Source organism: Marmota monax, unplaced genomic scaffold, assembly GCF_021218885.2.
Source record: "Marmota monax isolate L192 unplaced genomic scaffold, Marmota_monax_Labrador192_F-V1.1 WCK01_AAM20220418_F8-fsc00018, whole genome shotgun sequence".
NCBI classification, from domain to species: Eukaryota; Metazoa; Chordata; class Mammalia; order Rodentia; family Sciuridae; genus Marmota; species Marmota monax.
Genome location: NW_026692201.1, coordinates 6,434,394 through 6,556,289, shown reverse-complemented (window position 1 = coordinate 6,556,289; position 121,896 = coordinate 6,434,394). Strand labels below are relative to the sequence as shown.

The 121,896-nt window shown below is 36.6% G+C and overlaps 1 protein-coding gene and 2 pseudogenes across 3 annotated transcripts; 2 read left to right on the top strand and 1 right to left on the bottom strand.

Annotated features, from left to right (window-relative positions):
* Nucleotides 1-1,434: 1,434 nt before the first annotated feature.
* Scamp1 (secretory carrier membrane protein 1) lies at nt 1,435-105,266 on the bottom strand. Of its 3 annotated transcripts, none has more exons than XM_046427573.2 (9): nt 105,073-105,262; nt 78,155-78,232; nt 42,433-42,531; nt 40,965-41,073; nt 38,611-38,739; nt 33,666-33,825; nt 18,059-18,160; nt 16,510-16,627; nt 1,435-4,237 (listed from the first exon to the last, which is right to left on the bottom strand). In XM_046427573.2, exons 1-9 carry the CDS (start codon nt 105,127-105,129, stop codon nt 4,073-4,075), a joined length of 1,017 nt encoding a protein of 338 aa, XP_046283529.1. In that variant the 5' UTR covers nt 105,130-105,262; the 3' UTR covers nt 1,435-4,072. The 3 variants fall into 3 exon arrangements, with proteins under 3 accessions (XP_046283529.1, XP_058430269.1, XP_046283531.1); XM_058574286.1 differs by lacking the exon at nt 105,073-105,262 and adding an exon at nt 73,236-73,318 and having other exon boundaries at nt 78,155-78,182; XM_046427575.2 differs by lacking the exon at nt 78,155-78,232 and having other exon boundaries at nt 105,073-105,266.
* On the top strand, nt 47,298-50,012 carry LOC124080533 (large ribosomal subunit protein uL30-like; annotated as a pseudogene).
* LOC124080526 (large ribosomal subunit protein eL6-like) lies at nt 55,748-56,583 on the top strand (annotated as a pseudogene).
* Nucleotides 105,267-121,896: the final 16,630 nt, after the last annotated feature.

Sequence of the window (121,896 nt, the reverse complement as noted above, 5' to 3'; positions counted from 1 at the left end):
ACGTCTATCAAAGTGAGGTCTTTGCTATTTTGACCATCCTCAATTAATCATTCTTATTTTCACCTCTAAAGAGCTTAATCACATTGACTCAAATTCCTCTGAACTGTTTTTGTTGTTGTTGTTGTTGTTGTTACTGTTGTTTGTTTTGGGGGGTTTTGGGGGGGGGCGGGTTTTGGTTTTTTTTTTTTTTTTTTTTGGTACTGGGGACTGAACCCAGAGGTGCTTAACCACTGAGCCACATCCTCACCAGCCTTTTTTTTTTTTTTTTTTTTTAATTTGAGTCAGAGTCTCACCAAGTTTCTTACAGCCCTGCTAAGTTGCTGAAGCTGGCCTTGAGCTTGTGGTCCTCCTGCCTCAGCCTCCTGAGTCTTTGGGATTACAGCCATGCACCACCATGCCCATTTTTCATAAGGAAAAAATGGAAGGGGATATAGTGAAATGGCTTATGATACCCATGGTAATACTAAGGGTAAAATGTCCAAAATATAATCAATTCTTTAGATAAACTCACATTATACATAGCTTTGAACAAAAAAGATAAAAGAATTAGATGTTGATGTCAATGTTTTCAGAAAAAGATACAGCAATGAATATAAAAGCATTATTATGTTATTACAGATAAAAACAACTAGCCTAACAATATAAATCCCCTTAAAATGCAAACACTATATTATCTCAACATGAATTACAGAATAAGATGTTTTTCTAGTAAATTGTGAAAATTGAAATTCATTTTTAGATAACACTCAGAAAATAAAAAATACTGTTCCTATTTTAATTCAGCATGTATTTCTCAAAATCAGATACACCATGAACATGATGAGTTTAGATTATACTTTTACATCTTCTTTAGCTAACCAAGTGAAAAACCCAATACACACATAGGTACTTTGATCAGTACATAAAATAACAATAGGTAAGCAGTTTAGAAAACAGAACACAATTCAAGCAATATAATAATGGTACAGAGGCACCCATTTAACCCAAAAAGAAATATGTGGGCCACAAAATAGTGTTCCATCTAACCTCTAGATAGTCTGTATATTTTGACCTTATAGTAGTCAAAATATTTAGTATTAAAGTAAAGCTCAGGTTCTACTACCTGTAAAGGTCTAATATAGGGCTTGGTTTGTGGCTTGATGGTAGAGCACTTGCCTAGCATTTGTGAGGCACTGGGTTTGATTCTCAGCACCACATGAAAATAAATAAAGGTCCACTGACAACTTAAAAAAAAAAAGGCCTAATGCAGCAGGAAAAAAAAATGCCATTTTATGCTACTAATGATTTTTAACTAAATCTTTTATATTATGTGTTTAGCACATGAAAAATTATATACAGATTTTTAAAAATCAAAAGGGAAATTTCTACATACATTAAACCTATCATTTCTGTCTTTGCACTGCTAATATAGTGTTTAAATTATGCAAACAAACATCCAGTAAACAGTATTTTATTTTATGACACTCTGCGTTAATACAATAAATATACAAAACTTCCAAACCACTGAAAACATGCAACATCAGAGGGACAGATGAAAGGCATTTATACAGAACCAGGACAGTCACCATGATGGCAGCGCAGTATTACTACCCGACAAAATATACACACACCCTAGACAAAGAGTCCAAGTTCCAAATTACAAGTCGTTGAGCAATGATTTTCCAGTGTTCAAACTGTAGTTTTAAATAAAACAGCCATGATTTAATATTGCAAACTGAAAAATGGCCTGGTGCCTACTATGTGAAGACCATTTTAGGACTGGGATACGGGGCCATTTTTAGCTTTAAATATAAAACACTAATAAGTGTCAATTTTTTTGCTGAGTGAAAATGTAATTATTTACTGGTTATTAAGAGAATAGTGAATATAAGAATTTAAAGCTGTTTCATATCTGATCAAACTGTAGGCACTGTCATCATCTCAATGCAGTATTTTTCAAACCATGATTTCTCTCTCAAACTTGTATTAACCCCCAAAATGGTTTTAAAATGGGATTTCCTCCATTTATTCATGAAAAGATATTGTGGGTTGGAATTATTCTTTGGGGATTTCTACATAAGAGAAACAATCCAATTCTGAAGGGAAACATAATAGTATTTTCCAAAATCATCTGACATCTTTTATTTGTAGTTCAGAGAAAAACAAAATGGACTTGGGATATAAGTCAATGGTGGCTCTAAGTGCTCTTGTACTCTGTGGTTAGTATTTTGAACGTCTGTAGAATCCACCCTCAATAAAGCACACTGATGAAACAGATTTTCATTAAGATTATAGGCTCTAAAAAAATAGAAGTGCTGAGTTGGTTGAAAATGTAGATGAAGATTATCATTGATCAGAAATACTTATAAAAACAGCTTTAAATTCATATTCTGAATCACATTTTCTTCAGAATAGAAGAAATATCTTCCAACTATTTTATTACTCAATAAAGTATCAAATAAATCAAATGTAAACACCATCTGGATGTATCTGCATTACCTAGTATCACACAGAGCTTCTTCATAAATAGTAAGAACTTGGCATCCCACCCCCGGCAGGAAATTATTTTAATTCCAGATTTAGGAAGAGAATAAAAGTGACTTAACCATTTATGTTTTAAAAAAGGGGAATTTGCTGTCTCAAATAATAGAGTCCCATGGACCATCCTTACTGAAAATCAAGTTGAATAAATCACTACCTGTCATTCTAGAATCTAAAATTAGCTGAAGACTTTCATAATACAGTAGCATCACTTACAAAATCTTTTGATTCATTTAATCTGTACTAAAAACAACTTAAAGTTTGAACCCATGTATACCATAAGAATGAAGTTCTATGCTGCATAGTAACAATTTAAACATGATTATGTTCACAATTAATGCATTTAACTGTATTTGTATTTATTTGCTTGGTACAATGTTTTGTTTTTCCTATTGCTGAATTTTAAATGTATTCAGTCTGTCTCAAAAAGTGAAGACTTAGGTGACTTAGGGATTCAAGTATATTAGAAATGCTAGGGTCTTTTTATTTTTAATGCCACTAGAAATGAGAGAATAAAAGAAAAGTCCCTTAAATACTGAATGTTCTTTATAGACAAGAGTTAGGCTAGCTTTTAATACCTCTGTCAAAAATCACACACACACACAAACACACACCCCAAAATAAGCTGCCAAACACAATCTCAGTCCAATTAAAAAGAGTAGCCACAAGAATGTATGGAAGTTTCCATACAGTAAAATTTTACTGTATGAATACCAAAAATTAAAAGATAAAATAAAAGGAATTATCGTCACTACATTCCATTGCATTAACTACCTTCTTTTTGGATAATGCACTGCATATTATATTAAAGTCTCATATTGTACCCCAATAAATTTTTATTTAAAAGAAACTATTACATAAAATCATTTCTATGATTCCATAAACAACCTTTGCTTCTACAACTATAAGCAGTACAGAACCCAAAATACTAAGTCTTTTAATTTAAGAAACATAGTACCCATGCAAGATAAGAGACTGTTATCAAAATATCAACTACTCTCAAAAAATAAAATAAAAGGAAGATAAAATATACGTTATCTACCAAAGCACACAGGCTCTTCACTGGTGACTGAAACTAGTAACAAGCGAGCCAATTTAAAAATCCATAAGTCTCTGCTGGCCTACTTCTTTCAATATAAATAGGGGAAAAAGAACAAAACACTGCTTTACTATTCCGATGTGTAATCCTTATCTCTAAAGATTCTTGAAAGAACTACAATTAGTGCTAAGTGCTTTTTTCATCGTAAATAACATATTAATTTCAGTGTGTCACCACTGAAATAATTTGCTGAACATCATCCCCCAAAAAATATGGAGAATATTTATTTACCGTGTAATATTTTTTTTTTCTGCAAGGGGCATTGAAATATTAAGAAACTATTAGGTCAAGTAATAAGACAAGGACATTTTTCTGATTTTAGCCCATGCACGTGTGAATGGGAAATATCCATGCTGTGTGTATTGTGTGTTTCCAACATAAAAATATTTGTAAATACAGTAACTGGAGAGAAAAGTACAGTCAAAAGGTAACAGTGTACTGTGGGAAGGTTCTCTAGATTTGGTTACCCTTGAAGGCATTCTGAGCTGCACTCGTTGCTGCAGTGGAAGCTGCATTTGCAGCTGCGGTCTGGACAGTTTTGTTGGACATCACGCCTGTTGCAAACTCTTGCTGGGCCTTCTCAAAACTAGCACCTGTTGTGCGATACAGTCCATGTACCTACGGAGGCACAAGAAAGTGGAGAAGATGAGCAGCAATCTACACATTCACTTCCAGCAGCTTGAAATTAATCTCAATGTTATTCAGAGATACAAGGACTAGATTCCAGTCAGGATTCCTATGGTCAGGAACAATAGCCACCATGCTGGCACGAATATTGAAATGTTTTCCAAATACAGGTTTCTTATTTTCTTCCCCAAGCAGAAGACATAATTATGGTAACTAGAACCAAAAATAATTTAAAGAACAATTTCTGGACCAACTACAAAAGCTATGTTTTCTTTTGTACTTAGTTCATTAAGATATGAACGACATTAGAACAGAATGGTTTAAACATAACAAAAGAGACAATCTGACTTTAATTTATGGCCCCAGACAATTTGAAGAGAACAATACCATATCTATTTCTAATTTGGTCACATACACAGCATGATTATAATCTAGTGATACCATTTGATCATTTAGCAAAGAAAGCACTATAAACATATTGTTGCTGTCCACTATATCATTTAACATTTTGGGTATAATAAGTCCTAAAGGATTTATGAAGAAATGATGTGGGGAATTGTCTCTCCATACTGATCTGCTACTAAAATCTTGAAGTTTATTTTCATGAGCAGGGTTCAAAACTTTTCTATCATTTTAAGCTGCATACTCAAACTATGAAGCCCATCAGTACATATCATGAGCCACTTAACACAAATTTTAAAAAGAAACTAATAATGTAAATTAAAACAAGCATTCATTACATGACTAAAAACTTTGGGGGTGGGCAATAAGTGAACCAGCAATTAAACTGCACTGTGATTAGAACTAAATTAGAAGGCTCCCCCAAATGCAGTCAATGCATGTTTTAGGAAGGGCTAAGTACACCCAAGTGGATGTGGAATAAGAAAAAGTAGAATAGGTCACAGCTCACGTCAAGCACAGATACCAGGAAGTAGTTTCAAGAAGACAGAGCTCAGAGAGGATAGGCTGATCTGGGGGGAAGGGAAATGATAAGTTCTAAATATTCATTTACTCCACAAGTGTCTACTGAATGTCTACTTTTGGCCTACTACAGCAGGCAGGTGAAGATTTGGTTTGGAGTTCAGGAGAGGAATGGGCTGAAGACATGAACTTGGAAACCACTGATATACATTATCAACTAAAGATCTGTGTTCTCTCTCTCGGAATTCTTATGCTGAAATCCCAGTCCCCTATATGATGGTAGTGGAAGGTAGGCACTTGGGTGAAGCCCTCATGAATGGGATTAGTGCTCTATAAGAGAGAGCTCTCCTGTCTCTCTTACCACATCAGGACACAGAAGATGGCAATTTTTTAATCAGGAAGCAGGCCTCAACCTGATACTGAATCTTCTCTAATGTGCCTTGATGTTACATTTCCCAGCCTCCAGAATTGTGAGAAAAAAAATTTTTTTAATGTTCTTTAAGTCACCCAATCTATGATATTTTTGTTGGAGTAGCCCAAAGGAACTAAGGTACCATATAAATGGTAGCTGAAATCTTGGCCTGGATGAAACTGTGTTTAAAGAACATAAAGTAGAAACAAAAGAAAGTCAGATACAGAAACCTATTAAGGTACTAGTATTTGAAAGGCATCTAAAGCAAGGAGGAATGATTAGAAGAGAAATGGCAATAACAGCCAGGTTCTTCTTACTAATGCCAAGGGAAGAAACTGTGTTCAAGAATGAAATCCTGGGTAAAAGATAAAAATACAAAGACAGCCAGGTGGGGTGGCGCATGCCTATAATCCTAGAGACTCAAGAGGCTCAGGCAGGAGGATCACAAGTTCAAAGCCAGACTCAGCAACTTAGTGAGGCCCTAAGCAACTTAGCAAGACCATGGCTCAAAAAATATTAAGGGCTAGGGATGTGACTCAATGATAAAATGGCTCTGGAGTCAATCCCCAGTACAAAAACACAAAAGCAAAAACAAAGACACAGCCAGCTCCAAGTACTTCTGATGTAGTGGTGAAAGTGAATGCCATATTACTATGATTGAAGTATAAAATGGTCAGGGAGAGAAAGAGCACCAACAAATACACACACTGGTAAACCCTCCAATTCTTTCTCCCTAGTACTTTAGCACTACCGTAAGTTTAGAAGTCATTATTTTTATTCCCTTTTCAAACCAAGTTTTCCATAGAAAATTAAAGATACAAACAAATTACTACTCCTATGTGGGAGAAATATAGGTCACAGTGAGTACAAATGATTGGATCCTGGAAAATAAGTGTATTAAAGAAATTTAATAAACCTTCTTTACACACTAAACCCAGTCACAGTGTAATGCAAGTACAAGTCCACTCGCCAGTCCCATCCCCTCTTCCCACAAGTCTGTGGGCATGTAACAAATAAATGTGACTTCGAACTTGTTTCACTATTATTTTCTTTCTCAAACTTGTATTAAATTGATCAGCTGGTGTATGTGTTCATGGCATCAGGGTTTAATTACTTAAAATGTAACCCAGAGTCTGGCAGAGCAGAGAGGTAAGGAGCAGCATATGCTTCCAACAGTCTATATCCATATAGACCCAGAGAGCCACCTAGAGGGAAAAGGCCACATACATATTCTGTGTATAATGCTCAAATGGATATAAATCCATTAAAGGGTGACTTCTTTATTCCAGGGCCCCATGAAAGATAATAAGCCAATCATGATGATCAACATTTCAAAAGACTTATTGTCCTGCTGTTTCAGCTGTGTATATAGCAATGATTCACATTTCTTAGGAAATCAGGGACAAAACCTTAACACATAGGACTATAATATTTATTTTATTTCATTTCATTTTATTTTTTGGTACTGGGGATTGAATTCAGGGATTCTCTATCTCTAAGCTATGCCCCAGCCCTTTTTAGTTTTTATTTTGAGGCAGGGTCTTTCTAAGTTGCCCAGGCAGGTCTTGAACTTGTATCCCTCTTCTCAGCCTCCTAAATCGCTGGGATTACAGGTGTGCATCACCATGCCTAGCTAAAGAACTATGATTTTTTAAAAAAAAATAGCTGGGCACAGTGGTACACACCTATAATCCCAGCAATTTAGGAGGCTGAGCAGAAAGATCACAAGTTTGAATCCAGTCTTGGCAACATAGACTCTGTCTCAAAAAATAAAAAGAATGAGGATGTAGCTCAGTGGTAAAGTGCCCCTGGGTTCAAGCCCAATACCAAAAAATAAAATAAACAACTTAAATACTTGCAATCTTTCCTATTTATGAGAAATGTATTGACCTTAATATTTAGTTCTGTAAGTATCACAGGAAGGGCAACAGATTTGGTATCTACTAATTCTAATTTCTAGCTGACTGATCAACATTTGAAACTTCACCTTTACATCCCATAGAACAAGAATATGTGTTGTCCTATCTGCTCCTCAGAGTTTACCTATGGATCAAATCGGAATATATACCAATAAGTTAAATAATATAAATTAATTTTAAAGTGTCTGCATAAGCGTCACAGCCAGGTGGAGATGCACCTGTTTCTGTTCATGTGCCTGCGCGCTCACTGTGGCTATGTATGGCAACAAAAAGCTGTAAACCGCAGAAAGTGAAGAACCATGGCACTTTATATGAAATAATCCAAACACATGTCTCCAATATGGCAGGTAGAATACCTTTTCAAGAAATGACATTTTGCCAAGTGCCATGGTACACACCTGTAATCCCAGCAGCTCAGGAGGATCGCAAGTTCAAAGCCAGCCTCAGCAACTTAGCAAGGCCCTAAGCAACTCAACTCAACCCTAAGACCCCGTGTCCTAATAAAATACAAAAAAAGGGCTGGGGGATATGGCTCATGATTGAGTACCCCAAGTTCAATCCTTAGTACCAAAAAAAAAAAAAAGAGAGAGAGAGAAAGAAAATCATATTTCTATTAATATAAGACCCCTGTCATATCAAAGTTATTTTAACTTTTATAAAAGCTAGTAAAATAAAAATGAGTTTTAAAATTATTTTTTCACATTCTTGTTCTGAGTTTTTAAAAAACATATGAATCTCTAAGTATACATTTTTCCAATTAAACATTTCCTAGAAACCCAGTATGAACTCTCCTGCCCATAGATAGGGTCAGATATTCTTTTCATAACCCAGTTTCATGCAGTTGAAACCCACTCCTCCTTTGACATCTCAGGACTGCTGCTCTGTCCTCTCCTGTGCCTGCACTAGCTGTTCTCTCCCTTCTGCAAGCACCTCCAGCACTTTGTACAGCTTAGGGCATGTACACTGTTCTTCTGCAGGGTTCATCTACTTGTCTCATACCCACATGCTTTTAGTTATCTGAGGGCAAAGGGCTATTTTTTACTTGTTGTTACACCCCCTTATAAGACATAGCATAGTAACTTGCAGTAGAAGTCACTGAATAATAATTTGCCTATCTGGAATTAAATGGTCCAATATTGACCTCATTATTAAAAATAAAAGTTACCAAATAAGTAAGTGCAATACGACTCTAACAGACTTCCTGTGTTACAAGGTAAAATGGTTAGTTTGCAGTTACCTCAGAGGCTAAGTGTTCTAGAAGCAAACATACTATTTCATTCCTACCAGGAAAAGTAGAAAATAACAAGTGCTGGCAGGGATGTAGAACACTGCTGATTGGAATGTAAAATGATATAGGTACTGCAGAAAAGAGTCTGGAGGTTCTTCAAACAGCCAAACAGAAAATTACCATTATGACCATGTAACAATTCCACGTCTAGGTATATACACAAAAGAAGTGAAAGCAAGGACTCAAACAGTTCCTTCTAGACCAACCTTCACAAGCAGTATTATTCACAGAAGCCAAAAAGTGGGAAAAACCAAGTGTCTGGGCTGGGATGTGGCTCAGTGATAGAGCACTTGACTAGCATTGGCCCTGGGTTTGATCCCCAGCACCACACACACATACACACACACACACACACACACAAAAGTGTCCCACACATGATTAAATAATATAGTGTATATACATATACATAGTGGAATAATGTTCAGTATACAATTATTCAATGCTACAACATGGATTAACCTTGAAAAAAATATACTAAATTAAATAAGCCAAGTACAAAAAGAAAATATTGTATGATTCCATTTATATGAAATATCTAGAACAGGTAATTCAGAGAGGCAGGACATATGTTAGAGACTGTGATGGGCTGAAGTAGGGAGGATAAAGTAATTGCTTAATAATTTCAGTTTCTGTTTAGAGTAATGAAAAATATTTACAAATAGACAGTGGTAATGGTTGTAAAACTGCAATTGCCATTGATTTGTACCCTTAAAATAATTCAAATGGCAATTTTTAAATTTTGTTTTAGATATACATTAGAGTATACTTTGACATATTATACATTCATGGAGTATTAACTTATTCTAATTAGGATCCCATTCTTGTGGTTGTACATGATGTGGAGTTACACTGGCCATGTACTCATATGAGTAGGAAAGTTTTGTCCAACTCATTGTACTTACTGTCTTTCCTGTTTCCATCTCCCATCCCTTCCCTCATTCCCCTTTGTCTAATCCAATGAATTTCTGTTCTTCCCCTCTATACCTCTCTTGTTGTGGGTTAGCATCCACATATCAGGGAGAACATTTGGCCTTTGGTTTTTTCACTTAGTATGTTAGCCTCCAGTTTCATCCATTTATTGGAAATACCATAATTTCATTCTTCTTTACGGCTGATTAATATTTCATTGTGTATATGAGTGTACAGGATTTTTAAAATCCTGTCTGTTGAAGGTACCTACATTGGTTCCATAGCTTGGCTACTGTGAATTGAGATGCTATAAAACATTGATGCGACTGCATCACTGTAGTTTGCCGATTTTAACTCCTTTCATTATAAACCAAGGAGTGGGATAACTGGGTCAAATGGTGGCTCCATTCCAAGTTTTTAAGGAAATCTCCATACTGCTTTCCAAAGTGGTTGTACCAAAATGCAGTTCCCACCAGCAATGTATGATTGAACATTTTTCCCCACATCCTTGCCAACATTTGCTTGTTACTTATATTCTTGATAATTGTCCTTCTTACTGGAGTGAGATGGAACATCAGTGTAGTTTTAATTTGCATTTCTCTAATTGCTAAAGATGTTGAACATCAAATGGAAATTTTATGTTATATATATTTTGCCATGATTTTTAAAACGTAATATATCAAAACCACTGAATTGCACACTTTAAATGTGTGACTGCATAATATGTGAATTATATTTTAATAGTTGTTCAAATGTGTATATAGGATGATTTAGGTAGAAGTATCATGTAACAGCATTATAAATACTCAGCAATATGTCAAATATGAAGATGTCTAAGTAAAGATAATTCACAATAACATATTAACTTAGAGTCAGTATCAACTAAGTAACTAGTACTTACTGAAAAAGAAAATAAAAATTATGTGCTGCGGGGAGCTCAGTGGTAGAGCACTTGCCTAGCATATGTGAGGTTCTGGGTTCTATCACCAGCATGGCAAAATTAAAAGGTGGGGAGTTTAAAGTAAACATACTAAGGACACCAACTGAGGCTAGTATCGAAACAAACTGCTCAGGAGGGCCATTTTTTTTTCCTATGAATTCAAAAAGTATTATTCCACATACTCGGTGTCCTCTGCATGAAAGTGATAAGTATCTGGATCAGCATTTTAATGGGCAATGTGAGTCATCTGGAATTGATTCCTAATCAGGAAAGACTATAATGCTACATCATTCTGAGAAAGGTACAGACAGAGAAAAGAGTAGCATGCCTATATGTGACTCTAGAAAAACAGTAACAATTATTAGCTTTCTATCCTAGGTCCAGAAGTTGGGGGAGAATGAGCACCGAGCACAATACTTTCAAAGAAAGTAAGTCACATTTTTGGGGGGCGGGGGACGGGCCTGTATGGGGATTGAACTCAAGGCTACTCGACCACTGAGCCACATCCCAGCCCTATTTTGCATTTTATTTAGAGACAGAGTCTCACTAAGTTGCTTAGCACCTTGCTTTTGCTGAGGTGGCTTTGAACTTGCAATCCTCCTGCCTCAGCCTCCCAAGCTACTGGGATTAGAAGCACTCGAATAGTCACTTTTAATCTAAGAAGATTATCATTTTATATATAATAGAATATGTTCACAAAGCATTTTCTTATGTAAAACACCAATTTTAATGAATTCTGGATCATATGCCCAATTCCATACTCCTACACATATTAAAAGAATATCTGCTGAATAGACATTTAAGTAAATGAAAAAAAAATTAAAACACACAAATTTCATTATTAGCAAATAGAAATAATATTTACCTAAAATTCTTTGGAGATGCAAAAATCATTAATAACTTTTATTAATGTGGACATGGAAATTCATAAATAAGTTTTCAAATTTCATGGAAAAGAAAATCAAAGTCATGTTCCGAAAGAATACAAATTATTTAGTAACTAGTACTTACTGAAAAAGAAAGTATCTATTAGTCACTCCTATATTAAGTCATTCTAACTCTTTTACCAGTTAAAAGAAGAGAAAAATTTTTGGCTTTCTCTAATAATTCCTGTGAAGCATTTATTTATTGTTGGTGGACCCATTTATGGTATTTTCTCCTTTGGCCCCAAAATATTATCCTATTCTTTCTAATAGTTTACTACAGAAATCAGTCCTTTAAAAAAAAGATAATTAAGAAATAATCTGAGAGAAAACAGAGGAAATCTATTTGTGTAAAATAAGGGTTGAATTGTTTCCTTATCTATGAAGATATTCAAGAGGCATATATTGTTTCGGTACTTAAAACTTGGATTATAAAATGACACTATGGAAGAAATACAGACATTTGGGGTACTCTATATAATAATGATAACCTATTCCAATTATGCAAAACTTAGTAACAACAAAATTCTCAGTATTGCTTTCCTTTCCATTAAAACAAACATATACCACAGAGCCACAATTGGCTGGAGCTGGAAAGAGAAACAGCCTTATAAAACCCAAGAATTCTAGAACCAAAATAGTGTGCACAGGTAACTTTTCAAGGGCATTAACTGTTTATGAAGAGTATGACCCCTAGTGGTTATAAACTATGCTACATACCCCCAAAAGATTTTGTGTGTGTGTTATTAAATAGCCAATTTTGAGCAATTATGGAAGAAAAAAGAAGAAATCAGTGTTTTTCTTGGATCTCAATTTCTATCATTGTAAGAGAAATGTCTGACATTAAAATACTAAAGCCACCTCAGATTATACTTTAACATGTATTATTCCCATTTCTTCTTCTTCATAAATGATACAGAAAATCACTTCATCTAAACTCCTTGTTTCACAGGTAATATGTGAAATATCTCATGGGTTGAGATCCTAGCTGGACGTGGTGATGCACACCTGAAATCCCAGTGACTGGGCAGGAGGATCATGACTTCAAAGCCAGCTTCAGCAATGGTGAGGCACTAAGCAACTCAGTGAGACCCTGTCTCTAATGAAAATACAAAATAGGGCTGGGGATATGGCTCAGTGGTCAAGTGCCCCTGAGTTCAATCCCTGGTGTCCCCTGGTCCCCCCTACTCCCCCAGGTTAGCTTAAAGATTTGGACAGCACCAACAGACAGTACACATATAAAATGAGGTAGCTGATAACTTCTTTAACTATGAGGTTAAAAAAAAAATCAACCAAGATATCAGAGTGTGTAACATAATTCCAAGATCAATTCTTTTATTTGAGAAACAGTCATATTTTTTGAATGCCTGGCCTATGAATATGAGCACATCTCTACAACTATTTCATTCATGGGTTGGGTCCTGAAAAATGGAGTACCTGGAAAATGGGGGAGAAGGGAATTCCAGGATGGAGTTTGGAGCACTGCACTTAGTAGTCCATTACACAGCAGCGGAGGATAAACGCTTCCACCATGCTGACTCTCCAGATCAGCTGTTCTACCTATCCCCCCTCCCCCCGCCACACACACTACTGCTAGTTAAAATTCTCTCCACGCTTCCCAGAGCAGACTCATGGTGGGCATCTTCCGCCCTTGGCCCTCTTCTCACTCCATGTGCTTTCCAGGCTTCACTTACTTTAGGAAGATGATACTTCCCAGTCTAGAAATCCAGGCCATGTGCTCCTTACTTGTATATCCAAAAGCCTACCAAATACTTAGACTTTAATGTCCCACTAGTATTTTACACTCCCTGTATAAAAGGTTGAAACCACCTTGATCTCCAAACCCGCTCTTCTTATACTCTCCCTTCCTGAAAGGCCCATCATCTAAAAACTTGGAGGGCATCATTTATCTACTATTTACAAGCCCAAGCTGAATTAATAATCATTACCTGCTCACTTTCTACTGACTACATTTAGTTCAAGTCAACATCATTACTAACTAGCTGCCTAGCCCATCTCCCAGCCTTGGTTTTTCCAAGTACTAGAACCCTGCTCCCCAAATCCCAAATCTATTTCAGAATAATCCTTCTAAAACTCAAATCAGATCGACTCAGTTACTCTCCTCCTTAAGACTCTTCTATGGCTCACCACCTCTTTATGGAGACAATTCAAACTTCTTAACAAGGTTTCCTAGTCAATAAGATTCTGCAGGACAGAACTGCACTTACATGTTCACTCTCAACTCCCAACACCCCACATTTCTCTTTGCCCCAATATATACACCAACTTCCTTTTCCATCCATTCTGACCTATTTGTAAGTCGCTAAATTTGCCATGTTACATTCTGTGACTAGATATGAACTAATATGCCCACTGTCTGGGACCTACTTACTCTCTTATCCTTATTCCTTTATTTAGATAATTACAATAATGGAGAGACGTCATTGTACCTCAGCTGAGACAAAATTTCAATAGACTGCATAGCTGGGTACAGTGGCACATGCCCTGTAATCAGAAGGCTGAGGCAGGAGGATGGCTTGGGCCCAGGAGTTCAAGGCCAACCTGGGCAGTACTGTGAGATTTCATTTTAAAAAACAGCAAAAAAAAAAAAAAAATGGACTTAATTCCTTAGGAAGACCTCCAAAACTTGGCTAGGTGCTCCTCTGCTCCCTTTCTTCACCTATGTGATGGCCATTAAATCACAGGATGGTGGTGCCCATTCATTCGTTTCTCTTCCCAGACTCACCTAACCAGCCCTCACAATTAAGGAAGCTGATTACTTGTAAAACACAAGAAAATCCTAAACCAGAACCTGAATATCAAAGGGTAAAATGTGAGTCAAGAAGATCAAAAAGGAAAACTAATTGTAATTGTGCCACATAATTTGCATTTATTATTTGATTTCATCCTCATGCCAACCCCATAAAAGTAGCTATTCCCATTTCTTCTTTCATTCAATAAATATCTGAATGCCTATCACATGCTAATCACTGCCTATCACTGCTTCAGATGTGAGGAATCTAAGCTAAAAGCATAGAGGTGACCGAGGCCCTGCTCTCGGGCAGCTTGGAGTGCAAGTGAGGACACTGAACCTGAGCGGCTGTAGGCTCCCGTCTCAGGTCACACAGCTGTTAAGTGAAGCATCAGAATTTCAACCTGAGCTGCATGGTTTTAAAGCAAAGCTCTTGCTCTCCTCGTTTAATTCCAATGCTAAAAGACAGGTCTTCCCTAGAGGGGTTTATCAGGCTGGGTACCCAGAATACATGCTCTACAAGGCATATAAACTGGCTTATGTTCAGGTCCCAGAGTGACCAAAACAGACAGAAAGTTCCCCAAGAAAAGAGAGACTTGCATAATCCCAAAGACGGGGAGTCATGAGACAGATTCTGTAGAGCAGGCAGCAGGATCTGAGGTGGTCTTGAAGTAGCAGAGAAGATGAAGTATTGGGTTAAGACACACAGCCAATGACAAGGGGGATGAAGGAATGGATGGCTGGGGACGTATCTGAGGAAAGTCAATAGTTCTATTTGACTAAAGAAGAAAATATGGTTCCAGGAGTTGTGAAACATCACCACTAGTCCTTTTTCTCACCACCACCACAATCCCATTCCCAGCCCCAGATTCACATCAAAAATCTACACAATGTTAGTTAATATAGAAACTATATATGAAATGGACTGAAAGAAGAGAGCATGGTATGAGAGTGACCTATAAAAAATGTTCTGAAGGTATCCCAGGAAGTGACCAAAATAAAAGGGGGAAAAAATAAAAATGTGCTGGGGCTGTAGCTCAGTGGTAGAGTGCTTTCCTGGCACATGCGAGGACCTGGGTTTGATCCTCAGCACCACATAAAGATAAATAAGTAAAATAAAGGCATTGTGTCCATCTACAAATAAAAAAATATATATATTTTTTAAAAAAGGTAATAGAAGCATTGACCGAAGCAGTACAGCACTAAAACAAATCACAAAAAGTGCTTTGGTAGGTATTCAATATTTCTGTTTTGAAGAAGCAAATGCATAATGGTGGGATATTGTTATATTGTATGCATGTGTGAATATGTAACAACAAATCCCATCATTATACATAACTATAATGCAACAATAAAATGTGGATAAAGAAAAAAAAGAAGCTATATAAGCTTCATTCAAAACAGAAATTGCAGAACATAAAAGATCAAAAATTTTAAAATTTGGTTGGCTCTCCAATTCATAAAATCAGCCTTCAGCTAAAAGGTCTTAAAAATGGAGGTCGAATATATTCTAAATGGTTGGGACCAAGAGTGCTTCAGATTTCAGAATACATGCAAATACATAATGAAATATCCTGGGGATGAAGCCAAATTTATACATGAAATTTATTTTTCATACATATCTTATACACATAGCCTGAGTGTTATTTTATATAATTTTATAATGTGTCTGTCATGTGAGGTAAGATGTGGAATTTTCCACTTGGGGCATAATGTCAATGGTCAAAAGTTTCAAATTTTGGATTCTGGATTAGGGATGTTCAATCTGTATTCCTTTTTTTTTTTTTTCCTGGAAGTTGCAAACATGATTTTTCTAAAATATGTTCTGTGCATAACTATTTTTTTTTTTATTTTTGGTACCAGGAATTGAATTCAGGGACACTCGGCCACTAAGCCACATCCCCAGCCCTATTTTGTATTTTATTTAGAGACAGGGACTCACTGAGTTGCTTAGCATCTCACTGTTGCTGAGGCTGGCTTTGAACTCAAGATCCTCCTACCTCAGCCTCCTAACCCGCTGGGATTACAGGCATGTGCCACCGAGTCCAGCTCTGTGCCTAATTATTCATTGTAAAAAATAATACTCGAAGAGCAAACTTGCACAAGAACAACAAAACAACTTGAGGTTACACAAAATGGGAGAACAAGATCTTCGCATCAGGCTCACGAGAAAAATCACAGACATGAAGCTGCACTTACTTTTTTAAACATGACTAGTGAAATGACTGCTGATGCTGTGAAAAGAGCCGCTATGATTATCATCATGATTCCAACAGGAATGTTTTGGTTGAGACCAGTAAGGGATGAAATCCAACCACTACAAAATAATCAAAAGCAAAGTGTAGTTAAGCAGATAAGTTAATGCAGACTTCTTAAAAATAATACCTAACCGACATTCAGCACTTAAGAGGCAGGCAGTGTTCAATTTCTTTATATGTATTAGCTCATTTAATTCTAACTCGATCATAATCTCATAAGAGGGGTGCTATTTTTACTATTTTACAGATGAGAAACTGGGTCACAGAGGTACTCAGTGCCCAAGTTCTCACAGCTAATAAAGCATAATCTTAATTCAAAAGCAGATGAAACCACTGAGCCCCAAGTGTTTACCACCACATTATTGCACTGTTTAAGCTTGTGAGTTCATGGCCATATTTTTAAATGCTCATTTTAAATTCTGTGGAATTATGGGAGGAAATATTTGCAAACCTCACATTTAACACAGGATTAGTTTCTAGAATATAAAAAGAACTTTTATGGTTCAACAATACAAAAAAATCATCTAGAAAATAGGCAAAACACATGGTGAGACAATTCACTCACTAGGAGGACAGAAAGATGGCAAAGAAACACATGAAAAGTTGTTCAATTTCTTTAGTCATTAGAGTAATGCAAATTCAAACCACAATGAGATATCACTACACATCCATCAGAATGGCTGATGTAACAGATAGTGGCAACACTAAATGAGGTGGAGGCTGAATCACACATAATTGTTGGTGAGATTATAAAATGGTACAGCCATTCTGGAAGACAGTTTATCATTTTCTTTAAAAACAAAAACAAATGAAAAAAACACATGCAACTTCTCTATGGCCCAACTAATTATTGTGTCATCCCAGAGAAATGAAAACTTATATTCACACAAAAACCTGCTCATGAATGCTCACAGTGACTTTATTCATAATAGCTTCAAACTGGAAACAATCCAGATGTTCTTCAATTGGGGAATAGTTAAACAAATTGTGGTACATCTATACCATGGAATACTACTCAAGAATAAAAAAAAAAAGAACCTACTGATACACAGAACAACTTGGATGACTCTCCACAGGATTATGCAGAGTAAAAAAGCCAGCAGTTGCATGCTGTATAATTCCAATTAAGTAATCCTCATAAAATGATACAATGATCAGAATGACAAACAGATTAGTGGTTGTTTGGGGTTAAGGAAGCAGTGGGAGCAGGAGAGCTATGCGTGTGGCTATCAAAAAGTATTCATACACAATTTATTTAAAGAAGATAGAATGTGCTGTTTTATAAAATGGGAACATAACCTTCAAAGGGAATGGTTTGTACAAATGCTACATCTCTTGGGACATGTTAAAACTGTGTTCCTTGTTTTTTTCTTTATCTTATTTGTTTGCTTTGGCTGATCTGACTTTTCTGTGTAAACTATATTAGGATACAAAAATTATATACAAATATTAGATTAACAACTTAAAACTAATAAAGTAAATAAACTTACCAATTGCCCCAATTATGAAATCCTGCAGCCTGGAGCACATGTACAGCAAACTGACAAATATAGACGAAGAAGAATACAAAGAATCTGAAAGAACTGTCACTCCTTTGAAAAACAAAAGAGGGGGAAGGAGAGAAGAAAGAAGAAATGTCATTTTTCTCATTAATTTTATATTCACATGCAGATTGTCATTCAAACCTTTAAAAAAGTGGCAATAATCTTAGGCTTAAAATTAAAATAGTAATATTATAATAATTTATTTGAACCTTTCATGTAAATATTCAATATCATTCCAATCTTACTTTGTTCTTTCAGTTTCTAACTGCACCAAAATCCATCTTGACAACTCAGCTTTCATTTTTAAGGCAAACTTCACAAGAATTATAATACACAATGAAGTATAAATATTTAAAATCTTCAATTTAATAATATTTAAACTTATTTAATATATGCATATTAAAACATGTACATGCCTGGACTTTCCCCTATCAATACTGTGAGCATATCCCAAGTTTTCTGGATAATCCCTCCCTTTTTCTCCCCCTTACTTTACCAGCAGCTTTCTGTCATCATATTTTGCCTATTTCAGAACTCTCTGCACATGAGATCATATAGTATAACACTCCAGATTCATCCATGCTGTGGCATGTATCAGAAAGTCATTCCTTTTCATTGCTTAATAATGTATAAATATGCCACAGTTTATTCATTCACTATCGATGGACATTTAGGTTGTTTGCAGATTTTTACTATTGCAAATAAAGTTATTATGAACATTACTATATAAGAATTCATATGAACATACATTTCTTTTTCTCCTGGGTAATTACTTACAGGTGGAAAGGTAGAGACACAGAAGTATTCATTAAATTTCTAAGAAGAAATTGCAATCTGTTTTATCAAGGGGTTGTTCCATTTTACATTTCCGCTGGCAGGGTATGAGTGTTCCAGCTCCACATCTTACTAATACTGGGTAATGTCAGTCTTTTTAATGCTAGCCATTCCAATGTATGTATAGTAGTATCTTATTTGGTTTTGATTTTTCTAGTGAGTAATTCTGTTAAGCATCTTTGCCTGTCATCTGTGGATCTTCTTTGGTGAACTATTTATTAAAATCTTTTTCTGATGTTTTAACTAAATTATTTTCCCCCTTATTCTTGCATTTTGAGAGTTTTTATAATACAAATTCTATATACACAAGTTCTTTATTATATATATGCTTGGCAAATATTTTCTCCCAGCCATGGCTTTTCAATTTGATGTATGTATGTATGACAATTATCTGTGTTTTTAAAGGGAAGAGCATCTTAAAGAGCAGCTTTTGATAAGTTTTGCCTTTTCTGAATTCCACTTTACTTATTCATTACTTTATGGATCTTGATTTTCTTATTGTATCTAAAAAAATCTGTGCAAAAGCCAAGGAAATAATTCTGTTCTCTTCTAGAAGTTTAACTTTTTCAGCTTTAGATTGTAGTCTATACTTTTTTGAATTACTTTTTTTTGCACAAGGTGTTAATTGAAACTCTTTGTTTAATTTAACTTGGTACCAGAAATTGAACCCAGGGTTGCTTAACCACTAAGCCACATCCTCAGCCCTTTTTATAAAATTTATTATGAGACAGAGTCTCACTAAGTTGGTTAGGGCCTTGCTAAGTAGCTGCAGCTGGTTTTGAACTTCGCTCCTCCTGCCTCAGCCTCCAGAGCCTCTGGGATACAGGCAGATACCACTGCGCCCAGCCAGCATCATTTCTTAATGATGATTTTTCTGTAACTGCATTGTTTTTTTATCTTTCTCATTGGTCTATGGTGGATTTATATTCATTTCTGGATGCTCTATTCTGTGCCATTTTTCTCTATCTTTATGTCAATATTACACTATTTTGATTACTGAAACAATCTAAGTTTCAAAGTCTTCAAATTAGGTAGTGTTAGTTTATTGGCTTCATGATTCCTTTTCAGAGTTGTTCTATCTATTTTAAGGCTTTTACATGTTTTACATTTACCTTCTAGAATCACCATGTCTTATTTCCTGAAAAGAGCCTGCTGGAATCTGTTTATATTTTCTACATAGAGATAATCATGGGTATATGAAAAATATAGTTCTTTCTTTCTAATTTGCATACCTTTTGTTTTCTTGCCTGATTATACTGGCCAGAGCTTGCAACACAATATTGAATAGAAGTGGTAATAATAAATGTCTGTTATGGTTTGGATATGTGATGTCCCCCAAAAGCTCATGGGTGAGACAATGCAAGAACAGTCGCATAAAAACATGAGTGGATTAGGAGAGTCTTAACCTGATCAAAGCACTAATCTCCTGATGGATTAACTGGGTGGTAACAGTAGGCAGGTAAGGTGTGGCTGGAGGAGGGAGATCACTGGGGGTGTTCCATTGGTGCTCATGTTTGATCCCTGGTGAGCAGAATTCTCTCTGCTTCCTATTGCCATACCTTACCACCATGATTTTCTGCCTCACCTCAGGCCCAGAGCTATGGACTGAGGCCCCTTAAACTGTGAGCCAAATCAACTTTTCCTCCTCTATGTTGTCCTTGTCAGGTCTTTTGGTCACAATTCTGACTAAAATTGTCATTTCTGATCCAAGGCAGTTTTTAATAGATGCCTTTTATCAGGTTGAGAAAATCCCCTTCTATTCCAAGTTGGCTCAAGAAAGGATGTTGGATTTTGCCATATGCTTTTTGGGCATCAATTAAGATAAACATATGGTTTTAAAACCATGCAATATGGTGAATTGTGGCTAATTAATTTTCTAATATTAAACCAACCTAAAATTCTTGAAAGAAGCTCCATCCACTTGATCATGACATAGTATATTTTTAATATACTGTGGAGTTAGGTATTAAAATTCAGTTCAGCAACACTTTAAATTCTCCTAAATTTACCCCATTTTCTGTTCATCACAGTGATTATTCGCGGCCCTCAACGCTTCACTTAATTTCAGCATTAACTGTTAATCAAAGAGGAAAACAGAAGTCACTGGAATAAATCCCTGCCCTTTCTTACTTCATAGATAAGGTCCTGCCTGCTTCTCTGTGGAGGGGCAGCGTCTGTCCTCTCAAAGCTAACACTAGCAGAAGAAACCTTTAGCCTGTCCTTCAGGTCATCTGGAGTGCTTCAGGTCATCTGGAGTGCTCCACTTCACCAGTTTCTTATTGTCTGCCCTGATGAGTCTTCACCTCTTTGGTTAGATTCTTCCCTTCAGTGCATACAAAGTTTTTTCATCTTCAAATAGCCCTCCTTTAACCCTGTCTTCCCCCAAAACTGCCACCTCTATCTTCCTCCTTCCCTTCAGTGACAAAAATCTTGAAGGAGCAGTCTACCAATGATTTCCTCAACCTCCCTCTTCTTACTGGTTTTCTTAATTCCCTGTAGCCTGGCTTCTCCACACAGATACCACCAGAAGCACTTCAGAGTCATGAGAAACCCATGAATTTCCAAATCAAATTTCTCAGTCTCTACTTGGTTATGGCTTTCAACACTGAAAGTCCTCACTCTTAGCCTCTGGCTTCAGTAATGTTACTCACTTCTATTTCTGTCATTTCTCTGATCTAGACTGTCTCAGTTTTCTTATTTCTGTACCCATTTCCTCTATGTCCAACTGTTTTTACAGAAAAGCACCAGAAGTAATTCTTGCATCTTCTAATGTTTGGGAATCATCTACCACAGGATAAAGTCCAAGTAATAAGACACTATATACTATATACCTCTTCATAAAACATACCTACAATCCCTGTTCTAGCTCCTCTTACCAGAAGAACACATGTCTTGCTATCTCAGTATCTTTATTCTCTCTTCCACCTGGCAAACATAATTCACTTAGGTCCCGCCCACACCCAAAGACAGGACAGTCAAGTTTCGCTCCCTAAAGGGAATAAAGCCCAAATTTAGCATTTGAAATTCTCTGTTCCTTCTCCCCAACCTATTTATTAATCATTTATTTCCATAACATGAATTCATAGATATATATTTTATTCTTTAGATTAAAATCAAAAACTATCATTTATTTTGTTGTTCAAATTGTTCCAGCTTAAGCCTTTTAAAATCTGTTTAGTATTTGATGATCGGTACTCATCTTGCATTTTCCCTGTTCCTGCTCCACAATGAGCCATTATTTGAAAGAACAAAAGAGCAATTTTAATGGTTTGATAATAACGTTTCCTACATTAGTCATTTAAATCAAATGGTAATTGATAATTCTATCAGTAATATGTTAAGCAAAGTTAATATTAATTAATGACATGTTCTTCAAGAAAATTGCCAATGAAAACAATAAACAGCAAAACCCACAATATAAAACGCTATTTTTATTAGTACCAAATAGAAACTCCATAGGTGCCTCATCTCTCTGGGAAACAAAATATTACTAACTTAATAATTGATTTTTTTATTTATTTAGTTTACTGTTTTGAGGAAGTCACTTCTGAAACATTCCTATTTCCCTAATCTTTATCAGTGTATAAAAATATAACTTAATATTTTCTTATTTCTTGTTAAATATTTTACTTTTATTATTTGTGTATCAAGAAACCAGAATAGCAAAATTACATAATACATATACTGAAAAGGCTCTTGATTAATTTCTAAAGGCTTCACAATTATTTCAGTTACCCAAGAGCCATATTTTACTTCCACATCTACAGATATATTCCAGAAGTTGAAACTGCTTCACTATAACTTTTAGTTAAGAAATCTTTTTTTAAAAAAATTTTTTAGTTCCCAATGGTTCTTTATTTTGTTTATTTATATGAGGTGTTGAGAATTGAATCCAGTGCCTCATACATGGTAGACAAGTGCTATACCACTGAGCTACAACAGCAGCCCAAAAAATCTTTTGAAGGATATCAAGTATGTTTTAAAAAATTAAGAAGTCCTACTAAAAGAATATTTCTAAAATATCGCTTCCAAATACAGATGGCTTCCCTTCCTCTTTGGTATGTACAGTGAGTATACAAAATTATATAGTTAGTATGTGAAACTGATAAATTGGAACCCTCAAAATCTTTGAACCCCATTTTGTCTACTTCTTTTGTTCAAGAAGGCTACATAAGCAGCTTACTTCACAACAGTTAAACTTGTGGAACCAACCTAGATGTCCTTCAATAGGTGAATGGATAAAGAAACTGTGGTATAAATACACAGTGGACTATTATTCAGCAATAAAAGAGAACAAAATCATGGCATTTGCAGTAAATGGATGGAGTTGGAGAATATCATGATAAGCGAAGTAAACCAATCCCCAAAAAACAAAAGGCAAATGTTCTCTCTGATAAGTGGATGCTGATCCATAATGGTGGGGGACGGGGGGACGGGAGCGGGGGCACAGGAAGAATGGAGGAACTTTGGGCAAAGGGAACGTAGGGGAAGGGAGGGGAAAGAAAAAGGGGCAGGAAAGATGGACATCATTACCTTAGGTACATGTATTACTGAACATGTGATGTGACTCTACATTGTGTACAACCAGAGGAATGAAAAAATTGTGCTCCATTAGTGTACAATGAATCAAAATGTATTCTGCTGTCATGTATAGCTAATTACAACAAATTTAAAAAAAAAAAAAGAAAAAAGAATAAATAAAATTGTAGAACACTCAAAAAAGAAATAGAAGAAGACAATAGAGGTGAAAAGACCTCCCACATGCATGAGTTGGCAGAATTAATATAGTTAAAATGGCCATATTACCAAAAGCAATCCAAAGATTCAATGCAATCCCTGTCAAATTACCAAGAACATTCTTCACAGAATTAGAAAAAAAAAAAAACTGTCCTTAAGTTAATATAGAAGATTAAAAGACTCAGAATAGCCAAAAAATGAAAAGAAGAAGAAGCCTATATGAGTTTCTTCTTTTTAGTTCTGTGATACTGGAGATCAAACCCAGGGCCTCCACTAAACTATACCCCCACCCATAAATAACTTTTTTAACAGACCGTGTTTATGTTATTTGTCTAACAAACATCTTTCCTGAACAAGGAAACAGTAAAATTCATTCCATTGTACAGTGACCATGCTAATATGAATACTATCCCCAGCACTGCAAAAAAAAAAAAAAACAAACTTCAAAGTTCTCTAAAATACAAAACTGTGTTCCAGCACTTACTTAACTACATGGACTCATTTTCAAGAAGAACAAAATCTTCCTCTGATATGTCCAAATTATTGCAAATGCAAAATCAGAAAAACTTTGAAAAGGTTGCCTCATTTTCTAACTAGACAAGCAATCATTGAAAATATAACTCTTTATAAATCAAAATGATACCTAAAAGTGAATCTGACTCTTGTGAAAAAAAATTCTGCAATGTGGGATTGCAATTCCCCAACAAATCTAAAACTTATTAAGGAGTGACATTCAAAAACCTGAGTTAGTCACACTGCTAAAAAGCATATTAACTATAATTCCCAATATACTGAACTCTGTATAATGTAGGAAACTCTGTAAAGTGTAGATTAACAAGCTAAAGCAATGCAATCATCATAGGAGCATAATGTTCATTCAAGATACATAAGGGAAAGGTAAGTCTAGGTGAGAAACTCTGAAGCAGAGTCTGTAGACACCCAGGAGGTCTGTATCTGAACCAGGATCAGAAAGGGACCAGAAGAAAAATCATAATTAGGGATAGAAGGACTTCTACTGGCCTTCATCACCAAAAGCAATGGGTCTTACATACAGGAAGAGATTAGGAAGCCAACTGTTTAAATAGTATAGCTTGTACTTAGTATTTTGTTGTTGTTGTTGTTGCTGCTGCTGCTGCACCCTAGGGATCCAACCCAGGGCCTTGCACATGCTAGGGAAGTGCTCTACCACTGAGCTATACCCTCAGACTCCTTTAACCATTTCAAATCACAGAGGGAAGAAAGTAAAGACACAGAACAACAATATAAATTGATTAAAGCTAAGTGCTTTAAATTGTAATCTGCCTCAGTATACAATGAAGTATTTGTGGTACCATGAATACTCATTCTTAATAAATGCACCTAAGTAATATATTTCCTGGTCTGAATGAATTAATGAACGAATAAAACTTCCTATTACTTACATCCTGGCTTTTTCAGGTCAAAGCCTATTAGAAAATTGAATTTTAAATAAACCAGTGTTTTTTGGTTTAATGTGTTCTGCCACGTTGTAGCATAGGCTTACAGAAAATTTCTTCCTTAAATTATCATAATAAATTTCAGAAAATAGATTTATATGTTCTTGTAAAGTTTATTTCACAAACCAAAACAATATCAGAGACAGTAATTATAACTACAGTTTGGGGGAGCCAGGAGAGACAAAGTATTTCATGATTTTAAAAGAACATACTTCATACATTAACTTACAGTTAACTAAAATACTATGGCCTGTGCTTTGGGCAACTCAACATAGTGGTTAAGAGAATCCAGTTTCAGCGAGTGATAGTGGGTTTGAATCCAATGCACTTAAAACTCTAACTTCAGGCAAAATGCCCAAAGTGTTTCCATTTACAAAATGGGATGACAGTAGAACCTAATTTTGTTCCAATAAAATAATACATGTAAATATGCATACATATCACATAGGAAACAACTAATAATTGTTCCTTGTTAGTACCACTAAATACACTACTATGATCCTGCACCAAAATAAACTGTTTTGCTCCCAGATGTGAGATTAAGCTGCTGAAAAGAAAGATCTTGAAACTTTCTGGAACATGGACAACTTAATGACTACTACTAGTACCAAACAAAATACGAAGTCTTTAATGAGACAAAGGCATTAGAATAAAAAGAAATCTAGGAGGTACAGCTGCTTTACTTGTCTTAGTCACTTGGAATCTTGGAATCCACGATTGTTTAAATCAGCCCTACTTTCCCTCTAATAACTGCTGAAATCAGTTCATTCTATAGAATAGTACTTGAAAAGGTAGTACCATGAACCCCAAAAATCATGTAAAACAATCTGCAAAATGTGTGTGTTTTTAAGGAAGAGGGTTCAAAGATTTAAGATTTTATAATAGAGTCTATGGCTTTTAAACTATTAAGAACCACTCACTACCTGAGCCCAGATAAAAACAGGAGGATAGAAAGGATCCTGAACTCTATCTTCTTCCCATCTGTGTTCTGCCAAAAGCAGGGAGGCATGATAAAACTTTCAACCCACACCTGGGCTCAAGCTCCAGATCCTCTATACTTGATATTTTACAAAAATAGCTAACCTGTTTTGAGCCTTATGTGCCAGGGACCTCAATAAACACAAGCATTGTCCCTTCAGTCCTTACAATACCCCCATGAGGTAGGAACTCGTACCAATTCCATTTGACTCCTTTTAGAGAGATGAAATAATCAAAAAACACAGCTGCTAACAAAAACAGTATAGATGACTTATCTGCCTGTCTATAGCTAATGTCCTTAACCATCTGATAAAATTACCTCTAAGACACTATTTTAATTCATTTCATCTTCTACAAGATTAGAATTATCAATCAATAGAACATCACTGTCAAAAAAAATTAACCCCATTTGCTTAATGTAGTATTTCATATATAAAGGGATATGACAAAATTTCTTTTCATATGCAATGATTTATATTGTTGAAAATTCTCTTTTAGAGTCATGGAAGACAAAATAGACAAAACAATATTTGCAGTTAATGGGGGGAAAAAAAAGACTAACTGGCCATGATGGCACATACCTGTAGTTTTAGAAATTCAGAAGACTGAGGCAGGAGAATCACATGTTGGTGACCAGCCTCAGTAACTCAGTGAAACCCTGTTTTAAAAAATAAAAAGGGCTGGGGCTGGGATTGTGGCTCAGTGGTAGAGCACTTGCCTGGCATATGTAAGGAACTGGGTTCGATCCTCAGCACTGCATATAAATAAATAAATTAAATTAAAGGTCCATTGATAACTGAGCAAAATATTTTTTAAAAATTTTTTTTTAAAAAAACATAAAGGGCTGAGAATGTAGCTTGGTGTCAGAGCACACTCCTCCCATCCCCAGCCCCTGCACACTGGGTTTCAATTCCCAGTATCATTAAATAAATACATAAAAACTAAAATAAAGACTGAAATATCACTAAACTACTACTTGATATAGGCAAAGATTTTCTTGATACAACTAAAATCTCATGATTTCATTACCAGTCAATGTAGAAAGCATAAATAGCTACAATAAGCCAGTACCCAACCATTTTAATTAACCTTGAACAACAAAACTAATAATTTAAAGGAAAACAGAAGTCAACATTGGTGAGCTCCTGTATCAAAATGAAACTATTTTCAGGATATTACATAGGCTATGCTCTTATAAAACAGAAAACTCAAAACATTTTTCCACAAATATGCCATTTATTTCAACAAAGAACACTAAACAGAGTTTGGGTTTTGAACCATCTAGAATATTAAATCTGGAAGCTATTCAACGCGTCTTTTTTTTTCTTATGTCACAAAAGACAGTTTACTATCAATCCTCTTACTTTATCATCCTATCATACTTTCACTACAAGTTCCCTATTTAATCATCTATGTTGCAATATCCCTAAACTCTTCCTGTAAGTGTGAACATATCCTCAAATTCTAAATAAACTATTTTAAACTTACTGTGGGTCAAGTTAGTAAATATGTATTACCTCTTAAAGTAAAATGTCCTAGAGAAAAACAATATATATGCCTCATGAAATATTGCCCCAAACAAGTAACTTTCATTGAATAAACTAAAACTTGAACTTAAAATCTAGAATTGACTCATCAAAAAAAGTTTTTAAACTAATCTTATGTGCCCAACATTATTTTTTTAAATACTTACTGAACATCTCAAATATTGTAACAGTACTACTAACATCTCCTTCTGCCTCTTAGCTAGTCTTTAAGAGGAAAATATCTGACAGTACTGATTTACTCTGAAGTATAAATGATGCCAGACAGGGCAGTAAAGTGTCTTCACAAACAGGTTTGCATTTAAAAAGAATAGTGCACAGAAGAAGATTATTTTTTTTTAATTATAGATAAAGGTGGGAGACAGGGAGGGAGGAGGGAAGTGTTGGGGAGTGATACTGGCCAAATTATATTGTTCTACTGTGTGTATGTGTGAATATATAACAACTCACATGATTGTGTACTACTCTAATGCACCAATAAAAAATGTGGGGAAAAAAGAGATAAGAAAATTAAAGATGGAAAAAAGAAAAACCAAAATGCTTTTAAAACTTCTTTAAGTTAAAAAAAAAAAAAAAAAACAGGGGCAGGGTCACTGATAAGAGTGAAACACCACATTCCAGAGACATGTCTCTAAAGCTGAGGCAGAACCAGAATGAGAACTTCCTTCTCTCCTCAACCCTCTCCACCTCCACCAGGGTGAAAAGTTAGAAAGTAACAAGCAGCAGCAGGTACTCCTAGAGGGAGAAAGAAAATGTAAAATAAGACCCATAGGCACAAAGGGGAGACCAAGTTAGTGGAGCAGATATTTAAAGAAAAAAAAAGGCTCTGGAAAACCAAGCCTCACCTTAAACATGAATAACACCAAAGGACTCTGAAGTCTGTGGTGTACTGGGGGCAACCATGGCAACCAAGCACCCAAACTCAGATCAATTCCTGACTGTACTGCTTGAAACCTATTCAGCCACCCACACACATTACTACAAGCCTAGCCCAAGGGAAAAGGCACAGCCATTTCTAAGCACGACTCTTATTTATCTCAGTCTATTGTTTTCAATAGATGTCCAGCTTTTCAATAAGAAATCACCAGGCATAAAAAGAAACAAGGGAAAAAAATATCTTCGAGAGACAAAACAATCAAGAAAAAAAGACACATAAAAGTTGTTGAAATGGCACTAATAAAGGCCAATGTAAAATTCATTTTTCTTTGTAAGTAAAAGCAGCAGCAATGTACTGTGTATTTTGGAATATACAAAAATACAGAACAAAACTGTACCAAGGCTTTAGGGAATAAGCCAAATTATCTTGTTGGGAGGTAGCTGACAATCTACATGAAAGAGAATACTATATGAATATAGACCATGATTAAAGATGTATGTTCTAAACATGAGGGGATCATTAAAAAAAGGAGATTTGAACAGGAATATATAATGAAGAAATACAGAAGAACACAGAATCATTAACAACTTATTGATCCAAAGGAAAGCAAAAGGATGAAAGAGTAGTTGTTTCTTTCAAATATAAAACAGTTAATAAAACTGCAGATTTTAATCCAATCTGATTGTTAACTATACTAAATGAAATGACATAAACACACTGCAGATAAGTCAAAATGCACTTAATATCCTAACCTACAAAACTGCATGGCTTAGCAACACAATACACTGTATTGGTTATTTACACTCATGGCTGGCTAGGAGCTGTGGCCCTTTGAGCTGCCCAGTACCACAAAATAATATTGCATCACATTTCACTACTTCAGAAAAGACCAAAATTCAAAATACACTTTCTCCTAAATGCATACGGGGCTGTCAGTAATCAAATCAGATTGCCAACTTGGAGGCAAAAGACCCAAGTATGCCAACCCAAAGGAGTTACTTTCTAATAGATACCTAGATGAGTTAAAAGCAGAAGGACAGAAAAATAGTTAAAGTATGCAAAGATGAATCAAAAGAAAGCTGGAATTGCTGTAGCAATATCAGATAAAATAGATTCCAGAAAAACGCATTATCACCAAGAATAAAGAGGTACATTACATAACCAACAGTGGAATACCCATTCTTTCATGTGTACGCAGAAGATTTAGTTTCAGAGTTTTAAAATTCCTAAGCCTGCTGTCTACATGGCTTCTTATATCTGCTTCTGCACTCAATCTGTTATATTATTATTTTGGTTGAGAATAAAGAAAGCATCTTCCCAAATAAAAATAATTAGAAAAGGGGAGTGGTAAGCTCCCTGAAGGAAAGACCCCAAGGGTCCTTAGATCACACTTAGAAAAAGTATTATGAAATAACCTGCATACAAAGTTAACAGATCACTTTTCTTCTCTGCATTGCCAACATTGCACAAAACTTTGTAGTAAACACTAACTTCTTTGGTTAAATAACTGTTTGAGAAATAAACATCACTAGTAAATTGTCTAAAGCTAAACTTTAGAAGAAACACCTGAATCCACTGGAAAAAAAATGTAAATGTAATAAAGTTAGAAGGAACACAGAGCTCTCAATTTCTAATTTGAAGGAATGGGTTAAAACTCAGCTCCTGATGATCTCCTCAAAAGACTGTAAAGATCTGGGTATGGTGGCACATGCCTATAATCCCAGGAACTCTGGAGGCTGAGGCAGGAGAATCTCAAGTTCAAAGCCAGCTCAGCAATTTAGTGAGGCCCAAAGCAACTGAGGCCCTAAGCAACTTACAGAGACTCTGTCTCAAAATAAAAATAAAATAAAAGGGCTGGGGATGTGGCTCAGTGGTAAAGCACACTAAAAAAAAAAAAAAAAAAAGTTGTTTTTTAAACAAACAAGAAACCAAACAACCATAAGGACAAAAGGGAAGAGGACAGCAACAGAATTTTGTAAACTGCAAAGGAGCTGAATTTATAGTTGATTCAACAACAAAAACTAAAACCCAAGTCAGCAATGGAGAAAATGAAGAACTAAAATTCCCTAACCTTAGAAACTCCTTAAACCTTAGAACAGCTCAAAAAGCTAGATAGACACACCAACTATTTTGTAAGGCAAAGGCAGGCATAGGTAAAAACAAGAAGATGAGCTGAAAGACTGTAAGAAGCAGTCTGACCCCCAGATCCTTCCCTCTGCCCTCTTATAAGATTGGTTCAGTTTATTCAGAAAGTACACAACCAAAGGGATTCTTAAAAACAGGGCATCAGAACAAGCCATGCACAAGCACACTGAAAAACAGAGAAATTAAGTGAACATTCATACTATGAATATTTAGATGATTCCCAGTCTTCTGCCCTGATGCTAACCTCCAAGAAAACCGGCAGCTAAATTAATTCCATGTGGGGGAGTAGAAAACATCAATCGGAAACATTTGCTTCTCAGAAAATAAACCACTACAACACATAAGACCTAGTCACACAGGGAACACACTGATGAAGGGATCCCGCAATATTAACCCACTTATTGAAGGTCAGTTGAAGGTCCTACCCATATGCAAAAAACTCTATTTGTTTCTCAGTGTGGTTGATTTTTTTTTTTTTTTTTTTTTTTTTTGGTAGTGCTGGAGATTGAACCCAGGGCTGCTAGGGAATCTCAGGTCATATTTCAATAACAGATTTTTTTAAAAAACCATTTGTTGATTCTCATGATTGAAAAACATTTTGCATACATTATCCCTAATCTTCTTAGCAACTCTGCAGATATTATACCATTTCCACTAAAAAATTGAGGTTCTGAAAGGTTTCACACATTTGACCATAATAACACAGAATGCAGATTTTGAAGTGGGGAAGCCAGGATTCTAAATCTTTCTCAGTCTGTTTCCAGTAGTTATGTTTTTTCAACAATAATACCCTCTCATTAATAATCACCAACTATATTGAAGTATTTACATAATGCTTAGGGACTTGTGAAACAAAACTATAATTTTTAAAAAATGCACAAGTGACACAATAGCATGTTTAATTCATAACTAGTAAACTTAGCTTTTAAAAACATACACACTTGAAACTTCTCTATATAATTCTCATTCAGATTTATGCAATGGGATTACCTTATGCAGGACAAAGTCCTTGAGTATATCAGTGAAAGGAAAGGCCAAAGTAATACGCTGATAAGGTACACTAATGATATAAAGTACTTTAATTCAACTTCCTCCATAAGAAAAATTTTCAGTTCTACTCTGCACAGTGAAACCCAGATAATATATTCATGATAAACTCTAAAAGGCTGAGCTTCAGCTAATAATCTAGCCTAGGGATTGATAATGCCATAATTAAAAATGTTCCATGAAACATTTTAATTAAGGAAAAAAAGATAATACATGTCTTCAAGTAATAAAGGCAGACAGCTGGCTTTTAGAGTTTATTTTGGCTACATAATTATAGAATGTTTATCATCCAAAGTCTCATCTCAGATTATTAAAGAAAATTCTCATGAAGATATTCCTCCTTCCACCCGCCAGCATCATTATAGATAATATACTGGTAACATAATGGAAGTAAGCAACCTTAGATGTTAAAAGAAGAAGAAGGAAAAAATAAAAATAAAAAAAGCCTTCTAATGCAGCCTTAGATAACAAAGGAAGAGGCAGAAATAACATTCTTCCCAGATGGTACAAAAAGTAAATAGGTTCTTATTAATCTCTAACCCATATCTATGGGGGAACTTCTCCCCATTTCTTGACAACCAATCTCCCATATTCCAATATATCCAAAGGATGTATTCAAAGATTCCTTCCTCCTTTCCCTTCCCTTCACTATGTCTTCCCTTCATTTCATTTCTAACCAATAATTCACTTTACTGTTGTTTGGTACATACATTTCTCCAAATTCCCTGTTGTTCTCCTTTCTTTCTTTACTATCTTTTTTTACTATCTCCTTTCTTTACCATCTCTGAGCCCCGCCCCCATCACTTTAGACACCTAGGTCACATCTAGGTTAGGTTTCTCTCTTTTCCCCTCTCTCTCTTGAATATAGGATCTTGGCTGGCCTTGAAATCCTGGGCTCAAGCAATCTGTCCATTTCAGCCTCCTAAGTAACTGAAACTACAGGAGTGAGCCACTGCTCCTAGCTCCATTTTTCCCCCAGTACTAGGGATTAAACCCAGGGCTTTGTGCATGCTAGGCAAGCATTCTACCACTGAATTTCATTCTAGCCCTTTCATTTTATTTTTTTTTATTTTGACACACATTCTCGCCAAGTTGCTCTGGCTGGCCTTGAACTTGGAATTCTTCTGCTTCAGTCTCCCAAGTCCAATGTTTACTTCTTAAAGCCAAGAATGCTATTCCACAAAAAAAGAATGGTTTCATGATCAAGTCACAAAGCACACCAGTCACTTAATTAGACCAGAAATTCTGAAATGAAGAAACTGTTTAACTTTATTAACCAGCTATTCTCAAACTTATTAAGCTAATAAACTCCTTTCCCCCCAACCTATTAATATCCCCCAGAACATACACTTAAGAAATGTTAATCCTAACCATTGCTAAAATATGCTATAAAAATATTATACTTAATCTTATAGTCTAAAGTTTATAAAATGTCACTGCCTTTGGAAAACCCAAAAATGAATTTACACAGAAAATAATTACCAAGTTGCTGGGTGAAAACACCACATGTGTATTTACCTTATCTATATTCATTTAAAAATTAGAACCGTAATCTCCAATTGTAATTTTGTCATTGCAGAAACATTGGGAAAGGAGGGTGAAAAGCAAAATTTTTCAAGTCAAGTATGTAGTATGGAATAGACTATTTTATAAATGTTAAGATCTGAAGCTGTTTAATTTTCCTTTGTTAATTTTCATAGTTGGTCTTTTTTTTTCCCCAAGGGGGAGAAAAGAATGGAATTTTATTAACTTTATGATCCAATGAATATACAGGCATGCCATATTAGACCTTTCAGAAGATAATAAAATGATTAAAAATCTTATTGAAAATATGTCAGTTCTCCCTTTAAGGTATATTTCAAATTATTTACTTCACAGGTTTTAAAGAGTATATTTCAAAGTATACAACATTTTACCTGAAAGCTCCGTAAAGTGGTCTGTACCAACAGACAAATGAACAAGGAGTAAAAAGCAAGAACCACAGGATACTCAATCCAAAATCAACCCCTCTTGCAGAATCAACAAAAAACCAAGCCAAGCATCCGAAGATATTTAGAAACAGTGTTACAGCGTGGACTGTGGAATCAGAAAACAAAATAGAAAAGAAATGTTTACATTCAATTTATTAATTCATCAACAAAAATTGTAAATGAAAAAAAAAACTTCCTAAGAATAGATGTATTCTATCCCATGTTTCCATTTACTATTTTTTAAAACACTGTTTCATACACACTTGATTTAAAAACAAGAGTACATACAGGAAAATGAGTCCTAATACATGCACTGTTGAAAAAATTCTATTGGCCCTCTCCTCCTAATCGGGAATTACACACCTAACCAAAAAAGCACCACTGTAAGGGTTTCCTCTGAAGCAATCATGTGGTTGCCTTTGGATCCAAGGCCCAAGAAGAAGTGTGGTGCCTACTCAGAAAGAGCCAGGACTTAGGAGGAGAGAGGTGCTATACTCACAACTGTATTTTTAGATAATGGAGCTACAGACTAAAAAGTGTTCTAAAAATAAAAACACAGTAGCAATTGCCAGGGAGTTTATAATCAATCTATAAAGATTATTAATTCATCTTCAGAGAGTTGTCCATTTTTTAAGTCCTAAAAATACCTTTTTAGTAGAATATTAAAGTTATTATCAATACCACCCCACCCCAGGATCCCCATATGCACACACAACATGATGCATATTGGCTACTAAGGCAGGCCTTTCCTGGGGGTTAATACACAGAGACCTTGGCAAGCTCTCCCTATGTGGTTAATAAAGACTTTCCCCAACAGATTAAAAACAAAATGTCTGAATAATATTTCACTACACTATGATCCTAAGAACCATATTTGCCCATTACAATTAATAACTTTTTAAAAGCATTCTTCAGCCAGGCATGGGGGTGCTTGCCCATTAGTCCAGTGACTCCAGAGACTGATGCAGACAGATCACAAGTTCCAGGCCCATGTCAGTAACTTAGCAAGAACTTGTCTCAAAATAAAAAATATGCCTGGCATGGTGGTGCATGCCTATAATCCCAGGGCCTTAGGAGGCTGAGATAGCAGGATTGAAATTTCAAGGACAAAGCTTTAGCAATTTAGGAAGACCCTTAGTAACTTAGTGAGATCCTGTCTCAAAATAATTTTTTTGAAAAGGGCTAGGAACGGAGCCCAGTGGGTTCAATTCCCAGAACCAAAAAATAAATAAAGGATTCTTTAAAAATTTATTCACAGGTTGAATTATAGAAATAAATTCTCATGAAAACTAAAATACTATAAAATGTAAATTATCAATAAAAATATGCCAAATTATGACTTGAATTAAAATTAACAAATGAAAAGAATTATTCAATCTAAATAATAAGAAACTCAACATATATTAAAAAAGGTTTTAAGATCTCTTTATGAAATAAAATCAATAATTAATGGAACAGGATAAAACCACATATCCTAGGATGCTCCAGACTTGCTCTTATCTAATCACTAGATAAATAAAACTCTCAAATGAAATAGCTCCAGCAGAGCCGTGAACACCCAGATTATGCCCATTTAATATTAAGACAACCACTTCACCTTTAGTTTCTCAGTTAAAGATATGGCAGGAGCTCTTCCACTTTCAAAATTTCATTCCCTGCTAATTCGCAAAAGAAACACTCACCAAGTACTCTATTCCCATTAGATTTTTAATTCTCATGAAAATTAGCTTACCAATAAATTCACTAAAAATTCTTTTCCTCAAAATAAAGTAGTTGTTAGGGCTTAAAAATAGAATTCAAAATTCTGTGAAATATTATATTATTATTCTGTAGCATTATCTAATCACCTAAAAAAGTTTCAAATATTAAGAACATGCTAACTTTCAATCTTCACAGGAATAATTTTTATTATTAATTTATTAATAATAATTTTCATCTCCTAATCCACTAAAAATATGTATATATGCATGTTTTAAAATTGACAAAAATTCTTCCAGGTGTAGATAAAAATGAATTTAATTTTGTGTAATCTACTAAAATTTTTTTCCTAAATATTTTCCTGGTAACCAACAATCATGATCAATAAGTAATTTACTTGTATCCCAGTGAAGATTAAAATGTCTACTTAATCTGTCCACTTTTACAGAGATCAGAAAATGTATAAGAAAGGCAATGTAATGTAAAACATGCACATGATCTATTTTGCTAATTTCAATCCAATTTAAGGGAGCAATAAATCTATGCTGATTAACTCTCAAGTGTAAGTAGAATGCTAAAGAAATCTTTAGGCTATTTTGTTTATATGATTTGTAAGTTGGATAATTCTCTCTTACATAAAATTTCAACTTGCTGTATTAGGCACTCAAATGTAGAATTAATGAACCTAAATTTGCAATTATCACAATATTCTTCTCAATAAATCCTGAATTACAGTGCAGACACCCAACATGGCATATTACCTTCTTTGCTAAATGGTCTTGAATACAGCTGGTTTGTTTTTCCCTTTTCTTTGTTTAATTAAAAAAAATACTTAAAAGGGTTAAGATTAATTTCACAGTGATATTTCCATGTATATGCATATATATATATCATATATATAATGTATATAATAATACATATATAATTTTTTTTGGTGTGGAGGTGTGCTACTGAATCAAAACCAGGGCTTCACACATGCCAGGCAAGAACTCTGGTGAACTACATCCCCAATCCTTTCATTTATTTTGAGATAGGGTCTCACCAAGTTGCCAGGCTGGACTTGACCTTGCTATTCTCCTCACCAGCCTTACCAGTAGCTGGGATGATAGGAATGAGTCACCACCATACTCAGCTCAGTGATATTTCTAATTGATATAGTTCAGTTCTTGTACAGGGTAAATTATTTTCCCTACGTCAGATACCTTTGAAGACTTATCTTTATCATATTTGTATAAAATAATGTACATCATTTTAAAATGCACATTATTTCTTTATTTTGGTACTTGTAAATGGCATAACATGGAAACCTAGACCCAGGGCTCCAGTCTGGCTATCCAACTTCAGCATTACTTGTGTGATGTTGGACAAGTGATTCAAATCCTCCAAGCTTAATTTCCCTACTTACAAAACTAAATAACATAGTGCCTGACTCACAATGTGGTTAGGACTTAAGAAGATAATGTATATAAGAGATCAGTACTATGATTGGAACAAAGTAAATCCACAAATATTGGCTTTCACTATCATTATTATTATTACAGTAGAAGCATTAGTCAACCCCAAATCATCAATAGTAGATAATTCTTGAAAATAACTTCCTAAAACAGCCTAAATTCTATAAAATTTAGGCATATTACTAAGCTGGCAGTAAATATTATTTTGTTCCAAATAATGCTTCTTCAAAACAGAATCCCAACAAAACATTATTTTGTTCCAAATAATGCTTCTTCAAAACAGAATCCCAACCGGAATTTTTGAGTCCTCTTGAATACCAGTTAACATATCTACCAACTGAACAGAATTGGGGGAAACTATACTCAATTACATTATTTCTCAGAGATTCAGAACATTATATATTTTGATGACAAAACAGATATCAGCATTGAAACCATCAGTATTGGTAGTCAACTATTAGTTGAAATTAATCATCTTCCCCACTCAATCTCTATTTATTAAATACCTTGTATAATTTTCTTCAGACAAAATTCTATCTCCTTTCATCAAAAAGGAAAAAAAATTCTTTTTGTTAAGTTAAAGAACTTACAAAATGCTAGGCCAATTTCTGTCCATTTGAAAAAAATACATACATAAAATATATATGCAGCTATAATATATATTTGATTAAATGAATTGGTTAGCATGTGTGTGAAATCACACCTTAAATATTAAAAAAAAATAGCAATACTGGTGATTCAGCAAGAGATATAGGCCAAAAAGAAAATCTCAAAAGAAACCTCTAAGAGTTAAAATTTAAAAAAAGGATTATCCAGAAGGAACTGCTTCTCATATTCCAAAATGACTTCACCTATGTGAAGAGTGTTCCTAAGAAGAATCTATTTAGGATGGCAAAAAAGTCTCACTAATCATAAAGTAAAAACACAAATTTCATTCTTTAAGTGTGTACCCTAAAAATCATGCCTCCCCCACAGTCACAAAGGTGAGAAGCCATAACTGCTGGCTTCCCTACTGACATGATGATATCAAGTGAGGTTGAGACTACTGTCTGGAATAAAAATAAAACAGAGTAAGTGGGAAGTCTGTATACACACAGCAAAACTGTTCACAGCTTGACATTTTATTTTAGTATTCTATGAGTTGTAATTACACTCAAAGCAATGCGAGCATCACAGCCTAAAACGTCTGTGCTACTGTTCTATTCAATAAGATGAACTGGATTGCTTAAGTACTTTCAAGAATAAAAGCACTCACACCACTTGAAATGAAAAGTAAACTGCCCAAAGCTATTACTTAAATTATGGTTTATAATATTATAATATTTTATGTCCCTTTGAAAAAGTAGCCATCATGCCTATTTTTAAAAGAATTTAAATCGTCTTCTTCTGCATAAAAATAGTATGCATGATTTTTTCAAAGCAAATCATGTCTATGATTCTTTCCATGAAGGAAAAAGGACCATTACAAAATCCCACCAATGTGATAGAGAAGGTAACCTTTCCTCAAAAGCCAGTTCTCAATTTACAGGTTATCCTCAGCCAAGGGCTCTTATTGCCACATACAGTGCAAGTTTTAAGTATATAAATATGATATTTCATTCTGAAAATTATGATTATTAAGGTCTACAGAAAAAGACCAGTTTACTATCCTATGCTCAATATATCAGTTCTGATACGATACATTTTTAATAACAAAAAATATAAACTTTAAACAAATAAAAAATTTGTTTTATACTCACACATCCACAAGTAGTACATAAGCTTTACTGTCTTTTGGAATTCTACAGGAATATCTACAGAAAAATCCTGATAGAAACAAGGTCCCACAGGAAAATTGTCAGGAAGAGGTGGCCAATTATTTTTTCTGCCTGTAAATTGAAAACAAAAAGTTAATTATATCAAATGTTTTATTCTTACTGGTTTCATAGTAAAGAAACCTATTAAAAGATGTTACATTTTAAAATGTAACACTATCTTTGCATTTCTATAAGTTTGAAGGCCACGTTTTACATTTTTAAAATTTTTTCAGAATATCATTTTAGAAAATAATAGATGGTAAAATAGCTTTCCAGTGTCACATCATATCATGTTTAGCATGCACCATTTATGCTCAGGAGAAACCAGACACAAAAAAGAAAGTACTGGTATATACACTGTGACTCTGCCCTAAAATTTGGCTATCATGGAAAGGCCAGCCAGTTTTTCCACTTCAATTTCTTTCTCAGCATCTTATATCATTCATTATAATTCTGCTAAAATTCCTAACCCTTGTGGAGAAGAAAGACCTTTAGTTAAAGGTATTTTAGAAACATTGATCCCCATTAAGCCTTTCATTTCTCCTATAGACACCATGGAGTTAACAGTAGAAAACTGAACCTCAAGTTTTCTACTGTTAACTCCATGAAACTAACATCAAAGAATCAAATTTGGAAATCTCAAAGTCTGGCTAAAAGACCACCACCCAAAATACATATGTGAGAAAACCACAAAACAGGGAGAAAATATGAAAAAAAATCACAAGAAAGAAGTGGGAAAATTATAGCATCCTCAAAAATCTACATAAAAAAATTTGAACTGTAAGGAGAGAAAATGTATCTATATAAAGAAATTAGATTAAAAATAAGACTGAAGAAATGGCAAGGGAAAATTAAAAATAAAGCAGGAAGTCAAACATAAAAGTAAAAGGTAAAAATAATCAACAAAAGATCACTTTCCAATTTTAAATATCACATCCCACAACTTTTTTAAAAAAATTAAGTTCTAAAGACATCTGTAGACCAGGAAAATTTTCATAATGGAAAAAAGCATGACCTACTTCTGATTCTCCCCAGCATGCTCCCTCAATTACAGTTGTTATAATATTCAAATTTTGTACAGTTTAGACATTTCTCATAACAGTCTCATACGATCTGAGAAGTGGCAGAAAATCAGAGTGAAGATCAAGGCTCCAGAACCATAAGTGCCTCACCACTTACAGGCTAAGCCAGTGTAGGCACCTTCACCTCTTGAAGGCTTAACTTCTTCATCAATGTAAAATGAGAACAATCGTGCCACCCTTCACAGGATAGTACTAAGGATTAAATATGAACTAATAGGTGAAAAATGTACTAATAGAATCCAATCTGTTTATTTCTTACTCTTTGTTAATTACTTCCCTTCCTAAAACCTCTCTTGGAAATCATTTTATAGTGATGCTAAGAAAATAGGACAAATTTTAGTTAAAGATATTTTAGAAACATTGATCCCCATTAAACCTTTCATTTCTCCTGTAGATGCCATCTCTGATGCTGCAAGCTAGAAGATGACCCAGAATAAATATGTCTTCATGAGGCCCTAGATCTACACTTTGTGAAATAAGGAAGAAATAATTCTGTTCATTACTGTTGTCCTAAATGTGTTATTCCATCCCCAGGCATTCTAATAATGACTTTCCCAGCTCCCTTAATCCTTCTTATCCAGAGATTGCTGGCTTCCCCTAAAATACTCGCTTCAAGTGATCCTTAGTAGTAACAGCCTGAAAAAATGTTATGGCAAATTTCTTTCTTTGGCATCATATAAATACCCTGGGCTTCCTGGGGTCGCCATAAACATATTTTTCCAACATATTTTGACAAAGATAATGTACTTGTGAGAATTGCAGCCAATAATTTGAAACTGGACTGAATATATCTAGTAAGAATCAAATGTGGGGCACACTCAAAAGTACTTACAAGATTCAATAGACCCAGAGAGCCCAAGAGCAGAATCAAAGGCTCCTGGGCTGAGAATGAACCAAAGGTATCAAAATTGCATTCATTTTCTCTGTGCAATAGACCCAGAGAGCCCAAGAGCAGAATCAAAGGCTCCTGGGCTGAGAATGAACCAAAGGTATCAAAATTGCATTCATTTTCTCTGTGATGAGGCCAACTTTGTTCTAATCTATCAAAAGACTATGCAAATTAGCTAGGATCAGAGAGCTACAGAGTATCAAGTAGGCAATCTGTTGTGTCTGATCTCCTTGCTAGAACAGGAAAATAGGGCAGGATCTTATCCACAAACCAAATGACCTAGAGCTGGGATAGATATTTTTATTTCAAACTTCTCTGCATACTACCATGTTGACTGAGGTTTTGCATTTCTCGTTCTCGACGATCTAATTCTGCAGCTTTTCTTTCTAGTTCTTCTTGGCGCTTAAGAAGTTCAGCTTGAGCCAAGGCATGTTCCTAAACAAAAATTATCAATATGTGAATAGATAGTCAGAGTATAAAATATTCTATCATTTATAAGCTATCTCCTTCTCTCTTACTACCATCTTAGAAATCTAAAAATATAATTCAACCAGGTACAGTGGTACATGCCTATAATCCCAGCTCCTCAGGAGACTGAGGCAGGAGGATTGCAAACTTGAGGCCAGCCTTGGCAACTCAAGGAGATGCTATCCCCCCAAAATAAAAAGGCTTGAAAAATAGCTCAGTAGCAGCATAGTGACCCTAAAGTCAAGCCCCTTTACTATAAAAGGTTTTTTAAAAACTAATTCAAATGTGCTTCCAAAATACAGAAATTTGTTGGAAGATTACAATTTCAGAGAATATTATAGAGATCTGTAGCCCAGTCTGGTCTTTCAGTTATGAAAACTCTCCAAGGGAATGTTGAGTCCACAGGACAGGAAAAAACCCTCAGTAACTGAGTAGTCAGTCTTCAGATATTCTGGAAAATGAAATCAAGGTGACCTTTGTGCTTAAATGAAAGTGAGAACAGAGGTAAAGGGAACAACTAAAGAAAAGTGACAAATAGAAAAAAAGATGGGGGAGCAACTGAATTGGCTCTGATAAACTAGGTTAAATGACATATAAGGCTCCTACTAATGTAGGAATATTTTATAATACCTTAAACATAAAAAGACACCAAGGTGAAAAAACAATAGGCTTAACAAGTCTAAAAACTCCATCTGCTTGTGTATTAAGCCACGCAACTTATTTACATCCATTTTTCTAGGACTTTTGCCATCTTCTACCTCCTCCTGCTAGCCTCTGTTTAATATACACTGTAACTCCATTTCTCAGTATATATTATAGTCTCATTGTTACCATAATGGCAAAAGTTTTTTATATTTTTAGTTATAGATTTACACAATACCTTTACTTATTTATTTTTATGTGATGCAGGGGATCGGACCCAGTGCCTCACATATGCTAGGCAAGGACTCTACCACTGAGACACAACCCCAGCCTGGCAAGAATTTTAATGTATTAAAAAATTGAGACGAAAGGCAAGAAAAATTTCATTATACAAATTGTACACCAAGATGATATACTAATAATTCCTAATAGTGGAATAAAGCAAATGCTACAGGCTGAGAAAGAGGGAGTACATGCTGTGACAAGATGGCTAATCCAGACTCAAAAGTAAATTAAATTTCTTTTTAAAAAATAAGGACGGCAACAGTACAAAAAAATTACTTTGCTCTGAAATGTTATTAATACTATAATTTCAATATGTTACAGTATCAATATATTATTGATACTATAAATGTTATTGATACTATAATTTCTACTGTAAATTCACAGATATCATAAACTAACCTTTGCAATCTGTGTATAAGCTGGATGTTCCTCTGTTGGTTTCATTATTGCTGGCTGTGTATTGGGTACATTGGGCATTTTCACACTGCCTGGTGGAGGCTAGGAAGATTAAGAAAAGGACAAATTATATAAGACAGAGATCCAACTTAAACTTCTTTCAAAAGTTATAATACTAATAAAAAAGCAAAATCCCAAGATCTGCCTCTCTTTGTCCCCTGCCCTCTCAGCCTTGAGTGTATGGCAAAGAAATGCTTAAGTTCTCCATCTCCATTTCTCAAACTCATTCACTTCTCAATTCTACAATTTTCCTACTACCTTTAACACTGTACCACACACACTCTCCTCCAGGAAACCACATGTTAAAAAAAAAATCTTTTAAGGATTTCTTTACAGTATAGCAGACAGCCTCAAACTAAAGAATGATAGTGAGTATCAGGGTATTCAGGTATATACCTACTCAGGAGGCTGAGGCAAGATTACTTTAGCCCAGGAGTTTGGGGTCTGCCTGGTAACACAGTGAAATCCCATCTCTTAAAAAAAACTACACTCAGGTTTGCAGCCAATTCTTCCATTTTCAGAAAGCTCCATGCCTGTGTCTTGGAAAGTCTATAGGAGACCTCTTGGTAGAACCTCCCTAAGACCCCTTGAGAAGAGTAAGGGGGAAGGCATGGAGAATCAAAAAATAAACTACATGACCTTCACTTTGCCAACAAAGATGAACTGCATTTGAAAGCAGCTGCAAGACCCAAAAGTACACAGGTATCTATGAGCCCATGGGGAATTATTAAATTATGGTATATACCTTAAGTATAGACACTGAGGAATGAATATATATTTAAAATATTTTTTTAGTTGTTGATAGACCTTTATTTAATTTATTTATTTATATGTGGTGCTGAGAATTTAACCCAGTGTCTCACATATGCTAGGCAAGTGCCCTACTACTGAGCCACAACCCCAGCCCCATGAATAAATATATTATGTATATGTATATACAAAATAAATTGGGAATTGAATTACCTACCATACATATATCTTAATGTAGTGCAGACATTAAGATGAATAAAAGTATGGAAGAATGACTTTTTAAATACTTAATGAAGCAAAGGAAATTACAGAGAAGTATGCATAGTATCTTTTTAAAATAAACACAGATTTATACATACTCAGAAAATATCTGGAAGACCCAGGAAACAGTTTTCAGAGATGTTCACTTCTTGTTTTATTATATTTGTATATTGTTTTCCTCTCCCAACATGTACATCATATACTACTTTTTTTTAAGCTGTAGATGATACAATCTTTATTTATTTCTTTTTATGTGGTGCTGAGGATCGAACCCAGTGCCTCATGTGTGTGAAGCAGGCATTCTATCACTGAGCTACATTTTTAAAGTTAAAAAAAAAAAGCACATTCTTAAAGAATTATTTAGAATGACCATAAAAAAAGAAAGAAGGATGACAGAAATTTGAGAAGGCAGGACACAAAAAGGAAGAGGCAGGGAGGGAGAGAGGACAACAGGCAGGCAGGACCTAGAGAAGTTGAAAGGTCAGCACCATTCAAAATGGAAAATACCACTAATGTAACAGGATTTTACCCCAACTCAGCAAAGAGCAACCCTGAAAAGGAAGCCAGTCATAATCAAAGATAACAACTAAAGTATGGCTGATTCTAAAATGCGAATGGAAAAATAAAGACTAAAAACAGATCAAACAATTATAATGGAAAAATAAAATGGGGGGACCTATGATATCAAGGCTTACTACCAGGCTGCATTAATTAAGGATATGATATAGATACAAGAACAGAAAAATATACCAACATACAAAACAGGTACAGAAACAAACCCATTCAAATGTAGAAACTTGACACATAACAGAGGTAACACTACTAAATAGTGGAAAAATAATGTTATTAATCAATAAAAATAGTGCTGGGATGTTAGAGTCTGTAAGCAAGTCAAGATGGCGCCTGGCATTCTGCCATAGGGAGTGGTTTGTGAAGTAACTCCAGGGAGCCATTAAGTGTGGAGATTCCTTATTGGTTGACTGCTGTATCTAGTTTATGTTAATTAAGATAAGCTGTGTGGAATGTATATATACCCCTCCTGTCCTACAATAAACGGCTCCCACTCCTGCTGTATCAATGTACACAAGTTGTTCGTCACCCCCCCGCCCCCCCCCTCCCCCCCGGTTATTTTGCTGCAGCCGGACTGTGGCACTGGGATAAATAGATGATCACATAGAAAAATAAAACTAGATTTTTTACTTCATACTACATACAAAAATAAATCCAATGTAGATCAATGACCTAAAAGTAAAACAGTAAAACTTACATACTTTTAGGAGAAAAAAAAGGTGAATATTTTTATAAACTCAGAGCAAAAGCTTCTTGAACGTGAGCTCTAGAAATCTTGTGTTTTGTTTATGGTGTATCTCAAATGCCTCAAACGGTGCCTAGAATAATTACTCATCATTAATAAGACTAGCCAGGTACAGTGATGGACACTTGTCATTACAGTGACTTAAGAAGTTGAAGTAGGAGGATTGCAAGTTCAAGGCCAGCCGAAGCAACTTAGCAAGACCCTGTCTCAAAATATAAAATAAAAAAGACCTGGGGATATATGGTAAATCACCCTGTGACCCATCCCCAGTACAAAAAAAAAAAAAAACCTAGAAAACACACAAACTACAAAAGACTGACAAATTCAAGTATTTTGAAATTGAACAAAGTCAAATCACAAACTAGGAAAATCACATAATTTTTATATGTTCTTGGTAGCAATTTCAGATTGTAGTTATTATAACAAATCCATACAAATGCAAGCTAACAGAAAGATGGACAAAAGATCTGAACAGGAATAGCCAATAAGCATATGAAAAGATGTCCAACCTCCCTACTAATCAAGAAGTGCAAAGGGCTAGGTGGCAGAGCTCTTGCCTAACATGTGCAAGACCCTGGGTTCAATCCCCAGGACCACACTAAAAAAAAAAAAAAAAAAAGCAAAACCAATGACATATTATTTCAAAAATCAGGAGACAGAAAATTGTAAACTCTAACAATACCAAAATCTGGAATATACAGTACATTCAAAATGGTGGTAATAGATGAAAATTAAAGCATTAACTAAGATAACCTATCAAGTCAGTGGAAATAGAAAAGACTATCAACCAATGGTATTGGGACAGTTCTTTAAATTTGGGAGTGGGGAATCAAATCCCTGTATCTCAGCAGAATAAATTCTAAATGGATTAAAAATCCAATGTAAAAAAAGAAAGACAGTAGGAGTAGACAAGTTACATAGAGTATAGATGACTATTTGATCTTAGGCTAGAGAATAACCATTCCAAACATTTCCAAGAGATGAAGGGAGAGAAATCACAATGAAAAGATTTTTAGTTTTTTATTTTTAATGTTTTAGCTGTTGATGGACACAATACCTTTATTTTACTTATTTATTTTTATGCAGTGTTGAGGATCAAACCCAGTGCCTCACACGTGCTAGGCAAGCACTCTACCCCATGAAAAGGTAATTGACTACATGAAAGTATACTACTTTGATGATACAAATTATTTCACAACTAAGATTTAAAGGCAAAATCTAAATAATAAGCAATACATACAACACATAAAAAATTAGTAAGGAATAGATAAATATGTTACTGGGGGAAAATGCGTTTTTAGAAACACCGTTTAACATGCAGATTATTAAATACAAAAAGGAAAGTAAACATAAAATGCAACCTCATTAGTAATCAAAGGAGTGCAAATTTAACCTGATTACTTTTAAAATTATTACTACAGAAGTATCGCTACATTTTGGAAAAGATGTAATAAAACAAATATCCTTCTACATGGAGTATAAACAAGCACATATAAAAATCCTGAAGCACAATTTGGCACTGTATATCAAGAGACACAGAAACATTTATACCAATGTCCCATGAATAGCTGGTTTTTAAAAATATCCCAAGGAGATAATTGAAGATATTCACAAATATGAGTAGACCATGAATGCTAATTATAGCTTTATTTATTAAAGGGGAGTTAGAAACAATCCAAAAGCCCCAAAATAGGGAAATTGTCAGATAAATTATGATTCAGTCATAGGGGAGTATATTATACAGCTATTTAAAAGCTCTAAAGGCTAACTGGGTGTGCAGTGCAGTGGTAGCGTGCTTGCCTAGCAAGCACAAAACCCTGGGTTCCACGCCCAGCCCCATAAAAAGAGAAAGAGAGAGAAATTTCTGAAAGAGTATTTAATATAATGGGGAAGCTTGGACAAATAATAAGTTATAAAACAAAGCTGACGGGCTGGAGCTGTAGCTTAGTGGCAGAGCGCCTGCCTTGCACGTGTGAGGTGCTAGGTTCAATCCTCAGCACCACATAAAAATAAATAAAATAAAACAAAGCTGAATATACAGTATAATTCTAACATTTAAAATGTGAAAATAGATCAAAATATTCATAGTGGTTATTTCTGGGTAGTGGGATTAATTGCTTTTGTTGTATTTTAATCACCTTTATAATATTGCTACCAAAAGAATCATAAATTCTGTTTCACCTGCCTGTTTTCCCCATCCCAGTATCTCATATTAATAGCCAAAAAATCCTGAAATCCCCTTTAATAAATAAATCAGTTCTAACTGTTCTCCAGTTAGATAAAGTGTGAACATAAAGTCCTGCCCACTTGGTTTAATAAGCAGTGACAATGAAACATTGACTAAATAAAGTGCCTGGTGAAGTCAATTTGGTAGCATACCTCAGGAAATTACCCAGGAACTCACCCCGAAGAAACCTTACTGTTAGTACTTTATTATTAAATAACAAATGAGGTATTAAGTGAAATAAATCAATGGATAAGGATGAAGGTGGGTTAGAGTTAGTAATTTGATACATTTGAGATTATAACTGCTTGCAGGACAGCAATGCTGAAGAACAACAAATCTCTAATAGCACTGCTATTAATCTAACAGCTATTATCTCCACAATTTCTTTACACTTGTAAATGTTAGCTAAATCTCTGTCCAGTTGAGATGCAGTATTTTCTTCAGCTACAACACACTTGATTAGCCACCTCAAACCAAGTACAACTCTAGAGGAAGACTCCTGCCATAATTATTAAAGATGATGATCGTTCCTAATTCTTTTCCAAGTTTTCACTTCTGCACATGAGTGAATGAATGAATGAATAGTACAATCCACTCAAGATTGCCATTTCTGACAAAGCAGCAGACCACACATTTATAGAAACCCATGATATATAATATCTAAAAATACTGGGGCTGGGGTTGTGGCTCAGCGGTAGAGCGCTCGCCTCGCACGTGCGAGACCCTGGGTTTGATCTTCAGCACCACATACAAAAATAAACAAGTGAAATAAAGGTGTTGTGTCCAACTACACTAAAAAATAAATATTAAAAATAAAAATAAAAATACTGGATCAAAATTTATTTTAAAAATATTGTAAATACATGAGTAAACTAATAAGAAACCCTGGGAGACCAGAAAGTAGGAGAAACTATAAATCCAAGAAAGAGGGGTCTTGAAAGCATGCCAATAAACAAATCACTAGGGTTTAATAAGCTGCAGATGAAGCATGGGAGCTGATGGAAAGTAGAGACAAGAGTAAGCAGGTGAAGGTTTCCCACTGAACCAGCAAGCTGCTTTAAAAAAAAAAAAAAAATTCTACCAATGACCAAGTTTAGGAGCTGCTGACTCCTCCCCAGGCTTGAACTTGACAGATATATGATCTTAGCAGAACAGCAGTAATGAGTACCTATATCTTTTGTGAACTCAATACCACTGGGATGCAAACCCAGGTACTACAGAGAGCAAAGTCCTGACAAGTTGTGCACAGAAATCCTGAGATCCTGTGCAACACCGAACTGTGAGCCTGAATGAGCCCACCCTTTTTGTCTATATAATCTTTGCTCCTCTTGTCCTCAGCAAGTAATCCAAGGACCATACCTTGTGTACTGTCCCCCTTGTGCTAGAGCACAAGTCCCAAGTCCCAATAAAGCCTTGTTCAGATGATACTGCTTGCATCTTTGCGATTTCTATCTTGAATTGAGCAAAAAAACTCTTAAATGACAGTAGAATGAGTCAGACATAAATTTCCTATGGACATATATGAATACACCACAGTGAATCTCAACATCGTGTACATCCACAAGAGTGGGAGCCTAATTAGAATAAGATATACTCAATGTTTGTATAAATATGTCAAAATAGATTCTACTCTCATGTATAACTAAAAAAGAACAAATTATTTTTTTTTTTTTAAAAAAAAGAACTCTTGAATGAGCCAGTAACATTAAGAGCTGAGAGCTGGTAACACCAAAATGAGCAACTAATATAAAAAAGAGCTATGCTTTGCCTTTTGGTGATTTTTTCCAGAACTGAGGGGAAAAAAAATACTGATTGGTAACAATAAAAGATCTGAGATTCCCACATAAAGTCAGAACTACCTAATAAGCTCCATTCTCATGAACGAGCAAGAAAAAAGCAAATGGTGAGAAATGGTGGGAATATTTGCATACCTTGTCTTTGACTTTGAATATAGAAGAAGAAGGAAATCTTCTTTAATTCCTAATCATAAACCTACTAACTTGCATATCTGGGACCAGAATTCCTACTATCCACATAGATGAAAATTATTCTAAGCTTAAACTATCATTACAAAGAATCCCAGTTTGTAAGAACCTTAGGTACCTTGTAAAGGTATAGGAACATGTTTTAAAACCAGGATTTACCTCTTTTCAGGATAGAACCATATATGGTACAGAAAAGAAGAAAAATAAGGTATCTGCTGTGCTAAAAACCCTATTGAAATGGCAAAGAAATTTTCACAGAGCTGAAAATTAAGCATCTGAGAATGAAGTTTGCCCCAAACATGCTTTGAAAGTTGAGGAGGAAGCAAGAATATCTATGAAAAAGCTAAGCACTACCACAAGGAATACAGGCAGATGTATAAAACTGAAATTCGAATTGCTAGGATGTTAAGAAAAGATAGCAACTTCTATGTACCTGAAGAACCCAAACTGGCATTTATCATCAGGATCAGCAGCATATCAATAGCATGAGCCCAAATGTTCATGGTGTTCCAGCTTCTTCACCTGATCTTCAATGGCACCTTTGTTAAGAGCAACAGGGCTTCAATTAGCATGCTAAAGATTGTGTAACCATATATTGCATGGGAATACCATAACCTGAAATCAGTAAATGAGATGATCTACAAGTGTGGCTATGGCAAAAATCAATAAGAAGTGATTGCCTTGACTATACTTCAAGGGTTATTCATGCTTTCATTGTTTGATCTTCTGGTAAGCATGGAATCATATGCATGAAGAATCTGATTCATGAGATTTGTACTGTTGGAAAATGCTTCAAAGAAGCAAACAACTTCCTGTGACCCTTCAAATTATCTTCTAAATGAGGTGGGATGAAGAAAAAGACCATCCATTTTGTAGAAGGCAGAGATGCCAGCAACAGAAGAGATGAGGCCAACAGACCTATTAGAAGGATGAACTAAAATATCTTGCATGGTATTTTTGTAATCTGGCCATCAGCCAGCAGTAACTGCCCTCAAATTTAAAAACATTAAAATAAAAATAAGAACAGATTACAAAGAATTTTTATCAAGTCTAAGTCATTTTGACTTGTGATTTAAACATACAAGAAACAAACCACTTTGAGAAAGGGCCAACAGATGTTAACAAATACAAAATAAGACTGGAATATACTGAAGTGATCAAATATAAAATAGGTATGTTTAATAAATAAAAGATGTTAATAAAAGTTTGACTAAACAACGAGACTCTCAAAATGATCTAGTTTCAAATGATACAAAAGGAACTTCTAAAAACAAAAACTGCAATCGAAAGCATAAATTTAATAAATAAGTTAAACTGCATACTACATAAAGATGAAGAAATAATAATGGGAAAATAGCTAAAGAAAACTATACAGAATGCAGCATGAAGAAATTAAAAACTGGAAAATATTAGAAGTTATGAGATAAGATCATGTAACAGTATCTAACATACAATTCAGAATCCAAAAGGAAAGGAACAGAGAATGAAGAATCAGTGTGCAAACAGGATGTGAGGACACTAATTCTCAGACTGAAAACTTCACACATTTTTAAAAAATTTAATACCAAAACACATCATAGTGAAATAACAAACCCTAAAAACAAGTAATCTTAAAATGGCAAGAGAAAAAAGAACATTTCACATAAAGGAATGTCACTAAGACCAAGAGCTGGCTGCTCAATATGACAATGGAAGCCCAAGTAGAGTGTCTTAAACTAGAGAAAACGACTACCAATGTAGAACTGTAAATTCAGTCAGATAAACTTTTGAGAACAATTGGGGCTCACAAACATGTTACCTCAACATATGGCACCATGACACACTCAATATTTTGAATTAGAGGAAATTGGCCTCAGGAGCAAGGTCTCTCTGGCCTTCTCTCATTCTTCTTCTCCAAATCAAGCCACAAAATCTAGAAAGGTCACTCTGTCCCTTTTCCACCCTCACGCCAGGAAGGTCATGATCCATATCCAGGAGAAAGGAAAGCTACACAGAGAGGCCAAGAAGAATCTAAATAGACCCCGGAAACTCAACTAGGCCTATCATCAATGCATCAAACCCCTTTGTCCAATCACATTTCTACAAAATGTCCATTTTCCAACAAACTTAAGCATAAAAACAGTTTCCCTAGGTCTTTGTGTCTTCATTTCTGAAGGATCCCATGTCACATAAAACTTTGATTAAATAAATCTGTAAAGCTTTTCTCTTTTTAAGCTATATTTTATTTTTGGGGTGTCAGTCGTGACCATTACAATGCAAAAGGAATTAAATCATACTTCTCACACACATACACAGAACCAAGGTGACAATAAATACTAAAGAATTATCATCAGTAAACCCTCAATGAAGGAACTTCTATTTTAAGAATAGGGAGGAAATTTTACTATAAGCAACAATTGAGACACAAGAAGGAAGACCTCTCCGTCTCACTGGACACTAAATAGCATCGTCATTTGACATTCATTCAAACTCCAGATAGCGAAACAAACCCTATCTGCGGAGGAAAGACGACACTCCATCACGACTGGATGTACCAGAATAAGAGAAGCCCTTCTCCTCCTGACCAACCTGGACCATGTCTGCCACTATTCTGTCAATACCTGGACAAACCTGTACTGAGAAAAGCAGACGGTGCAGGGACAGAAACAAAGGACAAAACTGGGACAGAACAGGAAAAGGATAGGGGAGCTGATTCTGGAGGCAGAACGAAAAACCAAGTCTGAAAGAGCAAAGCTGCATATCCCTCTCCCATGCAAATCAGACTTCACAAATTAGAATGAGATTGTATTTTAAAACATCTCTGGGAAAGTTAAAGGGTTATAATTCTTTCATATTTTAATATGAATTACATTTACAGGTCCTGTGTTGGCTGTACAGAACTCAACCAGGACCAATAGATAAAAATGACACACAAATATATCTTGCTTCAATAAACTAAGAACTGCATAATAGTCACAGTTATACATAGTGGATGGACTGTTCTATAAGGTAGCAAACTCTCTGTACTGGAAATTCCAAGGTGTTTTATTAAAAAAAGAAAAAGAAAAGGCTGAAAATTCAGGATCTCTTCAAGGCATGGGAAGTCCATAATTGATCTTTGTCATACATGAGCAAACTCCTTCCTGGTTTTCTACCCCATTCTAAACACTTACAAGAAAACTTCTTTCTTATACCTGTTTTTAATCCTAAGTCTACAGGAATGCTTATGTATTCATGGATCTCCTATATCAGAAACCCTATGAATTTACCAAAAATGCAGACTCTGAGCCCCCCTGCAGTGAACTTTAGGGGTTGAAAAAAAGGAATTTGCATTTTTAACTAACTAACTTTTTAAAAATTATTTTCAAATTTGTATTTGTTCTTTTTAGTTATGCATGACAGTAGAATGTATTTTGACATATCATACATACATGGAGTATAACTTCCCATTTTTTGTAGACAACACGTTTAACAAGCTTCCCAGGATGATTCTTAGGCAACAAAGTGTTGAGAAATTCCCCCTAAAATAGCTACTATAATCGACAGTTGAATTATTTTACCTAAAGAAACTATCAAAAGAATTCTGAAACCTTTTGCAGATTTCACTCTTTCACAGCCTCTGAACTGTGGCTATGCTTAACACAGGTTCCCTTGGTTTTAAGGGTGATGACAATTATAGTAGAATAGGTAATCATTCTAAATCAAGGCTTTAAAAAAACTAGAATAATTATTTGGAGGAGGATGTGCATAACAGGAGAAAAGAAGGGAAACAATGGATGGGAGATTCCTAGTAGAAAAAGACACACAGAGAAACAAGCTCAGTGGCAGAGTGCTTGCCTGGCACGTGTAAGGCACTGGGTTCAATTCTCAGCACCACACAAACATAAATTAAGGTCTTGTATCCATCTACAACTAAAAATAAAAAAGAAAAGAAATACAAGCATGAGCACACACATTCATTCATATGTTCATCAAATATTCATGATTCATGATCAAATACAATGGACTACAAACAGATATGGGAATTTGGGATACATTAATGAATGACACAGGCAAACACCCCTACTCTCATGGAGCTTACAGGTAGCAGAAATAAACATTCATGTAATAAACAAACACATTGTACAGCATCTTAGAGATCACAAAACATAATAGGGTAAATGGGTCATGAGTGCAAGTTGATTGGGGATAATCTTACAAAGGTGGTTGGGGAATATTTGAGCAGGGGCTTTAGGAAGATGCGGAAGAAAGTCTTGCAGATATTGGGAAAGACCATGTAATCAGAAAGAACGATCAACACAAAGTCAGGAGAAAGCCAGGCACATACAAGAAAGACCAGTATGCTAGACAGAAATACAAAGGGAGAGGGTATGAGGAGATGAAGAGCAAAGAGATATCAGGTGTTGAGGGCTGAAATCAAGTCAAGATGGCACCTGGCACTTTATTTAACCCAGCCGGAGTACAGCAGTCAGGGACCAGTGTAGAGACTATTTTACAGAGTCATGATTTACTCTAAGAAAAAAAATTAAAAGTTAGTAAAGGGGACTTTCAATTTCCAGTTCTACATAAGAAGTTTGGAATTTGCCATTCCAATCCAACAAGTAAAAAGATAAACAAATTGAAAAATCAGCAACTCTTCTTGGACACCTTAAGGGCGGTGAGGACATGGGGCAAACTGCTGCTCCAAGACTGGAAAAACAGACAAGTGAATAGGGCAGAATGGTTTGCCAGAGCAAAAGCCCTCTAAGAAAACTGCAGGAGGAATCAGAACTGGGGTAGGAAAGTCTGTAGTGTAATTCATGAATTGCTGGAGGCTCAGTGTGGACAGCTCTGCGGTTGACCCAATCATAGGAGGACCCTCTACCCATACTTTTGTTCTCACAGTAAATATCAGAAAAATCCCCTTGTACTTGTCACAGGGGAAAGAGGGAAGTGACCATTCTGAAAAATACTAGAACACTCTAGTGTTCTTAACAAGCACTATCCTCGGGAGAAACAATTAAACCAATGCCAACTTGCTGGGGTTTTATTGATGCTTAACTGACCTACAGGAGTCAGACTCCCCCTACTTGAACCATCCTGTCCTACCTAAAGGAGAAGTAAAACACTTGTGGAGTTCATAGAACAGACTCAATAAACGACAGCCCTAATCAACAGGACTACAGAACACTTCCCAACACCTTATCACCACATAACTAAAGAACTATTTACAGCAATTATTTCATCTGGTACCTCATGTCTGGATATTAGGGAAAAAAATTATAAGACATATAAAAAGACAATTTGAAGGAGCATGGACAGAAGTTGAAGAAACTTCAGACAAAGCAGAGATGCTGAATTATCAAAACAGGAATCAAAGTAAATATGACTAATGCGCTAAGGCCTATAAGGGATAAAGTAGATACCATATGAGAATATATGGACAATGTAAGCAAGGAGATGGAAAGCCTGAGCAAGAACTAAAGAGAAATGCCAGGATCAAAGCCACTGTAGCAGAAATAAAGGATATCTTTGATGGACTTATTAGTAGACAGGATACAGATGAGAAGAGAATCTCTGAGGTTAAGGATATAACAATAGAAACTTCCCAAACTAGAAAGCAAAAGACAAAAGAGATGATCTAAAGACTGTGAAACAAACACAAAAAGTATAATATACAATGAAAATATCAGAAGGAGAAGAAACATACAAAGGATGGGGAAGAAATGTCTGAAAAAAAAATGACAGAATGTTTTCAGGTTAATGTCAGATATCAACTACAAATCCAGGAAGCTCAAGAACACTAAGCAGAATAAATGCCAAAAAAACCCACACTGAAGCAGAAACTACAGATAAACAAAGTTGAAGAAAAATTCCAAAACCCGGAGGGAAAAACACCTTACCTATAGAGTAATAGAGATAAGAATTGTACTTGACTTCTAAGAAACCAAGTAATGAAGAGGAGATTGGAACAAATGTTTAAAGAATTAAGAGGGGGGAAACCCCTCACCAGCCTAGAATTCTGTACTCTGTAAAATTCAGCTTCAAAACTGAAGGATATAAAAATTTTCACAGGTACAAAAATTGAGGGAATTAACTACTAGTATATCTGCCTGCAAAAACTGTTAAAGAAGTTCTTTGGAGAAAAGAAAAATGATATAGGTCAGAAACTTAGGTATATGTAATAGCAGTAGGGCATCTAAGAAGAAAGAGATGAAGATAACATAACTTTTATACTTAATTGATCTAGCAAAAAAAAGTTGGTTCAAAATAATAACAACAATGTATTTGATTAGATATTCTTATATATGCATATATAAAATTGAAATGATGGGAGGAAAAAATGGGTTATTTTGTTTTATCAGTTACTCATGAAGTAGTATGCAGTTATTTGTATGTGGGTTTGGATTTGTTGTAAATGTATAGTGGGAACTCTAGGACAAGCAAAGTTTAAAAAAAAAAAAAGGGAAAAAAAACACCCTCTAGAATAAGGAAAGTTAAAAAGAAGACAAAAACAAGTTGTATATCTGATATGTTAAGAAAGGAGAGAAAACAGAATCATATAGTATGCTCAATCTAAAACATCTAGAAGACAAAAATAGGAACAAAAAATAAGGACAACAAAGTAACCAATATGGTAATATTAATTCAACAGCATAAATAATCACTTTGAACATCAATAATCTATGTGCACCAATTAAAACACAGAACTTTTCAGAATAGATCAAAAACAATAACACCCGTTTTTTTCCATCTTGTAAAATGAAGAAGGAAAATCTGGATAGCAAAGAGGAGAAACCCCAAGCCAAGAAGGTTGATGCCAGTAGTAAGGTTAAAAAGGATGACCTCCAGGCTAAAATGACAAGAAGGGGAAACCCCATTGCAGTTGAAACCTCATCCTTAGAGGAACTGGCAGATATTACCAATGTGGTGTGTATTCCAGAAAGGACATCTACAAGAGGCAGCACTTAACTGCTTAAATCCAAAGGAGAAATTTCTCATTCCTGTCACAAAACCATTTGGTGGTGACAAGGATGATGATACCTAGGTGATAAAGCTTTGCAAAGTGCCTACATATTTGTCTACTGAAGAATGTGCCTCCAGAGCTGTTGGGCCAAAGCAAACACCCCTTCAGCCAGACAGGAGAAAACTAGAAGCTAGCATTCCTTCTGGATCCTTCCTGTTCATCCTTGCTGGGGCCACAGAGGCAGGATAGTGGTTTTCCTGAAGCAGTTGAGCTCCGAGTTGCTACTTATGACTGGACCTGTATCCCTCAACTGAATTCTTCTGCAGATAATACACCAGAAATTTGTCATTGCTACCTCCACAAAAGCTGACATCAGTAGTGCGTAAATACCAAAACACTTCACTGATGCTTATTTCAAGAAGCAGCATTTATAGAAGCTGAGATGCCAGGAAAGTGAGATCTTCCATATGGAAAAAGAGAAACATGAGCTTTATAGCAGTGCAAGGTTAATCAGATAGCTGTGGACTCACAAATTCTACCAAAAATCAAAGCTACTCTTTGGCTCCAAGGCTATATGTAATCTGTTTTTACTCTAACAAATGAAATATATACACACAAATTGGAGTTTTAAATTTATTTCTTACCAAGAACTGAATTAAATGATTGGTACACTTAAAACAAAAACAAAACAAGACCCAACCATAATGTTTTCTATAACAAACTTACTTTAAATACAAATATATAAATTAAAAGTAGTTAAAGATGTGTATGGTGGCTCATGCCTGTAATCCCAGTGACTCAGGAGGCTTACGCAGGAGGATCACAGGTTTTCAAAGCCAGCCTGAGCAAGTTAGGGAGGCACTGTCTCAAACTAAAAAGGAGTGGGGATGCAGATCAATGGTAGAATGCTTTTCTAACATGCACGAGATCCTGGATTCCATCACTCGTACCACCAAAAAAAAATGTTTATGTAGATAGAGAAAAATATACCATGCTAACCTAATCAAAAGAATGCAAGACAGCTGGGGGTTTGGCTCAGCATATGAAAGGTATTGGGTTCAATTCTCAGCACCACGTATAAATAAATGAATAAAATAAAGGTCCATCAACATGTAAAAGAAATTTAAAAATAAAACAATGCAAGAGTAGTAACATTAGTTTCACAAAGAGCAAATTTCAAAGCCAGGAAAGTTATCAGAGATAAAAAATAGTATATTACATAATGATAAATGGGTCAATTCTCCAAGGAGACATAACAATCTTTAATATACATGTACCTAAATACAAAGCATCAAGCTACATGAAGCAATACTAATAGAACTGTAAGAAGAATTAAATAAATCCACTAATGTGATTAGAGACTTCAATATCTCTCTAATCAAAAATGGAGTGATCCATCAAGCAAAAAAATCATTAGGAACATTGTTGACTCAACACCATCAATCAACTGGATATAGCTGATATCTATCAAGTACTTCACTAAACAACCGAATGCATTCTCCTCAATTTCACATGGAACACTGACCAAGATAAGCCACATTTTGTGACATAAAACACCCCTTTACAAATGTAAAAGAAATCATGCAATGACTATCCTCAGTTCACAAGTGAATTAAACTAGAAATTAATAACAGAAAGATAACTAGAAAATCCCAAAATACATGGAGATTACATAACAAAGTTTATCACAACACATGGGTCAAAGAAGGAATATGAAGAAAAATTTTAAAATATTTTGAACTAAATAAAGTAAAAACACCACTTATCAAAATGTGTCAGACACAGTGATACAGTAGTTAGAGGGAAATGTACAGTGCTGAATTCCTATACCAGAAAAAAAGGAAGCTATAAAATCAATAATATAAGTTTCCATCTTAGGAAACTTCAAAAGAAGAACAAATTAAATCTAAAATTAACAAAAGAAAAAAGAGCAGAAATTCATGAAATTAAAAATAGGAAACCAATAGAAAATCAAAACTTGATTCTTTAAAAAGATCAATAAAATTAGTAAGTCTCTAGGTAGGCTAACTAAGAATAAAAGAGGATAAAATCAATGGAATTAAAAATCAAAAAAAGGATATCATTGAGGTCCTGTGGACAATCAAAGGATAATCAGATAATCAGGGAATATTATGAACAATCCATGCCCACAAATTTGATACCCTAGAAGAAATGGACCAGTTCCTTGAAGGACACAATTTGCTGGAACTTACATAAAAAGAATTAGACAATCTGAATAGGCTTATACCTAAGAGACTAAATAAATAATAAGCTTCCAAAACAGAAAGCACCAGGCCCAGACAGGTTCACTAGCAAATTCATTTAAAGAACAAATTTTATTAATTCTCTAAAATGGTTTTCACATGATGTGCTATAGTTTGGAACTGGAGTGTCCCCCAGAGGCTTGGTTGCCAGTTTGTGGTCTCCCAAAGGTCTTTGTTTTAAAGGTGATGGAAACTTTAGGGGTGGGTCCTAGTGTAAGAAAGTTGGGAACATACCCTTGAAGTAGCCACTGGGACCCTGGACTCTCCTCTCCTCTATGCTCCCTGACCACAATAAGATGAACAGACTTCTCCACAGTGCACTCCCCATAGGCCTAAAGGAACAGGGTCAAGTAACTTCTGAAAATGTAACCCAAACAAACCTTTTCTCCTTTAAGTTGTCGATCTTAGATTTCTGTCACTGTGACAAACTACCTAACAAAAGACAGGAGCAGAAGAATTATATCCTAACTCATTTTGAGGCCAGCACTATACAAACATCAAACCAGAGAGAAACTACAAGAAAACTACTGAATCACATCTCTAACATAAATGGAAAAGTCCCTAAGAAAAAAATCAGCAGCTTGAATGCACCAATGTATTAAAATAATAATACATATATCAAGTGAGATTTATCCCAGGGATGCAACATTAGTACAACATTCAAAACCAATCAATATAATTCATTTGATCAAGAGGCTAAAAATGAAAAAAAATCATATAATCATAACAATAGATGCAGAAAAAGCATTTCACAAAATCTAAGACTCATTCATAATAAAAACTCTCAGCAATCTTAGAGAAATTCTTCAACATGATAGAGAACATCTCAAAAACACTGCTAACTTCATACTTAATGGTAAGAAATTAGAAGCTTTTCTGTTAAACTCAGGAATAAGGCAAAGATGTTTCCTCACACAATGGCTTTCCAACACTGTACTGGAATGCCTACCCAATTAATCATAAATAGAAGGAAAAATACATCAAAAGTTATAAAGATTAGGAAGAAAGAAAGAACAATGTCTTTTCTTCACAGATTAACAAGACCATCTATGTAGAAAATCCAAAAGTTATAAACAAAAAAATCCTGGAACCAGTAAGTGATTAAACCAAGATTGTAGGATAACAAAGTTAATCACTTTCCTATATACCAGTAGTGAACTAGTAGAATTTGAAATTAAACACATAATGCCATTTATATCAGTATCTTCCCAAAATGAAATATTTGGGTACAAATTCAACAAAATATCTTAAGTACTGTATGAGGAAAACTACAGAACTCTGACAAAAAAAAATCAAAGAACTACTAAATGAGAGATGTTCCATGTTCATAAACAGGAAGATTCAATGCTGCCTAAATGTCAGTTCTTCCTAACTTGATCTATAGATTCAATACAAGTCCAATTCAAATCCCACCAAATTATTTTGTAGATATAAATGAACTGATGCTGAAGTTTTTATGGAGAGCCCAAAGACACAATATTGAAACAGAAGAACAAATTTGGAGGGCTGATGATATGTGAGTTCGAGGTTTATTATGAAGTTACAGTAATTCAGACAACACGGCATTGACAAAAGAATAAATAGAAAATATCAATGGAAAATAACAGATCTTAGAAACAGAACCACATATAGACAACTGATTTTCGACAAAGGGACAAAGGCACTATGATGGAGCAAACACGGTCTTTTCAACAAATAGTGTGAACACACACATACACACACACACACACACATGACATAAACCTTCAACCCTTCATTAAAATTAACTCAAAATAGACCATATACCTAAATGTAAACTGCAAAACTATACAACTCCTAGATGATAACATAGGTGAAAACTTAACTGACCTGGGTATGACACCTACTTTATAGGTATAATAGCAGTGGTATGATTCACAAAAGAAATAATAAGCTTGGACTTCACTAAAATTTTTAAAAACCCTTTGTTCTGCAAAAGACAATGTCCAGTAAATGAGAACATAAGTTACAGACTGGAAAAAAACATTTGCAAAAGATCCATCTAACAAAGAACTATTATCCAAAATTCATAAAGAACTCTTAAAAATCAACTATATGAAAGCAAACAATCCAATTAGTAAATGGGAAAAAGATCCAAATAGATACCTCATCAAAAGGAGACATATAGAAGGCAAATAAGCAAATAAAAAATTGTTTCTCACTATATGCCAGAAAAATACAAATTAAAGCAGTATCATGCTACTATATACTTATTAGAATGGCCAAAATCCAAAATAATGACACCACTAAATGTTGGAGAGAAAGTAGAACAAAAGGAACTCTCATTCATTTCTGACTGAAATGGAAAATGATACCCACTTTGGAAGATACTTTGGCAGGTCCTTACAAAACCAAACAAAACAACATCCGCAAGATGGCAAACTAGAAGCTCCTAGGACTCTTCTATCCTACGGAAAGAAAAGAAGCAATAAATAAACAACTACATTTCAACCACAGTAATGAAAATAGAGAATGAAGAATAGCAAAGAAGCAACAGAAATCCTGTAGAGTGCAGAAACCCAGGACGACCACACAGAGAAGAAAAGAAAACACCTCGTCTCCACTATCCCATTCACACCATCAGGATCAGCATGAAAGCAGGATGGACTTCTTCCTGTGAGGAAAGGGTGAGAGGACCCCAACAGCCCAATCACCAGTAGAGCCTCATAGTCTCTTGCTGTTGGAGATTCCTGCAGTCCTCAGGCTTTAAACCCAGTTGAGGGTGCTCCCTGGAGTCCCCAGGCTAACCTACTCCCACAAAAAGGGCCAATGCTATTCCCACCACCCCAGTAATCACACCATGGCCCATGCTGCTGTTGTTCTGCATCACTCAGAAAAAGAGCCACTGCTAGAGTGCATCGCACTTCGGGGGTGAACAGCCACTGTAACTATCCATTCATGAGGCTCAGCTGCCACTGTACCACCCCAACCTGGTAAGGTGCCACCCCAATGCAGCACTGCTATTACAACCTACCTCCTGGGCCAAGTAACTGTACAGTCACTCCCTTTCTCTCACTGAAGTCACTGGTGCACCCACTTTTACAGCCAAGCTGAAGTGGTACCTTGTCCCCCCAACCAAGACTATGCCTTTCACACGGAAGTAGTCATATCTCCCTGCACAACAACAATTGATATGGTGCTCCATTCTCAGGATTCCTGAGGCTCTGCTAATTGCTGCAGCTGCAATTTCTGGGGCCAGAAAGACACAGTACTTTGCATGCAAGGAAATCAGAGCCTTGGTTAAGCTATGCCATGCTGCCCACCAGGCCAAACAATCACAGCAACCTACCTACCTAGAATTTTACTAGTCCTCCAAAGTCAAAGCTGCTGAGGCACTCCAGCTTTCCGAGACTGCAGTGATCACTGCGCTGCTCCCTGTTCTCCAAGGTCCAAGCCACAGCAGCATCTTGCCATTCTGAGTCCTTGCTGCTGCTAAACTTAGCCTTACAAACCTGAGTTACTGTCCCACCATGGTGAGCCATGTCCTACCACCCCAGGGCCCAGAATCACCATTGTGTGGTACCTCATCCCCTGTAGCCCAAGATGCCACTGTGAACTATTAAATCTAAGTCCCAAACTGAAACTGTTCCCTGTTCCCCAGGGCCTGAAAATCTAGAGCACCCCTTCTTCCCCAGAACCATGGCAGTGCTACGCCCTGCCCCTCGTGGGGGGCAGAATCAAGGCTATATCCCAGTACCCTGGTCCCAAGTTGCTGGGACATCCTTCAGAGCAACCGATTCTGACTTAGTGGGAGAAATGCATCCACTTTTGTCTCAGAGAATGAACACACATCTCAAGTCCCCGGTGATAAAATAGTTTTGTAAGACCCTAAGGTCAGAAACCCAACTCCATAGCTGCCCTGAGGACCTTTGCTCTGGATCCCAGTGCCTCTGTAGCTGCCTATGAACCATGTCAGATCCAACACCAAAAGATATCCCCTTAGCTAGAACTCCCCACCATGCAGCCACCATCACTGTCACAATCTTCTGGACCCTGGACCACTAAGTGACCCATGGTAATTACACTGATCATAACTGAAGAAACTGCAGAGAGACTACAGCACTACACCTATATGGAACCACAGCTACTGCATTCTGGCCAGCCAGCACCTCAGGCCCCATCTGCAGGAAAAAAATCCTCCCCCACAAAAGCAACTCTGTACAGTCTGGAAGAGATGGTTGCCCCACCAATGTACAGACATCAATGCAGGGCCCCAAGAAACACGAACAAGCAACGAACCATGACGTTACCAAAGGAACACAAGAATTCTTCAATAATTGGCCCCAAAGAAACAGAAATGGATGAACTGAATGAAAAGCAATTCAAAATAATAATATAAAGGATATTAAGGAAATTCAGAAAAAAAGAATACAAAGAGACTATTCAACAAAATCATAAAAACAATTCAAGATCTCAATGAGAAATTCAGCAAAGATAGCTATCATAATAAACAAAAATCTTAGAGCTAAAGAATTAAATGAAATAAAAAGTAAACTGAAAGCTTCATTGACAGTAGATTAAGCAGAAGAATTGACAAACTTGAAGAAAGGACTTTTTGAAATTATGCAGAGGGGGAAGAAAACAATGAAAAATGAAGACAGCCCACAGAACATAGGTAACATGATTACACAAACAAATTTTCACATTCTAGGAGCTCCTTGAAGGAGAAGAGGAAAGAAAAAAAAAGCTTATTTAATAAAATATTTGCTGAAAATTTTCAAAGTCTTGGGAAAATTATGGTACAGACATTGAATCCATGGAGTTCAAATGTGCCCAAATATATCTAATTCACAGATATTCTCTCAAAGGCACATTAAAATCAAACTGCCAAAGAATGAATTTTTTTAAAAAAGCAAGAGAAAAGCATCAAGTCACATACAGGAAAATTTGCATTAGAATATCAGCAGATTTCTTCTTGCAGGCCAGGAGAAAATGGGATGATACATTTCAAGAGCTAAAACAAAGAATACCCAGAAAAGCTGGCCTTCTGAATGAAGAGAAATATTTTTTCATAAACAAAAACTGAGGGAGTTCATTACCACTACCCCTGCCTAAGAAATGCTTAAGAGACTTTTTCAAATGGAAATGAAAGGGCAAAAATTACTAAAATGAATATGTAAGAAAATATAAAACTCTGGTAGCAATAAAGACACAAATTTACAAAATTCTAAAACTGTGATAGTTTTATAAATCATGTATCTCTAGAATGAAGGTTAAACTCAAAATGGTCAATCATGATTATAGTTACAATAAGTTAAAGAGTATACAATATAAAAATGCAAGTTATGACATCAAAAGCATGAATTGTAAAGGGAACAGCAAAAGTCTAGAGTTTTTGTATGTGATAGAAGTTGCCATCAGTTTAAAACAAGATGTTTCATGTAAGTCTCACAGTAACCACCAAACAAAAAACTATAGCACACATTTAAACAGTAAAGGAAAATGAATCAAAACTTAGCACCGTAAAAAAAAAAATCATCAAAACAAAAATATGAACAAGACAGGAACAAAGCTATAAAACAACCAGAAATCAAACAACAAAACAACAATATCAAATCCCTACCTATCAATAGTGAGCCTGGGTGTAAATGGACAGAGTGGCTAAGCAGATCTTTTTTAAAAAAATCCCTTTATAAGATGTCTATAAGAAACCCACTAAACCCATTAAATACCAAGTTTTCAATTCTGCAAATATTTAAATGAAATTGACACAGGTGCATTAGAATATGTTGGAAATCATAATCTAAGGCTTATGTATATAACCATATTAATATATTAATTTTAATGTACATTAAAACTAAAACTATGTTAATTTTAATTGTACACATTTTACCATAATTATATTCTTACCATTATACAGTTACATATTATATAATTATATTCTATATTTCCACATCTGAGACAAGGAGACAAAATAGGTTAAGCTTTAAGGACCACAGGCTAAAAGTGAAAAAACTGAATAAGATATTCCATGCAAATGATAACCAGAAGAGCAAGACTGACTATACTTATATCTGTTAAAATAGACTTCAACTATGAAACTGTCTCAAGAGACAAAGAAGGTTTTATGGTTGAATATGAGATATCACTCAAAAGCTCCTGTTAATGAAGGGAAATTCGAGTTAAATGATTATATTATGAAAGCCATAACCTAAGTCCATCCTAGTTTGAATGGCCTGACTGGGTGGTAACTGTAGGCTGGTGGGGTGTGGTTAGAAGAGGTGGGTCACTGGGGACATTCCCTGGAAGGAGAGATATTGCCCCTCCCTTACTATTCCCTGACCCCACCGTGAGCTGAGCAGTTTTCCTCCACTGGTCCCTTTACCCATGATGTGCTGCCTCACCTTGGACCCATGCAAGGGAGTCAGTCGATCATCTATGGATTGAGACCTCTGAAACTGTAGGCCCCTGAAACTGTAGGCCCCAAATGAACTTTTCCTCCTCTAAGTTGTTCTCATATGTCTTGGCCATGGTAATGCAAAAGCTAACTAAAATGAAAGGCTGGACATGGTGGGGAGGGTAAGGCAGGAGGATTGCAAGTTCAAATAAAATAAAATGTAAAAGAGGCTAGGTGTAAATCAGTGTCCTATCATGTGCAAGGCTCTGGGTTCAATCTCCAGCCTCCTGCCACAAACACACACATGAGAGAGAGAGAGAGAGAGAGAGAGAGAATTATTTAATGATACGGGTGTTTTGTTCATCAGGAAAATATATCTATTGTAAATATGTATACAACCAACATTGGAGCACCTAAACATATAAACCAAATACAAATAAACATGAAGGGTGATAAACCAAATACAAATAAACATGAAGGGTGATAAACCAAATACAAATAAACATGAAGGGTGACATAGCAATACAGGAACAGACAGGTACATGTCTGTGGTCCCATCTACTTGGGAGGCTGAGATGGGAGAATTGGAAGTTCAAGGCCAGCCATAGCAATTTAGTCAAACCTTGCCTCAAAATATTTTTTTAAAAGGGCAGAGAAAAAAACAGAAGAAAATAAATATCAGAAGATGTAGTTTGATGAAAGAGCACCACTGAGTTTGATCCCTAGTACCTCCAGAGAGACAGATAGACAGACACAGGGACTTTGATATCTCACCTAAAACAATAGATATATCTGAAAGAAAATTAATAAGGGAATACTGAACTTGAATTGTCATCTTGATCAAATGTACCTAACAGAAATAAATAGAATTTTCTCTCCATCCAATAACAATAGGATACATTTTTTTCCAGTGCCCTTGGAACATTCTCCAGGACAAATCATATGTTAGATCACAAGTATTAAAATTTTTTAAAGGCTGAAATCATATCTGGCATCATGTCAGAACATAATGGTATGATATTTGAAATCAAGTTTCCAAGATTAAGTAGAAATCTTGGAAAATTCACAAATGTGGAAATATATGTTTCTGAAAAATCACGGTTCAAAGAAGAAATCAAATGGGATTGATTTCTTGAGAAAAGAAATATCTTGAGAAAAATGACAATAGAGACACAATACACCACAGATTATGAATGTAGCAAAAACAATTCTAAAAGGTAAGTTTACAGAAATAAATGCTTACACAAAGAAGAAATATCCCAAATACACAATGTAACAAGAAAGAAAAAAGAGCAAGAAAAAGACCAAATTAAGCCCACAATTAGCAGAAGGAAATAAATATCAGAATGTAACTAAAACAAATACAAAACTTAAATACTACATAAATAATTAAACTAAGAAAATCAGCAAAGTTGATAAACCTTTAGCTAGCCTGGGGAAAGGAGAGAATACGCAAGTAATTAAAATAAAAAATGAAAGCAAATAAATGATCACAAATGCCTCAAAAAAATTTTTTTAAAAAAGGGCATAGGGACTATAATGAACAATAATATTCCAATAAATTTAAAGGAAATGGATGAAAAAAAATAAAGGAAATGGATGAATTCCTAGAAAATTATGACCTACAAAGATTAAGTCAAGAAGAAATAGAAAGCCTGAATAAAACAATAAAAAAGACTGAAGAAGTAATCAAAAACCTCCCAAAAAAAAGAAGTCCAGGGCTTCATAGTTGAATTCTACCAAGCATTCAAAGAAGTTGTACCAATATATCTTAAACACCTCCAAAAAAAAAAAAAAAATAGCATGAGAAGGAATAATTTCAAACACATTTTATGAGACTAACATCACTTTGAAACCTAACACAAAGACATCACAAGAAAACAAAACTACAGGGCAATGTCTGTGATTAATTGATGCAAAAATCCTCAGTAAATACTAGCAAATTGAATTCAACAACTCATATAAAAAGATTATACAACATGAGCAAGTGAAATTTATCCTTGATCCACAAGACTGATTTTATATTCACAAAACAATGTGATACATTATATTAACAGAATAAATGGTAAAAACCACATGACCACCTTGATTGATATAGAAAAAACATTTGACAAAACCTAATATACTTTCTTGGCAAAAGCTCTAAATAGTTCAGGTACAGAAGGGAAATCCCTCAACATAATTAAGGCTACTTGTTTAAAAAATCCACAGCTGATATTATAATCAATGGGGGGGGGGACTAAAAGTTTTTCCATTAAAATCCAGTACAAGACAAGGATGTCCACTCTTGCCAGTTCTATTTAATATACTACTAGAAGTACTGACAAGAGCAATAAGAAAAAGAAATCAAAGATATCCAAATTACAAAGGAAGAAATACAATTATCTTTATTTGAAGATATTATCCTACACATAAAAATAACTCCAAAGATCCCATTAAAATCCTATTAGAATTAGTAAATGAATAAAGTCATAGTACACAAAATCAAAATATTAAGTCAGTTTAATTTTTATACACAAGCAACCTAAAAACTAAATTAAAAAACAAAACAACTTCATGTGTGATAACAATAAAAAATAAAATACCTAGGAATAAATTTAAGCAAAAGATAAAAGATCTGTGCTATGGTTTGAATTTTAAGTGTTCCCAAAGGGGTATGTATTTAAGGAATAGTCCCCAGAGAGGTACTACTGGGAAGTAGTGAAACCTTTAAGAGGCGACTTTCAGTTAGAAGTCTTTAGAGTATCAGGGGTGTGCTCTTGAAGGAGATTATGGGACCCTTGTTCCTATCTCTCTCTTTGTCTCTCTCTTTTAGTAGTTTTGGTCTACCACAGGCTCCCACCACGATGTCTCACCACAGTCCAAAGCAATGAAATCAACCAATCATGAGCCAAAATAAACCTTTTCTCTGTATAAGTTGATTATCTCAGGCTTTAGGTATGATGAAAAACTAACACAATCTATACACTGAAAACTATAAAACACTGATAAAATAAATTGAAGAATATACAAATAAATTGAAAGATATCTCATGCTCATGAATAAAAATTATTATTGTTAAAATGTTCATACTATCCAAAGCATATACAGTTTCAATGCAATCCATATAAAACCCTAATGATAGTCTTCCCAAAAATAGAAAAAAAAATCCTAAAACTCACATGGAGTTATGAAAGTCCCCCAAATAGCCAAAACAATTATGAGGAAGAAAAATTCAGAGCATCACACTTTCTAACTTAAGATTATGTTACAAAGCTAATAGTAATCAAAACAGTATAGTATTGGTATAAAAACAGACTCTTAGACCATTGGAACAGAAAAAATAGCAAACGTTAAAAAATAAATCCAAACATGATTTTTTAAAAAATTTTTCACAGTTATAGATGGGCAGAATGTATTATATCTGTTTATTTTATTTTTTAATACCTTTATTTATTTTTATGTGGTGCTGAGGCTCAAACCCAGGCCTTGCATATGCTAGGCAAGCGCTCTATCATGGAGCCACAACCCCAGTCCCATATTTGTTTACTTTATGTGGTGCTAAGGATCGAACACAGCACCTCACATGTGCTAAGCAAGCACTCTGCCACTGAGCTACAGCCCCAGCCTCAGTCAACTGATTTTTGATAAGAGCACCAAGAAGACAATAGGGAAAAGAGAATCTCTTCAATGAATGGTGTTGGGAAAATTGATTTCCCCATGCAAAAGAATGAAATCAGATCCTTACCATACACCATATACAAAAATCAACTGAAATGGACAAAACACTAAATATAAGAACAGAAACTATAAAATACCTAAAACATAACATAAAGGAAAAGCTCCTAGATGTTGGCCTTGATGATGATATTTTTGGATATCACACCAAAAGCTTAGGCCACAAAAGCAAAAACAAAAAAACTATAAACTGAAAATCTTCTGTACAACAAGAAAACAATCAATAAAATGAAACAGCAGCCTACAAACTGAGAAAAATATTTTCAAATCATGTATCTTATAAGAGGTTAATATCCAAAATTTATAAAGAAGACATATAACTCAATAGTAAAACAATGAATGACCCAATTTTAAAATAGCAAAAGACCTGAATAAACATTTCTTCAAAGATGAAAAAAATAACCAATAGGTATATGGAAAGATGTTCAACGTCATTCATCATAGGAGATATGAAAATAAACCAAAAATACCCCTTGACACGTTTACAATGGCTATTATCAAAAAAATTATACAACAATAAATATTAACAAGCACAGTTTTGGTGGAGTGTTGAAAATCAACTCTTATTGAAGTATCTCTTAGGAGAAAGAACTGGGAAACATACAAGTGGACTCCTTAGAAGAGTTTGGCAGCCATGGTGAGTAGGAAAGATTTTCAGGGAAGAAGAGAGACCACGGGATGGAAGGAAAATGAGGTTAATAAAAAGCTTTGTTACAAAGTCATAATAATAAAAACAGTATAGTATTGGCACCGACATACAAATCAATGGAACAAGAATTGAGAGTCCAGAAATAAATGCTTACATTTATGGTCAATTGATTTTCAACAAGACTGGCAAGAAAATTCAATAGGAAGGAATAATCTTTTCAACAGAATGGTGCTGGAACAAATGGATATTCACAAAAAAAAGAAGTTGAATATCTAACCCATCATACATACCATATATACAGAAAATTTAACTGAAAATGAATCATAGACTTAACTCTAAGCACTAAAATTATATAACTTTTCAAAGAAAACATAAGAGTAAATGAATTTTCATGACCATGGATGTGGCAATGTTTTCTTAGATATAATACCAAAAATACCTAGTGGGCTGGGGGTGTAACTCAGTGGTAGAACACTAGTCTAGTATATGTGAATGCCTTAAAAAAAAAAAAAAAGACAAGTTGAACATCAAAATTTAAAAATTCAGTGCTCCAAAGAAAACTATCTAGGAAATGGGGGTGGGGGGGGGGGAGAACTTCCAACAGAATGGAAGAAAATATCTGAAAATCCCACATCTGATAAGAGACTTGTGTCCAGAATATATGACAGAATTCAATACTAAACGACAATTAAACCAATTTAAAATAGTCAAAGGATCTGAATAAACATGTTCCCAAAGAATTCATACAAATGGCCAATAAGCAAGTGAAAAATGTTCATCATCATTTAGCCATCAGGGAAACGTAAATCAAAAGCCCAAGGAAATACCATCCACTAGGATGTCCATAATCAAGGTCAGACAGTAACCAGTATTGGCAAGTATTTGGAATAATTATAATCCTAAGATGCTTTTGATGGGAATATAAAATACGGTGGCCACTTTGGAAGACAATTTGGCAGCTCTTTAAATGTTGAAACATAGAGTTACCATATGACCCTGCAGTTCTACTCCAAGGTATATATACCCAAGAGAAGTGAAAATATACCATGCAAAAACTAATGCACAAAACTTCTTAGTAGCACAAAATAGGAAACAACACAAATCCCCATCAACTGATGGATAGATAAATAAAATGTAATATAAAAAAAGAACAAAAAAAGAGCCAGGAACAGTGGCATCCATCTATAATCCCAGTGTATTGGGAGACTGAGGGAAGAGGATTGCAAGTTCAAGGACAGCCTCAGCAACTTAGCAAGGCCCTAAGCGACTTTGAGAGTCCCTGTCTCAAAATAAAAAAATAAAAAATAATAAAGGGCCGAGATGCAGCTCAGTAGTAAAGTACCCCCTGATTCAATCACCAGGGCAAAAAAAAAAAAAAAAAAGCCAAAGGAAATGAAGTACAGATACATGCCATAATATGGTTGAGCCCTGAAAACATCATGCTAAGTGAGAGTAGTCACAAAAGGTTACATATTATATGATTCTAATTATATGAAATGTCCATAATAAGCAAATCTATGGAGACAAAGTAAATTAAGAATTGCCTGGGACTGCAGAAGAAGGGTAGTAGGCAGTTTCCTTTAGTATAGAGGGACAAAAATATTGTATAAATATAATGTGATGATATCTGTTCAATACTAAAAATATTGCAATATACACTTTAAATGAGTATGTGATATATTAATTACTTCAATCATGCTGCTGAAATAACTTATGTTTTTTTCAACAATAAAGAAAAGTAACAAGGGAGGGGAGAGGAGGGGAGGGGGGATGGTGGAGGATGGGAAAGGCAGCGGAGCACAACAGACACTAGTATGGCAATATGTAAATCAATGGATGTGTAACTGATGTGATTCTGCAATCTGTGTATGGGGTGAAGGTGGGAGTTCATAACCCACTTGAATCAAAGTGTGGAATATGATATGTCAAGAAATTTGTAATGTTTTGAACAACCAACAATAAAAAATTTAAAAAAAAAGAAAAGTAACACATTTTACTACGGATGATATGATAAAGCAGAAAGTGAAAAACCTTATGATGTAGAATAGAGACAATTTAGCAAAGTTCTTGAGACAAGAGTGAACAGGATCTAAAGCAAAGAAGCAGACAGTCATCCCTATACAACAGACAGCAAAGCAGCATGTGGGGTGCATATGCCCATAGGCAGGTGGATGCGGTGGGGGGAGGTCTGCAGGCACTCTCCACTGATTGGTATTTTTCAATGAAATAAAAGCCGAGGTAATCATCGGGGAGGGAGGATAGGAGAAGAGCTTTTGAAGAGAAGAGAGGAAGAGGGGAGTGAACAATGAAAATGGACTCAGGTGTTCAATATAATTCAGAATTGGCTGGCCAGGAACTGAAAGGGAGACCATTCCGCAGGATGTGTGTGCTCTTCCAGCCCCAGCCAGCTGTGAGGGAGAGCAGGGAGTGGCCAGAGTACTGTTTAACTAGGGCTTGGGCTTCACTGAAGGGATGATGGCAAAGCAAGGGGAAAGGGCAACAGCAGGAGAGTGGAGGGTGCCTGCAAGGCAGTGATTATAATGAAGAAATGTAGAATTTAAGCTGAGGGGACAGAACAAGAGGTGGATAAAGGGCAGTAAGCAAATAGTAGGATCAACACCCCACAGGCTGGAGAACTTGAAAGCTGTGCTAAAATGGAGAAACAAGAGGAAGGACTACGAAGATAGGAGGCAGTGGTCAAACATGTAGGAAACTAATTAAGCGTATGGAGGAGTTAGTGGCCACTGGAAGGAGCGATTTGAAACTATGTAGAAAGCAAAGAATCAATGTTGGAAAGCAGGATGTTGGAAAGATCACCAAGAATTCAAAATTGGAACAGGGTTAGGAAGAATGATGGTGAACCCAGAGCCACAATGTTAATAATAAATAAAATTAAATTAAAAAAAAAAAAAACAAGGACTAGTAAATGCAGGGATCAACAGATGACAGTCAAAATGAGAGGTGGCACTTAATTAAAAACTGATGATGTGAGATTCAAATACTGGGATTTTTTTTTTTTGACAGGAAAGAGTAAGAATGTCTGAAAATGGAAGGAGAAACAAAAAGGATATATGCCCTGCTTTTGTGCCCAGCAGTCTGAGACCTATGAGAGAAAAAGTAGCTACTTTTTGAGAAGGTTGCAAGAGAAACAATGTGCTATGGTCTGAATGTCTGTGTCACCCCAAGATTCATAAGTTGAAACCTAATTCCCAGTACCATAGTTTTCAGAAATGATACTTTCAGAAAGTGATCAGGTCACAAGGAAAAGCCCCAAATGAATAAGATTAGTGGCCTATAAAAGAGGCCCAAGGGCTGAGGATATAGCTCAGTTGGTACAGTGCTTGCCTTGCATGCATAAGGCCCTGGGTTCAATCCCCAGCACCACAATGATGACCTAATTTGACTTCTGCTTTAAGAAAATAATTCTAATGGTAGAGGATAGGAAAGGTAGCAGAATACAACAGTTACTAATAGGGCATTATGTAAAAATGTGGATGTGTAACCGATGTGATTCTGCAATCTGTATTTGGGGTAAAATTGGGAGTTCATAACCAACTTGAATCTAATGTCTGAAATATGATGTCAAGAGCTTTATAATGTTTTGAACAACCAATAAAAAAAAAAGATTAAAAAAAATCATAATTCGTTTAAGACATTGAACATCATATTTTTGAGATTAATCCATTTTATTCCTAGACTCAACTTCATTTGTACTGCTAAAAATAATTTACTTATGTAAATATACCACTATTTACAAATCAGTTTTCTGTTGATGAATATTTAGTTCCATTAAATTTTATACTGGGCTGCTATGAAAAAAAAAATAATAATAATTCTAATCATTCAGCCAAAAAAAAAAAAAAAAAGGAGGGGGGATTTGCAGAAAAAGAGACTGGACACAGTTAACTAGAAAGGCCACTGTATTGTTTCACATGAGTGCCTGAATTAGGACAGTTGGGAATGAAAACAGACAGGTAATATCTCTTGGAGGTGTAAATGACAGGATGTGACAACTGATTAGATATAGGAAAAGAGGCTATTTGAACCAAAGAGGACTCAGGTATTTGCAGCCAATGACAGCAGGAGGATACAAGGCAACAGTATCATTAAATGAAGACTGGAAACAAAGATTGGTTCAAGAAGGGCCAGGTAATGAGCTCCAAGAATAACAAATAGTGAGTAGCAGAGAGGAAATGTACAGGAGTGAAAATAAAAACAGGTGTTGAAGGGTAGAGCATGCTTCTGCAATATTAAAAATAAGTTGGGCTGAGGTTGTAGCTCAGTGGTTGAGTGCTTACCTGGAATGCATGAGGCACTGGGTTCGATCCTTAGCACCACATAAAAAAAATAAATAAAATGAAGATCTTGTGTCCATCTACAACTAAAAAAATGTTTAAAAATATGTGTTTGTTAAAAAAAATAGGTAAATCACCATATAATTACATAGTCACTAGAGCTGAATGCTTTATCTTTCATTTTCAAAAGAAACTGACAAGAGACTGTCTAACTCTACATTTTCCTCTCTGCCTCCATTGTAACACATGAAAAAACTTTTTTTCCCAAAGAGATTAGATGGATTACCTGAAGTTACTTTAATGGTAAAGCCCAGGTTAAAATTCTTGTGTTCTAATGCTCAATTTACTTCATTTCCCGAGTTATACCAGATGCAATTCTTTCCTACACAATCTAATTATTTATGTCCCCTATGGTCAGAGGTGACCACCTGGACATGTTCCCTCACACTACTAGTACTGAATTTTCTTCTTGTGGTTCTTCTTTCTGCCAGAAAGTTAAGATCTTGCTGCTATGTGAGATAAATCATACCTGGCAGTAACTAGCAAAACAGAAAAGGAACCAGGCAGACTATTCCTAAAGAATGGAAACCCAACAGTAAACCAGGACCAAGAAATGTCCCTTTTAAAAATTATTATTATTAATAGTAGCAGAAGTAGGAGTAGTAGTACTTGGGATTGAATCCAGAGGAGTTTTTACCACTGAGCTATTTTTAATTCCCAGTCCTTTTAATTTTTAAATTTTAAGATAGAGTCTCACTAAGTTGCTGAGGGCCTTGCTAAATTGCTAAGTATAACCTCAAAATTTGCGATCTTCCTGCCTCAGCTTCCTAAGCCACCGGGATTACAGGCATGCACCACCAGATCCAGCCCTAAGAATTTATATCAGCAGTGCTGCATTTCCCCCACATATAGGTGTCCTTATTCTTATCTAAAGCCCACCAGAAAAGTGACATCAATAGTGGCTGAAACTACTGAGGATCAAGCTACAAATTTTAAATTAGGGCTGGGGCTGTAGCTCAGTAGTAGAGCACTTGCCTTACATGTGCAAGACCCTGGGTTACAACCCCCAATATCACAAAGCAAACAGACACCATGCTACCTAATTAAACAGGAAAATGATCCCCAGAAATACACATCAATTCTCAATGAGATAATTCCTCTGGTAATGTATGCATTTGATTTTACAGGGTAGTCCCTGGAACCTACTCACCACATATAACATAATCTTAGTAGGGAAATGCATTTTAAATTCAAATAAAAAATTTCTTTTATAACTTGAAACTACTCTCCATTTATATAATACAGCACATCTCCACTCACACCAGCCTCCTTTCAAGTGCTCACCAGTGTTCCATGACACTGCCAACAGGATGACTTTGTCTATTTTCTAAGAAGTCCTGTGATAACTCCTTTCTCCAAATTTATAATATAAAATGAATACATAAATCATAAAATTACTCAAATTCTTTATTTTATAGTCTTCCTTAAATACCTTAAAGTTTTCTTTCAAACAGGAAATTAACTATAAAGGCAATAATTGTTGTTGTTGTTTTTTAAAGGAAGACAAGAACAGGTCAGGAACTTTCTCCATCTGCAAGATTTTACAATCCCAATATTCTGTTGGAGGATCTTCCTTATTGACTTTAAGCAGCTGACCATATTCTTATGCAAAAATTTCTCACAAAAACTTTTCTAAACCAAATATGAATATCACCAATCAACTAAAACTGTATTTGGACTAAGGTCTAACATATCACTTAAATTAATTATCCATGTTCCATCTGTTTCAGAAAATAGGTACAGCCCCAAAAGTACTAATTTCTGATATCACCTCATTCAGGCAACAAAGGAATGTTTAATTGTTTATTATTTCAACTGTATTTTCCCTCATGTAAAAAGGGAAATGGAAAATGCACCAAAATTCTCTCATACCAATGATTTTCCCGGTCCTGAGACAGTACCACTGCTCATCACATCGAAGAAAAGTGTTTCATTATTAACTGACTTCTCATTATTGCCCAGCTCCCTGCTCAAGACTATCCTCTTTCATAAAGCCTTTCTGTGAATGCAGACTTAGCATTTAGGATCATAATTTACATTCTCATTTTATTTATCTGGATGTATCTTCTTTGTGTCTATATGTAATCTTTAAAATGCCATTTAGATGAAAAATTTTTATCTTCTAGGCATCTTTTGCTAAATAGAGCACTAGCAAAAGGCAAAAAAGCTTTACAGAAAACAAAGATAGGTTAATAAATCATATCTACCACTTACTACCTGGATATCTTGTGTCTCAGATTCTTTAAAAATGAAAATTTAAAGTGCCCATATTGAAAGTTGTGACAATTCAATTTAGTACTGTAGATAAAGCACATGGCACAAAGACAACTTGATAAAAAATACTACTACTATTGATAAGAATCATCTCAAGCTGTTACATTAAAAAAATTCAACTTCTTTCTTGCTATTAAAGTCTTTCAAAAAATATATGAAAATCTCTTTTCACTTTTTATTAGCAAACTTTAAAAACAGTATTGTTTCCACCCCAGAAACCATGTCAGAGAACTTCATGTACTAGAATACAAGATGCTACCTCCTTCTCTCCCTTTCAGCAATTTACTACCAAATTATAATTCCATACATCCACAGCACTAATTTACTAAAGTTGAATCATATCAATCCATTTATGTCAAAACTGGTCTAAGTATTGGTCATTTCACAGGGTTCAACCTGTAACTCCCATGCTCAATGAGCATTCAGTTATTCCAGTCTGGGACACCATTGCTACACATAAGCAAGGACTGCCAAACAAGGGCTTTGAAATAAAGTGAAATTCAAAAGTTCATTTTTATGCTTTTTCTTTTGGGTTCACCACCCACAACACTTCTGACACCAAGTGTGGGGCTTCGCCCCCACATACACACATGAACCAATTCTTCAGCAGTCTGATCACCAACCAAGTATCCCACAATTCAGTTCAATTCTGACATTACCTATCAGGACTAGCACAGACCCCACAAGTGAAAGGCTCAGTACTTAACTTGTACTGTCCTCATTTTAGATGCCAGTCATAGGTTTCGTGTTGCCACCTGTACTTCACACCAACTAGATAAGGTTTGACATTTTCCTAGAACAACTCGCAGAACTCAGTAAAACAATTTACTTACCGCCACAAGTTTGTTATAAGAGATACAGTTCAGGATCAGCCAAATGGAACAGTTGAAAGGGTAAAGTAAAGAGAGGAAGGAGGTCCAGAGTTGCTTTCCTGCCTCACCATCCTCCATTGATGTTTTCTGGAGGTTTTTATTGCAGAGGCCAGATTGACTAAATCATTGTCCATTGGAGATTAACTCCATCTCCAGTCTCTCCTCTCTCCTCCCTTGAAAGGGAGGTTTAAAGTTCCAACCCTCTAATCATGCTTGGAATTTCTAGGGACCAGTACCCACCCAGAAGCTATCTAGAGGCCCAGGTCCCCAGTCCTCTCATTAGCATATAAAAAACCCATATCACTCTGGAGATTATAAGACTTTGAGAAGCCAGGAACTAGGGACAAAGATTAAATATTTCTTTCTTATCACCATTTAGCCTAAAGCTCTTCTGCCGCCCACAAGCTGCCCAGGTGGTGGAAGCTGATCATCACTCTGTGTGGTGTGGGCAGTGGCAGAAAAGACCACATAGACAAGGCTCTGCCACCTTAAGGATCCTGCTTTCACACTGGAAGGCAAGGGAGGGAGAGAGCAGGAGGGAGTAGTGCGGAATCCCTTTATTTATAGGGAAATTAACCCAGGATTTTTGATATAATGTTCTTCACCAAATAAGGCAGAGGGTGGGCTGGTCTAGCCCTAATAGGTAACGCCCAGATCCAGAACCTTGAGAAAGCAGGCTTCTTTGCAGAGCCAATGTGGAGGCCACCTGCATCGCAGCCCAGATATCTATCATGCAATGCCACACCAACACCACCATGGCGCAAGGCTAAGAGAGGATGCTTAATATAGCTCATAATGTAGCTTAATACAGCCCCCTCCCCGGACACTCTTCTTTACACTACAGAGTTAATACAATGCATCTTGAAGAAATTTCCAAGCAAAAACATACATAATCTTTTGGAATTCGTTTTTAGACTATGAAAAACATTTATCAGGAAGAGGTGATCGTCACCTAAGGATCATCATACTGACAGGTAACTCCAAGCATACAAGTAAAGAACTTTGATATCTTTCAGAGGATGACTAGCATTTCAAGAGCCAAGAACATTTAAAACTGAGAGTGATGTCTGAGACACAAAAATAGAAGACAAAATTATTTGCCAGAGAAATTTTGAAAAGAATTCTCAATAGAATCTACCTCAATAGTTCTCAAATCTGGTTCACAATAAAACCATAGATAGAACATAAAAAATATGCTCCAACTATAAGAGATTAGGACCCTAACAGGTAAACTAAGAATGCTCTTTATGATTTTTTTTAATAGCCCAGCATTTTATAAATAAGATGGGGAAGAATATGCTTTCCTAGACCAAGTAAAGTTCCAGAGGTTCTGGTCTACCACTGTCAGAAGGCTCCTACTATTCAAATGATAATCATGCAAACATTGTGTATAGTTACATATATAATTTCCATTGTAACAAAGTATCACTCCATATTACCATGAAGACAATGTATATACCAAGAAACACTTTCTTACCTCCCTGTATGTCAAGTACTGTAGATAGTATTTCACTAGGACCAATATGAAAATTTTCAATTACTATTGATAGTCCTATTTGTTTAAAAAAAAAATCCTGACTTGCTAAATTCTAAGTAAAACATTAACTTCTTATTTTATGTTTTACAAATCAACTAAAAAATAAAACAATTAAAATATAATTCCTACTTGGTTTTTATTTAAACATTTAAAAATGGTCCAATTAAGAATAATCTTACTGTTCTAGAATCCGAGAATGGATTATATTCGTCAAGTCCTGGTGGAACATTTCTTGTCACCTGTGTAACTGATGGATCCTAGAATAAAATTTGAAGGAGAAAAAAAAATTACTTATCCTTTGAGATATAATTATATAATTTTTGCATTTACATAACATTTGCTTTATCTGTACTTTTGATCACTCAACAAAGTAAAAGAGGAAAATAAAGATTATCAGATGCATCCAGTCCCATTTCAACAAAGTTGAAATCTAAATCCACAGATCTCACACCCTCAAAGCAAAACAAATAAAAATGGGTTAGATGCAAATCAGCTGCTAGTTATTCTATAAAGACAGAAAGTAGACTGCCTTCTAATAGCTGTGTCGTGTCGAGCTGACTGCACAAGAGCAGCTGAACAAATTTTGGGTAAAACCACCATCCTTTCCTTTGGGCTCACGAAGAGTTCATGCTCTCCAGTTTTATAACATCTTCCATCAGTTTTCCCAACTGCAGATTTAAGTACCATATCACAAATCAACGTCGCATACAGCCAACATCTAGAGCATTCAAGATTAAGTACCTCTTACTTGCTTTATTCTATGCCAATATCTCTACTTGACTGTTTATTTTCCCACTTGATCCTAGACAGTCTCCCAAGTATATTACTCTACTAAACCAGCTTTTCAAATCTTTTTATATTGGGCTTTCATAAAAATAACTGAATCACAAAATCCCAGACATTTATTTTATCTCTCTTGATTATATGAAAAATATAATGAACATCAACAAAATCAACTACATAATTCATGTGAAAAGCATTTTACAAACTGTGATACAGCTTAACTTGCCTTCATAGCTCTAGTCTCAAACTGTAGCATGAATAAGGATTAAATAAAGTGCAGACTGCTGCCTCCAACCTGAGTTTCTGATTCAGGAGGTCTAGGGTGGGGTCTGAACATCTGTACTTCTGACAGGTTTCTAGGTGATACTGCTCTCTTTCAATACTGTACTTTTTCCAATCCATTTTCTTCAACATAGTCTTCAAAGTTACCTTTCAAAAATGTAAAGCTAATCTTATTATTCCTCTTCCTCTAAACCCTTTCCCTTGACTTTCATCCATTTTGGATTTTTAGTAGCTTTCCACTCACTGTGAGATAAAATAGGAATCCCTCAAAATGAAATACAAGGCTTCTGATCATGTAGCCTGGCCATTGCCTATTTTTCCGGACTCATCAACTATCTCATAATCACCCTCACCTTGGCATATCCTTCTCCTTTAGCCAAATGAAAAAAGCTACTGCAGGAGCCTCAAACTTGGAAAAAAGCAAGTGGCAAGGATAAAAGGAAAAGCAATAAATAAAGGCTTGCTTGACAATAAATTGGGAAGAAGGGACTAAAATGACTCTACTTACTCCCCAGGGTTCCCCATCCCCAAGTTTACCCAAAAGTGTAAGGAGAAGGGAGATTATCAAAAAGAGATGCATGCATCAGAAAGAAAATTAAGAAAACAAAAAAATGAATATTTTAATCAAAATTTTCAAGTTGGCATTGCTGAAGTCAACCTAATTTAGTGAAGGAATCTGAGATAAGAAGCAGAGAGCTGAAGGTCAAATCCAGATGGATTCAGCAGCAGTCTCAATCTGACCCTCACTACCACCCAATAAAAGCAATAACCTATGAGTCTGCAAGATACCATGACCTTCTTTTGCATTGCTTCCTCCAACTGGAAAACTCTTCCCAGCAGGGTCAGCCTAAGAAGCTCCAGGTGTTATCCTATATGATAATCAATGATGTTCCCAGTAGGAGGCCTCTTCCCTAGTCACTCCACCCCAGGTTTAGTGCCCCACACTCCTCCATATTTATCTCCATTAGCATTTATTTTACTGAACCATGATAATTTTTATGCAGGTCTTCCCTCTCCCCAAGTTAGACTATGACCTCTTTGAATCAATAAGGTTTTTGTTTTTTTATTTGTTTAATCATACATGCCTGGTGATACCGAATCTTCAAAGAGTATTACCACTCCTAAAAAGAAATAAAGCAATTCTTCAAGATAGTAGCAGCAGTAATAAAAAAGAAATACTTTCTGAAAAAATTGAACATACATATGAAAAAGTTCAAAACATGTAAATGAAAAAATGTTTAATCTCATTCACAAGAAATACTAATTATACTAACACAATCATTTCTTACCTATCAGATTAGCAAAAAATCCAAAAGTCTGACATAACCTTGACAAAGCAGTAAGAAAACAGGGGTCTCAACCACTGCTAAGAGGAAAATCAACCGTTTGTTAGAATCTCTACAGAGGAAAAGTTGGGAACATGTAGCAAAATTACCTCTGCGTTTATCCTTTAAACCACAATCTTACTTCTAGTAATCTATTCCAAAGATATGCTGGCAAAAATATTGTATATAATAGCAAAAGGCTAGAAGCAACCTAAATGTATATCAATAGAGGATGGTACATCTGTATGATAAAATAGTGCTAATGTGCAGCTATGTGTTACATTGTTGTAAAATTGTATAAGGTGATATATAAATTGCTAAGTAATGAATGAATAAAGATGCAGAGCAGGGGCTGGGGATGTAGCTCAAGCAGTAGTGCGCTCGCCTGGCATGCGTGCGGCCAGGGTTCGATCCTCAGCACCACATACAAAGAAAGATGTTGTGTCCACGAAAAACTAAAAAATAAATATTAAAAAATTCTCTCTCTCTCTCTCTCTCTCTCTCTCTCTCTCTCTCTCTCTTTAAAAAAAAAAAAAGATGCAGAGCAATGTTATCTTGTGTGTAAAGGAGGAGGGTAGAATGAATGTATTTACTGTGCTTTTTAAAAGAAAGAATACATCCAAAACTAACAATGAGTGCCTATGAGAGAGGAAGAGAAGAAGTAAAGAGAGGAAAGGCTTGGAAGCTAGACTTCTCAGAACATACCTGTTTTGTAGCTTTTACTTTGGAACTACAAAAATGTTTTTCATTATTACAGAACAAAATTAATTCAAAGAAAAAAGGAGAAAGGCAGAAGTAGGGTCAGAAAGATACTATTAAGATATGAGGTGTCTCCAAAAGCTCACATGTAAGACAATGAAAGAATTTTCAGAGGTGAAATGATAGGGTTTAGAGCCTAAACCTAATCAGTGGATTGATTCACTGATATGGATTAACTGGGTAGCAAGTGTTGACAGGTGGGGTGTGACCAGAGGAGGTAGGTCACTGAGGGTGTAACTTGGGATTTATATTTTGTCCCAGGTAAGTGGTGCTCTCTCTGCTTCCTGATTGCCACAGCTGGGCTGCTTTCCTCTTCCATCCCCTTCCACCATGATGTTCTGTCTCATCTTGGGCCCAGAGCTATGGAATCAGCTAACTATGGACTGAACCTCTGTAACCTTGAACCAAAATTAACTTTTCCTCCTCTGATTGTTCTTGTTAGGTCTTTTGGTCACAGCAATGCAAAAGCTATCTAAAACAGTAACGTACAGCTTAACTAACATTCATGCTATTTATGTTGTTCTCTCAATGCCACAGAAATATACTGGGTCCCAACTTTCATTTTTCAAATGCATGTACCCAGATACTCAAGAATCCTAAAAATTACCTTCCTTTTTTAAAACACTTTTTCTTTTAGATGTTGATGGACCTTTATTTTACTCATTTATTTATATGTGGTGCTGAGAATCAAACCCAGTGCCTCACATACACCAGGCAAATGTTCTAACACTGAGCCACAACTCCAGTCCCTATTTAAAAAAAGTATAACTTAGTACCCAAAAGACCCAAAATGAAATCATTCTTCAAATGTTCTACTTTCAACTATTGTAACCAAATCTTACTTGCTTCTTCTTATATTAATCCAGGCTGAAAGTTAACTGACAGTTTGACAAAATCATTGTCTCAAGTGAACAGAGTTTGCTTCTAATCCACTTGGAATCTTTCCTAATGCAGTATTAGATGACAAAGCAGTAGAGTCTGTGCAGGATATGCCAAGGCTGACAATAGATTTAGGAAGTAAAGAACTGATATCTTTGAATTATCACATAGTTAATGTTTCAAGTTAATTTCAATAATTGTGAATGATGTTAAAAAATTCACAGCCTCTAAACTGGGAGGAGTCAATAGAACTGAAGATTTAAATAATGAGTGATCTTTTTAATGCCTATTAAGTATCCAATATTTACTAAAATTATTTCCAATCCTTGTTGTGATCCTTCTAATTGGTTGTACAGTTTCATTTTCAGAGAAAGAAGCTGTGATCTTAAAACAAGTTCAGGAAACTTTCTCAAGGTCAATTAGTAAGTCTCAGATAAAATTCAAAACTAGGACTTTCTAATGCCTATATACATTTTTTCTACTGGATAAACTAAACAGAGTTCACCACAATAACAACTTCAACCAAAAAAGACAATGGTTGAACTGATTGTAAATGATTCCAATACTTTGTCAAGAAAATGTTATTCTTTTTCTTCAACACAATCAAAATGAAATTATTTCAACTAACAACTTGGTTTCTTCTAGGGAAGTGGTTCTCAAATTTTAGTATGCACTGGAATCATCTGGAGGCCTTGTTAAACTCCAGGTTGGTGAGCCTCACTCTGAAGGTATCTTTTTTCTAATTCAGAAGGTCTGAGATGGTAACTGAGAATTTGCATTTCTAACAAAGAACTATTCTGAGATAGTCTTATTTTATTGGCTTACAGGAACCTACTAGGCTCCTGTATTTTATTAACTTTTAAATAACAAGTAAGGCATTCTGCATACACATTAAGGCTGTATCTTTATTTCATTAGTGAAGCCAAAGGTAATCTGCCAACACTTTAGTTATACCACTTAACATCACAGTCATAGTTCATTAAAAACCAGATGCATTATGAAAATGAGTATTTTTCAAATAAGAGAAAAAGTAAAACTTTTCCATCTAGTATAATTAGCTTTTTAAAAATCTTTAATCTCTATAGAGTTCTTGCCTTGCAAGCACAAGGCTCTGAGTTCAATTCCCAGCATCAAAAAAAAAAAAATCTTTTAATATCAATTTCTTTATCAAACCCATCAGGGTAGTGTATCTTCACTGTATTTTAAGTGATCTTCTACAGGGATGATTGTGTACAGCCATATATCATGTATCCATTACAATCTCTCTTAGTATATAGTGTTTAAATTTCAAGGTTAGTATGCAAAACCTTGCATATCTTGGGTACTTTCTCTGTAGTAGAAAGAATACTAGTAGATGAATCAGACACTGATTCTAACAATGACTAGTGACCTTAAGCAAGTCACCTAAATTCTAATCTCACTTTTCTCATCTTTAAAACAGGTAATTTGATAATCACCCTGGTCAGCTGCAGCTCTGATATGTTGTGCTACAGACTGAATGTCATGCTTGGAAAGTTAACTGCTGTATTCAAATCTCAGTAGTTCCGAGACCAAGAAGGTGTAAACTTTGAACAAGCACTTCATACTTCACTGTACATCAGGTTTTTTAATCAATAAAATGGATCACATGGCTGATGAGGTACTACATGTAAAGTTACTGCGTGTGGAAAAGACTTAAAAACTGAGGCTGCTCTCATTATGGCCGCTTACGATTCACTGAGAATTCAATAAAGAATAACCCACACATGAATCAGCCAAAAACAACAGCCACACTCATCTTCTAAGGAAAACTTTTCAGAAGCAGTTCTTTGTCCAACTTTTGTGTCTTGTGACCCTCTAACCACAGCTACAGATGACAGGATGAGGAATTGGCCTCTGTACCATCTTTAGAACCAGATATGAGGATGACCGGCAGGCCCCAAAAGCAGTAACTCTAGATTGGATGATGCCTAACCAATTCAATTAGATCCTTTTTCTTGAGGAGAAGGAATATGAGACATTAAAAACAGATAATTACTATCAGTAGAAGCCGACACCACCAGTCATGGTAGAGAGACCAAAAGAAGCTAAGTCATAAAAAGGTGATTAGAAAAGGAGCAGAGAGCAGCAAGTACAGCATGTGAAGGGAACAGCGATTAGTAGAGTTGCCAGTAAGTCACCAGAGCAAAGACAGAGACCATATACACAGTTACTGTTCTGCCATTCCGACTGGTGAGAAATGGCAGTGTGAAAGCAGTTTTCACAAAGTCCTGCAGTTCTTCAGACAGCAGCATGGAGAAGAAAGGAGGAAATGTGAAAGGGGCAAAGGAGGAAAAGCAAGGTGGCAGAGATCAATCTCCACTTGAATCAGTTCATCTCAACTTTTATGCTTTAAAAATACTGACTTCACTTGAAAATGGCTTCTACCGCTTGGCATGGAGGAGGTCAAGTAGGAAGAAAGTTGGGACTGAGCAAACACCCTGTAAACTCCCAGAGTCACTTTTGTTACACTCAGAGATGGACTGTATTGGACTTTTTTTCCCTCCTCAAAAGTCTTTATAATAGGGGTTGGGGGTTGTGGCTCAGAGGCAGAGTGCTTGCCTTGAACATGAGAGGCACTGGGTTCAATTCTCAGCACCACATAAAAAAGTAAATAAATAGGATAACGCCATACTGTCCATCTACTACTACAAAATTTTAAAAAAATCTTTATAATACACTTGGATCTCTTAAGGTATGTCTTTAAGCCTTAAAATCAGAACAGATAGAACCAATACTCTTTATCATTTTGTATTCCATTAAAACTCCATATACAGGGCCGGGGTAGAGTACTTGCCTAGCATGTATGATGTTCTGGGTCCGATCCCCAACGCCACATGAGAATAAATAAATAAATAAATAAGGTATGTGTCCACCTACAACTAAAAATATTTTTTAAAAAACTATGTACAGATCCAGGGAAGATGGCGGCGAGGGGAGTGCATTACCCCCGTGCGCTGCTTCACTGTGTGGGAGTATGACAAGTCAGGACGGCTAAAGGATATCTTGTTAGGAATTTCCAGCAATAGTGGGGTGCGCCGGAACCTGGAGGAAGGATTTCCATCGCATGAGGATCGGCTACGGGGACTCAAACGCGAGAGGTTTGTCGCACGGAGGGTAACACTGCTTATTAAGCAAATCGCCCCGCGGCTAGAGTCTGCAAGGCGCGCTGGGATAGAGACGCAGGGTTACAGCGCTGCAGTTTCTGCCAGACGCGAAAGCACCGCACTCAGGGCTGAATTCTGGGTTCGAGACGGGGGAAGGAAGCGGTCCATCTCGGTTCTCCACACCGGTCAGACCACAGAGGAGGCCAGCAGCCACCATGTTGGTAAACTGACGTCACCACACCTGTTTTTGACTGACCGCAGCTCATTCAGCCATAGAACAGGTAATTTCAGGCTGCAATTCGCCTGCGGCTTGCAGACAGATTGCTAGGGTTCAGCGCCTGGGGGCTTCTTAAAATCTGATCTTATCGGAGTGAACACGGAGCGCGGGGCGGCCGAGTCCCGGCTTCCGGAACCTTCCCGGAACCGCCCTGGCTCAGGGCTGCGGAGCCCGCGGAGGCTGCTTCTTGGACCCTGCTACTATCAGAGCATACACCAAGCACCAAGCGGCCGAATTCCGGCTCCCGGAACTGAGCCCGCGGGGGCTGCTTCTTGGAGCTTACACTTATAGGAGCTTACACCGAGCACGGAGCGGCCGAGTTCCGGCTCCCGGAACTTCCCTGGACCGGGGCTAGGAGCCCGCGGAAACTGTGTCTCGGTCCGGGTCCTGCTGAGGGCAGGTCAGGACTCACCCATTGCTTGGGTTGCCAGGCAAGGGGAACGAAATGCTGCCATTCGCATAGGATACCAACATGGCAGAGATCTGATGTCAGCAGAAAGCGGTGGAGGAGAGATCTTCATCAATACCAGCGGTGACATAAGCAGTTGGTCTCCTGGTAAGGGGGGTGAGGCTCAGTCACCCGAGTCTCCTCAATTTGTCCTCGAGCCAGAGGGAAGGAGCCGGGCCGCCGCCAGCCCCCGGAGCAGGCCCAGCGGCTCGCCAGCGTGGTGACCGCGTGACCCCAATTGGAGAGGGGGCGGAGCGGAGCCGCCACCCACACCCGCCAGGTGGGCAGACCCAAGACCCAGTAGTACATGGGCGTGGTAGGAGGGGCAGGGCAGAGCCGCCCTTCACGCTTGCAAGGTAAACAGACCTGTGACAGCCTGGCGGGTCAGGCCCAGTGGCCTGCCAGTGTGGTACACACGTCACCCCAACTCGAGTAGGGGCAGAGCAGATCCTTATCCCACGCCCGGATCAGGCCCTGCCGGTGTGGTGGTCACGTGACCCCAATTGGAGTGGGGGTGGAGCGGAACCGCCACCCGTGCCCCCAGGGTGAGCAGACCAGTGATCAACCTGCAGATCAGGCCCAGGGGTCCGCAGGCGTGGTAGGAGGGGCAGGGCAGATCCGCCGCCCGCGCCTTCAAGGTAGGCAGACCTACAACAGACCGGCGGATCAGGCCCAGGAGCCTGCCGGCGTGGTACAAACACCACCCTAATTGGAGTAGTGACAGAGCAGAGTCGCCTCCCTTGCCAGGAACAGACCCAGCATCCTGCAGGCGGGGTAGTCACAACACCCCAATTGGAGTAGGGGCAAAGCAGAGCCTCCACCCGTGCCCGAAAGGTGGGCAGATCTGCGACAGACCAGCGGGACAGGCCCAGTGGCCTGCTGGTACGACAGACACGTCACCCCAATTGGAGTAGGGGCAGAACAGAGCCGCCACCAGCTCCCAGAACAGGCCCAGTGACCTGCTGGCGTGGTAGCCACGACACCCCAATTGGAATAAGGAGAGAGCAGAGCCGCCGCCCGCACCTGCAGGAAAGATACGCAAGCAGTATGAAAAGACAAGGAAAGAAAGGACCACAAGCAATGCAGGTCAACGCAACTTTAGAAGAGGTAACAGCTGCAGCAGATGGAATGTCAGATAAAGAATTCAGGATATACATGCTTCAGATGATCTGGAGTATCAAGGAAGACATTAAACAGCAAAATCAGACAATGAAAGATCACTTCGACAACGAATTACGCAAACAAATCCAGGAAGCAAAGGATCAACTATACAGGGAGATAGAGGTTATAAAAAACAAGCAATCAGAAATCCTAGAAATGCAGGAAGCAATAAACCAACTTAAAAACTCAATGGAGAATACTACCAACAGAGTAGAACACTTAGAAGATAGAACATCAGACAATGAAGACAAAGTATTTCAACTGGAAAAGAACATAGACAGCTCAGCAAGACTGTTAAGAAACCATGAGCAGAACATCCAAGAAATATGGGATAACATTAAGAGACCAAACTTAAGAGTCATTGGGATACAGGAAGGTACAGAGCTCCAAACCAAAGGAATGAGCAGTCTATTCAATGAAATAATACAAGAAAACTTCCCAGACTTGAAGAATGAGACAGAATCCCAAATCCTAGAAGCCTACAGGACGCCGAATGTGCAAAATCATAAGAGATCCACACCTAGACACATTATAATGAAGATGCCCAACATACAGAATAAGGAGAGAATTTTAAAAGCTACAAGAGAAAGGAAGCAGATTACATTTAGGGGCAAGCCAATCAGGATAACAGCTGATCTTTCAACACAGACTCTGAAAGCTAGAAGATCCTGGAATAACATATTTCAAACACTGAAAGATAATGGGTTCCAACCAAGAATTGTGTATCCAGCGAAATTAAGCTTCAGGATGGAGAATGAAATTAAAACCTTCCACGATAAACAAAAGTTTAAAGAATTCGCAGCTAGAAAACCATCTCTTCAAAACATCCTAGCCAAAGTATTACAGGAAGAGGAAATGGAAAATAACAATGAAAACCAACAGTGGGAGGTAGGACAGTAAAGGGGGGGGGAAACAATCAAAGAGGAAAACAAACAATGTTTAGTAACAGAAATAAACAAATATGGCTGGAAGAACAACCCATATCTCAATAATAACCCTAAATGTTAATGGCTTAAACTCACCAATTAAGAGACACAGGCTAGTAGAATGGATCACAAAACAAGACCCAACAATATGCTGCCTACAGGAGACGCATTTGATAGGAAAAGACATACATAGACTGAAGGTGAAAGGTTGGGAAAAATCATATCACTCATATGGACTTCGGAAACAAGCAGGCGTGTCCATACTCATATCAAATAAAATAGATTTCAAGCCAAAGTTAATCAAAAGAGATAAAGAGGGACACTACATACTGCTTAAGGGAACCATACACCAACAAGACATAACAATCATAAATATTTATGCCCCAAACAATGGTGCAGCTATGTTCGTCAAACAAACTCTTCTCAAGTTCAAGAGTCTAATAGACCACCACACCATAATCATGGGAGACTTCAACACACCTCTCTCGCCACTGGACAGATCTTCCAAACAAAAGTTGAACAAGGAAACTATAGAACTCAATAACACTATTAATAACCTAGACCTAATTGACATATATAGAGTATACCACCCAACATCAAGCAGTTACACTTTTTTCTCAGCAGCACATGGATCCTTCTCAAAAATAGATCATATATTATGTCACAGGGCAACTCTTAGACAATATAAAGGAGTAGAGATATTACCATGCATCTTATCTGATCATAATGGAATGAAACTGAAAATCAACGATAAAAGAAGGAAGGAAAAAGCATACATCAATTGGAGAATGAACAATAGGTTACTGAATGATCAATGGGTTATAGAAGACATCAAGGAGGAAATTAAAAAATTCTTAGAGATAAATGAAAACACAGACACAACATATCAGAATCTATGGGACACATTGAAAGCAGTTCTAAGAGGAAAATTCACTGCTTGGAGTTCATTCCTTAAAAAAAGAAAAAACCAACAAATAAATGATCTCATACTTCATCTCAAAATCCTAGAAAAAGAAGAGCAAAACAACAGCAAAAGAAGTAGAAGGCAAGAAATAATTAAAATCAGAGCTGAAATTAATGAAATCGAAACAAAAGAAACAATTGAAAAAATTGACAAAACTAAAAGTTGGTTCTTTGAAAAAATAAACAAAATCGACAGACCCTTAGCGATGCTAGTGAAGAGAAGAAGAGAGAGAACTCAAATTACTAGCATACGGGATGAAAAAGGCAATATCACAACAGACACTTCAGAAATACAGAAGATAATCAAAAACTATTTTGAATCCTTATACTCCAATAAATTAGAAGATAGTGAAGGCATAGATAAATTTCTTAAGTCATATGATCTGCCCAGATTGAGTCAGGAGGATATAGAAAACCTAAACAGACCAATATCAATTGAGGAGATAGAAGAAACCATAAAAAGACTACCAACTAAGAAAAGCCCAGGTCCCGATGGGTATACAGCAGAATTTTACAAAACCTTTAAAGAAGAACTAATACCAATACTTTTCAAGCTACTTCAGGAAATAGAAAAGGAGGGAGAACTTCCAAATTCATTCTATGAGGCCAACATCACCCTGATACCTAAACCAGACAAAGACACTTCAAAGAAAGAAAACTACAGACCAATATCTCTAATGAACCTAGATGCAAAAATCCTCAATAAAATTCTGGTGAATCGGATACAAAAACATATAAAAAAAATTGTACACCATGATCAAGTAGGATTCATCCCTGGGATGCAAGGCTGGTTCAATATACGGAAATCAATAAATGTTATTCACCACATCAATAGACTTAAAAATAAGAACCATATGATCATCTCGATAGATGCGGAAAAAGCATTTGACAAAGTACAGCATCCCTTTATGTTCAAAACTCTAGAAAAACTAGGGATAACAGGAACATACCTCAATATTGTAAACGCAATCTATGCTAAGCCTCAGGCTAGCATTATTCTGAATGGAGAAAAACTGAAGGCATTCCCTCTAAAATCTGGAACAAGACAGGGATGCCCTCTCTCTCCACTTCTCTTCAACATAGTTCTCGAAACACTGGCCAGAGCAATTAGACAGACGAAAGAAATTAAAGGCATAAAAATAGGAAAAGAAGAAATTAAATTATCACTATTTGCAGATGATATGATTCTATATCTAGCAGACCCAAAAGGCTCTACAAAGAAACTATTAGAGCTAATAAATGAATTCAGCAAAGTGGCAGGATTTAAAATCAACACGCATAAATCAAAGGCATTCCTGTATATCAGCGACAAATCCTCTGAAATGGAAATGAGGACAACCACTCCATTCAAAATATCTTCAAAAAAAATAAAATACTTGGGAATCAACCTAACAAAAGAGGTGAAAGACTTATACAATGAAAACTACAGAACCCTAAAGAGAGAAATAGAAGAAGATCTTAGAAGATGGAAAAATATACCCTGTTCATGGATAGGCAGAACTAACATCATCAAAATGGCGATATTACCAAAAGTTCTCTATAGGTTTAATGCAATGCCAATCAAAATCCCAATGGCATTTCTTGTAGAAATAGAGAAAGCAATCATGAAATTCATATGGAAAAATAAAAGACCCAGAATAGCAAAAACAATGCTAAGCAAGAAGTGTGAATCAGGCGGTATAGCGATACCAGACTTCAAACTATACTACAGAGCAATAGTAACAAAAACAGCATGGTACTGGTACCAAAACAGGCGTGTGGACCAATGGTACAGAATAGAGGACACAGAAACCAATCCACAAAACTACAACTATCTTATATTTGATAAAGGGGCTAAAAGCATGCAATGGAGGAAGGATAGCATCTTCAACAAATGGTGCTGGGAAAACTGGAAATCCATATGCAACAAAATGAAACTGAATCCCTTTCTCTCGCCATGCACAAAAGTGAATTCAAAATGGATCAAGGAACTTGATATCAAATCAGAGACGCGCCGTCTGATAGAAGAAAAAGTTGGCTACGATCTACAGTCGGTGGGGTCGGGCTCCAAATTCCTCAATAGGACACCCATAGCACAAAAGTTAATAACTAGAATCAACAAATGGGACTTACTCAAACTAAGAAGTTTTTTCTCAGCAAAAGAAACAATAAGAGAGGTAAATAGGGAGCCTACATCCTGGGAACAAATCTTTACTCCTCACACTTCAGATAGAGCCCTAATATCCAGAGTATACAAAGAACTCAAAAAATTAGACAATAAGAGAACAAACAACCCAATCAACAAATGGGCCAAGGACCTGAACAGACACTTCACAGAGGAGGACATACAGTCAATCAACAAGTACATGAAAAAATGCTCAACATCTCTAGCTGTCAGAGAAATGCAAATCAAAACCACCCTAAGATACCATCTCACTCCAGTAAGATTGGCAGCCATTAGGAAGTCAAACAACAACAAGTGCTGGCGAGGATGTGGGGAAAAGGGTACACTTGTACATTGCTGGTGGGACTGCAGATTGGTGCAGCCAATTTGGAAAGCAGTATGGAGATTTCTTGGAAAGCTGGGAATGGAGCCACCATTTGACCCAGCTATTCCCCTTCTTGGTCTATTCCCTAAAGACCTAAAAAGAGCATGCTACAGGGACACTGCTACATCGATGTTCATAGCAGCACAGTTCACAATAGCAAGACTGTGGAACCAACCTAGATGCCCTTCAATAGACGAATGGATAAAAAAAATGTGGCATTTATACACAATGGAGTATTACTCTGCATTAAAAAATGACAAAATCATAGAATTTACAGGGAAATGGATGGCATTAGAGCAGATTATGCTAAGTGAAGCTAGCCAATCCCTAAAAAACAAATGCCAAATGTCTTCTTTGATATAAGGAAAGTAACTAAGAACAGAGTAGGGACGAAGAACAGGAGAAGAAGATTAACATTTAACAGGGATGAGAGGTGGGAGGGAAAGGGAGAGAGAAGGTAAATTGCACGGTAATGGAAGGAGACCCTCAGGGTTATACAGTGGAGGGGGTAGAGAGAGAGGAGGGGAGGGGAGGGGAGAGGTGGGGAGGGGGGAGGGTGGATGATGGGAAAGGCAGTGGAGCACAACAGACACTAGTATGGCAATTTGTAAATCAATGGATGTGTAACTGATGTGAATCTGCAATCTGTGTATGGGGTGAAGGTGGGAGTTCATAACCCACTAGAATCAAAGTGTGGAATATGATATGTCAAGAAATTTGTAATGTTTTGAACAACCCACAATAAAAAATTAAAAAAAAAAAAAAAACTATGTACAGTGTTTGCTGCCATCCTATATTTAAATAAAAACTGTGAGAGATTTTAATAAATATAAACATTTACTGATCACTAGTATACATACTGATCCCCAACATACTTATGATTAACAACTGCTATAGATTACTGCTTAATTTAACTCTAGTTTCACCTTCTTTTTATTCCCCCTCCAATTTTAAAAATAATAGAATACAAATATAACTCTAATCTCTGTCCTTTTATTTCCGTGACACTTCTACAGTTCAAAATTTATGCCACCCTGACAAAGCATATCTGCAAAACAACAACAAAAAACCCTCCTTGTATCAAAGCTTCATCTCCTGCCATCTTTTCTTAGGATTATCCTAACAAATATCCCTTTATCTCATAAATTCAACTGCTTCATCAGCATACCACATCTCTATATTTCAAGTCTTCATCACTTTAAAATATACACAAGCAAAACAAACAACAAAAAACATTGTTTTAACCAAGTCACCCTCAGGCTACTATCAGCTGCCTTTCGCACTTCCTTTCAGTCCACTTCGCCATTTCCCCCTCCTTCACCCTGGATCAAGCTGCCAGCATTTCTCACTTATAAACTGCAATAGACTTCTTACTAGTCTCCCTCCCATCCTTGAACCCTTTCCTAGTTTATTCTCCATAAAGAGCTCAAATGAGCTTTTCAAGATATAAGTCTATCCATGTCATACTTATGGATTTAATTAACATATTTTAGGCCTTTAAAAAATTTTAAATAATAGAGAATGGACAATGAACAATTGGTGAAATCACTTAAGGGGTGGAGACTGCAAAGATGGGTAAAGTCACATCCTTTGCATAAATGACAACTAAGGAATGTAGACAAACTTTAGATTGGAATAGGACATTCAATTGACATTCTTTCATCACACATACTTTACTGCTGCAGTCTGGCTGGGCACAAATCACGAGCCACTCGAGCAGGAACAAACTTTATTTCTGAACTCTACCAGCACACTCCACACACGCTCCTGGGAACTCTCCCGAACGCCACCCACGCGGCTCCTCCAGGAACACCCCAACCGGAAAATCCCTCCTCCAGCACTTCCCCAACCAATGCGAACTCTCCAGAAATCCCCGTGAGAACTCCAAAGTAGCAAGAGAACTCCAAAGTAGCAGGCCTAGGCAGACAGTAAAGGTCTAATATACAATTGAATCAATCCAGCATCATCTTAATGGCTCACCTCTCAACCAATACTATTGGCAAAATGCCAGGGGCCATTCCGACTTGGCAGTGGCTCCCAGCACTTTACAGTGTGCAAAAGTCATCTACTGTTATTATAATTGATAAAGAAAAAATTTAAGATGTCCTAAATTTAATTATTAAATCACAAAGGCTGGAGGGTGGAGAGAAAGAACAAAAAGTCAATCAGTTAACAGTAATAGGCCAAAGCAAAAAATAAATAAATCTATTCCACATTCCTGAATGTAACTTAAATTCAATGTACATTCAAACCCCAGGCTGCTGGACCACCAAGCATCATCAAATCCTGCTTAATAAACCCCAACCAATTCAGCAGCAACAAATACTTCTTACGGACCATCCTCCTATCCTAAAACTCTCCCTGCTTCTCATTATCCTTCCCTCTTATCTATTGTCAATAGAGGCTCAATATAAATAATTTATGCTTCCCTTCTCCAATTTTTCATTATAAAAATCTTCCTGGCTTATGGGTCCAGTGGATATACTTCCAATTATATCTAGCCTTGTTCTTTGCTACTGGTAGCTTCAGGATCTTGTCCTAGGACCAGTACTACTCAATCTCAAGAATTTTGCTTTAACATAATATATTTTATTCATCTAGACCTATCCTGAACAATATGGTGGTCAGTAGCTCTTAAAACATAACTAGTGCAATTAAGATGTGCTGAAAGTATAAAAAACACCAGATTTTCTATTTCAAAGATTTAGTACTTATTAAAATGATACCATGTAATAGTTCTAGTCCAAGTCTGTCATTCCTGAGTAAACTGAAATATTATCCTGTGTCTGAATTTCTCTATCCATAAATGCCTTCTGCCTTGGATGCTACACTTTGGCAAATAGAGGCTACAAAGTGAGTAATGCCTCTTTGTCCTTCAAGATAGCTTAGACAGCACCTTCTCAGGAAGTTTTTCTCCTACAATATGAAAAACGTGCTACTTTTTTCTTGACCAAAAAGGCGTTTATCATGCATTATGTTTCCCAACTAAATGGTGGACTTATTTACATAAGGGACTTCTCACTTTGTATCCATTGGGACTTTCATAGAGTTTGACTTTGGGAGCTCCACATATATTTGCTAAATAAATATCCTATTCTGTTCCTCTGCAATGGTAACAAACTCTTGAAGACAACTGAGCTCAGTCCTTTTTACTCTCTAGTACAGTCATAATCATTACACAAAATTTTAAATAATTATGAAGACATAAATTGACAAACTATCCATTTTAAGTATAATGATTTATAAAAATTGAGAATATGCTTTGCTTGCCATTGCCAGAATATGACATTAAGTCCATTCAAATCTCATTAATTATATAATCAAAACAACAGAAATTTAATGGTTTGCTGGCAAACGTTAAGACACCACTAAAGTAAAGGGTCCTGCTATTCCAAATTTCACTTCCTATGTTGTGGCACCAAGTCTGAGCTACACGAACTACATACAGAAAGGATAACATGTCTAAAGCCAGGCACAGTGGTATATACTTGTAGTCCTAGATACTCTGGAGGCTGAGGCAGGAGGATCACTTGATCCCAGGAGTTAGAGGCCAGCCTGGGCAGCACAGCAAGCAAGAGGGAGGAGGGAGGAAGGAGGAGAGAGGAGGGAGGAGGGAGGAAGGAGGAGAGAGGAGGGAGGAGGGAGGAGGAGGAGGAAGAGGAGGAAACAAGTATAAAGATAAAATGGTGGCAAAACCCCAAACACATGACTTCTTACAGAAACGAGTAAGTGGGCAAAGAACTGGAGATTTAGATATTTTTGAAATGTCTTATATCTGTAGTAAATTCTTAAGGAATATTTTTTAAATAAATTAACTTTAAATAAACAACCAGTACTTCTTACCACATAAAGAAATTAACTCAAAATCAATCAAAATCCTAAGGTATGTGTCACAATCATAAAACACTTAGAAGAAAATATAAACGTAAATCTTTACTACACTGGGTTAGGTGATAGTTTCTTAGATATGGCACTAAAAGTACAAGCAACAAAAGAAAAAGGAGACCACTGGATTTCATCAGAATTAAAAGTTTTCATGCTGTAAATCATACCATCAAAAAATTAAAAGTACAATTCACAGAACTAGAGAAAATGTTTGTAAATTATGTGTCTAAGTGACTTCCATCTAGAATAAAGAACTGTTAACAGTTCTAAAAAGGCAACACAACTTTAAAATGGGCAAAGGGTTTGAACAGACATTTCTTTAAGAAAATAGACAAATGGCCAGTAAGCACATGAAAAGATCATTAGCCATCAGGGAAGTATAAATCAAAACTGTAATGAAATATCACTTTAGACCTAAATAGGATGGCTTTAATAGAAAAGATAGTATTGGCAAGAATATGAAAAAAAATAGAATTCTCACACTCTGCTGGTGGTCATGTAAAATGGGGAAACCATTTGGAAAATAATTTGGCAGTTACCATATGACCTACCAATTCCACTCCTAGATATATATCAGAGAATAAAGGCATGCATCCACACAATATCTTGTACAAAAATATTCACAGCAGCATTATTAATAGTTTCAAAAGTGAAAACACAGGTGTATATTGCTTAGTGAGTAGACAAATAAAATGCAGTATATTCATACAATGAAATTTTATTTAGCAATAAAAAGAAATGAAGTCCTGACTCGTGCCACAAAATTGATGAACCCTGAGCAGATTATGTTAAGTGAAAGAAGTCAGCCTAAAAGAGTATATATTGTATGATTTCACTGACACGAAATGTCCAGAAAGCATAACAGTGGTCACCTAGGCATAGAGGGGTTGGGGGGAAATGTGGCATGACTGCTAAAGGGCATGAGGATTCTTTGCAGGGTAAAGAAAGTATTCTCAAATTTATGGTAGTGTTGATGGCACTACTGTAAATGTATTTAAAACCACTGAAGTGTATCCTCTAGATGGATTAATTGTATGGCTTATGATTATATCTCAGGCAATCAGATGTAATATTTCTTGGAAGAACTGCTGCCAAACAGCAATAAATCCTTAGGTCTCCCAAATCTAAATACCAGCTCACTCCTGCCTTCATTAACCAAATAGGTATGCTTCTTAGGGAGGAAGTAAGGAGAGATGGGAGTAGAGGATGAGCAATCAGGGACTGCACTGACACCACACAGTAGAGGCTTTCCCCTAGCATTCTGTTACACAGAATCACCAAAATATGTTCTGAAATTTGAGCAAGTGGTTAGCTAATAGAGTTAGATGTCCCAATAACAATGCATTGAAGTCTACAGATGTACAAAGAAAAAGGCTGGTCATGTAGAACAGGAAAATACTGGGTCATGTGTGTGTCCAACTGACACATGAACTAAATCACCTTTAAGGTCAGTATGCTTTGACAGGCAAAGGGACACTGAATTGAGATCCTAAAGGTGGGAGAACAGCAGAGCCCTCCCACATAAACTATTGACAGATTTCTGTACAATAAAGCTTGTTTTATCATACAGAAACCCCATTTATCTTGCCTTTTAAGACATTTAAGTAGTGGAATACTACACACACACACACACACACACACACTCTGCCAAGTCCTCTAGGCCTAAGTGACCATCAGTCTGGATGTTTCATATCAATGGAATCATGAAATTTGTAGTGAAAGACTGGCCTTGTTCATTCAGCATAAGGTATTAAAGGTATCATTAAAAATGTCAAGCAAAGACATGAACAATTTTTAAAAGATCTCAATAGTTCACTTGTACTATAGGCAATCTACTTTTAAATATAGTTTTTCCACCAGAAAGTAAGTTCAGGTGGAAATATTCATAGAATGTTTTCTTATAAACTAATATTAAACGGTGACCAATTTTCAAGGTCAATATTTAGAATCATAGTACCACCGAATCCAAGCATTCTCTACAACAATGAATCCATGGGAGTGATGGCAGGCTGGGGAGGGGGGATGTGAACCATTCATTGTAAACCCAGGGATTTATCTTCTGCTAGCCCTCTGTCTTAAAAAAAAAATAATCACAGCTTCAAAAACTATTAATTCAATTCAAATATAAAAGGAACCCTAAATGATCTTTTCAAAGATCTCTAACATTAAGTTACCATGTGCAGAAGTCTCCCACATTTCACTGAAACCTATATTATAAGGTGATTTGTCAAAAAAATAAAATAAATTAGTTATCCTCAGTTCAAGTTGCGATACATAATAGCTTCTAAAAATCCCTGAGCTTTGTAAGGCAACCAGTAATTTGTATGGCTTGTTTTTGTTACTATTTCTGTTAATACCAAAAAGTTTCAAAGTTAATAAAAATTAGAGTCTGCCTTAGAAAATGCAGGCAATTTAAGGATGAAATAAAAATAAATAATCATATGTTACAGCCAGAAAATCTTGCACGATTATTTATTTTCTTTCTCTGTTATTTTAAGAGAATTTGTCCCCCAACCCCGCAACATTTCTTATAGTTCTTTGGAATCAAGACAAATAACAAATACTAGAAACAGCATAGATACCAAATGAAGTAATTTACCTAAGGTCACCTAAGCAGCCTGGTTCCAGAGCTCACCTTCTTACCTACTTACTCTCTATGTAAATCTCATTTACACCTTCCCCTAATTCCCTATAACACTAGGCTAAGAACACATAAATATTTGCCTGCAGAACATTTTCTTATATACACTCAGCTCTAAGTGGTTGTTAGCCTATCTTGGGATTCAAATCTAAATATTGCCATTAAAACTCAAACAAAAAGCATCTATTACACTTCTTTTATGCTTAGGGAATATGTGGCATGTTTATAATACACTACTTATAAGAAATTCACTAAAACGTATGACTCAGATACCAAAAGTTAGGCATATATAAAACCACAGGTCTGATCAAATTAGTCTAAAAGAAATATCAATATATTTACCAAACAAGTATCAAGAGCTCTAGGGAAAAATGTCAAACAATGATAAAATTATACCTAGCATATTATCCCTTGGTCATATTCCTGATGCTTTTATCTCAACACCTACCACTTTGATTTGTCACCACTTTCCTCATATTCCAAATTACTATGTGAAGATTTTAATCATCATTAGAAGATTCTCACAGGTAAAATGATTGAAAAGTATACAACTCCATCACTAATTATTTCTCTTGGAGAAAAGTGGGAACTTTCAGTACTTCCTATGTATATAATGTTCCCACAATATACATTGTTTTCACTGTTTGACAAGCAAAAACCTTAATAGCCAGGCATAGTGGGACTGGAGGTGCAGCTCAGCATCAGAACATGAAGCCCTGGGTTCAATCCCCAGTACTGGGGGGTTGGGGGGAGGGTCAGGGGCTGACTTGCTGAATATTCTTAGTCATTTTTGCTTTCAAATATCTGAATTGTGTTTTCTTCTACTATCAGTCAAGTTAAAATTATCAGTATCAAACTATCACAGATCCTTTATTTCTAGTTTTATCTCTCCAATAGTCGATGCTTAATCTCACTAATACTCAAAATATACTAACACTTTGTAATATCCACTTGTTCTTCGATGAGTTTGAGTCCCAGTGTTTTTGCTGACATATAAAAATATATTCTGTAATTCACCTGTATTTTGTAAAATAAACAGAAGTGTTTCTTTTTAAGAAAGTGTTTAAAGAAAAGGTTAAGTATCAAGTTAATGTTGATAAGTTATTTATAATTACATTCTTATAGTAAGTGTAACACCTATTACATTGGTTTTTTTAAGTATTAATGTATATAAGGATTTAAAAGTGGTTGCAACATAAATGCTGGCAATGTCAGAAGCCAGACAAGTAATATATACTCTGGAAATACCCAAATACCTGTTGAGTAATAAAAATTTCTTACAACTCAATTTTTAAAAAGCTAAATAGCCCACTCTAAAAATATGCAAAAGATCTCAATAGATATTTTACTAAAGACATGAAAAGATCCTCAATATCACTAGCCATCAAGGGAATGAAAATCAATATAACAAGATTCCACTCCACACTGACCAGGATGGTTAGAATCAAAACCAAACAACAACAAGATGTTGGCAAGGATGCAGAGAAATTTGCAACCTCACAGACTGCTAATGGGAATATACAATGGTGTAGTCACTTTGGAAAAGGGTCTGACTGTTCCTCAATTAATTAACCAGAGAATTACCATATGAACCATCAATTACATGTTAAGTATATGACTAAGAGCCTCTGAAACAGATGCGTGAATATTATACCAGCATTATTCATAACAGCCCCTCTCATAATGAGAATAACCCAAGTTTCCAGCAACTGATGAGCTTCCTCCCTCCACCCCTGCTAGAGACACGTTAAGTACAAGTTTCACCACTGAGCTATACCCTCAGCCCAACATTACTAATTCTTAACAGGACCCACAGGAAGCAAGCTGAAAATGCTACCTGCCTGCAAAGAGGGGTCATTTATTACAGGGAAAATAAAGGACCTCTCAGATAACAAAGTCAAAAGCAGAAAAAAACCAACACATGAGAGAACCATTTCCAGGTGACAGAACTGGGTCATAACCAAGGAACCTCACTGCCCCCCAAATAGGGGACACTAACAGTATGTGCCTGGCTAGATTTCAGAACTTCTCTGGATCAGCATTTGCTACATGCCTTCTACTCCTCTTCTATTTTAAGGGGAGGGTCTATGGAGATTATCCTGTACCTGTATCACCATGCTAGAGAGGGTGTGTCTTTTCAGTTCACAGATCTCTATCAGATCGGGCACAGCACTCCCTTCCAGAAGTGGAGTCTAATCTTACCCTTCCTTTTTAAATCTGAGATGACCTTGTGCTTTTTTTTTCACTAACAAAATGTAGCAGAAGTGACATATGACTCAAGAAGTCTTATAGTTTCAGCTCTTGTCTTCTTGGAACACTACTACTATTATCTAAAAAGCCCAGGCTATTCCCAGTAAAGAGGCCACATGAAAGAAAATCAATCTGCCCCCACTGATGCCTCCAGATAATGAGTAGGCACTTGAGTGAGTACATCTTAAACTATCCAGTGAAGCAATCAGATGACTGAGCCACATGACTGACTCTAGGCAAAAGCATTTAAAACACAACAATTAAACACACACACATACAAAAAAAAAAAAAAAAAAAACCTTCCAGCTAAGTCTAGCTTAAATAACAAAATCACAAACCAATGAATTGCTTTAAAACCACATTTGAAACTGTTGAATACCAACAGATAACTGAGATAGTGGTAAATAAAATAATTGTGCATCTTAAAATGGGCAGCATCTTAATTCTAGGGCTCCCAATCTTCTGACTCAAAATTTTAAATTGGTAGAAAAAGAGCAACATCAGCTTCATGTAAATGTCACTATAAATGTAGTAAAATAAAATGGATGACATCCTTGATGTTATAAAACGAAAACAAGTGGAGGCATAGTCTTGTGTCCCCCAAAATTCATATGTTGAAAGCTAAACACCAAGGTGATGATGTTAGAAGGTGGAGCTTTTGGTGAGTGATTAAGCCTTCCCAGAATGGCATTAATGCTCTTAAAAAGAAGGCCTAGAGAGCTACCTTCCCCTTCTGCTATGTGAGGACACACAGAAGGAACCATTTATGAAAATCAGGTTCATATCTACTGGCCACTGGATCTTAAACTTGCAGCCTCCAGAAGTGAGAGCAATAAGTTTCTGCTATTTATATTTTTTTTTAAGAGAGAGAGAGAGAGAATTTTTTTTCTTATGTAACTCTCCCTTTGTTTCATATTCCTTGAAATCTGTAAAGATTATTTATGTGCCCATAATAAAAAATTTTCAGCTGTTATGATAATAAGATACAATCACATATCAACCATCATTTCATACTGTCTCCAATTTAAAAAATGAGTGTTAAGATTATGCTAAATTTAGAAGTTTATGAGAGAATTTTTTTAATATTTATTTTTTAGTTTTCGGTCAACACAACATCTTTGTTTGTATGTGGTGCTAAGGATCGAACCCGGGCTGCAAGCATGCCAGGCGAGCGCGCTACCGCTTGAGCCACATCCCCAGCCCCCTGCTATTTATAAATTGCCCAGTATAAGGTATTTTTATTATAGCAGCCTGAACAGATAAGACAAATGATTAGCAACCTTGAATTATGGGTCAGTTTTTAATGGCAAAGTTTAAAATTGTTCAACTAAATTCTTAAGATGTCACTAAAATTACTATAAGCTAAAACATAACATAAATGAGAATGGTAAATTTCAGGCCATTTTTAAAAGACATTCTTATGGGATATGTTCTAAGACACTACAGATACAATATATATATATATATATTTTTTTTTTTAAATATATATATATATATACACACATACATACACACACACACAAACCCATGATAATATTTAATTTATAAATTAGGCATAGTAAAAAATTAACAATAACTAAAAAATAGAACAATCATAATATACTATAAAAAAGCTTATTTAATATTTATGAATTGTTTGCTTCTGAAATTTTTTCATTTAATATTTTCTAAAAGTGGTTGACCATGGGTAACTAAAATAGGATGAGGGGGACTACTCTATTTAAAAAGCAGAATTACTTCTTAAGGCCAAAACAAAATGGACATTGTGCTCATATTTAATATCAAATTCTTCTATTGGGGGGCTCCAAATAAAAAACAAGAATTTTGAAGTCAGAAATACAATGGAATACACATTGTGCCACCAACAATGGACTGGTAATCAGGACTCCAAGAGTGTTGACACCAATTCTATACTACCCACCCGTGGGTGAACAAACTGTACTCATTCTGGCCCTTAGTCATACATTTTTTATCCTGACTTGCAGAAACCAGTATAACTAATCTCTGTTGGTTATTGAACTCTCCCTTTACAGGCTTGTTTGTCTCCATATTAGACTAATATCCATTAAGGATAGAGGTATTTCTTCAAAACTTGTTGAATGAACGAGCAACTGAACAAAAGAATAAGGAACATGCAGTAATTGTTAATACAAACTTATTATATAGAAAACATTTTTTTCTTTCAAGCTTTAAAACTACACTTAACAACTCCAGAATGGATTTTCAAACTTCCATACAATTATCTATTTATTTCGGAATACTATAGTTTTTCAATTACTTCAAGTTTCTTTATGAATAAAAACATTCAAACTTCATAAAGCCATTTACTATGACTAGCACCACTGGAATAAAGCAGGTGATCCAAAAAATAAATAGAATGAATTGAATCTAGGAAGTAACAGGCAATAAAATCAAATAAACCACTGTAGTCATATCACCTAAAAGGATTCTACTCAGAAATCATTTTATGACATGACTCAAATGAAGATGTTTGCACAAGTGTTCCTAATATAATGGTAAAGCAAAAGTAATGTTAAGGAATAACAAAATGATTATCAAAACTGATTTAATCAAGTTAGAATAGATAGCAAATGTGAAATATCAAACAAGATTTGAAAAGAAGGATGATCATAAGGTAACACATATGAATCTAGGAACTATTTAGCTTTAAGTAGAGAATATAAAAAATGTTATTTCAAAAATCACTTTTATGGCCTGTGCGGTGGTGCATGCCTGTAATCCCAGTGGCTCAGGAGGCTAAGGCAGAAGGATCACGAGTTCAAAGCCAGCCTCTGCAACTTAGCGAGGCCTTAAGAAACTCAGCTACAGCTTGTTTCTAGATAAAATATAAAAAAGGTTAGGGATGTGGTGAAGCACCCCTGGATTCAATCCCCGGTACCAAAACCAAAAAAAAAAAAAAAAATCAATTTTACATAGAAGCAGAAGAAAAAAAGTATGTACTACAGATATAAACTTTGAGCAGGGGCAGTTGTATACAAAATAGAAAAGGATCATTCGGAAAATGTATACAACTGTCTTCTTTAGACCTAAATTATCTATTTCTTAAAGCATTTCATGTACTTGAAAAATCATTGTTCCCATAATCAAAGAAAGCAAAGTTTATAATTTTATATCACACTGAATGTATACTTAAAACTACTTTTGGGTTTAGAATTACTACAGTAACAATATGGATGTCAGAAGAGGCAAGTGTCATGGCAACATTAGATGTCACAAAAGAGCAGTCGGAGCTAAGACAACAATATCTTGCCTAAAAAGAGAAGTTAATATGAAATGAGCCATGAAATCTATGACTAAATAAAAAATAAACAGCACCAATGAGATATCTGACTTAGGAAAAGCTAACCGGTTCTTAATATTATACCTTCAAAATATTTTAAAATAACACCCATTTGGCAAATTATGAAATGTCTCTTTAGGAGGTCTATGATTTCAGAATAACTTTTTTTTTCCCCACAGCATAGAAGGAAGTCTAACTATAACAAAACTTCTGGAGGGAAAAGTTCTCCTCAAAAATGCAACCAAATCATCTTTTACAAAAGCTAAAAGTTACAGGCCAGTTGTACTAAATTTTCTCAAATGACATTAGAGGCAAGAGAATAGTGACTGCGCACTTCGTATTTCTATAAAGTAAGTCAAATTGTTAACTATAACTAGGATCATTTCATTAAAATAACCCTTTACGAAATTATCAGGCCACCATCAAAACAGGCATTTTTTTTCCCTCTTCCTGAGTTCTCCATAAGAAATAAAACCTGGAATAAGAAAGAGATATAAACCAGAAGTGCCACTTGTGTGACCACACATTAAAGTTACTATTTTGTGACTACAAATTAAAGCTACTAAAGCACATGGTCAGGGGAGATTAATAAACAACCAACAGTTGGAAACATATTACACTTTCTAAGCTTTACCCTCATTAAGAAATCCAGAGCACTTTTCTAGAGATAGTTGCATTTAAGCCCAGATAATGAATATTTTAGCTGCCTTTCTTTGCCGGTTTTTGTGCCAAGCCCTTTTGAAGCTGGGGATGATTAGGTCGAATCCGAGAAGGAAAGCAGCTCTTGCGGGAAATGGTATCTTCAAACAGCCCAGAACACCAGTGACGCACTAGGAGCTTGGAAAATATCCCGTCCTTTACCTTGCTAGGAGCAGCTAGGTAGGAAGATGTCGACCACGTGCACTATTGTTTTCCAGATATGTTTATTTATTTTTAACTTCTGCTTTGATATCAGTTCCCTTAACCTCAATCTAATGGGGGGAGGCGGCATGGCAGCGCCGCTTGTGGTACCTGGGCGCAACAAGAGTTTAAATAATAAACACATATAAATATATTTTTTAATCGCAGCATACTCAGTACCCTCATCTCTTGTCCAGACTTCTGCCATCACCCCACGCTGGTCTTCTTCAACACTGCCGCTTCCTTGGGTCCCCATGACAACCCCACCCCAGGGCGGGCCCCCTCGGCAGCCTCCTGGCCCCTGCCTGGGCCTGCCAGACACACTTGCCCAGTAAGTGACTGCTCCACCTGCCCTCGGCCGCCACCCTCCCAGCTCCCAAGAATAGGATAAGGACCCTTCCCGGCGCGCGGGCCCAATCCCCGGGGAGGGCAAGACCCTCTTCGGCAGGTGACGTGGGGCGGGGCAGCCGACGCAGAGCTGGGGACGTTCCAACCCAAACCTCAAAGAGCGTAGTGGGGGGCCAGGTACGACCCCCAAATGGGGTGCGGCCGCCCCGATCCCCTCTCTGGCCGAGGGACAGGCATAGGGGGCGCGAAGGAACTCGTTTGTTGTCACAAACAACGACGCGTCGTGGCGGTGAGAGATGCTGGGGCCGAAGCTCACCTTGAAGGGGTTGTTGAGATCCGGATCCGCAAACGGGTTACTGTCAAAATCCGACATCTCTCTCGCGCTCGGCGTCACCCACCCGACCCAGGCGCAGAGAGAGAGAGGAGGCGAGGCCGCCGCCCCCCTGCGCGCTCACGTCGCCGCCGCTGCCGCCGAGCAGATCCGGGTGCAGCTCGCGGGGCCACCCAGCCGGCCGTGCCACTGAGCATGCCCGGTGCGACGGGCTCCGGGCCGGCGGCACCGCTCCCGCTCGCCGTCCCGTTCCTCCGGGCCTGGATCCCACGCTCCGGGCTTTGGCTAGGATCGAGGAGGGAGCAAGGGCGGAGGGAGCCGGGAACGGAGGGGGAGCGAGAGTGACGCGTCCCACACTCCAAGGACCGAGTGAGATGAGCCTTAGGTCTGGCTGAAAGAGATTATATTAACATGGATTTGAGATCGGATTCCTAAGACCCACCGTGCCAGACTTTAAAGAAGAGGTGGTGTTTTGTGGGGAAGAAGCACCCTGACCCGACTTGTCAGGTTGGGGAGGCGGTCTGGGACGCGGCCCGCACACCGGGGGAGCCAGTGACCGCGGCAGTCAGGGAACTGGAGAAACCTCGGCAGCTGTTCCCAAAGAACTGCCGCGGGTCGCAGCCCTCGATAATGAATTTTGCGCACGCCTGACCCAACCTGGGAATCCTAGCCTCCCATTTTCGTGCCCCCCCCCATTCTAGGTTGCTTCAAAATCATGGAGAACCATCTCGACGATCCGAACTTGCTCCAAGGAGGTTTGGGAAAGAAATGAGATGCAGTACCGGGCCTTAGTACTTCCCATCCACCCCTACCCGCCAAATGATGGCGTGGGAGCTGGAGAAGGAAAGGAGATCAATGCCTCCAAGTTAATAGGAGTGAAAGACAGAAGCCAGGTTTTTGTTTACTTTCAGATATTTGGGTTTTGATTTTTTGCTTATTCTCATCCCAACGTCAGGAATGAGATTAGCATTTGCATGTGTAAGGAATACTTTTGTGTATATTGAGCCACTCCTTAACTTTGTTGGGAGGATATCGCTTTCCCCACAATTGTCTTCCTTCTGCGCTGACATAAAAGCACTCAGATGAAGCTAGTGAGAGCCAGAATTAGTTTGACTTTCTAAGTTTCTAAGAATTGGCAGTATCTAGATTTAATCTTCCTAGGCCTTTGGGGTGGGAGGGCTTACACTATGCAAAGTCACCTAGGAAATAATACTTTCTCCTCAATGTGAAAACACAAGCTGGAAAAGAAAACACACTTGCTGTAATCTGTCTTAGATAGGATCCAGGCTGGCATAACAAAGCAGCTTCTCCTAGGCAGTGGGACTGAAAGTGTCAACTATCTAGTAAGTGATAACATCTAGATGAGAATAATCCCCTCAGAGCTGTAAGAGTCTAGATATGAAAAAGCAAGCAATCGATTGTGCTTACAATCATACTCAGCAGCTGCCTGGTGCCTGGCTTATAACAGTGCTTCTAAATGTGTTGGGTTCAAATTCCAATTCTGATAGTACTTTTTGCCACTCACTTCACCTCTCTGAACCTGCAAAAGGTTATTTAAGAATAAAATGAGATGATATAAAAATGTATTTAGAGCCTATTAAATGTCCAAAAAGGTTCCTATGTGCTTTGCCTCCTCCCTACTGAACTTGACTTTACTCAGCTGATCTGCTTCTCTCACCAATATGGCCCTCACTCTTTCCACCTATCCTCCAAAGGACTCAAATAATTGGTAGCTATTTACTATGCATCTAGTATGTTCCAAGACAATAAGTATCAGTTGAACCTGTCTTATGCTGTTTATAACTAATAGCGTTTGCACCTAATGCAAAGATTTAAGACTTCATTGTTGTAAAATCACTAGGAATACTTGTTAAAGATGCAGACACCCACCTCTTCATACCTCCTATTCTTAAGATTCTACTTCAAGGGGTCTAAAATAGGGGTCCTGAATTTGCATTTTTGTTTTATATTTAAAATGTCTTTATATTAATGTTATATAAATGCATAAAATGGATTCATCATATAGTACTTTTTTTATTATTCAAAGAAAATTTTTGTTTATCTTCTCTTTCCCTATGTTAAAATCTTGTATATATCTTTGAACAATCTTACAATATTATATATCCATAATCACATACTATACCACTCACATAATCATAATACAGAATTATGTACTCTCATACTACATCTTGACATTGTGAAAAAATAGGACCATATGCATATTTTTCTGCAACTTGTTTTCTCTCACTAAATGGTAACTTATGGCAGAGTTTCTCAGCAATATGTGCATTAGCAAAGAGACAAAGTTTTCTTATGCCAGTATGCCACTTAAATTTTTTTTTTTTTTTGGTAATTTTTTTTGGGTTGTTGGGGGCTACCAGGGATTGAACCCAAGGACATTTAACCACTGAGCAACACCCCCAGCCCTTTTATTTTTTATTTTGAGACAGGGTCTCACTAAATTGCTGAGACTATCTTTGAACTTGTGATCCTCCTGCCTCAGCCTCCCAAGCCTCTGGAATTTCAGGCTTGTACCACTGTGCCCAGCTTGCCACATAAGTATTATCACATTATGTGAGGCAAAAAAGAGTTGGGAATCATGGCCTAATGGAAATCCCCCCAAATCAACAACTATATATAGGTTAGATTTTGATCACTATAACAAAAAACAAAAACTGGAGATAAATACCTTAAAAGCAGAAAAGATTTACTTTGGCTTACAATTTCAGAGGTTTCAGTCCATGGTTGGTTGGACCCATTATCACTTCAGAACTGTGGTGAGGCAGAATATCACATCGCAGAGAACATGGTAAAACAAAGCTCCTCACCTCATGGCAGCTGGAATGCGCAGATATAGATAGAAAGTGAGGAAAGGGCCTGGGTCTTAATATTCCCTTTAAGGTCATGGCCCCAATGACCTACTTCCTCCAAATAGGCTCCACTTCTTAAAGGTCCCTCTACCTCCCAATAGTGCCACCAGCTGGGAGCCAAACTTTCAACATATGCTTCTGGGATACATTTAAAATTCAAATTATTTATTTCTATGCATGTATGAACCCAAGTACTATGTATAATCGGTAAGCTCTAATAAAAATAAATAAAATACAAATTATAACAATGTATCTAATTCATTATTTTTAAATACTGTAAACTCAGCCTATACAAAGGATCCCACAAGATTCTGACAGCGGTGATATGCTGACCACAGTTCAAGAAACTGAGAGAAAAATATCGAGATATAAAGTCCATAGGTGAGTTTATTTATTCATTAGCTTTCGTGAAACTAGAATTACAGGATATGAGAGCTGAAAGAAGTGTCAGCCTCTCTCATGAAAGGTAAACAAACTGAGTTTGGGTGGGTTTAGTGATTTGTTTCTGTGGCAGAAGAAGTGAATGGGAGAATTGGGAATAGAATTCATGTCTTTTGACTCACATCTCAGACATTTAATTGATTTGGTTAGTAATAATTTCACATAGGAAAAGGAATTGCTACATATAAGGTAGAAAGTCTTCACACAAGAGACGGTTTGGTGCTGGACCTGCCTCTTCAATTTGGTAAACTAAAGAATCTAGAATCGAAATTAGTTTCTAGGTCCAGTTGTGCCACATATCAGTTGAGCGACCTTGATTGTATCAATTCACCTTCCTGACCTGAGTTTCCACTCTAGTCCATCAGTCAACAAGTATTTCTTGAGTACAAACTAAGTGGTAAGTAATATTTCAGATGCTGGGGATTAAGCAGTAAAACAGACACAAGGGTTAGACTTACTCCCAAGAAACCTCCTGAAAGGCCCAAAACGTGGTTAAACAATACCTCATGTCCTTCAAACGGCTATAACAATATATTAATTCATGAGAGTGGTTCACATCTTCCTATCCCTGTTTTCTTTTTCCTTTAGGATATGCTACACACCATTATCATGAAGCCTTTCCTCAGCTTGATAATGTAATTTGTGCATACAGTGAGCAAGGGTTATGGTCCAAATTCTATATTTTCTATACTGGCAAATGCTGAGGAAATGTCAAGTTAGAAATTTACTTTTTTTAACCTCAAAAGGTTTACTGGATTCTGGTTTCATTGATGGGTCAGAACTAAAATCCATCATCTTTTACAAGGGACTCGGTCTCTAGAAATACTGCTGCATCTGCTTCTACTGATACCCACGAGATCCCAACAAGAACATATCTGGCCCCTTATTCTGCCAGGAGGGATTAGAGGAGATGAAGGCAATGTGTGATAGGCCAAATAATAGCCCTGAAAATATGTTCACACTCTAACCCCTGCAACCTATAACTATGTTACCTCACATGATAAAAGGACTTAACAGATATAATTAATGCTAAGGACCTTGAGATGGGTAGATTATCCCAGATTATCTACGTGGGCCTAATGAAATCATAGGAATCCTTAAAACTAGAGTAGGAAGGCAGAATTGTTGCTGACTTTGAAGATGGAGGAAGGGGTTCATGAGCCAAGGCAAGCAAGTGGAAGAACTCTAGAAGCTGGGAAGAACCCTCAGCTGACAGCCAATAAGGAAATGGAGTTATTAGTCCCACAACCTCAAGGGGCCAATTCTGCCAATGATCTAAATGAGCAAGGAAATATGTTCTTTCCTACAGACTCTAGGAAGAAGCTCATCCCTGCTGGCAGCTTGATTTTACCTGCGGAGACCAATGTTAGATTTCTAGTCTACAAAACTGTAAGATAGAAATTTTAAGCTGCTAAATGTGAATTTGTTAGGGCTTCAAGAAAAAAAATAATAGTACATCACACTGGGATGTGGAAAAATAATGGAAGAAACAGGAGGGTCATGTCTTTCAGCTCCTTGATATCCAAGATTTCTAAGCAGAATATCATTCAGATCAAGATAAAAATGCAAAGAGAAAATGAATGTAATTTGACTTGTTCTGAGAGAAAACTCTCAGTTATGCCCAACTTTTAAGTATTCATTGAATGAACCAAACTGAATAAAGAAAATTTTGGAATTAAAGACTCAGAAAAATGAGATATCCCATCTGATTCAAATGTATGATATGTCAAAGTCATTGTACTAATGTCATGTGTAACTAATTAAAACAAAACAAAAGACTAATAGAGCTACACTAATAACACAAAGACAAGTATTGTGGCCTTCCTCTGTGTCCAAAGGACAGTCTCAGTTCTCCCACAGTATCACACACATGCACTTGGACAAACAGAGGGGCATGTTTTCCACTGCTACCTTCTAATTGGTATGTGAACTGCCATCGAACATCTCTGGGTTGAGGATCTAAAACAAAACCTGAAATACAAAGGTTTAGTCCCAGGGCCAAAACAAGGATGGGGCCAGGGAGGTTTTTCAGAGCATAAATTTTAAGAAGGCCTTCACTACAGGGTCAAGCAACTACCCAATCCCTCCCCTACCTTCTAACCAAGATGGTAAAATGAGACAAGAACAGAGAAGCTGAGAAACTGATGTGACTCCATTTTTGAAAATAAATAAATAACAGCAGCTTCTACCTCAAGGCCTGTCCTAAGGAAGGGGGCGTGACCCTTGTCCTGGGAAAAACCCACAGAGCACTCCTAGGCACATACCCACCCTGCTGAGTTGTTTGTAAATAACAGGAGAGATCTGCTGCACCAGGTGTCCCTGACTCAGTTAGGCTAGGTGAGGACCCATAGCAACCCCCTAGCAACCTCCAATCTGCATGAAACAGGGAAAATACCTGGGATGCCAGATGACCCCCAAGGAGTTTATGGTGGTTGATAACATGTTGGGAAACTATGTAGTTTAGCATGTACATCCCTCATGGCTTAAACCAATCAGTTCAAAGGAATCCCCCTCTTGTACTAACCAATCACCCCTACCCAACTTGTTCCTGCCAGTGAATGTGCTAACCGAAGTTAAGAGTTGTTGTTTGACTTCCCCGTGGTATGGAATGATTTGCTGTGTGATGTTGTGACACATAGAGTATTCCCCCAAAACCTACAAAATCTCACTGAACAAAGGGCCGGGACTCACTCCCTGGGACCACTGCGTTGGGAAGGTTGTGAATCCAGGCTCCAGCTTGCAATAAAGACTCTTGTGTGCTTGCATGGGATTCGGCTCCAGGAGGTCTATTGAGGTCACACGAATCTGGCATTACAAAGCACCATGGATTGTGTTTCTTGGTTTTATTGTTGTTGTTTATTTTTGGGGTTTTTTTTTTTTTTTTTTTTTTGGTGATGCTAGGGCCACCAGAGCCTCACATGCTAGCCAAGTGTTCTACCACTGAGCTACAATCCCAGCTCTACCATGGGCTTTGAAGGAAGTTTGCCTGAACTTAACTTCCTGCTTTGCCACTGCTGTGGCTTGAGTGTGTCTCCTAAACAAAGGTTCCTGTGTTCATCCATAGTGGTGATGTGACAGGTGGTAGAACCTTTACAAGGTGGAGCCTAGCGGGGGTGTGATCAGGTCACTGCAGAAACCTCCCTCAAAGAGGATTAATAGAGTTCTTGTGGGACTCTAGTTACTCTGGCTTCCTGTTCTTCCCTAATCAGCTATTTTACACATACCCTTGCCATTTTGATTCCTCTACCACAAGGCCCTCGCCAAAGCTGAAAAGAGATAGTGCCATGCAGTCCCAGTACTGTGAACTAAATAAGCCTCTTTTCTTTACCAATTGTCCATTCTTGGGAATCTTCTTACAGCAATGGAAACAAGTAATGCAGCTGCCTTCTGGGTTGTGTGATTTCGGGCAAATCGCCCATTCTCCCTAAACCTCAGGTTCCACTGCTCATTTTCTCCAATACCACCCTAGCTGAGACTATTGGTCTCACCTGAATTGCTGACGTAGATTCTTAACTAATCTCTCTACTTTGTCCTCATCTCCCTAAAATTATTATGGACATAGTGCCAAAATCAGTCTTTTAAAATCTAAGTTAGATCATGTCATTCAGCCACTGAAAGTCATCCCAATTGAAAGCTTCCCAACTAGATCAGAGTTAAAATTGACTTCCTTACAGTAAATGGCACAAAGCCATATGGGATCTAGACATTATCACCACTCTATAATTTCTTTCTATTGTTCTCCTGACATCTTTCTTCCCAGCACCCTGACCTCCCAGTTCAACATCTCCCTCAGGCATTCTCCCACCCCATAAACTTTGTCCTTCTTTTCCTTCTGCCTGGGATGCCTTGTGTCCCCTCCTGTGACCACGTATCTCCCTCATACACCTGGTCTTTGTTCAGATGTTATTTTCTCAGCAACGCCTTTCCTGGACACCTTTTAAATGTTTTAATCCTCTACTCTCTATCACTTCTTCCTTCCCTTTCTACTCATTTTTCTCTGGAGAACTTTCTTCCATTTGACATATATTCTGTGCCAGTGAAATGTAACTCCTTGAGCACAGGAATTTTGTTGGTTTTGTTCACAGAGGTATCTTCAATTTCACGGCACAATAATAAGGGTCCATAACTGTGTGTTGAATTAACTATTTTATCAAATAGGGCTACCAATATTACCTTTTAGAATTGTAAGAATTAAATCAGAGAATGTTCAATAAATGGTAGCTTTTATGACTAAAGAATAATTAGTAGCCCAAGAAATTAATTGAACAATTAATAACTCAAGAAGAAAGATCAATTTAAAAGTGAAAGAAAACAACAACAACAAAAAAAAGATAGGCAAAGACAATAGGCAACAGAGTCATTCAGAGAGAAGCCGGTGGTGATGAACTGGAGTAGGCTGTGGAGACTTCACAGAAAAGGAGGAACATGACTTGGGCCTGGAAGGCCCAGTGACAGGGCTATCAACATGAAGCGTGGAAAGGACAAAAGGAGCACAGCTATTGGGGAAAAAGCAGGAGCAAAAGCACAAATGTTCAAGAGCACAGATAGAAGACCTTTTCACCATGCACATCCACTGCGGAGGACATCCCAGGAGGGGGCAGAGGTGCTTTCTCCCTAGGTGCTTTGGTTGATTAGTCTGTTTTCCTCACCTCCATGAGTTGACCACTAACAAGCCACAGCTTCACACTACCACCCATTGTCCAGCTCACTGCCTCCATGCTCAGCACCTAAGCCAACCCCAGCCCAACAGTTATCTGCAGTAACCACCATTCACCATTTCCCAAGTGATGATATGTCATTTGAGAGGCCAAATGATCTGTGTGTATACCAGATTATTATATCATAGTAGCATGTTTTTATAATTCATAGTGTAAAAGTATTCATTAATATAAGAACACAATGAACATAACAAAAATAAATATGTATTTTGAGTCTGTTTACCTGCTCATGCTTGTATAGTCCCTTATACCAAAAATCCTTCTCCCAATTTTCAAGTCCAGTCAACCCTCCGTAGAAAATTTCAAATAACATGTTCTATATCAGTGCTTAGGAGGCATCACTAATTCAAAAGAATCTTTCTTTTCTTTATAGAATATTAGAAAATTCCATATCTTTACTACAGAATTCATAATAGACGAAGTTACTAAGTTATTACTGCATGCTCATGAATGGTAGACTTTCCATTAATATTTGTGAGATTGAATGTATCTATAACTCTCTCCACAATGTGAGCTTCTGGAGACAGGAAAAAAATTCTTCTTTGTATCCTTCCCTCACAAGACCTTGCACAGCATGCAGCTCATAGTAAGTACTCAACAAATAATTGTGTTAACTGTTAGAATCTCTTAGCTTATAAAAGATATCTCTAGCATTAACAAAAAGATATTGCCACTTAACATCTTTGGTCAGAGTATGTCCAAATATAAAATTAAAAGCAACCATTTTAGAAGTCAGTTCAAACAGAATTATGCAGCTATTATGATAATATCTTCTGGAACAAAATTCTAACAATGTTTTCACAGAAACACTGTGGAAGCATCTTAAATGATATGGGACATTCTTGGCACAGAGTCACGCTTTAGTCCCATATACTCAAGAGGCAGAGGTAGGAGAATTGCTTGAGCACAAGAGTTCAATAGGAGATCATGCAGCATATCTCAAAACAAAGGTACAGGAGGGTAATAGGTCAATGAAATGTAAGGAATAACTATCTTAATCCACAAAATACCTTTCACTGGGTAACTTATAAACAGAAATTTATTGCTCACAGTTCTAGAGGCTGGGAACTCTAAGATAAAGGCGCCAACAGATCAGTGTGTTTGCTGAAGGCTCCTTCTCTGCTTCATAGATGGCATTTTCTTATTGAATTCTCATGTGATGTTAAATTGCACTGGTTTCAGTTTTTCTTTCAGAAGGTGAAAGGAACAAACAAGTTCCCTTGGGCTTCTTTTCTTTTATTTTTTTAAACATTTATTTTTTAGTTGTAGGTGGACATAATACCCTTATTTTAATTTTTATGTGGTGCTGAAAATTGAACCCAGTGCCTCATACATGCTAGGCAAGCACTCTTCCTCTGAGCCACAACCCAGCCCCCCTTGGGCTTCTTTTATAAGGACACTAATCCCCTTCATGAGGGCAGAACTCTCATAACCCAATTATCTCCTAATGCCCTGTCTCTTGAAACAACTGCATTGGAGATTGTCTCAACATATGAACAAAACTCAGACCATAGCACTAATTATAGAGCTCATTTTATTTCCAAGAATGGCCTGCATTAAAACTTTATGGTGAGGGACTGGGGATATAGCTCAGTTGGCAGAATGCTTGCTCATATGTACAAGTCCCTGGGATGGATCCCCAGCACCAAAAAAACAAAAAATGCTTTATGGTGAAAGTATCCTCATTTTGCAAAATAGAAAGACATTACTGACGTGTGTGTGTGTGTGTGTGTGTGAGTGAGTGTATGAACATATTAACAAGGCAGTTATCAGATACCATATTTAATATATTGTAAAATGTTACAGTCTTGGGGTTATTTTGAATATTCAATTTTATCTACATGTGAAGAGTCAAAAAGAGGACTGCTATTATTTTTATCTAAGTATTTATATCTAAACTATTATTATTCAGGTTCAGAAAACTGAATTCTGTTTTTTGTGAACCATAAATTATATAATCATATTTTTACTAACTTATGTCTATTTAATTTCATAAAAGACTTCAAAGTTAGTCTGGTTTACAATTCTTAAATTGCAAAATAGGCATAAATCTTCAGGGGACTCTAGTAAGCAAAAAAATAATCATAACAATCTAACCCATTTTCTAATTTCCCAAAAGAAGTACTCCCTAATCTGATTATTTCTTTAAGAAAATAAAGGTTATTTTCAGATTCTCCCTTTCTAATATAATGCTGAGAATTTTTAAAAATCAGACTTATTCAAAATGGCTATCATCTTCCCTCTCCCATGTGAGGAAAGAACAGAGACACTTAAATTTCCTTGAATTCCTGGCATATATAAATTCTAAAATGCTGGAGCTTCAAAAGGTACTTCTATAACCACATGCATTTTAGGGAGGTATTATTGTCTCCATTTTACAAATGAGAAAATGGGAACCCGGAACATGAAGTAAATCTGAGAGTTATTTTGAGAATTATCATGAGAAATAGAGATTTCATATCTAAGGTTTATACTGTTTTTCCTTGCATTCTACATTAGGTTTTATTATATTGCCCAAATAGAAAATGGCACGTTATTGTGTGGGGGGGGTATTTTTTTAAGATAAAATGATATAATCTTGTTTGTTCTTTAATCACACCATTGTAACTCATGCTACCCCAATGTCCCACTACCAGATAATGAGGAAAAACAGTGACAGAGATGTGGATATGCATAGTGTCCCAGTCCCTATCCAGCTCTATTGTGTTGTCTCCCTTCATCTGACCAGTCTCTAGGGCAGCTATCATTTGGTTTTCCTCCATTTGTGGCCTCAGGAATTTTTGTGGTTCTGCCTACCTCTTGGCATGATTTTAGGCCCTTGATCTGAGGCTGGATGCTGTTCTCCCATTAACATCATGGTGAACCTGCTCAAACCTCATATTCTCCAAAGGTTTTATTCAAGGCATTGAGTTCTGCTGGGAGAGGGGCCTTCCACAGGGAAGTCTTCATTATTCTAGTTTTTTATAATGCTTTGATGAAATACAACTTTTCCATTCAACATTTTAAATTTTCACAATTCTCATGGAATCTGGTACAAACTCCATTGGGAGCTTGGTTAAAAGACAGTAAAAAGCTACCACACCATGTTGCAAGCAGATTGTCTCTTCATTCACTTACCACAACTATTATCTCTTAAACCAAGCCTGAGAACTTTGACATCTCCCACCTTAAAGCATTCTTCCTAGTCAAGGGATAGTTTCAGAAGTCAGAGTGTATACCTGTTCCTATTCTTTGTTCTAAAAACTATTTGGTCCTAGGATGGGACATTAGCTCCATCTTATCCCATCATTGACTCTTCCAAAGACCCAGGAGGCCTCAGGCAAATATGACTCACCCAAAATAATAGAATATATGTAATTACCTGGGCATGGTGGCACACACCTGTAATTCCAGAGGCTCAGGAGGCTGAAGCAGAAGGATCACAAGTTCAAAGCCAGCTTCAGCAACTTAGTGAAACCCTAAGCAACTTAGTGAGACCCTGTCTCAAAATAAAAAATAAAAGGGGCTGGCTATATGGCTCAGTAGTTAAGCACTCCAGGGTTCAATTCCTGGTACAAAAATATAAAAATAAAAAAAGAATATATATAATTAGCCTTCTCTCTATCTTCTGAGGACTGTATACCTCATCTTGATCTACAGTTAAAAAAAAATTGAAGAGCCTTATCCTTCAACAATCAATTTTGGAATTCTTCTTTTCTTTGTCTTCTGAAATTGGCCTATAGTCTATTCAGGTTAACACCTATGTATGGAATTATTTGTTCCTTTTTCTTTAAAACCAGAGGCCTATTTATATCTTTATTAGCTATAGAAATTATTACCTTGTACTGGTAACCCAAGAATCATGTTCTTTCAAAAGCGGGATTTGGGGTGTAAGTGACAAGGAACATGGTTACAAATAATTTTTCTGGGTGGTGTTCCTGGGAAGCCAGATTGAGCTATGGAAGTAAAAGAGGAATTATAAAGCAGGTTACAAGAGTAGGTGAGGCTCAATTTCAGAGAAGATATGCTGAGAAAGCCTGTACAATGTTCCTTAGACTGGGGCTTTGAATTGATGGTGAACCAGGGTCATTTATCTACCAATTCTTGTTCCCCATTGTTAAGCTTTCTCCTCCAAGGGTGTTATTTCACACACACACACACACACACACCAGGAGGGGGGGCAGTCAAATAGCTTCAGGAAAAGTCTTGAAGCCAATAGGCTGAGAAACTCAGTGGGCTCTATCAGTGAGAAACCACCAATGTGCACTATTGCTGTCTACCGCAGCCACAGCACAAGTCAGAGGCTGCTAAAAGAGTGTGATGTGGGACATCAAGAGGTGTTTCCACCCCTTGACACATCTCTGTCCCCTTTCATTTTCACATCCTTGATACCTGTATCAGATACCTAGTATCTGACTAGGTTGGTTGCAGATGGATGAAAGGTTGGATACAGTGAATTAAGACTAAAGAAATTTCTTTCACATTGGATTTGTACTCACCTAACAGCTTTTCTAACCCATTTTTATGATCTTCTCTGCTAATTGTAGCTTTTACCATATGTTCTGAATTTTTGCCATCTAATGGAAATAATGTACATTTATGTGCTATGGGATATAAAAGCTGTAGTAAATGTTTCTTCAAAGATTTCTTAAGAATAATGATATTTCTGTATAAAAACTAAAATTACAAAATAATTTGTCTTTTCTTTTCTTGCTTTCTTACTGACTCTTCACCCTAAAGGGTACCAAAAGATCAGTGATAATAACATAAGAGCCGAAAACATCTACTTTATCGAGCAAGGTTCCAAAGAAATTAATCACATTTTCACAAGGGTATTAGACTGGTTTCCTAATTAAATTGTAATTTTAATACACAAATGAATTTGAAAAATTAACTCAATGGAGATTTAATGATGTGAGTTTCTAAAAATTGATGCTGCAAAAATAATCAAGTTCAATAATTTCTAAATAAATGGAGTGTGAGTCCCAGGACATTAACAGAAGCTGAGAACCCAGACCCCAGACGGGGTTTAAACATGTCAAAGTAGCCTGTAGACAGCTCATCAGAGCACAACTTTAAGAGGGCTGGGGAGCATCAGGGAAGGGAGTAAGAGATCCTTATGGCCAACCTCTGGGGAGGCTTTAGACTTGAAGCCACTTGGGAACAGAAACACTTCCTTTATTCCCTCACAGGCACTGTGCTTCATGAGGGAAGATTTGGGTCCCAGAAGAGGAAAGGGAAAACCCAGGCTTGTTATGTGGGCATGGATGAAGATTCTAGAGGGAGGACACTTCTGAATGTAATGTGATCTGCAGCAGTGATCTGTCTTCCATACATCCCTCAGAAACCCATGCCAAATTCCCAGGGAGAGAAAAGCTGCAATAGAAAGGAGGCTAAATAAAGAGTACAATCACTAGAAGCACAGTAAGGAACTGAGAACAGACAGCTCTGCCTCAGGCCCGGAAAGAAAACACTTCACTTCAGAACAAATAGTTTTGCCAATATAGGGAGAGTGGAGAGAAGGGTTCAGCTGTACGAGTAGGGGAAACATTGGGCACTTCTAGGTAGAAGGATAAGAAGATGGTCATGATAGAAGAACCTGCAGAGATACATCCAGGCCACCAGCCAAGGCAGAGCTAAGATTAAAACCACCCTGCATGCTTTCTGGGTAGCAGAATCTTAAAGGGCACCCTTTCATTGCTGAACCATGCAACTGCCCATCACAGGCCAAAACCATTAGTTTCACTGCACAACACTGAGCTTTACTGAACAACACTGAGTTTTGTTTCTTCCCCAAGTGCAAAGTTTCTGGAAACTTGATTCTATTAAACTTGATTCTATTAAACTTGATGGTACAAGACTGTAATCCCAGCCACTTGGGAGGCTGAGACAGGAGAATTTCTTGAGCCCAGGAGTTTAAGGCCAGTCTGAGCAACATAGAAAGATTCCTTCTCAAAAACAGGCAGGTGTATTGGTGCATGCCTTTAATCCCCATGGCTCCGTTGGCTAAAGCAGGAGGACTGAGAATTCAAAGCCAGCCTCAGCAACTTAGCAAGGCCCTAAGCACCGTATCGAGACTTTATCACAAAATAAAATATAAAAAGGGCTGGGGAACCATCTCAGAGGTAAAACACCCCTGGGTTCAATCCCCAGGACCTTCTTCCCCTACCCCCGCCAAAACAAAACAAAACAAAACAAAACAAACAAAAAACTGGACACCAAAGCTCAGGTATTATTCCTGATTAGTAATACTCCCTATGCATTGTCACACTTTGCTTTGATGCCAGCGAATCACTGGGCCATGACCCCATGGAAAAGACAATAAAACCTTCGAATTTGGAACCCTCCCAGACTGTCCTATTTTTCTCTTCTTTTGGCTTGTTTTAATCTGTATCATTTTCCTGAAATAAATGGTAACCATGAGTATAATAGCTTTCAAGAAGTTCTATAAAACCTAGCAAATGGTCAAACCTGATTCTTTGGTAATCACCCAAACTGGCAGTTAGTGTCAGAGTGAGGGCAGTTTGAGGACTGTGCCCTCACACTTTACAGTTTGACTAACTCCAGGCACATAGGTAATATGTAAATAAATGTGTGTGACCAAATTCAACCCTCAGGCTATAGTTTGCCAACCTGTTCTAATCCATTAAAATAGCCATGCATCACCAATGTACACATAATTAGTTGTAATGCGTGTGAAATTCATAGCTGTGTACAACCTGCAAAATTCTACCAATCAAAATAGAATCTGAAATTGTCAAAATTTGCAGATTTATAAGTATATATGTGTGTATATATACAGAATAACTGAACTCTGATGTTTTTGTGGCAAAGCTGATGCTGGACACACATATGCACACACTATATTTATATGTGTACACTATATACATTAGCATGTGTACTCCTTTCTACTGCCCATCTCCGTTTAGATTTTTTTAAATGTCTTTGAAGAACTACAGTACTTTGCAAATCAACTTGAGTTTCCCACAGTGCTATTGTAGTAAGAAAATAATCCTCTCAGCCTATGCTTAAGACTATTAAGCTGCATAATAGGAATTCTGAGATGCCAAAAAAAAAATCACAAGAAAAGATGGAGTTATTAATAATCTGGTGTGCTCTGAAAATTTCCTAAGAAACAGGAGGAATTTGTACCTTTGGCCCATTAACCAAAAGTCTCCAAATAATATCTGTTTTTAATATATAAATATTTGTCTACATGACTTGATGAATTGCATGTCCCTCCAATCTTGTTTTTAAAAAGTGTAGCATTAAAAAAAAATTCTACTAATTTTCTTTTGAAGTAACATAGTTCAATTTTCTGTTCCTGTCATATTCTTTCTTAACATTAGACATATGTGAGAAGGTAATAATCCTGTTATTTTATTATTAGTTATTAACCATGGATAATTTATTCCTTCAATTGAATTTTCTATGGTAGTTATAAAGTTCCACAAGCTGTTACAATTTAATCGCCAAGTTATCCTAGCTGGCTTGAATGACTCTAAGTGATTGACATACTCTAAAATATCTGCTGGCTACATAGTTATCTTAATTCATTCTCTCTCTCTCTCTCTCTCTCTCTCTCTCTCTCTCACTGGAGATTAAATTCAGGGCTACTTTGCCACTGAACTACATCCCCATGCTTTTATTTATTTTTTATTTTGAGATAAAGTCTTGCCACATTGCCCAGGCTGGCCTTGACCTTTCTATCCTTCTGCCTCAGCCTCCCTCATAGATCGGATTATAGGCCTTCACTCTCACTTCTTGCTATTGCTAATAACACAACACCACAGAAGACTTATGAAAGTTTTAAGGAGAACAGGTATTTTAGCTCACAATTCTAGAGGTTCAAAAAGATTGGACTGCCCCCTCGGTTCAGTCTCTGGTGATGGCCTTCTTGCTGGCAGAGTCCCAGGGTGGTACAGGGCATCACATGTCAAGAGACAAGGAATATGCATGGGTATGTATTTCTCTTCTGGTCTCTCTTACCCTTCTTACATAGCCACCAGGATTTAATTGTGGGGACTCCATCCTAATGATTGTATCTAATCCTGATCACCTCCCAAAGGCCCTACCCCTTAACACCAAAGTTGGATTAAGTTTTCACCTTCCTAATACCTCACAATGGGGATTAAATTTCAACACATAACGCCTTGGACAATACATTCAAACACATATCAAAACCATAGCAATTGTTAATCCCATCTATATAATAACAGACTAGCTCCCCACCTGTTAACCAATTTCCCCTCTGAATGTTTTGGGGAAACTCTTACATTGGCAATAGTGTCTACTTGCACTTCAACTATTGTCTGGCATATGGACAAATACTCTCCAATCAGCCATGATGTCCACTCAACTTTGTGACAACTACTATCACATTGACTGTAAGGAAGAGGGCAGAATCCGGGAAAACTCACACACTTACTCTGTATTATCTGTGAACCCACAGACCCATTTCTAAATTCTCCACAACATAAATAACACTGACCTGTAGCACTTAACTTTTTATTGACATCTTGAAAATATTAAAGGGAGATTAGAACATACAAAATGGAAATGTAGAAGATCTCTGTCCTAGAGTCAATCAGCCATTGTCCTGTTCTGAGGATCCCCTGCAGACATTTCCCTCTTGAACCCTTTGTATGTCACAATGATCAATGTTATCTTCCACAATCATGTATCTTTATCACGCTCTTCTGACCCAGGCAAGTCTCACCAACAATCAGCACCAAGAAAGAGGATGAAATCCTCTCTTCCTCTAGTCCAAGCCTTCTTCCTCCAGAAAATTGAAAATGGGT

Coding starts and splice junctions, on each gene's coding strand:
- Scamp1 (XM_046427573.2), bottom strand. CDS start 105,129: ATGTCGGATTTTGACAGTAACCCGTTTGCGGATCCGGATCTCAACAAC. Junction 78,233..105,072: donor ATCTCAACAACCCCTTCAAG/GTGAGCTTCGGC, acceptor ATTTTATTCTAG/GATCCATCAGTTACACAGGT. Junction 38,740..40,964: donor GCAAAACCTCAGTCAACATG/GTAGTATGCAGA, acceptor TTCAATTTACAG/GCAGAAAAAATAATTGGCCA.